The sequence below is a fragment of the Pongo pygmaeus genome, chromosome 18 (assembly GCF_028885625.2).
Source record: "Pongo pygmaeus isolate AG05252 chromosome 18, NHGRI_mPonPyg2-v2.0_pri, whole genome shotgun sequence".
Taxonomy (NCBI): Eukaryota; Metazoa; Chordata; class Mammalia; order Primates; family Hominidae; genus Pongo; species Pongo pygmaeus.
In genome coordinates, this window is record NC_072391.2 from 52,572,121 (window position 1) to 52,716,299 (window position 144,179).

General features: G+C 38.9%; 3 protein-coding genes across 5 annotated transcripts; all 3 read left to right on the forward strand.

Annotated features, from left to right (window-relative positions):
* The first annotated feature begins 3,164 nt into the window (after positions 1–3,164).
* MMP2 (matrix metallopeptidase 2) lies at positions 3,165–30,611 on the forward strand. Of its 3 annotated transcripts, none has more exons than XM_054453269.2 (13): positions 3,165–3,798; positions 7,052–7,278; positions 8,159–8,307; positions 9,440–9,568; positions 9,745–9,918; positions 12,647–12,820; positions 13,770–13,943; positions 16,201–16,356; positions 17,538–17,673; positions 21,309–21,445; positions 22,673–22,832; positions 27,139–27,248; positions 29,704–30,611. In XM_054453269.2, exons 1-13 carry the CDS (start codon positions 3,646–3,648, stop codon positions 29,805–29,807), a joined length of 1,983 nt encoding a protein of 660 aa, XP_054309244.2. In that variant the 5' UTR covers positions 3,165–3,645; the 3' UTR covers positions 29,808–30,611. The 3 variants fall into 3 exon arrangements, with proteins under 3 accessions (XP_054309244.2, XP_063511230.1, XP_063511228.1); XM_063655160.1 differs by lacking the exon at positions 3,165–3,798 and adding an exon at positions 4,671–4,760 and having other exon boundaries at positions 5,638–7,278; XM_063655158.1 differs by lacking the exon at positions 3,165–3,798 and adding an exon at positions 4,758–4,933 and having other exon boundaries at positions 5,638–7,278.
* A 2,500-nt stretch (positions 30,612–33,111) lies between these two features.
* Positions 33,112–109,460, forward strand: LPCAT2 (lysophosphatidylcholine acyltransferase 2). Its single transcript, XM_054453270.2, has 14 exons — positions 33,112–33,713; positions 49,739–49,878; positions 52,599–52,816; positions 54,080–54,192; positions 56,158–56,218; positions 57,063–57,121; positions 58,686–58,720; positions 61,821–61,875; positions 70,006–70,088; positions 73,591–73,716; positions 75,120–75,273; positions 98,869–98,967; positions 103,351–103,486; positions 107,152–109,460. Exons 1-14 carry the CDS (start codon positions 33,543–33,545, stop codon positions 107,334–107,336), a joined length of 1,635 nt encoding a protein of 544 aa, XP_054309245.1. The 5' UTR covers positions 33,112–33,542; the 3' UTR covers positions 107,337–109,460.
* On the forward strand, positions 90,899–91,894 carry CAPNS2 (calpain small subunit 2). Its single transcript, XM_054453271.2, has one exon. It carries the CDS (start codon positions 90,972–90,974, stop codon positions 91,716–91,718), a length of 747 nt encoding a protein of 248 aa, XP_054309246.2. The 5' UTR covers positions 90,899–90,971; the 3' UTR covers positions 91,719–91,894.
* Positions 109,461–144,179: the final 34,719 nt, after the last annotated feature.

The window sequence follows — 144,179 nt, forward strand, 5'->3', positions numbered from 1 at the left end:
TCATGACAACAGGCTTTGGATTAGAGCCCACTCATCTTAACTTGATTGTATTGGCAAAGACCCTATTTCCATGTGAGGGCACAGTCACAGGCATTAGGACTTGAAGATATCTTCTTGGGAACAAAATTATATCCACTAAACAGCATTTTTGCATCTATATTAAGAATGACTAAAAGATGCTGCAGTAACAAACATATCCCAAAAGCTCCATGGTTCGTTGCGTAAGAGTTTGTTTTTCACTTACGAAGTCTGTAGTGGGTCTGGTGGCTTTAATTTTATAACTTTGCCAGATCAACATAGGGCTCCCAGGGTTACCATGGCAGGGGAAGAGAGATATACAGGAGTGCACAGGGGCCCTGGAGCATATTGCATGTGCTCACCAACAAGCCCATTATCATCAGATGCTGCCTGTTCTCTCCTCGCCCCCGGGCCATTCTAGGCCCCAAGTGAGGATTCTTGGATCTCACACAAGAAGGAATTTGAGGCGAGTCCATAAAGTGAAAGCAAGTTTGTTAAGAAAGTCAGGGAATAAAAGAATGGCTATTTCATCGGCAGATCAGCCCCAAGAGCTGCTGGTTGCCCATTTTTATGGTTATTTATTGATTATACACTAAACAAGGGGTAAATTATTCATGCTTCTGCCTTTTAGGCCATATAGGATAACTTCCTGATGTTGCCATGGCATATGTAAACTGTTGTGGCACTGGTGGGAGTGTGGCAGTAAGGCTGACCAGAGGTTTTTCTCATCATCATCTTGGTTTTGGTGGGTCTTGGCCAGCTTCTTTACTACAACCTGTTTTATCAGCAAGGTCTTTATGACCTGTATCTTGTGCCAGCCTCCTATCTCATTTCCTGATTAGGAATGCCTTAACTTACTGGTAATGCAGGCCAGCAGGTCTTAGCCTAACCCCTATTCAAGATGGAGTTGCTCTGGTTCCAATGCCTCTGACATAGTCACTGCTGGGCACAGAAGCCTCTCTCTCACTGAATGCTGCTTCTGCAGCCATTGCCATCTCTGAATGGGCACCAAACCCCACACTGGAAACCGATACCCTTGGAATGCCAAAACCACAGAGGCTGTGAAGAGGTACAGTCAAAGCTGCCCTCTGCCAGAGGAGCCCCAAAGCATGTTATGTAGACTCCAGAGATTTTCCGAAAAGGTTAAAACTCAAATTGGGCAAGTGTAAATGAACAACACCTAGTGAAGGGAGTCACATATAAGGCAATACAATAGAGAGTGGTGAGGACTGTGGCAAACCAAAGTATGTGCCTCATCTAAAGGGAGCAGTCACTATTCAGCTTCAGCAAATTATTGCCATATGGAAACTGGCATCCAGTATTGCCAGATTTTGGGGAAATTTTTTTAAAAAAAGAAAACCAGAAAGTCAGATTTTTACATGAAGTTTCCCAAATTTCAAAATGCTGTTCAGGCTGGATTCAGCCCACAGGCCACGAGTTTGCAGCCCCTGCTTTAGTGAGACAACTTTTTCCATTTTCACTCTCAGCTCTCAGCTCTCCAACTTGGCTCTCTGGCTATCCAAAGGACGTGGACATGAGCCCAATGGGGCTGGGCCAGGAGGCAATCCCCCTTCCCAACTGACCTCAGTCTCGCCCTCTCCAAAAGAGCCAAGGTTTCTCACTGGGTCAGGCTGAAGGGCCTGGCTCCCTCCTGCGGGGCAAGGTCCCTCCCAAGAGGCTCCTTTAAAACTGACTCTGGAAAGTCAGCAGCACACACCCACCAGACAAGCCTGAACTTGTCTAAAGCCCACTGAGACCCAAGCCACAGAGACTTTTCCAGCCGTGATGATCAAGACTCATAATCGTGACCTCCAATGCCCCCCACAAGCATATTGCTCCTCATTCTTTCAGCCCCTGACCTTACTTCTCAAACTGTTCCCTGCAGACCCCCAGTCCTATTTGCCCCCTTCCTAGGCTGGTCCTTACTGACCCCTCCAGCTCCATCCCCTCACCCTGTGCCCCACCTTTTTCAGATAGAAAAAATTTCCTTCTCCAGTGCCTCTTGCTGTTTTTCATCTCTGGGCCATTGTCAATGTTCCCTAAAATATTTCCCATATTCCCCGCTCTTCAGGTCTCAGCTCAGAACTCACTTCTTCCAGGAAGCCTTTCTTGATTGTCTTTACTAGTTTAGGGGCTGAAGTCAGGCGTTCCCAACAGCCTGCTGGAGTTTCCAATCACAGCTTATCTCTCAACTGTCTTTCCTGAGAGAGGGAGAAGACATTCCTCAGAGAACTTCAAAATTGGGATTCAATCTGAGAGGCCACATGGATTCTTGGCTTGGTGCAGGAAAGGATTCAAGAGTGAGTGGGGAATTCGTGGAACTGAGGGCTCCTCCCCTTTTTAGACCATATAGGGTAAACCTCCCCACATTGCCATGGCATTTATAAACTGCCATGGCACTGGTGGGTGCTTCCTTTAACATGCTAATGCATTATAATTAGCGTAAAATGAGCAGTGAGGATGACCAGAGGTCGCTTTCTTTGTCATCTTGGTTTTGGCTGGCTTCTTCACTGCATACTGTTTTATCAATGGGGTCTTTGTGACCTCTATCTTATTAAACCAGTCTTGTCCAATTTCTATCTCATCCTGTGACTGAGAATGCGGACCCTCCTGGGAGTGCAGCCCAGCAGGTCTCAGCCTCATTTTACCCAGTCCCCTGTTCAAGATGGAGTCGCTTTTGTTCTAACGTCTCTAACGCGGGGCCCGTGACTGCTCTATTTCCCAAGGTGTATCTAGCATCTCGCACTATGCGAGGCCAAGTTAAGCTTACACATTTGCTGAAGGAAAGAGGTAAGGAAGCAACCTGGGACCTTCCACTGTCTCTGTTTCCATCTCTCTCTTTCCATCTCTGTTCATCCCATTCCTCTTTGTCCCTATCTCTAAATATCGAAAATTTCTGTCTCTGACCATCTATCAATGTGGCTGATCACCTGTTTCTGACCATTTCTTCCCGTCCCTGACCCCAGGGAGTGCAGGGTGTCCTGGCCCAGCCGGCGTCCCTCCAAGTAGTACCGCTGCTCTCTAACCTCAGGACGTCAAGGGCCTAGAGCGACAGCGCCAGACGTTTCCCAGGAGGGGGTTCTGAGGCTGTGTGCCCAGATCGCGAGAGAGGGAAGTGGGGTGACGAGGTCGCGCACTGAGAGTGGACGCAGAGGCCAGGAGTAGCAGGCGGCCGGGGAAAAGAGGTGGAGAAAGGAAAAAAGAGGAGAAAAGTGGAGGAGGGCGAGTAGGGGGGGATGGGGCAGAGAGGGGCGGGCCCGAGTGCGCCCCCCGCCCCCAGCCCCGCTCTGCCAGCTCCCTCCCAGCCCAGCCGGCTACATCTGGCGGCTGCCCTCCCTTGTTTCCGCTGCATCCAGACTTCCTCAGGCGGTGGCTGGAGGCTGCGCATCTGGGGCTTTAAACATACAAAGGGATTGCCAGGACCTGCGGCGGCGGCGGCGGCGGCGGGGGCTGGGGAGCGGGGGCCGGACCATGAGCCGCTGAGCCGGGCAAAGCCCAGGCCACCGAGCCAGCGGACCTTCGGAGCGCAGCCCTGTGCCGCGGAGCAGGCTCCAACCAGGCGGCGACGCGGCCACACGCACCGAGCCAGCGACCCCCGGGCGACGCGCGGGGCCCGGGAGCGCTACGATGGAGGCGCTAATGTCCCGGGGCGCGCTCACGGGTACCCTGAGGGCGCTCTGCCTCCTGGGTTGCCTGCTGAGCCACGCCGCCGCCGCGCCGTCGCCCATCATCAAGTTCCCCGGCGATGTCGCCCCCAAAACGGACAAAGAGTTGGCAGTGGTGAGTTGCTGCGCTGGCCTCAAGGAACCACGTTTAGACAAACTTTGGAGGCAAAGGATGGGGGTGTCTCTCCCCCTGCCCTTGGCGGTGGGCACACAGCGTGGGGGAGGGGCTTCGATAAACAGCTTGGGGGGTCTTTGGCGAGCTATTGGAGTGATCTCTTGCAAACGGTGGGGAATCTTTTGTAAGCAAAGAAAACCTTTGATAAACAATTTGGCAACCTTCAGCATACAGCAGTGGGGCGAAAAACAAGCCAGAGAGTGGGAGAGGGGTGACCTGGCAAACTACTGGAAAGGGACTCTTATGTAAATAGCGGGGACCTCCTCTAGTATCTGGGACATTTGGCAAGGGGGGGCGGTCTTTGTAAACAACTTTTGGACACATCCGGGCAGTTGCTAAAGGCTCTGGCCAAGCGTCTAGGTAGGCCTTTGGCAAACAGCTAAAGGGGTCGTTTTTGCTAATGTAGGACTTTGGGAACGGGGCTCTGGCACACAATTTGGGTAAACTTATGCGCGCATAAGGATGGGAGGGAGCTTGGCCAAAGCGGGGCTTGGCAAACTTCTAGGAACCTTCGGCACAGATCCGGAGAGGGACCTTTAAATAAACAGCTCGAGGGGGCCATTTGGGAAGTGACTGGGGCAGGAGGGAAGCAGAGAGCGCATCTTTTTTCTCCTGGCTTAATGGACAAATTGGTCAAGGGCTGGGCCTCGGAAAGTTTCCTCGAACTTCTCCAAAGGGTAGGAGAAAAGAAGGAGAGAGCTGGCCCGGCAGGAGGGAGGAGGAGTGGGGCAGGCGCTGGAGGGCCAGGCGCGTGGGGCGGGGGCGGACTGCGCTCCGTTCGGGTCGGAGAGCGGCCAGAGAGCCCTCCTTCCTGGCTGGGCTCCCAAACCGCGGTTCAGATGTTGTCTTGTGAGCGTGCGCGCGCCTGACTGCAGCGGCACTGAGCCTGGCCGCAGTGTTGCGTAAGTAGGGCCTGAGGAGAGAGGCAGCCCAGGGACCCATCAAGATGTCCTTTCCAGTCCAGGGGATATCTGCTCCCTTGTTGCCTCGGCCACCCTGCCCTCCAGCCTCCCCCTCAACCTGTCCGGGAGAAGACTCCCATGCCCTCTTGTCACCCCAGGAACACCTTCAAGAGGTGACCCGCTCCCAACTCTCACCCTTTCCAAGCAGCTAGGTCTCAGCCGCCTCTGGATAGATGGGTTAGGAAACCTCCATACGTTTTTAGAGGGCTACTTTTTTCAAGGGTCTGGAGCTGGCCGGCATAATGACGCGGCAGTTGGGTGGGGGTGAGAGTGGAGCTTTGGGACAATGACAAAGCTACTTGGGTTCCTACACCTTTTCCAGCCAATGGGTCACAGGATGAACCCCTAAACTGGGGTTCAGCCTGGGGGCCACATGGGTTCTTGGCTTGCACAGGAAGGAATTCAAGAGCGAGACAACAGAGTAAAGTGAAAACAAATTTATTAAGAAGGAATAAAAGGGTGATTATTCCATAGGCAGAGCAGGGAATGGGCTGCTTGACTGAGTATACATATGGTTATTTCTTGATTATATGCTAAACAAGGGGTGGATTATTTAAGAGTTTTCCAGAAAAAGGGTGGGGAGTTCCTGGAACCGAGAGTTCCTCTCCCTCTTAGACCATATAGGGTAACTTCTTGATGTTGCTATGGCATTTATAAACTGTCACAGCGCTGGTGGGAGTGTCTCATGTATTTAACATGCTAATACATTATAATTAGCATATAATGAGCAGTGAGGACGACTAGAGGTCACTTTCATTGCCGTCTTGGTTTGGGTGGGCTTTCTCCAGCTTCTTTACTGCATCCTGTTTTATCATAGGGGTCTTTGTGACCTGACCTGTATATTGTGAAATCAGTCCTACCAACCTCCTGTCTCATTCTGTGACTAAGAATGCATGCCTGCCCTCCTGGGAATGCAGCGCAGCAGGTCTCAGCCTCATCTTACCCAGCCCCCACTCAAGATGGAGGTGCCTGGTTTGAACACCTCTGACAAATGGAAGTCTGTGTTGTCCAGAGGCAATGCAGTGGGGGCTTAAGAAGATAGCTCTGGACTTAGACCGCTTGGCTTCAAATCAAAGAGTGCATGAACCAACCAGCTGGCCTAGTGATGATCTTGGGCAAGTGACTTCTCAGTTTCTTCATCTGCAAACTGGGAAATTTCCTATCTCAGGGTTAAAAGAGAGGTAATCTTAGGTGCTTACCTAGCACATGGTAAGTACTCAATAAGCACTAGCCATTATTCCTATTATATTATTATTGTTGTTATGTCCTCGATTTCCCCTTTCCTAACTACTTCCAACAAGGCTAGGACCATTGTCAGAAGATCTCCTGGCTCCTTTCACCATTCCAACACAATACTTATCACATACTTCATTTTGTTTTATTTGTGATCTATCAGCCTCCCTGTTAGGATTTGAACCTTAGAGACAGAGTTGTCTATCTTGTTCACCAATTTATCCTCAGCAGTAGCACTGGGCTTGGTACATGGTAGGTGTTAAAAAGTATTTGTTGAATAAATAAATGAGTTGGTTGCTCCCTGAACCTCTGCAGGGACCTGCTCAGTTTTGGCCTCAGTTTGGGCAGGGCCAGTTGTATGGCTCATGAAGGGCAGGACTACTTTCTTTTTGCAAATGGCTGATTCAGGATTTAAACCCAGGTCTGTCTACTGCCAGAGCCCATGCACATAGTCCTTGAATCTCTTTAGAAGGAAACAGGAGGAAAAAAGTCCCCAAGTCACCAGCTGCAAGGTAGATAAATGAGTTGACAGAGGTAAAGGAAGGATGTTGGAGTATCACGTTTCCTAGCACAGGCTCTGGAGCCAGATTGCTTTGTCCCAAATCCAAATCTACCATTTGTGAACTGTGTGATCGTAAGCAAGTTTCTTAACCTCTCTGTGCTTCAGTTTCCTCCTCTGTATAATAGGGTTAGTATATCTACATTATAGAGTTTTGAGCGTTAGATGAGTTAACATATTCTGACTTTAGTGCCTGGACATATAGTCAGCATCCAGCACCAACTAGTGGTAGCCATGCTCTCTGTAGCTGTACGTCCTGTTGCTCAGCTAATGGGTGACAGTGCTGGTTTGGGAACCCAGTAGTCCACTCAGTGCTCTGGGACCCCCGGCTTATATCCTGTCTGGACTGGGTTGGGCGGCTGATTGCTACAGCCTGCTTTGGTCAATACTGTGCCATCCTAATGTGGCTGCTTGCCTTGGGGGTGTGCATTTCTTTCAGCAATACCTGAACACCTTCTATGGCTGCCCCAAGGAGAGCTGCAACCTGTTTGTGCTGAAGGACACACTAAAGAAGATGCAGAAGTTCTTTGGACTGCCCCAGACAGGTGATCTTGACCAGAATACCATCGAGACCATGCGAAAGCCACGCTGCGGCAACCCAGATGTGGCCAACTACAACTTCTTCCCTCGCAAGCCCAAGTGGGACAAGAACCAGATCACATACAGGTGCCGGGGCAGGGCTTGGGGAGGCAAGGCCATTGGGCTGAGGGACACGAGTCTCCTTGACCCATGCATTCTCTCCACTCAGGGGATCCATGAGGTGTCTTTTGTGAAGGCTTGGCATCTTAGAGAGTTTCAATACACAGTTCTTAGAAAATGAAGTCAGACAGACTTGAGTTTCATACTTGCTAGCCATGAGACATTGGGTTACTTTTCAGTGCTGTGAATGTTGGCTTTCCGATCTACAAAATGGGGCTTAAAAAATGCCCTTATATGGTTGGTTGGGGGACTAAGCTAGACTGAACTAATACAAATGGCTTCTATGATTTTTGACACAGAGCAAGAATGTAGTAATGCTAGTCATTGTTATTGTTTTTAGATGAGGTCATTGGGATGGGCAGAAGAAACATGATGATTGGTAGCTAATTGGATTTAGCAGCCCAGTTGGGTTATAATTGGTTGCTAATTGGGCCAAGAGCTGTGCTCTGTATGGGTGGTGCTGGGTTCCAATGGTGAGATCTTTGCCCTGTGCCCCATAATGCACTACTTATGGCCCTCCCCCACCAGCCAGAAGTGACAGATGGAACTCCTGAGCTGGGGCCTAAAAATGTTGGCTGGCCCGGGACTCCCTGGGTCTTCAAGGCATTCTGGGAAGGTTGTCCTTGGCAGTGAGCCCTGCCCAGCCTACACACACATACACGCAGGCACATGCTCACATATACATACACATACCTGTGCACCCTTCCCATGCTTGTGCACATACTTGTATGTTCACATACACACACACACTCAAACTTTTTCATATATCTGTGCACACACACATACTTGCATATACACACACTTGTGCACATGCATACACACTCACATGCATTTCTACCACCTCCAGGATCATTGGCTACACGCCTGATCTGGACCCAGAGACGGTGGATGATGCCTTTGCTCGTGCCTTCCAAGTCTGGAGTGATGTGACCCCACTGCGGTTTTCTCGAATCCATGATGGAGAGGCAGACATCATGATCAACTTTGGCCGCTGGGGTAGGCAGAAGATGGGGCAGAAGAGGGGCCAACAGGGATCAGTGTTGAGACGAGGGGGCGAGATGGACATTAGAGGGGCGTGGGGATCCTGAGGGCAGCTTAGATAGGACAGTAGATGGTGTGGGCCCTGGGGGTGGTTTAGATGGGGGCAGCACAACACGGAGTAGACACGGGAGAGCCACGTTGACATGGGGGCAGATGGTATGCTGTGGTGTAACCTGGAGGCCGCCTAAACCTGAAGCAAGTGGTCTACTGTGCTGTCCAATATGGCAGCCATTAGGTAGAATATACATGGCTATTTAAATTTAAATTAGTTAAAATTTAAAATCAGTTTCCTGGTCACACTGGGCACATTTCAAGTGCTCAAAAGACACAAGAGGCTAGTGACTATTGATTTTGGACAGCACAGACAAAGAATATTCCTCTTATCACAGAAAGCTCTGTTGGATGATGCTTGTAGACACTGAGGAACTGTAGATATATAAGAGTGGTTTGGAAACAATGAAGCAGTGTAGACATGAGAGGAAGGGTCATAGAACCTGGGGCCAAGTGGCCATGTGAGTTTATGGTGTGAACACTGCCAGTAGCACAGACATAAAGGTGGGTGGTGTAGACACTGAGTGGTAAGTGATGAAGGTAAAGAGCATGGGAAACAATGTAGACAAGTGGGTGGGTGGTACAGGCCTTGGTGACAAGGTGGGCATGAGGATTCGTGTCGCAGATATTGGTGGTAGTGTGACATGAAGGCAGGATTGTGGTTAAGAGGGCAGTATTGACAGGATGGAGGATGGCATAGACACTGGGGGTGATGAAGGTGGGGTGAGGACACTAGTGTGGCAATGTGGGTATGTGGTACATATAGTGTCGTGGTGGTAGAGTAGACAATAAAGGTAGAGGGTATGGACACTTGGAGTCATGTAAACCTGGGAGAGCACTGTAGACCATAGGATGGTAACAATCAGGTCAGCAGATCTCTACTGAGCTCCTGTTCACAGTCCTGGATAACCCCACTGGGACAAGGGAAGGGGACAGATGCTGGGTGGGCTGACAGTCTCCACACGTAGATGGGGTGTGGAAGGGTTTCAGGGTCTAGGTGGCACAGCTAGAAGCTAAGACCCAATGTGTGTTTCAGAGCATGGCGATGGATACCCCTTTGATGGTAAGGACGGACTCCTGGCTCATGCCTTCGCCCCAGGCACTGGTGTTGGGGGAGACTCCCACTTTGATGATGATGAGCTATGGACCTTGGGAGAAGGCCAAGGTAAGAAAGGGGCCCTCTGCATGCCCCAGACCTTCTCTCCTGTCCTCTCTCCACTCCATCTGCTTGGACCAGAGAGGTGGGAGGGGAGGAAAGTCACACATCTCGGTGAGTCAGAATCTTGGTCTCCAAAGAAGGCCTGGAGAAGTCCAACCTCTCCCTTCCATGTCACCCTTTAGTGGTCCGTGTGAAGTACGGGAACGCCGATGGGGAGTACTGCAAGTTCCCCTTCTTGTTCAATGGCAAGGAGTACAACAGCTGCACTGACACCGGCCGCAGTGATGGCTTCCTCTGGTGCTCCACCACCTACAACTTTGAGAAGGATGGCAAGTACGGCTTCTGTCCCCACGAAGGTGAGCATCCACTCTAGTCCCCAAGACTTTCCACCCCAAGCCTCCAGCTTCCCAGGCTCCCCACTGTGCTCCGCCCTCCACACTCTCCAGGACTGGTTGGCACTGCCAGTCAATGAGCATCCCTCCAACGTCCTTCACTCAGTTCCCCCACATCCTGATCTGAGCCATTGCTGTTTCTCTCCCACCAGTACCATGATGAACGTAGTACTTTAATTAAATCAAGTCTATTTTTTTTAAGTTTCACCGTTAGCAATCATTTAGGAAGTCACAGATTTGATTTGCTAATTATTTATTTCTAATATATATTGGAGTGAACTTAGAACTATTGCAATTCCCAGTGGTTCTCTCTAGAACCAGTCTTTACCCTACAATCAAGATTGATACTTCAAGGGCATGAGGAAAGGCTTGCTGGTAGCTGGAAACCTAGCAGTGTGATAGGGAGGCAGGACTCAGACCAAGGCTGGACTCAACCTGGTTTGCAGACTCCAGCTGAAGAATTTCAGCTATTGCTCCTGCCTTGGTCCTGATGCTGCCTCTGCTAATGTGTGTGTGTGTGTGTGTGTGTGTGTGTGTGTGTGTATCTGGGCACAGGGGATATACTATCTGCCTCTCTTAGGCACTGTCTTTTTCTGCCTCCTGTCTAGCTTGTGTCTGCATCTCTGTGTCTTGATAAAGACTTTAGGCTTGACTCAGTATTTGTGTTTGTGTGCCTGTCAGTGCCTGAGACACAACATTTCAGAGATTTTGAAGCCACATGGGGGAAATCTTTTAAAATGGGGTACAGATATTGACATACACACTCAATCCTTTTTAAAAATATCCTTGACACACTTAATAGTCATAAATCACAAAAAGACAGTGTATGTAACTTCATACTCTATGAAGTCATCATATTTGATAATTCTGCAGACTGAAAGCCCAGAAAACCCGAGGAAAATGGAAAAAAGTCTAAAAATTTTTAACACTATCTTCTTTCCCATGTCACAAAGACTCTTTAGTCTACATAGACTAAAGGCTGTCTTTTTGTCTGTAATTTTACGTCTGTGAATCTCCCTAACCCATTGTAACTGAAAACTGAGCACCAACCATCTTGACAGAATGAAAGAAACAAAGAGCTAGTTAATTCCCTTCCTGTTTACACTTTTATTACCAGAGCTAAACTTTATATTAAGTAAGAGTTTTAGCCATTCACCGTTAATAAGTCAGAAATTTTGAAATAAAAATATTTTTTGTATCTTGCGTTTCCCGGTAGGGATTACATGTGGCGTTAACCCTTCCCTGTGTCACCCCTCTGATAGGAACAGAATGCTTTGGTGATAGATGTGGAAACAGCTGTATTTCATAAATTTGGGAAGGGTTATTCCCTGCATTGGACATTAGCCATTTACTTTGTGCTTAGCCAGATGCAAGTACGCACAACACGCACGTGTCTGGGTCTCGAGGCAGAGATTCTTGTTACTCAGCCCCTGCTGACTGCTGAGTCAGTGTCTCATTCTTGCCATCCTTGTCAGGGGAATTTGGGAGGAGACAGGGGCTTCCTGGGTGGTAGAAATGGGAGGTCAGAGGCAGGGGGCTGGCACTGGTCGAAGTTAACACTTTGCCTCTCTCAACTCTGAGGCCACTAAGGTATCTGGACTCAGTCTTGCCTTTTCTCTAGGTGCCATTGTTTCTGGCATTGCAGGACAAGGTCTTTTGGAAGAGAGGGGAGCGGTGAGGACACAGGGCCTTGAGTTCTGTGGTGGGAGGCCAGGGACTGGGCTCCATTCCAGCCATGGTGGAGTTAACGGGGGCTGGTGAGGTCACCTCTGGCGCCGTTGTGCACAGATGGTCCTTGTTATGGACTTGTGGTTTTGCTGGTTGGCAATTCCAGAGACACACCATTTTTTAGCTTTGGGTGGATGAGGGGAGGACGGGGAGAATCCAAGACAGACAGGCCAGGCTCTGAACCCCACTCCCTCCCCCAATTCTCCATTTATGGCCCCTGTCTTGAAGATGTCAAAGTAGGAGCTCAGAGTGTTTAGTAAAAGGGACCTGAAGGCACCACCTCCCTCTCCCTCCCTCCTCCTCTTCTCTCTTTCTCTCCTTCCTACAGAGACTGCAACAAGGCCATCCAGGAAGGGGCCTGGGGTTGACAGGAGGTAAAGCTTTCTTTCTGTGTATGCGTGTGCACACACACACGTATGAGTGACAGACTGAGCAAGAGAGATTGAGATTCGTGTGTTTTGTAGTTTTTAGTTACAACCTTCATTCACTTCTTTCATTTCTGTGACCATGAGCACTTTGAGAACCAGCTTTGTCCTAGCCTTGATTTCTCCACATATCAAATGGAGAGAGATTCTCGTGGTCCTGCCTGCCATGACTGATGTATTCATGTCATACATCATTATTACATGAAATTTGCATGGTACAGGTGTGGACCAGGCAAAATGGACAGTGCCCTTGGGGCTGAGGCAGGGTTCTAGAAGCCCTTGCTGTGTGCCAGGTGTCAATCATTTTGTTGTTGGGTGGTCCACAAGGTCCCAGGGGAGGGATTGGGATAAGCAGGGAAGCAGAGGTTCTCTCTGGGAGCTCAGAGAAGCAGCTCCTTACCAACCAGTAGAGATGTTTTCTTAATATTTTAACAATGCATCAACTTCACTGGTGTGAACCGGCAGGTGGGCAGCCAGCCAGCCCTATGCCCATGGAAGCATGTCTCATTCACATCCTTCCCTCTCTCCCCCACCCCTAGCCCTGTTCACCATGGGCGGCAACGCTGAAGGACAGCCCTGCAAGTTCCCATTCCGCTTCCAGGGCACATCCTATGACAGCTGCACCACTGAGGGCCGCACGGATGGCTACCGCTGGTGCGGCACCACTGAGGACTATGACCGCGACAAGAAGTATGGCTTCTGCCCTGAGACCGGTGGGTGCCACTGCCTCTCTCTCTCTCAGGGCCCAGCACCTGCTGTCCGATAAAAAAAAAAAAACCCCATAAGACTCCCTGTGCCCACCTCCTTTCCCCAAGACAGGGGTGCTAAGACATCTGTGCAAATGACATCCACACCTAAGATGTCTGTGTAGCTAGTCAGGATACTTGTCACCTGGTATGGCCTGGGCACTGAAATCAGAACAGACATTGGGCATCAACAGTTGAATTAGTGACACCTAAATGTCAGGCCTGCTTAGGATCCTCTGACCGACCTGCATCCCTTTTCTCTCAGGCTCTCTGACAGATACTTCTCTCTTGTCCTCTCTGACCCTGCAGTCTCTTCCCTGCCTTTCCTGGTCTTTATCTCCACCTTTTAGTCTGTTTTTTATTAAGAGCTCCCTGCTTTCCTCCCTGTCTCCCTCCTGCCCTCCTTCTCTCTATCCCTCCCTCCTTTCCTTCTTCCCTTCCTCCAACAGGAATTTACTGAGCGCCTGCTTTGTGCAGCAGACACAGAGGTTGGTCTCTGCAAAGCCCTGCCCAAGGGGGCTCACAGTTGAGGGTCATGTGCTGGTGCCATCTGCTTCATCCAACTCCCTTTGCCCCTAGCCCATCTGCCCCCTTCCATGGGAGACTCATTAGAACTCTGGAATCTGGCTTCCTGGGTTTGAATTGCAGCTCTGATACTTCCTAGCAGTGCTGGCTTAGGGAAATTTCATCATCTCTCTGATCTGTTTCCCATCCATGAAACGCGTTGCTATTCAGTCCCTCCTGCACAAGGCTGTTGTCAGAGGTGGGTGAGATGGGTCTAAAGATACAGTGCCTGGGACTGAGTCTAACTTAGGTGTGGTTTGTTAAGGTCAGCGTCATGTTATTGCTTCCTGGTGGTAGCCTCAGACTCTTCAGACTCTTTGCTGTGCCTTGACCCGTATCCCTAACCCCACAGCCATGTCCACTGTTGGTGGGAACTCAGAAGGTGCCCCCTGTGTCTTCCCCTTCACTTTCCTGGGCAACAAATATGAGAGCTGCACCAGCGCCGGCCGCAGTGATGGAAAGATGTGGTGTGCAACCACAGCCAACTACGATGACGACCGCAAGTGGGGCTTCTGCCCTGACCAAGGTACGAGGCCCTGGTCATTGGACAGAGACCCTGGACATTGCCCTTGCCCCTAAACTTGCTCCAAAAACCTTCCTGAGACCTCACCCACTTCAAGCATAGACACTGCCCCCTAGACACCCACCTACCCAGACCCGCCCACCTAGGCTGAGACAATGCCCATCTCTGGTGGAGCCAAGGTCCCTGCTTAGATCCTGCCCATCCAGGTGGAGGCACAGCCTCCAAAATCAGACCCTGGTAGATCAGGTGCTGCTACCTGCCTCCTGGGTAAGAACTGGCCTTCCTGAGGGGTCACTGCTCTTGCCTTCCCCTTCAGCCACCCTCCAGGCGGGCTTATGACTACCAAAATTGGCTGAGTTCTGAGCACAGGTTACCAGAGAGAGACAATTCTTCTAAGAGACATTCCCACTGCACAAAGAGGTGCATTCAAGGAGCTGGTAGGCAGCAGAAGAAAGGAAAAAAGGAACAGCCTCATGCTTGATCTGACCCCATGGTCCACGCAGCCCTGGGGGAGCCCCCAGAGCCCTCCCTCCCCCATCAGTCAGCACCATCTGTTACCAGGGTGCAAGTGGTGGGTCCTCGTCAGTCCTGGGTGCTGAGGATGCAGCTGGCTGGGACAGCTCTCTGTCCCCTGGGACTCACAAGCTCAGGGGAGAGAGTGACCAGAAGACAGCTTATGACCTTACTATGTGCTCAGTGCAGTGAGCAGGGTGCTTGGGGCCCTGTGCCCACTCTAGGCTACAGGGCCCAGGGTTACAGGGTTGCTTAAAGCTCCCTGATGGCCCATAATGGCCAGGTCAGTGGGCAGGTCCAGGGCCTGTCAGAATTAGGCAAGCCTGTCTTTATGTTACTTTCATTCTTTTTAATCATCATGAGATGGAACTTGGCAGATGTTGGTGGATAGAGGCTGGCCAAAGGAGGTTTTCTTATCCCCTGCTAAATTCCTTGCTAGGACACAGTCTGATTTTACCAGCCTAAAGGTGGGATTCTCCATCTTCCTGAGTGGTTCAAGGATCCAGAGCTCAGTGGCTCACCCAGAGTGAATATTATAGTCTCCTAGGGCTGCCATGACAAAGTGCCACAAACTGATGGCTTGAAACAAACCCCATGTATTCTTTCATGCTTCTAGAGGCTGGAAGTCTAAAATCACCGTGTCAGTAAGGCCATGTTCCCTCTGAAGGATGCGTCACTCCAGTCTATGCCTCTGTCTTGACATGGATGGCCTTCTTCCCCCTCTGCCTGCCTCTCCTCTTTTTTTTTTGAGACGGAGTCTTGCTCTTGCCCAGCTGGAGTGCAGTGGCATGATCTCGGCTCACTGCAACCTCCGCCTCCTGGGTTCAAGTGATTCTCCTGCCTCAGCCTCCTGAGTAGCTGGGATTACAGGCATGCCCCACCACACTTGGCTAATTTTGTATTTTTAGTAGAGACAGGGTTTCTCCATGTTGGTCAGGCTGGTCTCGAACTCCTGACCTCAGGTGATCCACTTGCCTCTGCCTCCCAAAGTGCTGGGATTACAGGTGTGAGCCACCGTGCCTGGCCTCTTTCCTCTTCTTATAAGGTCACAAGCCATATTGGATTAAGGGCCCACTCTGGTCCAATCTGACCTCATTTTAACTTGCATCTTAATTACATGTGCAAAGACCCTATTTCCAAATGAGATCACATTCACAGGTCCCTAGGGTTAAGACTTGGGCAAATCTTTTCTGGGGGGACACATTTAACCACAACAGGGTGTGACACAGGTTTTGCTTGCTGGCTGTGGCTCAGCCTGTGCAACCATGCTAAGTGTGAATGGTTTTTACTGCTTTCACCTGGGCAGAAATGGTGGTAACAGGGGGCTAGCCTATCCCCACTCTTCTTACCTCTTCAGAGAGGCTGAGGAGCTGGGTTTGTAGAGCTCATCTTTTATAGAGAGACATAAAAAGCCAGGAAGCAGGATTTTAAAATGAATGGGATTTTAAATAGAAAATTTGCAGATACTACTTGTCCCGTTCTTTTATAGCACACTTGCCCTGATACTGACTTGGAAAGAGACAAGAGGACTTTGGCTGACCCCACTTGGAGACAACAGGCATTAATCCCAAAATTGTGTATTGATCCCAGAATTCTCAGGAAAAGAAAAAAAAATCAATACATGCCGCTTCCAGGGTTCTCAGCCTTACTGTGGGGCTGTCCTCAAAAATCTGCATCACTGGGTCAGGTCCTGATTTCTCTCTCATCTCTCTTCCTTTCAACCCTCTCCCCTCCCTGCAACCCTCAGGGTACAGCCTGTTCCTCGTGGCAGCCCACGAGTTTGGCCACGCCATGGGGCTGGAGCACTCCCAGGACCCTGGGGCCCTGATGGCGCCCATTTACACCTACACCAAGAACTTCCGTCTGTCCCAGGATGACATCAAGGGCATTCAAGAGCTCTATGGTAAACCTCCAGGCGGGGGTTGCGGGGTGGAGGGTGGGGAGGGGGGAGGTCATGTAGCCTGGGATGGAGGCCCAGGGGGTGGGACCAGCAAGATCTCATCCAGCCAGGAGTGCTGGAGAGGAGGGTAGGAAATGGGAGTGTTGACCTGGTCCTGGGAAGGCAGAGCAACTCTCCAAGGGGATGCTTGGATAACTCTTCCCTATCCAAACAATGCTAATATCCATGTCACTCTTAGCACTCCATTTCTGGGTTTCTCCCATTTTCTAGGTGAGTAAGGTCACCTGGTGCAAGGTTACACAGGTTTGAGCAACCCAGTGGAGTTTAGAATCCAGGAGAATAGCCAAGTACAGGACAGAATTTTCCATCGCGTGGAATGACCTTAACAATATGAGGGTGGAATTTTCTGGTTTTCATAATAAGCTTTGATTTTAGTATGTAATAGAAACAGAACAACCAGTGCCTTAAGCCAATTATTATTTATTTATTTATTTATTTATCGTTGATGCTTACAGTGAGGCTAGAGTTTAAAAAGTCAGTTCATTTTTTAAAAATATTTAATGGTCCTGGTGATATCTGAGCCAGGCCAAAATAGTGAAAATGGTGCTTGAGTGATGAAGTTTGGGGACTGCTAGACTCAGGAAAAAGCCCAAGGTCTGCCGTGAGAGGTGCTGGGTTCAAATGTGGCCTCTGCCCTTCACTAGCTGCAAGATATTGTGTAAGTCTTTATACCTCTTTGGACTCATTTTCCTCATCTCTAAAATAATCACTTATCATGAAAAGTGCCATACTCTCAGTGCTGGACACACCAGTGGCCCCCTGACTGCCCTGACTCTTGTGGGTATAAGAATCTGAGCTTTGGGTTTGAATCCTTGGGCAAGTCACTCAACTTTTCTGGGCTTCAGTTTCCTCACCTGTGAAATGGTGCAATCATGATACCCCACTCCCAGGGCTATAGAGAGGACTGATTTGGGTGATGTCAGTAAAAAGCATATATAAAGTACAAAGGGCCCCGGGACTCCCCAAGTCCAGGCATCTTCTTGTTACCTTACGGAGCTTACACTAAGGCCAGAAGACGATTTCTTCTGACTCTTAGCTGGTTGGGTGGGCACCCCTGGGGGCTCAGCCTAGTGGGGAGAACCTCTGGAGCTGCAGAGAGTCTAAGGTCAGGTGTTCTCCCCCAGGGGCCTCTCCTGACATTGACCTTGGCACCGGCCCCACCCCCACGCTGGGCCCTGTCACTCCTGAGATCTGCAAACAGGACATTGTCTTTGATGGCATTGCTCAGATCCGTGGTGAGATCTTCTTCTTCAAGGACCGGTGAGTGCAGGAGCTTGCTTCTTGTCCTCCTTGTCTCCTGTCCCCTGCTCTTATACCATTATTCTTTTCCCTCACTCTTTGCTGAAGACTCCACCAAGTGCTTCACAGAATGACCTGAATTAGGCAGTTTCTGCTGTGTGTCAAACAACCTCCAGGTTTCAGTGGATTTGCACCCAAACATTTTGTTTGCTCTCTCATAGTCTGTGGGCATACTAGTTATCTTGGCTTTCAGCTACAGTTTGGGTTCAGGTATGCTCTCCCTGTTGTTCTCATGGGATTAGCAGCTACTCCTGGCAGATGACAGGGTGCAAGAGGCCAAACTGAACTACACAAGCTCATTTAAAGCCTCCACTCACATCTTGTCTGAGAATATTATACTGCCTGAAATAAGTCACATGGCCAATCCCAACACCTACCATAGAGGGTGGTACTGCAAAGTCACATGGAAATGCATATGAATGCATAATCCTAAAGTCGAAATGGAGGGAAGAATTGGGAACCATAATTCAGTCTACCACAGGCCTTCTTCTAGAATGGTGTTGCCCTCAAATGGCCACATTACTGTGTGTATGGGTGGTGAGTGACTGCAGAGTAGAAAGAGGTGGTATTCTTCATGCTATAGATAAAGATCACCACTCAGTTGACTAAAGACTGAGGTTTACCCTAATGCCCTAGTTCCCTGAAGAATGGCAGGCAGTATCTAGGACCTCATTAAAGGGTCTGTCCTTCCATTCTTCTATCATCCATCTGTCTACCCATCCATCCATCCATACCTATATCTTTCCATCCATCATCCATCCAGCCAGCCAGCCATCTATTATCCGTTATTTATGACCCAGCCATCCATTATTCATTATTCATCCATTTATTCATTCATAGAGTGTAGTAGTTGAGAAAATGGACTCTGAAGCCAGATTCTCTGGGTTAGAATTCTGTAACTGCTACTTACTGGTTATATAATCATAGGCAAGTTAATTAAGTATCTTCTTTGTACCTTGGTTTCCTCATTTATAAAATGGGGCTAATATTCCAACCTATCTCCTAGGGCTGTTGTAAGGATTAGATGAACTTAGTGCTGAGAACAAAACAATGCCTGACACAGAGTAAGTGTATTCCTATTAGCTATTGTTATTGACAAATAATTGTTTGGCATCTACTGTGCCAAATACTTTGCTAGGCTTTAGTAGCTGGAGGAGGAAGAATGATGTTCTCGGGACAGTGGGGTGGGGGGCTGCTAGATCAGGGTTCTCAAAGACAGGCGCATGGGCCTTCTATAACAGAACCACCTAGAGTGTGAGTATTGAAAGGTGGGTTTCTGTCCCAGCTTCAGACCCTCCTGACTGGAACTCTGGGGCTAGGCCCCAGGAATCTGCATTTTAGCAAATTCTCCCAGTGATTCTGATGCACATTAAAGTTTGTGCATCACAAGTCTAGTTTGAGAAATAGGCATAGAGAACTGACATGGCAAGATGAAAGAAAAGTGATCGCAGAGGCGTTAGGTGCTTTTGTGAGCACGTCCCAGCCAAGGAAGGCTTCACAGATGCAGCAGCATTTGAGCAGAGCCTTTAAAGGAGAAGCAAGAATCTGATGGGGGTGACAAGTTAGGAGGTTCTTTGAGACAGAGGGACCTGCAGAACCAAGCCATAGTGATGTGAAAGTTTCTGGATAAGCCAGCGAGAATCTGGTGAGGCTAGAAGATGTTCCATAAACTTTCAGGAAGAGTTTCCTCTACTCTAGGCACTGGGCCAGATTCTGGGGTGCAGATGCCTTGCCCTTCACAGGGTCTGCTGGCCAGTGGGGAAATGGCAAGAATGCAATGAGAGATGAGACTTAGAATGTAGTGAGAAATCAGGTCCCATCAGGCCTCGAATGCCCAAATGAGGATATATGACAGCAGATGTCAGCACTGCTCTGCAGTCCCCATTGTAAGGATCTGGCAATGTCCTTCATCTGGAGCTCCTCCCACTAAGAAAGCCCTGACCACACATGCAGATCTCAGATGTGTGGGGCCTAGGAAAGGATGCAGAGCCCAGACCCAGGCTGGAGCCATCCCTGGCCTACCACATCACAGTTTTCTTTCAAAAGGAACTTGATGAGTGTTTAATGGGCTTATTTGATTAACCAGTAAATATTAAACTTCAACCACGAGCAAAAATTGCTGCTAGGCACTGGTGAGGGTGGGGGTCATGAAGGACAGTATCGCAGGGTGATTAAACTCAGACTTTGGAGTCACATCTGGATTTGTATCTTGGTAATAACTAACTTACTTAGTCATTGATGTAGTAATAACTAAGTAATTTGAATCTTAACCTCTCTGAGCTTCATTTGCTAAATAAAAATTGTGACACCTTCCTATGCTAGGATGTTTTTCTGCAAATAACAGAGACTATCCCTCTGCAAATTCAATCCAGCCTATAGAGTAGAGAGAAATTGCTTTCATATGGTACAAAGTCCATGGGTAGAGCTGCCTGCAGGGGCAGAGAGAGGGGCAGAGAGAGGGTCAGTGACTTGATGTCTTTGTCCAACGCTAGCGTCTGCACTGACTTCATCCTAAGGCCGGTTCCCCCTCATGGTCACAAGAAGGCTACCAGTGGCAATTGGGGCTCTAATCCCTGCCCTCTCCCAGGAAGCGAGAGAGAAAGAGACATGCACAGATACACACACACAGACCTCCAGATGTGAAATACAAGTCTGTGTGTTCCGTCTTTACACCACTGTAAGTCATATGGCAACTGCCGAATCAGTAACAGTGCTAGGGAATGCTAAACTCTGATTGGCTTAGACCAGTACTTCTCAAATCTTGGCATGCATTAGAATCATCTGGAAGGCTTGTTAAAACACAGATTCTGGGCCCCAAGCCCAGAGATTCTTATCTGTAGATCTCTGGAAGGACCCAATCATTTGCATTTCTAATGAGTTCTCAGGTGACTCAGATGCTGCCGGTCAGGAGACTGCACTTTGAGAACCAGTGGCTTAGACCAATCAGTATCTACCCCTAGAATGGGGGTTGGGGACACAGGGTCTCAGGAAGTGAAGGCTGGATCATAAATGTGGAGTTTTGTGAAGAAGGATGGTGGGGAAATAGATAACTAATGCTAGGTAGACCATCCAGAGTGCATGCTGTCTTAAAAGATTGTGAGGATTAAATTACAAGGCACATGAAGCGCATGGCATTTAGTAGGACCTCAATAAATGATAACCCTTGACAAAGCACACAAATTCATTTCATTTTAATTCAGGAAATACTTGAGTGTCATCAGCTCCTGTCCCAACTGGCCTCTAATCAAACACGAGAGTTAAGGCAAACAGACACTACTGTTCCAGGCACTCAGAGTTGATGATTTTGAGAGGCTTAGAGAGGGAAAACACAATATGGACAGAGGTAGTCAGGGAAGGCTTCCTGGAGGAGGTAGAGGGAGAGAACAGGGTAGGAGGATGTTTCTCAGCTCCAGCAGATTGCAGACAGGCGCTCTGCCCATTCTCCCGTCCTTCTCCAACCTTCCTTTGATCTTGCCTCCCACTCCCATCATGGAATCATCTCTGGGATGTTTCTGGGTGGGTTTGGGGGGTGCGTGTAGTTTGAGCTGCAGGGTGACTGAAGATGTGCTTTCCTGTGCCTCCTTGCCTCCTGCCAGGTTCATTTGGCGGACTGTGACGCCACGTGACAAGCCCATGGGGCCCCTGCTGGTGGCCACATTCTGGCCTGAGCTCCCAGAAAAGATTGATGCGGTATACGAGGCCCCACAGGAAGAGAAGGCTGTGTTCTTTGCAGGTGTGTGGGAAGCACCCTTCCTTGGCCCTCAGCTCCACAGGGCTCTGCACCAGGGCTCCTGGGTGTCCCAGGCTCACTCCCCCTCCCAAACCACAGTTCCTATGCACCCGTGAGTGCTCCCTTTCCTTTATGGATTCATTCTTTCAACATTATTTCCTGAAGTGCACAACTCCTCTGGGAGATTGGTTCCGACACCCAACATCAGACAGCATTAACCCTCAGTGTACACATTTCATTTTCTTAATTCTTTTCAATCCGTCTCATTTCTTTTCTAGAAGAAAAAAAATCTCAGTTTAGTGCTGGTGTGTCCCTAACGCCTTTGTAGTGATACAGTCTTTGGCAGGTAACAGTTTTAGTTCGAATGTTTTAAAGAATATTTGTTTTCATTTTTACTTTTAGACATAAATTGGTTTTAACAGATGCAGTTAGTTATAATAGGGTGGAGTTTCAAATCAGGAGAGAAACGGATTATTCAGTAACTGATATTTTGACAGTCAAAAAACATTTTTTAATAAATTTGTTTTTAAAGATTTCAAAATGAATTCACTGAAAGCAGGATGTTAAGTATATAATAGTACAGGGAGCCCCTAGAAGTGGTAGAAATCATCAAGGTGAGGTCTGTATGGCTAAGATTTGCTCATTTAACATTTACTGGAGCACTTCCATGCGCTGGGCTTTGCCAGACCCTGGGGATACAAGCTCTGCCCCTCACGTTGCTCACAAAGCACTCAGGGAGACAGACAGCTGGGCTGTTGTGAGGGGTAAAGAAGGACTTAGGAGGTCCCTGTCCTGGTCTGAGGTGGGATCCTAGAGAAGATAAAGGCTCAGCCAAGACTATTGTCTCCACCACCTGGCTCCCATCTCCCCCAATCCACCGTAATCATGGGTCCCGGAGAGGACAACTGCTGGCTCCTAGGGCACCTTTTTGCAAATTAGCAAAAGGTGCCTCTTCATGGCAGCAAGGCCCTTAGAGTGCACGACGTGGTGAGCAGAGTGTGAGCTGGATTTATATCCCAACTCACGTCCTTGACCAGGCACCTTCTGTAATTGACTTCTAAAGCCCTCTGTGTGAGCCCTGATTCTGGTCACTGCAACCAGGAGTGAGCAGGAAGTTGCACTCTGTTGGGAATGGCTGCAGTGGGGCCCGTGGACAGATAGATGATGGGAGGAACAGGCTGGCCTAGGGCATGTCAGCACCAGCCAACACACCCTTTGCTTCCACCCCAGGGAATGAATACTGGATCTACTCAGCCAGCACCCTGGAGCGAGGGTACCCCAAGCCACTGACCAGCCTGGGACTGCCCCCTGATGTCCAGCGAGTGGATGCCGCCTTTAACTGGAGCAAAAACAAGAAGACATACATCTTTGCTGGAGACAAATTCTGGAGGTAAGGGAGGGTGGTGGGTAGGACGGCAGCACAGTTGGCTGCGAGAGACAGAGAAGCCGCCCTGAGGCTTCAAGCCTCCTGGGTTGAGTTCAGAGGTCGGTGGGCTCTGGATGCCCTCTCTCTGGTCTCTAACCTCTTTGGTCTCTGGCACCTCTGAGATGTTGCCAAAGGTGAACCATTCTTGTACACATTGCTGATATAATTCTGGTTGGAATATCCTTTCTCTTTGCAGAACTCTTTTGATTGGCCCATGTCTGGTCTGGACCCCCACATTTTGAAATGACTCACTGAAGAAGGGGGTAATAAAAATAAAGATAATAACTGCTCCTATTGACACTATGTGCCAGAGACTGTCCCAAGGGCTCTATGGGATAGGAATTATTATTCCTCCCATTCTACAGATGAGGAAAGTTGGGTTCAGGAAGGTTAGGTAACCGTGGCTGGGCACAGTGGCTCACACCTGTAATCCCAGCACTTTGGGAGGCCAAGATGAGCGGATCACTTGAGGTCAGGAGTTCCAGATCAGCCTGGCCACATGGTGAAACCCCATCTCTACTAAAAATGAAAAAAAATTAGCTGGGCATGGTGGTGCATGCCTGCAATCCCAGCTACTAGGGAGACTGAGGCAGGGGAATCACTTAAACCTGGAAGACAGAAGTTGCAGTGAGCTGAGATCACGCCACTGCACTCCAGCCTGCGCAACAGAGTGAGACTCCATCTCAAAAAAAAAAAAAAGAAAGGTTAAGTAACCAGCTTGGAGTCACATAGCCAGGTAGGGACAGGTTGGATTCTGTCTCCTGGGAAAACATGTTAGTCTTCACTTCTTCGCTACTATTCTATACCTGAGATGGTGGAAAGGGGGTTCCAAGAGATGGGGGAACATGAAGGCAGAGGACAAAATATGAAGAAGACTTAGAGATGGGTGCACCAGTCGTCCATAGAAGCCAGCATCCAAATCAGACCCCTTGGAAGGAGCAGGTGCCCTGTGTCATGCCCACAGCAGGCCCGTGGCTGTGGGTGCAGGTTGGCAGGGGAACAATTTGGAAGCAGGTGGTTCTGTGCTCCAGGTTATCTACAGGAAAGGGTCCAGTTCTGAGGGGCTATAGTCATGCCCTGGGAACCTAATATCCAGGAGTGGCTGGTGAGAGGTAGCCCAAACCTCAGGAGTTTGACTGTAATTCTTCACACTTTCTAGAAAAGGAAACAGAGGTCCAAAGAAATTAAATAACTTGTCCAAGCTATTGAGATACGTGTGTTTGCACAAAGCCAGGATTATAGCTACTTCTCTTGTATTCGAATTGAGTACCCCCTCCACTATATCTGCCAGTCCATTTGATTAGTGAGGAAAGAGTGGTTGGGGCACAAAGACTTGTGGTATGTCCTTCCATCCCCTCCCTCCTGGTATCCCCACATTCCTTCCGTGGCTGCCACGGCATCTGGGCCCTACCCAAGAATTTTAGAGGGCACTTCCTGAGGCCTTTGTCTGCCATCCCCACAACAATCCCGCTTACTTCCTAAGGCCTCTGTCTTCTCCCCCTTCCCTCCTCCCCACTTCTCTGCCCCCCAGCTGCCCTGCATTCAGAAACTCTTTATATCCCAGGCCTGCCCATGTCAGGGTGGAATTCCAGACATATTGCTAAGACACTTAGCAACCTAAGCTGATTGATATCTCAAGCCTCAAGAAAGAAAACAGTCAGGCAGGAAACCACAGAGCGGGCTTTCCACCCACAGGCTCCAGACACTAGCCCCAGACAGTGTGTACACACACACACACACACACACACACGTACTGTGAATGGCATCTCAGCATTGTAGGAGCCCTGAATCTCCAAGTCTTAGAATTGTGGCTGGAGAGCTGCACAGACCCACAGAAACGTGAATCTTAGAATCCTAAAGCCCTGAAGTTTTCAAATTATGGTATTGGAAGAACTTTTTAAATCACTTTTCCATGCACTGTATCTATGTAAACATGCAAAAACAGACCTTTTCCTAACATATAGGAACATGATTGTGTGCGCATGTGCACACACACACACACACACACACACACACACACACATACACAGGCATGGAGGTTGTGGCAGTGCCTTGCTGGATTTCCAGGCAGAGTTATTTGCCTCCCAGTCCTTTTCCACACAAGCCCACCTCCCAAAGCCAGAGCCAGGACAGACAGCCTGCTCTACAGAGGAACCACCCTGAGACTTCCTGAAAAGGGGCAGAGCTGAAGGGCCTATCAGAAGCTGTGGGCTGGCTTCCAAAGGAGACAGATCTCTATTCCAAGAGAAGTGGTGAATGAGCTTGTGACACTGGCCCTGCCGTGGAGTCTGCAGAGGCCCCAGAGGCATCTTTGCTGGAGAAGGAGAGAGCCCCAGAGTGACAGAGGCTGAGCAGCTGTCTTTAGCATGCCAGGAAGAGCTCAGGACCTGCTTGTAGAAGCTTTCACTCAGCCACAAATATATGTTCCTCATCTGCTGTGTGCCAGGCACTTAGCTAGCTGCTGGAGAGACGGGGTCAAGAAATCATCACACCCTGGCCTCATGTAGTTTATAGTAGAATGAGGGAAAATTATGTAAACACATTTGAATCAGATAATGATGGCTCTCAGTATGGGGCCTCTACCATAGCCCAGCCTGAGGCTATGCATGTCACCTATATTTCTCAGTTGAGGTAGATACTATTAGCTCCTTTTCCCAAGTGTGGAAACTGAGGCTAAAGTGGCTCAAGGAAAAGCTGGGACACAAATATCTGTGTTCTTAACACCTGCTATACATGGCAACTTCTACAGCTGCAGAGAAGTACCACATCTTCTGACACCACAGTGCTTGTATTCTTTCTGGATGAAAAGAACTTGGAAGCAAAATAATTCTCTTATCTGAGCCTCAGTTTCCTCATCTGTAAAATGGGCTTAACTTCTGCCATCCCCACCTTCTGTGGGTAGAATGAGAAAGAAATGAGGGCCAGTTCAAGTGTGAGACATGCATCTCCAAACCATCCTAATGCTAGAGAATGTAGTTTGAGGGCTCAGTGGAGGTGCCTTGGATGGGAGTGTTGGGATTTTGAGCTAGGGAACTTGGTTTTGGTGACCTAGGGCATGAGAAGCATGCCAGGTTTTGTAAGAATGAGTCTTATGCTGCAGCTGGGATTAAGGAAGGCTTTAGTTCTTCGGGGTGATGGCTGAGGGAGAAGTCCCTTTGAGGGAGAAGTCCCCTCTAGAAGGGAGCATATAGGGAAAGCTGCTGTTGGGGTCCAGGGTGGAGGTGGTCAAGGCTGGCTGCAGAAAGGAAGAGAGCCCACTAGGAGGCACTGTGGAGCAAAGGGTGGCTGCTACCAGGATGGGATGCAAACACAGATTCATCTAGAAACAGCTCCACTTGGGCAAGACTTGATCTTGCTTACTAGGATATCCATGGCTCCCATAGTGGGAGCTCAGTAAATATTTACGGAATAATGAAGTGGAGAAGCAAAGGAATCAACGTGACAGCAGCATTTGAAAAGTTCTCCAAAAATCTTAAAAGACAGAAGGGTTGCTGGCCAGGGAGAAGAACATACCAACCGATGCCCAAAGTATTTACCTGAATTAAAGGCGGGGCCCAGGATTGCTGCCGCTGGAACTGAGGTGGCACGTGGCCCACCCTGTGACTAACAGGCCTTGGACTCACACGTACCTTCCACCTTGCATTGTAACCTCACTGCCCCAGCCATGATCATCTCCCAGGGCAGGGACTGTCATCTCCCTGTGGCAGATGAAGAAGCAGCAATTTTTCCAAGCCATGAAGTGAAAGAGTGATGGGGCAGATTCTCATCCCTGGACTTCTAGTTTAGCACTCCTCAGATTACAGCAGGGATTTGTTTGTAAGGGAGCTAACATTTCTTAAATACCTACTAAATATTTATGAGACATGGGGATAGAGGCTCTGCATGTGCTGTTTTATTTAATGCATGCATTAAATTAAATACACTAAATTAGACACAACCCCATTTTACAGCTGGTAAAACTGAGGCTGTATGGAAAGTGGTTAACACACTGTTTGGCATGTAGAAAGTGCTTTATGAGTGTTAGCAATAATCATGAGATTGTTTTTATGGGGTCATCCAAAGTCATATAATTAAAAGTGGCAGATCTGAGGCTCAGACTCAGGTCTGTTTCCATGCCCTTCCTTCCACTGCAGCTGGCTGCTTCCCTGAAGGGCTAGGTCCAGTTTCCCAGGCCTACCCAGGAGCCATCAGCTGGGTGCTCCCGTCCAGGCCAGGGGGGAAGTGTCCTTTAGAGAGGCCCTGCTGGTTCACTGTGTCTGTTTCTTTACAGATACAATGAGGTGAAGAAGAAAATGGATCCTGGCTTCCCCAAGCTCATCGCAGATGCCTGGAATGCCATCCCCGATAACCTGGATGCTGTCGTGGACCTGCAGGGCAGCGGTGAGCCACCCAGGACTGTCTCCGCTTTCTAGGACTCCCCGCCCCTAGCCAGGGCTCAGCTCCTTGCAAACACACACTTCTTCATTGTGCAGGGCAGGCAGGCAGGCGGCGCCCGGGAAAACAAATCAACTCCTTCATCCCAGTGCTGGGAAGGTTTCCAGATCCCTGACCTCTGCTCCTTGGCCTGGCTCCAGGCAGTAAGACCCAGAAAGACTTCTCACAGCTGCAGGGCCTGGAGCCAGGGCAGGGGAGGGCGGAAGGTCTGGGCTGGGGGAGAAGGAACATGGGCTGTGTGCCGTGGATTCATTCTGGGGTTTGATCCAGGCCCTTTTGGGTTTTGCAGGAGGCCTGTGACCACCTCCCATTAGCAGAAGGATGGCTCCATTTGAGACGAGGCAAACTTTGTCATGCTCTGTTGCTCATGTGGCAAAGATCCTCCACTCAACCAGTTTGCCCCTGGCCCCCTGCTGATTAAAACACAACCAGTAGCAGCGAGGGATAGAATTTGGAGTTTGAAAATCATACTCTTGAGGAGGCATCTGTGAGCTCTCTAGGATCCTGGAAATGGGTCCAGTTTGGCTTTTTTAGAGGAGATTTTAACTAAATCCCACAGATTTTTTTTTTTTTTTTTTTTTTTGAGCACCTACTGTATGCTAAGCACAGGCCCTGACCTCCAGTAGCTGAAGGTCTTACATGTCCAAGAAAAAGCAGTGTATAATCAGTTGCTAGATTAGGGGTTATCTTCAAGAAGAAACATCTATTGAGCACCTACTACATGCTAGCATATTAATAGTAAATGAGATTATGTATGTCAGGAGTCACAAACTCCAAAAGCTCCATGGGTCAGGCAGGTAGCACAAATGAGCAAAGCAGGCAGGGGCAGACAGTGGGGAATTGTGGAGTCTGCGCGAAATCAGAGAGCACATGCCTCATTTACAGGAGATGCTTGCTTCTCACCTTCAGATAATTATTGGTGGGCAAGATTAGGGGCCTAGGCCAGCTGCCATGGTTCATACCTGTAATCCCAGCACTCTGGGGGGCCAAGGCAGGAGGATCGCTTGAGCCCAGGAGTTTGAAACCAACCTGGACAACATAGTGAGACTCTATCTCTACAAAAAAATTTTTAAAAACATTAGCTTCACATGACGGCACATACCTGTAGTCCCAGCTACTGGGGAGGGCGAGCAGAGAGGATTGCTTGAGCCCAGGAGTTTGAGGCTGCAGTGAGCCGTGTTCATGCCACTGCATTCCAGACTGGGTGACAGAGTGAGACCTGGTCTCAAAAAAAAGAATGGGGCCTGGTGTTGTTAGATACTCTATATTAGATATTCTAGTTTTTTTTAAAGAAGCCAGAAATCTGTACTTCTGTGTGACTTTTCTGAATGTTTACATGTTGGCAAGTTATTCAGATTTAAAGACAAAACAAAACAAACTTGTGAGAGTCAAATAAAACCCATCTGTGGGCCTCATAGGACTGGATATATCCTGTTTTGCCACCTCTGGTACATGGAATGTGCTTAGTTTGATGCTTGTGTTAAATGGGGTTATTGTTTTTAATAATAGCATATGTTATCTGACTTAATGCTCACTGCAAGCCCTAGAAGGTTGATAATCTTTATCCTCATCTTAGAGATGAGCAAACAGGGAATAAAAGAGCTTATTTCACAGCAATTTCCCTTCTTCCGCTCCCAGAGGGCGATCTTCTGGGCTTTTGTTGTGTTTTGGTTTTGTTTTTGTTTTCTTTTCTTCAATCAGCTCAGGTTCAAACAATTGAATTTTTTTTTTTTTTTTGAGACAGAGTCTCCCTCTGTCACCTAGGCTGGAGTGCAGTGGTGCGATCTTGGCTCACTGAAAGCTCCACCTCCCCGGTTCACACCATTCTCCTGCCTCAGCCTCCCTAGTAGCTGGGACTACAGGCGCCTGCCACCACGCCCGGCTAATTTTTTGTATTTTTAGTAGAGATGAGGTTTCACCATGTTAGCCAGGATGGTCTCGATCTTCTGACCTCGTGATCTGCCCGTCTCAGCCTCCCAAAGTGCTGGGATTACAGGCGTGAGCCACCGCCCGGCCACAATTGAGTTTTTTTTGTGGGGGGGACAAGGTCTTGCTCTATCACCCAGGCTAGAGGCACAATCATAGCTCACTGCAGCCTCGAACTCCGGGCTTAAGCGACCCTCCCACGTCAGCCTCCTAAGTAGCTTGGACTACAGGAATGCACCACTATACCCAGCAAATTTAAAAAATTTTTATGTAGAGATGGGGGGTCTCTCTATGCTGCCCAAGCTGGTCTCGAACTCCTGGGCTCAAGCAATCCTCCTGCCTCAGCCTTTCAAAGCTCTCTTTTGGTTTAAAAGCTTCTTCCCTATGCCAGGCAGAAACTCAAAGTTCCCAGGAACCTTCTGTGTGTCAGAATGTCAGGATAAGGGGGTCATGGTCTCTTCTTTCTCTACCCCAGGTCACAGCTACTTCTTCAAGGGTGCCTATTACCTGAAGCTGGAGAACCAAAGTCTGAAGAGCGTGAAGTTTGGAAGCATCAAATCCGACTGGCTAGGCTGCTGAGCTGGCCCTGGCTCCCACAGGCCCTTCCTCTCCACTGCCTTCCATACACCGGGCCTGGAGCACTAGAGAAGGACCCAGAGGGGCCTGGCAGCCGTGCCTTCAGCTCTACAGCTAATCAGCATTCTCACTCCTACCTGGTAATTTAAGATTCCAGAGAGTGGCTCCTCCCGGTGCCCAAGAATAGATAGATGCTGACCGTACTCCTCCCAGGCACCCCTTCCCCCTCCAATCTCACCAACCCTCAGAGCCACCCCTAAAGAGATACTTTGATATTTTCAATGCAGCCCTGCTTTGGGCTGCCCTGGTGCTGCCACACTTCAGACTCTTCTCCCTTCACAACCTTCTGTGGCTCACAGCACCCTTGGAGCCAATGGAGACTGTCTCAAGAGGGCACTGGTGGCCCAACAGCCTGGCATAGGGCAGTGGGATAGGGGCATGGCCAGGTGGCCACTCCAAACCCCTGGCTTTTCACTGCTGGCTGCCTTAGAACCTTTCTTACATTAGCAGTTTGCTTTGTATGCACTTTGTTTTTTTCTTTGGGTCTTGTTTTTTTTTTTTCCACTTAGAAATTGCATTTCCTGACAGAAGGACTCAGGTTGTCTGAAGTCACTGCACAGTGCATCTCAGCCCACATAGTGATGGTTCCCCTGTTCACTCTGTTTAGCATGTCCCTACCGAGTCTCTTCTCCACTGGATGGAGGAAAACCAAGCCGTGGCTTCCCGCTCAGCCCTCCCTGCCCCTCCCTTCAACCGTTCCCCATGGGAAATGTCAACAAGTATGAATAAAGACACCTGTTGAGTGGCTGTGTTTGCCATCTGTTTTAGCAGAGCCTAGACAAGGGCCACAGACCCAGCCAGAAGCGGAAACTTAAGAAGCCCAAATCTCTGCTCCCTGCAGGGCACAGGTGATGGTGTCTGCTGGAAAGGTCAGAGCTTCCAAAGTAAACAGCAAGAGAACCTCAGGGAGAGTAAGCTCTAGTCCCTCTGTCCTGTAGAAAGAGCCCTGAAGAAGCAGCAATTTTGTTGCTTTATTGTGGCATCTGTTCAAGGTTTGCTTCCTCTTTAAGTCTCAGTTTCTTCATTAGCAATCATATCAGTTTTAATGCTACTACTAACAATGAACAGCAACAATAATATCCCCCTCAATTAATAGAGTGCTTTCTATGTGCAAGGCACTTTTCATGTGTCACTTAATTTAACCTTTCCAACCACATAAATAGAAAGAGGCTATTATTAGTTGAATCTTATTGATGAAGAGACTGATGGCTCAAGAGAAGTGATTTTTCCAGGGTCCCATAGCTATTAGGGACTTACAAGGCCAAAGGATAGCCTAGCAGAGGAGCTTTAGCCCTCAAACCAGAATCTCACCACCCTCAAAACCACCCCCATCACCTTCAAAACCACTCCTGCTACCCTCCACCACCCCCAAAACCACACTGGGTAAACACAGTTAGGGGAGAAATACTGTGCTTGCTTCTAAACACAGCTGGTATTAATGGATAAGCTCCTTACTCCTTCCTACCCCAGTCTACCCACCCCTAATCGCCTACATAGAAATTCTGGAGCTACTGCTGAACAGAAATTGAAGGCCTGGGATTTTTCTGAGGCCCTTTCTGGCTCCAATAGTCTGATTGATAGTATATTGCTTCTGGCCTCTTATGATGGGGCTGGTGAGGAAGGTGCGTAAGGAGTGAACTCTACAGGTGACCTCCTCAGTGAGCTTGATGTCATTGTTTCTGTCTCTTTTTTCTGTTTTTGAGATGGAGTCTCACTCTGTCGCCCAGGCTGGAGTGCAATGGCACAATCTCGGCTCACTAACCTCTGCCTCCCAGGTTTAAGTGATTCTCCTGCCTCAGCCTCCCAAGTAGCTGGGATTACAGGTGCACGCTACCATATCCGGCTAATTTTTTTTGTATTTTGATAGAGACGGGTATCACCGTGTTGCCCAGGCTGGTCTCAAACTCCAGAGATCAGGCAATCCACCTACCTTGGCCTCCCAAAGGGCTAGGATTACTGGTGTGAGCTACCACTCCCGGCCCCACCTTTTCTATCCTTTATCCTCCCATGGCCTGTCCCCTTGACTCAGATTCTTTTTGTTTCTTCTTCTTTTTTTTCTCTTTTTTGAGACAGTGTCTTTCTCTGTCACCCAGGCTGGAGTGCAATGGCACGATCATAGCTCACTGCAGACTTGATCTTCTGGGCTCAAGCAATCCTCCCACCTCAGCCTGCTGAGTAGCTGGGACTGCAGGCATGCAACAGCACAGCCAGCTAATTTTTAATTTTTTTTTAGAGATGGTGGAGTCTCTCTTTGTTGCCCAGGCTGGTCTCGAACTCCTGGGCTCAAGGGATCCACCCTCCTCAGCCCCCAAAGTGTTAGGATTACAGGCGTGAGCCACTGCACCTGGCCTGGCTTAGGTTGTTGACAGTTGGAAAGACATCTTTCTGTTCAGGTATCTGGCTAAAGAGTCTCAAGGGTCTGCCAGTCCCAACTTGAAGAGCCCCTAGACTGGGGAATCTTCTGTCATGACTGTAATGCACTGTTATTAATGTTCCCTGTTACACTGAGAGAAAAGTCAGTGGCTCCACAACATAATAATGCTTAAAACATGCCATTTCTTCAGTGTTTCTCTATGAACACTACACATGCATTATTTTATTTAATCCTTGCTACAATTCTATGGAGTTAGAATGAATCTCCCATTCCTAGACAAGGAAGCAAACTCAGGTTAAGTGACTGACTCAAGGCCACACATCTATGTGGTAGGGCTGGAAGATTCTGACATTCAGAGGGTAACTTTGGAGAACCCCAGGGCTCAGACTCAGATTTTCATCCTGGCCTTCCTACCTGCTGTGAGCAGAGTTGATCAATAGGGATGAGTTGATTATCATCTCCTTCCTTTAACTCTCAGCCACTCAGGGTTGATCAACTGTCCTCAGATAATGGGACAAACCCCTGCCCTCCCACCCCCACGAGCACCCACATAGGTCCAAACAGGCTTGAACTTCCTCAGTATGAAATGGAGCCACAGCCCAATACATTTCCCTTTTCTGGGTCAGGTTCCTCATCTAGCGTGGAGAGCAACTGTAATTTTTGCCTTTTCTGGTAATAGTAGCTCAGTTTTCCTCTGGAGGACCATCCCTCTCCCCTGTCAATCCATTATGTTTTGAGTGAAACAAATTCCACCCCTAGTGCCATCACGGGTGTATTAATATTAGCTCACTTAATGGAACAGCCCAGGGGAAGTGGTTGCTCAATGGCATTACTGGATCCAGGTTAGGATTATCTGAGAATACATTTATCTGCATTTTACGGAAAGCGACTGAGGTTCATAGAGATAGTGATTTGGCCAGCGTCACAGGCCCAGTAAAAGGGATTGAAAATCCAGGTCCGCCCGACCCTAAAGCAGGGAACTCTGCCTAGTGTCTCGCTGTGGAGTGTCAGGGATCCTGGGGTACCCTTCAGGGTCTTGGCTCTGAAGGAAAAGCATTCCCCCGAGGGGATGGGCTATATTACCAGGGGTGTGGAGCCAGATGCCTGAGGGGGTGTGGCCAGAGCCTGGGGCGTGTCACAGCCGAAGGGGCAGGGCTGCAGCAGCAGGCCTCTAGGTAACTTCAGCGCCTGCGCAGAAGCTCCCCAGCGTCGCCCTAGGCTGGGACTCTAGTGGGTCTTCGGCTCAGTTTTGGCTGCAGCGCCCGCGTAGGTCGGTTCGGCCGGGTTCTACGCCCGGCTCGACTATGAGCCGGTGCGCCCAGGCGGCGGCAGTGGCGGCCACAGTGCCAGGTGCCGGCGTCGGGAACGTGGGGCTGCGGCCGCTCATGGTGCCCCGTCAGGCGTCCTTCTTCCCGCCGCCGGTGCCGAACCCCTTCGTGCAGCAGACGCAGATCGGCTCCGCGAGGCGGGTCCAGGTGAGGGGCGTGGGTCTGACAGGGGAGGTGGTCTGAGGGGGATGTGGGTCTGAGGGAAGAGGTGGTCTGAGGGGGGCCTAGGTCAGAGGGGGGTCCAAGTAAGAGGTGTGGGTCTGAGAGAGGAGGGCGGCCGAGGGGGGCGTGGGTCTGAGGGAGTGAGGTGGTCCGAGGCGGGCGTGGGTCTGAGGAGGGAGGTGGCCTGAAGGGGGCGTGAGTCTGAGGAGGGAGGTGGCCCGAGGGGAGCCAGGGTCTGAGGCGGGTCCAGGTGACCGGTGTAGGTCTGACAGGGGAGGGCGGTCGAGGGGCGCGTGGGTCTGAGGGGCGTGTGGGTCTGGGAAGCAAAGGCATCAGAGGAAGAAAGAGCAGTGGATCTGAGAGGAGAGGACTTTTGAGGGGCCGTGAGCCTGAAAGGGGCAGAGATGTGCGTCTGAGAATTGAGGACATTTAGAGGATGGTCTGAGCGGGCACGGGAGGAGAAAAGATGCTGGGAAGATGCTGGCCTGAGAGGAGGATCCAAAACAGGAAGAGACTGAGCTGGCTGGTGGCGCAGGCTACATTCCATGCCCCAGAAGGTTGAAGCAATCTGTGAATCTGTGACAGAAGCTTCAACTTGAGTTTATGAGAGTGTAGTGGGAGGCAGATCTACCACGAGAGAGTAGATTTGAAGAAGTCTTTTTTTTTTTTTTTTGCCTTAGGTAGGAGAGGAGTCAGTATGGGATGGATAAGAGTGAGGCAGAAGGCAGAGAGCCCAGGTCTGTGTTTAGAACAACAAGTAAGGCTGGAAAGATTTAGCTGAGCAGGAGCATGATGGAGGGTGGGAAGTCAGAATCAAAGAAAAGGGACAACTGAGTCAGCTTAGCATGTTCAATAAGTTTTGGTCCAGAATCAGTCTTCACCTAAAAACGTTTCCTAAGTTGAAGCATGAGAAGTAGTAGCCCAGGCTGTTTTCCATTGTTAAAAATGGCTATACTGTTATGCACAAAGGAAGTTTCCTTTCCTTTCCTTTTTCTTGTAAAGGGTTCCTTTTACCATTGGCAGTTGCACTCTTTGGACTTCCTCTTTGTTAAAGTTAGTGATCAGAGAACAAGATAGACCCTGCTAACCACATTTGTCCTGTGTGTTCTCTGGGGGGTGGGGGTGGGGGACAATTTTGAAGTTTTCATGTCCATCTCACACATTACTTTGGATCTGAAGCAGTATAATATTTGCAATCAGCTTGTATGCACTAAGACCATTGTCTTCTACAGTGGGGGAAGGTTAAGTGCAGAGCTAAGCAACACAGGTGGTGGCTTGAGTAATGGTAGATGGGTGTCTGGTTGAAGAGGGGTGTGAGAGAGGAAGAAGATAAAGAATATAGTAATACCACTTTGTGAGGAAATTAAACGTTTAAAAATGTGATCCTCATGTCTTTAAATTAATAGATATTCTTTTTGTGTCTTCACATTCCTGAAACATTTGTAAATACATAGACCATTGTTCAAGATTAAATTTAGTCTGATTTAATTAAATCACACTTAAATGAAAATATGCCCATCTATTTGACTTCATATTTTGGAGAGAATCAGAATGGAATGTTGACAAATATTTATATTGCACCTATAATAAATTATTATGTTTTTCCATCACCTGGTTTGTTACTGTTTAAAGATCTCTTCCAAATAACTCTCTGAGAGTTATAGTATAATGGAATGATAGCTAGTCAGTTATAGGAACTGGTCATTTATTAGTTGTGTGACTTTGGCCAAGTCACTTAACCTCTCTGAACTATACTTTTCTCGTCTATTACATTGGAATATTAATAACTCAAAGGAGGGCTAAAATTAAGTGAAATAATCTGTTATTGTTTGTTGATCTTAATATTGATAATATTGATAGTTATCCTATATATTTTCTACAAAGTATATACTGTACTTAAAATTTACTACTTGGATTAAATGGGATTTAACAAAGTCTGGATATTAAAAATACTTTTTAAATTTATATAGATCAGAGATACCAAAGAGGTTTCAGTGGCTTGAATCATCTGGGAAAAGGGAAGATTTGAATAGGCATGGTAGAAAAACAATGTCCATATTATCCAGTTTAAAAGGTGGACATACTTTCATTTAAGTATGTCTTAGTATGATTAATTTAGGCTAAATTTAATCTTAAATGATGATCAATGTCTTGCTTAAGGACTGTTGTCCTCACATTTCACTAAGATAGTTGAACAAACAAGTACAAAAATATATAATCTCATGTTTTAGTAAGTGTAATGAAGGAAAACCAGAGAATAATACTGAGAGAAGGCCACCCAATGGAGATGACACATTACCAAATGGAAATATGATGAATTCTCTTAATTTGTCAATGAGTTAACTCAAAATTGATTTACTATTAAGCACTATTATTTGTTGCAAACCTTGAAGATGGCACAGAAAAAAAGTTGCCTAATATTTTGCAACTTGTTCAATTAAAATCCATATGGGTTGCTCAGTGTAGACATGAGTGACTCTTATGCTAATATACTTTAAACTCATTCCAACTCTTTCTTCAGGGTCTATGCTATATGGTCCTTTCTTTCAGTCAAGATTATTTCTTGGTTTTTTAATAATGATACCTCTTTGAAGAGAATCTCAGCCAGTGACCTACCAGAGTGACTTGGGAATTTGAGTCGTCTCATCTTCTCCACAGTACTCTTCCCCAGTATACCACCATACTTCATTGCACTACCATTCAAATAAATATAACATTATCTAAAAATAGTGTGCTTACCATGTACACAGAGCTTCAAGAAAAATCTCCTGGATCCAAGATCCCTTCTATATTATAGTTCTGAAACTCCTACTCATCTTACCTAATACGTATTCTGTTTTATAGGAAATAAGACTGATAGCATAAGTTTCATTATATTTGTAAGTCAGTTTTCAAGTGAATAATAATAATTTAACAGGACTAGTTTTAGTCTCAGGAATGGTGGAGTAGCTTAATGTAGACAAACCTTTCCGTGCATAACAATTATAAACCCTAGTCAAAATATGAAAAACTACACGAAGGCACTATAGAGCAACACAAATCAGACAGAAACTGGAGGGATTTGTTTCTTGAAATAATACTTCTATACTGTGTAACATTACCCCAGCCCCTTTTTTTTCCTGAAGGTTATCACTTGACACCACGAGAAGGGATTGCTAGAAAGCCTCAGCCTTATTGACATGATATATCAGAGCACAAAGTTCAAGACTATCAAAGTGACTAAAAATCAGAGAAAGTCCCAGAAAGAAGGAACCTAGAAATGAGGGAGCCCCTAAATTGGCATATAAATTATCTCAAAACCTTGGCCGATTCCTGAGCTGTGTATTTACAAAGGAGCCTTCAAGGACCCTGGAGGAAAGTAACAGCTGGAAGGAAGAAGAAACAGAGCAGACATTTCAACTGATAGATACCACAGGGAAGGCACAGTTAGAATCCCACCAATTAAGAGGGCCTTGGCAAACATCTCAGGCTTTACACTGAAACCTCACAAAGGTGATACCATAGGAGAAAAGCTAGTCCTATACCCTAGGACTAAGGCTTCAGTCTAAGACTAAGGGCTAGCTTCAAGCAAATTTTCCTTAAAAAAGTATAAAACTAAGCCTTCACAAAGTGAATGCAATCAGCCAGAATTTTACCTACCTGCTAGGACAGAAATCAACATTCTTTAGAAAAGGATAACAGAATCCAGAATATCTGTAATATATCACCCAAAATGGCCAAAATACTATAAAAACTATACTAGACATTCAAAGAAATAGGAAAATGTGACCTATGATCAAAAGAAAAATCAGGTAATAAAAATAGACCCTAAGATGATCAAATGTAGGACTTCGCAGAAAAATACTTTAAAGTAGCTATTACAAAAATGCTCAAGGACTTAAAAGTAAAGAGTGGCATAATGAATGAATAGTTGGAAGGAGCTTAGCAAAGAAATAGAAAATGTAAAAGAGAACCAAATGGGCATTCAAAACTGAAAACTGTTATATCTGAAATGAAAAATTCACTGGATGGGCTCAACAACACATTGAAGATGGTAGAAGAAAGTATTAGTGAATTTGAAGATAGGTCACTAGAAATTATTCAGTCTAAAAAGCAGAATGAAAAAAACTGAGATGAGACATCAGCAAAACTGGTGAAGTAAAGGCCTCTGAAAATTATCTTCTCTATAAAAGCAATGAAAACAAAAAAAAATTATCAGAATCAACTTTGTCTTAGCTCTGAAAATTAACCAAAGGCTTTCAACAATCCAAGGAGCATTTATTTAAGAGTGCTGACTCTTAGTTAGAATAGTAGGCTTTGTTACAGTTTAATTTTATTCTAATTCCTCATCCTCAGCTCTGTAGTAGCCTTAAAAACCAACGGCCTACAGTCATAATGAAAACCAGCAACCTGTCAGCCACTAGAGGAGGAAAAATAGTGTTGGAGCATTTTCAAAGCCCCATTCCCAAGGAATTGTCATTATTGGTCAGTCTGGTGGCTGCCTGGAATGCCTCATTTGGAAGACTGTCTTGATTTGATTTGTCTTGGTGCTTACACAGTGCAAATAGCCTTCTCTCAAGGGCGTTTGTCAAAAACAATCAGAGGAAAGGGAGTGCAGTGGTGCACACCTATAGTCCCAGCTATTCAGGAGGCTTATGTGAGAGGATTGCTTGAGCCCAGAAGTTCAAGGCCAGCCCAGGCAACATAGGGAGACTGCTTCTTAAAAAATAAAAATAAAAAAATCAGAGGCAATTGCTTAACATCCCAGCTGCCTGAGACAGTGAGTAACAGTTGGAGCAAACAGTAGGCTAGCCAAAAACCTTAAAAGAAAAGCTAAGGGATGAGATGATCATAGGGGACTTTAAAAGCTTTGACATATTCCTAGGAATCTAGAAGGCTGTCCACATGAGTAAGGCTTTGTTCATTCTCAAGGCTAGGCACATGTCCTGAAAATATCTAAAAATACCCTAAGCTCTCACCTCTGACTAACCTTGAGGGACTATACAATTAGAAAGTGAAGGCTAAGGCAGACTTGTCATCTGTCACCTGACTGTTTATGATGTGCCCCAACATGTACACAGAGACCCTTTGCAAGCATCAGGAAACTTACTGGTTTCAGGTGCTTAAGAAAATCTCTAATCATTAGCTGATTACTAAGCTAACTGGTCAGAGACTTTAACTTTAGTAGCCACAATGACAAAGAATAAAAGCTTTACAAATTAGTTTATAAAAGACACTAAACAAACAAATAACAACAACAAACAGCAACCACAACAAACCCTGGAAAGGGATGAGAATAATTTCCAGAGTTGCTATATTATTTAAGATGTTTAGTTTTCATTTAAAAATTGCAAGGTGTGTAAAGGAAAACAAAGTATAGCTTATAAATAGTTTAAAAAGCAGTCAATACAAACTTTCCCTGAGGAAGCCCAGACTTTAGTCTTACTATACAAAGACTTTAAATCAGATATTTAAAATATGGTCCAATAACTAAAGGAAACCATGTGTAAAGAGCTAAAAGAAAGTATGGAGCAGGGTATCACCAAATGGAGAATATCAATTAAGATGCAATGCGTGTGTGTGTGTGTGTGTGTGTGTGTGTGTATTCACTAGAGGGGCTCAACAGCAGACTATATCAAACAAAAAAGGAATCAGCAAACTTGAAAACAGGTCAACTGAGATTATCTAGTTTGAGGAACATAAAGAAAAAAAGATGAAGAAAAATGAACAGAACCTCAGAGACCTGTGGACGCTATCAACTTTACCAACAGATTCATAATGGGACTCCCAGGAAAGGAGAAAGATGCAGAAAGAATATTAGAAGAAATAATGGCCAAAAACTTGCTGATTTTGATTAAAAACACTAATCTGCATTCCCAAGGAGCTCAGGGAACTCTAAGAATAAACTCAAAAATACCTATATATACAGTTACATTATGTACATTATGTACAAAGAATCCTCAACAAGATTAATGACTGATTGCTCATCAAGAGCCACAGAGACCAGAAGGGAGTAGCAGGATGACATATTCAAAGTGCTAAAAGAAGAAGACTGTCAACAAAGAATTGTATACTAGAAAACTATCCTTAAAATGAAGTATAAATGAGCAAAAACTGAGAGAATTTTTCATTAGCACACATGCCCTAAGATAAATAATAAAGGGACTCTCTCAGGCTGAAATGAAAGGACACTAGACAGTAACTCAAATTCACATGAAGAAATAATCAGCAGTGGTAAAGGTAACTACATGGGTAGATATAAAGGACAGTACAAATGTAATTTTTTGTTGTTTGTAAATCTTTTTTTTCTTATCCAACTTTAAAAACATCTACATAAAGCAATAATTATAAATCTGTGTTGATGCACATACAATGTATAAAGACATAATTTGTATAACAATAATAGCAAATAGGAGAAAGGAAGGAATGGATCACAGTTTTTGTATACTATTGAAATTAATTTGGTTGATCCAAACCAGAAAATTATTATAAGTTAAGATGGCAACACTTAGGACAATCACTAAGCAAATACATTTTTAAATATAGCAAAAGAAAGAATGAGGGAATTAAAATAATACACTAGAAAATATTTAACACAGGAGAAGGCAGCAATGTAGACATAGAGAAATTTAAGAAGACCTAAGACATACAGAAAACAAATAGCAAAATGTCATATATAAATCCTATCTTATTAGTAATTACATTAAATATAAATTGATAAAACAATCCAATTAAAATGAAGATTCACAGAATTGATAAAAATACGTAGCTGTGCGCTTCCTAAGAGAGACACACTTTATTTATTCATTTATTTACTTAAAGGCAGAGTCTCACTCTGTTGCCCAGGCTGGAGTGCAGTGGTGTAATCACAGCTCACTCTAGCCTTGACCTCCTGGGCTCAAGTGATCCTTCTATCTCAGCCTCCTGAGTGGCTGCAACTATAAGCATGCACCACCACACCCAACAAATTTTTGTATTTTTTATAGAGATGGGATCTCCCTATATTGCCCAGACTGGTCTCGAACTCCTGGGCTCAAGCAGTCTTTCCACCTTGGCTTCCCAAAGTGCTGGGATTATAGGTGTGAGCCACCATGCCTGGTCAAGAGACATACTTTTGATTCAAATACACAAATAGGTTGGAAGTAAAAAGATGGAAAATGATATACCATGCAAACAGCCGAGAGAGCTGGAATGGCTGTATTACTATCAGATAAAATAGACTTCAAGACAGAAGTTGTTGCTAAAGAAAGACATTTATAATGATAAGAGGGTTGATTCATTAAGACGTAATAATTATAACCATATATGCATCTAGCAGCAGAGTCCAGAAATACACAAAGGAAAAAGTGACAGAATTGAAGGGTGAAAGATTTTCAACAATACTAGAGACTTCAATTACTCAATAATGATAGAAGGCAGAACAATGAGACAGTATCATAAGGAAATTGAAGACTTGAAGAACACTATAAACAGACTAGATCTAAGAGATATGTATGTAGAACACTCAACAACAGCAGAAAACACATTCTTCTAGTGCCCATGGAACATTTGCCAAGGTAGATCTGTATGTTAGACAATAAAACAATTCTCAATAAATATAAAGTGGTTAAAATAATACAAAGTATGTTCTCTGACCACAGTGGATTGAAACTAGAAATCAATAACAGAAAAAAAAAACTGACAAATATTTGTCTGCACTGACCAAGAAAAAAATGAAAGAAGACTCAAATTAAGAGAGGACAATACCACTGACCTTTCTAAAATAAAAAGGATTATAAGGAATTATATGAACAAATGCATGCTAACAAATTAAATAACTTAGTTGAAGTGGACCAATTTCTAGAAAGACACAAAATACCAAAACTGATTCAAGAATAAATAAAAAATCAAATAGACCTATAATATATAAAAAGAGTAGCTAGTTATTAAAAACATCCCACAGAGAAAAGTTGAAGACCAGATGACTTCACTGGTGAATGCTACCAAAGGGTTAACGAAGAATTAATGCCAATCCTTCACAAGCTCTTCCAAAAACTAAAAGAAGATGGAGCACTCCCCAACTCATTCTGTGAGGCCAGGCCTACTCTGATACCAAAACCAAAAGAGGACATCACAATAAAAGAAAACTACAGAACAATATCCATTGTGAATATATATGCGAAAATCCTCAATAAAATGCTAGCAAACTGAATCCAGCAACTCACGGCAAAGTCGTATTTAGCCTAAAAATGTAATGTTGGTTCAACACAGAAAAATTAACATGAGCACCATATTTATTGAATAAAGGGCACAAGAAAATAGACACAGAAAAATGATTTGACTCACTTTCATGGTAAAAACCATTCAATAAACTAAGAATGGAAAGGAATTTCCTCAGCCTTATAAAGGGCATCTGTGAAAAATAGTTAACATACTTAATAGTGAAACACCAAAAAGTTTTCTTCTAAGATCAGGAATAAGACAAAGATATCTACTCTCATCACTTCTATTCAACATTGTACTGGAGGTTCTAGCAAGGGCACTTAGGCAAGAAAAAGAAAAGACATCTATATTGGAAAGGAAGAAGTAAAACCATCAAGATGGCATGATTTTTTAAATATAGAAAATCCTAAGGAATGCACAAAAACACTTGGAGCTAATAAATCAGTTCAGCAAGGTGGCAGGATACAACATCAATATACAAAAATCATGGCATATTTTTTCACAAGCAACAATCTAAAAATGAAATTTAAAAACAGTTCAAGTTAGCATCAAAAAGAGTGAAATACTTTAGCAACAGAAGAATTCTACATTGAAAACTACAAAATATCTTTGAAAGAAATTAAAGACGACTTAAATGGGAAGACATCCTGTGTTCATAAATTTGGAAAACTTAAATAGTTAAGATAATGACACTCCCCAAACTGATCTACAGATTAGTATAACCCTTATCAAAATATCAGCTGGCTTCTTTATTTTTTTGCAGAAATTGATGAGCTAATTTTAAAATTCATACAGAAATGCAAGGGACTACAAACAACCAAAAGAATCTTGAAAAATAAAAACAAAATTGGAGAACTCACATTTCTCATTTTCAAAACGTACTGTGAAGCTACAATAATCAAGACTGTGTTGTACCAGTAACAAGACAGACATATAGATCAATGAAATAGAATTGACAATACAGAAGTAAATTCATACATCTGTGGCCATTGATTTTCCACAGGATTGCCAAGACAATAAAACGGGGAGAGAGTAGTTTTTGCAACAAATGGTCTGGGACAATTGGATTGACACGTGCAAGAGAAGGAAGTTAGGTCCTTACCTGACAGCATATACAAAAGTTAACTCAAAGCAGATCAAAATACTAAATGTAAGAGTTAAAATCATAAAACTCTTAGAAGAGAACATAAGTGTAAATCTTCATGACTTTGGATTAGGCAGTGGTTTTCTAGACATACAACAAAAGTACTAGCCACCAAAGAAAGAATAGGTAAAGAGGACTTCATCAAAATAAAACACTTCCATGAAATTGAAAAGATAACTTACCAAACGGGAGAAAATATTTGCAAATTATACATTTGATAGGAGTGTTCAAAACATATAAATAACTCTTAGAACTCACCAATAAAAAGATAACCCAACCCAACTATCCGCCCATAATTCTATATCTAATGAAAATATTACTCAGAAATGAAGGGAAAATGAAGACATTTTCAGATAAGAATGGAGGGAATTTGTTGTCAGACCTGCATTCAAGAAATGGTAAAGAGGCCAGGCATAGTGGCTCACGCCTGTAATCCCAGCACTTTGGGAGGCCGAGGTGGGCGGATCACGAGGTCAGGAGATTGAGACCATCCTGGCTAACATGGTGAAACCCTATCTCTACTAAAAAAAAAAAATACAAAAAATTAGTCGGGTGTGGTGGTAGGCGCCTGGAGTCCCAGCTACTCGGGAGGCTGAGGCAGGAGAATGAAGTGAACCTGGGAGGTGGAGCTTGCAGTGAGCTGAGATCGCGCCACTGCACTCCAGCCTGGGCAACAGAGCAAGACTCCATTACAAAAAAAAAGAAAAGAAAAGAAATGGTAAATAAAGTTTTTTGGGTTGTAGGAAAATAACACCAGATTGAGACTTGGATATACAGGAAAGAATGAAGAACACTGGAAATGGTAAATATGGAAAGAAATGACATAAAACTTTTTTCTTTATATTAATTTCATCAAAGAGCTAGAAAATGTAACCATTTAATACAAAAATTATTATTTTCTTTGGTTTACATACATGTAGGGGTAAAACATAACAATACTGAAAGGGTGGTGGATGGGATGGAATTGTACTTTTCTTACACTTTCTGTGAAGTGGTACAGTATTAACTCTGAGTACATTGTCTTATGCTAAGCACACATTGTAATCTTCAGACCAACTGCTGACTAAAAGTACAAGAAGGTATAGCTAAGGAGCCATTAAAGAAATTTAAATGGATCACTAAAGAAAAATTTCATGAACTCAAGGAAGAAAACAGAAAAGGAGAAACAGAAACAAAACTGATGGGATATATAGAAAAGAAATAGCAAAACAGTAGATTTATACCCAAATACATCAGTAATTACATTTAGTATACATTAATTAGCATTCTAACTTAAAGGCAAAGATTTTCAGACTAGACAAAAGAATAAGACCCAGCTATACATTAATCCACAATACATGCACTATAAATGTAAATACAAAGATAAGAAGGGAGAAAAGATAATGTGGAAATAGTGTAAGTGTAAGAAGCTGATATGACTGTATTAATATCAGATAAAGTAGACTTCAAGACATGTCATGATATCAGATATAAAGAGGAACATTTCTTTAAAAGGTCAGTGGGAAAACTTAGCAGCACTTAATGTTTATGTACCTAATATCAGAACTTTGAAAACATGAAGCTAAAATTGAGAAAACTAAACAAAGAAATAAATAAAACATAATTGAGGATGGTAACACACCTTTCTTGGTAATTGACAGAACAATCAAACCAAAGATTAGTAATATAGAAAATGTGAACATTGGTAACCACTTTTACTGAACTGACATTTATGGAACACTACCTCCAAAAATACCAGCATATAATTTCAAGTGCACATTTAATGCTTACTGACATAGACCAAATGCTGGGTCATAAAAAATCTCAATAAATATCAAAAGTTTGAAATATTACAGAGCATGTTCTCTGAACACAATACATTATATTAGAAATCAATAACAAATATATCTGATAAAAATCTACATATTTAGAAATCAAGCTATATACTTTAAAATAGTCCTTGTGTCAAAAATATATTACAAGTGAAATTACAAAATGTTTTAAACTAAATGTAAACAAAATGCAACGTATCAAAATTGTAGGATGCGGTTAAAGCAGTGCTTGCAACTAAACCAATACATTTAAATACATAGAAAAGAAGAAAGATTTAAAATTAATGATTTAAGTTTTTACCTTCAGAAGCTGGAAGAACAAATTAAACAAAAGGTAAGTCAAAGAAAGGAAATAATAAAGATAAGAGCAATAATTAGTGCAATAGAAAACAAACCACATAGAAAATTAAAATCAAACATTTGTTTAATAGATTAATAGGATACATTAATGGAATTGATAAATCCTTACCAAGACTGATAAGAAAACAAGAAAGAAAATGCAAATTACCAGTATCAAGAATGAAACAGCATACATCATTATAGGCTAAATGGCTACTAAGGGAACATTATTAACAACTTTATGCCAGTAAATTTGAAGCATACATGAAATGGACAAAAATCCAGTGTATCAAAAATAGACACAAGAACTAGAAAATATGAATAGCCCTTTATCTATGAAGGAATTTGAATTTATTTTGTATCCACACATATACATCTAAAGAAAACATTTCACCAAGATTATTTTACTAGTAAATTTTGTCAAACTTTTAAGAATACAATAAAATCACTCTTACAAGCTCTTTCAGAAAGTAGAGAAGTGTGAAACAGTACCTAACTAGTTTTATGGGGCTAACATTACCTTGATACCAAATCTGAAAAAGACATTATAAGAAAAGAAAATTATAGATCAATATTCCTCATGATCATAGCTAAAAGAACTCTTAACAAAACATTAACAGGTCAAATATGGCATTGTATAGAAAGGATGATACTGTGTATATCACTTCTAAATTTATCTTATATCAGGAATATAAGGTTGATTTAACATATAAAATTCCAATTTCAATGTAATTCACCATATAAGCAGAACATATGGTAAAATGCATGTGATCATCTCAATAGATGCAGAAATTTCATTAACTCACCTGACAAAATTCAATACCCACTAGTGATAAAAAAAATTTCTTAGTAAAATAGGGATAAAGAGAAACTCTGTCCATCAGATACAGGGCGTCTACAAAACACCCACAATTAATATCATAGTGGTAAAATATTGAATCTGTTTCCTCAAAGGTTTGGAATAAGACAAATATCTTGTTCACCACTTCTGTTCAACATTATGCTAGGGATCCTAGCCAGTGCAATAAGATAAGAAAAAGAAATAAAAGACATATGGATTAGAATGGAAAAAGTATAACTGTCCTATTCACAAATGATATAGACTGTATATGAAGAACTTCCTAAGGAAGCAACAGAACAACTAACTACTAGAACTAATAAGAGAACTTGGCCAGGTCATAGGATAAAAGATCAAAACTTAAAGTCAATCTTACATTTATATACTATAGGAGCAAACAATTGCAAAATGAAATCAAGTAATCTAATTTATAACAGCAATAAAATGACATTAAATACTTAGGAAAAACCATATAAGATCACTACACTGAAAACTACAAAATATTGCTGTGAGAAATTAATGAAGACTTACATAGAGAGATATACCATGTTTATGAATTGGAAGAATCAATATTATTAGGATGACAATTTCCTCCAAATTGATCTGTAGATTCATTTTGAAACCTCAGTAAAAATCCTAACAGGCTTTTGTGTCTGTGTAGAAACTGACAATTCTAAAACTTATATGGAAATGCAGAGTATCTAAAATAGCCTTCAGAAAAATGATGAAGAATGTATGGGCGGACACACACTACTTGATTTCAAGACTTACTTCAAACCTGTAGTAAATAAGGTAGTGGAGTATTGACAGAAGTATAGATCAACAGATCAATGCAACAGAAAGAAAATCCATACATTAATATTCAATTGATTTTTTGGAAAGTTACCAAGAAAATTCATTGAGGAATGTCAAGTCTTTTGGTGCTGCAACAACTGGATAAATTTATGGTTAAAAATGAACCTTGATCCATACTGTATACCACACAAAAAAAGTCATTTAAGATTGACCATAGATTGAAATGTAAAAGTGAAAATCATACAGCTTCTAGACGAAAAAATATAGAATATCTTCAGGACCTTGAGGTAAAGATTTTTTCAGAAGGACACAGAAAAGAATTAAACATAAAATAAAAATTAATAAATTAAACTTCATCAGAATTAAAATTACTTTAATCAAATATACCATTAAGAAAATGAGAAAGCCACAGAATGAGAGAAAATATTTTCAATGCATATATTGACAAAGGGCTTATATACATTTATATAAGGAACTCTTACAAATTGATAAGAAAAAGACTAACAAACCCGTAAAAATAGGCCTAAAAGACTTGAACAGACATTAATATTAGAAGTTAAAGGAATGACCAATAAGTTTATGAAAAATGTGTTCAACATTATTGTTCATCAAGGAAATGTGGATTAAAGCCACATGAGATATCCTTTTATACCCACTTTAATGGCTAATATTAAATATAAAAAAATTGACCATACCATATGTTGGTGAGGATGTGGAGTAACAGGAACTCTCATACCTTGCTGGGGATGTAAACTGGTGAAGCCACTTTGGAAAACAGTTTTATAGTATTATACAAAGTTAAACATGCCCTATGACCCAATAATTTTATTTTCAGTGAAATGAAAATGTATGGTCACACAGAGATTTGAACATTAATGTTCATATGAGCTATAATAGCTGAAAACTTATAATAGGCCAAATGTCCATGAACAAGTAAATAAATAGATCGTGATATATTCATACAATTGAATAGTACTCTCCAATTAAAAAGAGTAAATACTGATATATATGACAATATGGTTGACTCTCAAAAATATGAAGTGATCAAGCCAGATATAAAAGGGTAAATAAATGCTAGTGATTTTATTTTTATGAACATCTAGAGCAGGTAAAACTACAGTGAAAGAAAGCCTATCAGTGGTTGCTTAGGTTTGGGGAGGGTGTATTAATTGCAAAGGGCAAAAGAAAACTTTTTGAGATGATATAAATATCTTGATTGTGGTGGTCATTGCATAGGGGTATGCATTTGAAAAACTCATAATCTATAAACTTAAAATAGGTGTTTTTTCTTTTATGTACATAGTACCTTAATAAAGTTTTTTTAAGTCTGCCAAACCAAATGCTGGCAAGGATGTACAGCAGCTGAAATTCTCACACATTTCCACTGATACTTTTAAATGACACAACTTTGGAAAACTGGTGGTTTATTATAAAGTTAAATAATGTCTATGAGCCAGCATTTCCACTCCTAGGTATTTACTTAAGAGAAATTAAAACATATTTACATAAAGGCTTGTACAAGAATGTTGATAGTGGCTTTATTCATAATAGTCCGCAATCAGAAACAACCCAAATGTTCATCAGTAGGAGAATCAATAAACATATTGTCATATGGTCACACAGTGAAATAATACTCTGCAATTAAAAAGAATGAATTACTGGTGTATGAAACAACATAGTGGAATAAAAAGTATTAAATGGAAGAATGCATGATGTATGATTCCATTTACATGACATTTAAGAACAGATAAAATTAAATTATGGCAATAGAAATCTAGCATTGGTTGCCTAAGAACATAGGGTTTGACTAGAAGAGGCACAAGATGACTTTCTGGGAGTGGTAAATATGTTTTGTGTCTTAATTGTGGTGGTGGTTACATGAGTATATATTTATCAAAGCTCATTGAATTGTACACTTTAGATCTGTACATTTCCTTGTGTTACTGTTTAATATTCTAAAGATCAGATAATTAGAATATTTTGGCATTTTTTCTAAATTATTTGATGGTGCTCAAAATCAGATAAGGGCCAGTAGAGACAGAAAAAGAAGGCCACTATTTGAGTAATATAATTAGCTTACAGAAAAAAAGGCAATGTGTCATACGTAAGCATAGTCTATTTTACTCAAAAGGCAGTACAGTAAAAGAATTAAGAGCACAAACTTTATAACCAAACTAAGTTCAAATCCTGGTTCTACCACTTGTGATCTTAAGCAATTTAACTCCCTCTGTGTTACTCCTTTCTGGTATGTAAAACTTGAAACTTAAGATTGTAAGAACTAAATAAGTTACTACATGCCAAGTGGTTAGAATGGCTGGTGTACTACATAGTAAGCATCCATGTATTATTTGCTATTCTTTTTTATTTACTTTTCATTTCTTCTTATTATTTATTTTTACTTTCTCATCTATCTCCTTATTGCTATTAGTTATAAAGTTCTGGCAGGTATATAAAACAATGTATTTACTTCTTCACACTCTGATGCCTTCACTCTTCTACCTAAAGCTCTCAAAAAGCAATTTCCCCTTCTGACCTTGCTAGCTCCTGCTTACTGCAAGATTGTTCAGGCTACAACTCCTCCAGGAAGCTTTCCCTGGCTGCTAAATCATATACACCTTTTTTTGTTCCCCCAGCATTCTCTATTCGCTTTCATTGGTATGCAGATCATTTGTCTTACGGTTTTCTTCAGTGTTGTCTCTTGCTACACAGTAGGCTTTGTGAAGTCAGATATAATTTGTTATTTTTCTTTGTGCTTAAATCCTTGTCTGGTACAGGCTAGTAGTCAATTCATCCTTGACCGAATGCATGAACACCGTAAAACTTTCCTATTACATGTTTCTGTTTGATAGCTATGAATTAAAATAATGTCCATTCATTTATTTTTACCAACTTTGACTTTCAGATTTTCCTTCTTGGGATTATCCTGCTTCCAATTCGTGTCTTACTGGTTGCGTTAATTTTATTACTTGCATGGCCATTTGCTGCAATTTCAACAGTATGCTGTCCTGAAAAGCTGACCCACCCAGTAACTGGTTGGAGGAGGTAAGAAATAATTTTGTCCAAAATATTAGGACATGATATTAAATTAAGATATATTAAATCAATGTAAGAAGAGTTCATCATAGTTTAGTCAGTGATCTAACTGCTGTTAGATAAAATATTTTATCTGCCTACTCAATAATAAATAATTTATTTTTATTTCTCATATGAAATACGTAGAAATTACTGCCCAAATGCCAACTACATTATGATAATCTTCTAAAAGTTATAATTTCCTAATGTTAAAATATTTTGTTTTCTGAGTTATTGCCAAATGCGATACATCCCTAGTTCGGAAAGATACCCAGCTACTATACTTGAAACCACTGAAGCTACAAAATACCTTGTTCTCTTCTGCTCTCCCTCAGTTTTCACATTTGCTTTTCTCCCTCTACAGCTTTCTGCAGTGGCATAAGTGGATTAGTTATATTATTTTTATTAATTACTTTAGTAGTAATTTATATTAAAACAATTATTAATAACAATTATTAACCCGTATAGTCTAGTTATTTTAAACATTAGCATGAGGCAGAATGGAACTGCTTTTCAGGCATCATCTAATTAAGATGGTAATAGAGGAGAAACTGATCATGAGTTAACAAAGCTACTGGTAAAAGTTTATTCTTATTGAACAGAACCAAATTGTTGTGATCTGTGTGCCTTAAAAGTGCAGCCTCTTATGTGGACTCCATGGATTCCATGTGAATTCCAAATCTGTAGATGAGTTTCAGGGCATTGTCAAACACTTTGAAACTGTTGCCAAATTTTTATATGCAAGGATATTTTTGTATTTAAATCTCAAATGTGAATGCATCCTCCAAAAATTTTGAGAAAGACTGTTCTAGAAACTTTTAAAGAAATACATAGTTTGCTATTCAGTTCATGTTCCAGTGAACAAATGTCACTATCAAAGTGGAAATGAATTCAATGCTGGCGATGCCCCAGAGAAATCTCAGTTCTTGCAAATCATACTCCTTTGTTTTAAATTCAAGGTTGTGTAGTATAAAACAATGCTTCAAGGAACGTTTTTATGACTCACCAATTCTTTTCAGATTACCTCTTTGGTTTTTATTGTCAGTGGCTTATGAAAACCTAGGATGATAGAAGGAATAGTCTAAGTAATCCAGACAATAGATATAATAAATGTTAGAAAAGAAAGTTTTACTTTTGTCAATTAAACCAGTATCTCTTTCTCCTCTCAAACAGGTAATGTTGAAGTTATTATGTGGGACCAGACTTAGAGCCATTCTTTAAACATGTTAAATAGGAGTGTTTAACGGCTCAGAATATGGGTTAAATATAGTTATCAGAAGCTACATCACTGTGGATAAAAAATAAGAGGTGTGGAAATTTGATAAAGGAATACACTTCATATCATTACATGAGTAGAAATCTCATCTCTAAACTAAAGGAGAAGGAAGGGAGGTACAGTTTCTGTGCCCTCTAGGAAAGTATTGTGGTTTTCTTTACCTCCTTCTTGTGAAATAAAAGTCACAGAAACTTCTTCGGAGCTAGTTGCTAATAGTTCTTCAATATATTATTACAAAAATGTGGAGAGAATTAGATGAGAATCCTATTTTTAAAAGCTGAGGCAGGCGGATCACTTGATATCAGGAGTTCAAGACCAGCCTGGCCAACATGATGAAACCCCATCTCTACCAAAAATACAAAAATTAGGCCTGGTGTTGGGCGCCTGTAATTCCAGCTACTCGAGAGACTGAGGCAGGAGAATCACTTGTACCTGGGAGGCAGAGGTTGCAGTGAGCCAAGATTTCGCCACTGCACTCCAGCCTGGGCACCAGAGCAAAACTCCGTCTCAAAAAAAAAAAAAAAAAAAAAAAAAAAAGCTCTCATTAGATACCTCCTGGATGATGTACATATTTTATTTTTCATAAAAACCTATATGCTTATTCACATACTGAGATATCCCTCCTGTGTTTGCACTTCTAGGAATACATTTTTGTTTCCCTACTCAATTGGATCTTACTTGTCTTGTGTGTCTGGCATAGTTCCTGACACCGTTTGATAAATTAACTAATCTATAATGGCAGAATCTTTTTTAAAGGTTTTAAAAAAAAGTAGTTTCTGGAATTGCTTAAGTGCATCTCTGTTCCAGGGAAGTGAGATGGTGAACTCACTTCTGATGATTGTTGATGATATCTAAAAACTGTAACAATATGGATTACAAGACTTTTAAAAAAATTCCTAAAATAATTCTGAGAACAGTTTCAGTATGAGAGCTCCAAAAGTGTTTTAGGAGATAGTAGCATCTTCATTACACCAATGTGGATTCCCAAGATAACTACTTTGAAGGACAGTTCTGATTTGGATATGTCAGTAGGGGATGTGTGTTGAAAATTCATTTTTAACACTTTATAGTCTCAGAACGATGGAGCTGTTTCTTAGCCACACATACCCTTGGGCGAATTACTTCTCTGTGCCTCAGTTTTCTCGTCTATAAAATGGAGTAATAATTTCAAGATACCTACTTCAAAAGATTAGGCTGAGGATTAAAGAGATTAATGTATATATAAAGCATTTAGAATAGTGTCTGGCACCTGGCAGAAAGAGCTCCATGTAAGTGTTAGCTATTATTCTCCTCAGCTCATATTTTCATATGAAATACTCTGACATATTTTGGTTTTCTTATTGTATTATAGAGTAAATCCCTGCTGCTAGCTTTAATTAACAAAGCTAATTATGTCTTTTCTATATTTTCAAAGGAAAATTACTCAAACAGCTTTGAAATTTCTGGGTCGTGCTATGTTCTTTTCAATGGGATTTATAGTTGCTGTAAAAGGAAAGATTGCAAGTCCTTTGGAAGCACCAGTTTTTGTTGCTGCCCCTCATTCAACATTCTTTGATGGAATTGCTTGTGTTGTAGCTGGGTTACCTTCTATAGTATCTCGAAATGAGAATGCACAAGTCCCTCTGATTGGCAGTAAGTACTTGTAAGGTAACATAGATAAAATATTTTCATGCTCATGCTTTAAATTAAAATAATCATATATAGTTTATTGATAACCTTTTTAAAAAGTTTAAAATAAACATTTCAAACATATTTACTTTATTGTAATAAGTTACTACATGGAAATAGTTTATTTATGAAAAAGGATTAGAGACTTCCCTTTTATAGCTTCATAACTCTTTAAAACTTTTTATCACTATATCATTATGTCTTTCTGTTCTTATATGTAGCCAGAAAGACTAGTTTTCAGATACTACCCATGCTTGATTTGAGAGAATTTAACCCATGTTTGATTTGAGAGAATCTATGAAAACACAGGTATATGCTGTTTCATGAATTTATCATCAGGATATTAGGCTGCTAAATTCAGTAAGTGATTTCTCCTCACTCTGTTTTCTTCATTATTGCCCCACAAATCTCCATGAGGGACCTATGTATAGCTCTTTGAAAATTATGATGTGGAACAATAGGTACTTCCTGCCATAAAAAATAATGACGCAAGTGAAGTGTTTTTCCTACCAGATGCTTTGGTCTCCCTCAAGAATTGTCTCCAAGTAACCACTCCCTGTTGTCCCAAGGTTATTGCAAACATCAGATGATGAGAGAGTGTGAAAGTTCCCTGATGTTGCCTCAGTGCTCTGGAGAAGTAATAGTAGTTCTTGCAGCTTTGTCATTCAGCTAAGACACTTTTTTTTTTTTTTTAAATGTAACTACCATGCTTTGTGTAATATGGCTTTTTCCTGAAAAATTGTGTAGCAATAGATTTTTGGTAAATCGAAGTTGATTTTTTGTGTGTTAGGAAGCTATTTTAAAAAAATGTTCTGCTGAAAATTGCAGTATTGTGAGTAATGGTTACTCCTACTTATGTGTACTATGAATTCACATAATCAGTTTTCAAGGTATTCCTAAAATAAAACAATAATCTTGTAGCATATTCCAAAGGTTTAATGTCAATTGAGGAAGAAGGCCTTTAGGAGACCTTTATGGAGAAAATTACATTTGCTTCCTTTTGTATTTTTGCTGCTTACTTCTGTTAAATTACTGAAATGTTTTTAGTTGTAAATATCCACTTCTCCTTTCAAAATTAGAAGCTAAGTTCTAATAAATTGTTTTTTAATTGTTCTCTCTGATTTACTCATTTAAATTTTCCATACAATGTGTTATATATCCAGTATTATTGTTGTGGTTTCTTTAGCCAAAAAATGGCTTGCCTTTGACTTTTCATTTGTTTTAAAGGACTGTTACGGGCCGTGCAACCAGTTTTGGTGTCCCGTGTAGATCCGGATTCCCGAAAAAACACAATAAATGAAATACTAAAGCGAACAACATCAGGAGGAGAATGGCCCCAGGTAAAACATGGTAGATGTTAATTTAAATATATTGGGAGTTTATTAATTGTATGTATGTAGACTTACTCATTTGAATCCACAGATAGCAATATCTGTGGACACCTATACTAAGTATCTTTAGCATAATAGGTGCAGAATAAATACAGTAGCAAGTACTAAGAAGTCCTCTTCCCCATGAGATACTCCATGGAGTTAAATGTATTATTCTTTTTTATTCTCCAAACTCTTTGAACCAATTTTCTCTTTGTGTTATAAAAATTTGATTCTCTGGCTCTAAATTTAACTACCACTTTAAAGATGAGATAGGAGATACCTTAGTATCTATTACGATTATACTAAAGTATCTCCTATTTCATATTTTAGAAGCTTAATTATATAAGCTCAGTTATACTCAATATTGTGGTGGGTAAGTGATTAAGATCTTTAATCTCACCTGAAGTATATTTAGATGTGCTTTTCAGTTCAAGGGGCATATCAAAATCACCTGTAGAACTTTTTTTCAAACTTTACCATCTCACCACCCCCTTCCCTGGAATGTGGAGGTTGGGGGGTAACATGTACTGCAAAATAAGCCAAGGGTGATTCTAATAGGCACCCCTTTATCTTTGCCCAGTTGAAAACAACTCATCTCTAGCAGACTAATAGTCCTACAGTTATCTGGCCACACAGATGACATGAAGATGTTAAAGTCCAAGGGAAAGTATGTGACCAAACAGGTTGTTTTAGAAACCAAAGCATATAAGGAATGATTAAAAAGAGGACTGAGAATAGGTGGCATTGGGAGTAGGGTTTGATTTTTCTCCGTGGATCCAAAGAATGTATCTAGGACTGGTAGGTGGGAGATAACAAATAGATAAATTTCAGCTCATTTTGCTCATCTTGAGGAACAACTTTCTGTCCAGAAGTGGAATGATCTGATGTGGAATCCTTTTCTAGAATTTTCAGGCATTGGCTGAACTACCACTATTGTAGAAAGAAATCAAGCATTAGATCTGCTAGGTGACTTTTAATGGCCCTTCCAGCTCTGAGATTTTACGATTCACTGTATATCCATTAATTGTTAGTAGTTTAGTTGTTGAATTTTCACTGAATAAAATATATTTGATATTGTATCCCGTTGTCATAGGAAACCCACTTTTAAACTGGAGAATGGAATTATATCTATTCATAATTTTTATTTTATAAATAACCTGTTATTGTGGCAATGTAGCCCAATAATATTTTCCCTATCTAATTATCATAAAAATACTTTGCTAACTGCTGTGAGTGCAGGATTTTACTTTATTTTATTTTATTCACTTAGCAGTTTATTCATGGCTAAATTTTTAAAGCATCAGAAAATTAAGTTACTATTTTACTTAATGGGGAAACTAACATATTGCATATCTTTTACTTTGAAAACATGAAGAAGTGTGTTAAAAGCTAAAAACACTGCCTCAAAAAGAAAAAAAGATATTAAGTTGTATTCCGTATGTCGACTAATTCAAGTAAACATAAAGCACATTGTACACATATCTTTTTCCCTTTGTCATCATGACATGCCTGAACTATATGTTGTGGGAGTAAATATTAATGGGAAAACTGAAACAAAGTTGGAAATTATTTGATTAAGGATATATAGCAGAAGAAAGAATTTAATGTAGCCTAATGCACACTTTGACCATGAATTATGCTCTACATCTTTTAAGTTTATTCAGATCATTAGTTTTATCATTAAGAGACATTTGTTAAGTATATTCTTTATTCAAGGCTTAAATCCGTTTTCTAATTAAATTAATAGACAACACTTTCTTTACAAGAAAATTGAATAATCTGATAGTAGCTTTCATTAGAATCAAGTGTTAGCCTTTTATTTTGTTTTTGTTTTTTAAGCATTGGCAGCTGTTTGTGAAGTCATAAGAAAGCGAGTAAAGAGGTAATTTATTAATTAGATTGAAATATTAAATCTATTCCTTTTTTCCCAAGATACTAGTTTTCCCAGAAGGTACTTGTACTAATCGTTCCTGTTTGATTACTTTTAAACCAGGTGAGAAAAATTAAATTATGTATTCTAACAAAGTAATATGTAAGATTTTGCAAATGATTTGATAGAAATACACAAAATAACTCTTTAGCTTGCTCTGAGCATTTTTTTCTTTTCTGATAGCAACTTTTTAACGTTGTGGATCCACAGAACTTACTGTTTTGCTTTCTCTTTGGTGTCATAATTCCTCTCTCCTTGGAGTGTCCACTCCATGCATGTGCGCTTAGGATGTGTGGCTGTGTGTGTGTTTGGGAACCCTCACAGACATGTAAAGTTCTATGTCATCAAGTAGAAAACCTATCTCATTATCATTATAATGTCTTCAGATGCTTTCTAAGGTTCACTTCTTTTTTAACATTAGAAGTCAGTGAATGCAGCTTTCATTATGATTTGTAATACTTTAAAATGTTTTTGTATTAGCTGCTAGAATGCTCAGCAGCAAAGTTATGACTCACTTCTAGCAATTGTGGTAGTTCTTGCTTCAAGCATTTGTAGCTTGTAGCTTTTCTTCTTATTTTTTCTTTGTCTTGATTTTATCATTACTTAAAACAATTCTGTTGAATATTAACACTTGGAAAATGAAAAAAAGTGGAGAAATAAATCAACAAATAAACAAATATTTTAAGTGGCATAGGCACAGCATTTAATATTTTGCTTCAGTAGTTCTTAATTCAAAAAAAAATCCCTCATTTTGTAAGCACTAGGGATTTACCAACATTTAGCAAATGATTTCTGTTACACATACTCTTAAAATATTCAGTCTATTTATACTATTTATTAATTTTCTCTTTATCGTAAAACTTTTATTCACATAAAAACACATTATAAAATTTCAATGTGGTTGCAGGAGCCTTCATTCCAGGAGTTCCAGTGCAGCCAATCCTCCTTAGATACCCAAACAACCTGGTAAGCACAGTATTTTACCACAGGAAGAATTTCAGTATTCCAAGTAGCGTAGATTCTCTGGAACCCCTTTTAATATATAAATAAGGTTGTGAACAGATAAATGGTGGAAGCAAATGGGAGAGCTCATTCTGCTCGCCACATCTAGTTTTTGAAATTTTGCAAGATAGGCACATATCCATTGATACCAATATTAAATATTATTTTGCTATTACTGAACTTCAGGAAGATATTTTCTTAGCCTCTACTCTGTTGTTACCATGTTGGTGTGATTAATTCCCAGATTAGGGTCTCATTAGAATGAATAGTTAAAAATTTGTGATTTTCATTAACTCTAGAAGGAAATTTTTCCTGGTTCAGTGGTCATTACTAGTGAAGAAGTATTGAAATAGCAGGATAAATATTAAAGAGGCTTGGTCTTTCATTACTGCCTCAGTACTTACTAATTGTGTTAGCGTTGGTAGTAAGTAGCTTAATTAAATAAGAAAATACCTGAGAAAACTTAACATCTTTTTTTTGTTTTTTTTGTTTTTTTCGTTTTTTTTGAGACAGAGTCTTGCTCTGTCATCGAGGCTGGAGTATAATGGCGCGATCTTGGCTCACTGCAACCTCCGCTTCCTGGGTTCAAGTGATTCTCTCTCCTTTCTCAGCCTCCCGAGTAGTGGGGACTATAGGCATGTGCCACCATGCCCGGCTAATTTTTGAATTTTTAATAGAGACAGGGTTTCACCATGTTGGCCAGGCTGGTCTTGAACTCCTGACCTCAAGTGATCCACCTGTCTTGGCCTCCCAAAGTGCTGGGATTACAGGCATGAGCCGCTGCTCTTAGCCTAACTTAACATCTTATATAAAGTCCAGAGTTGACTCAGGAAGTAGTCTTTTCTGTTCCAGTTGGGTATATTGTTGTCCTCTAGATATTGATTGTACCACCATTTTCCTAAAGAAAGATTTTTGAGGGAATGTTTTTGTTCTGAGAGGAACTTTCTTTACTAGAGAATTTATATTAAAAGCCAGGATATAATTATTAGTTATCTCTACTATTTAAGATTAAGGGTTATTGATCAAATCAGTTTTCTATTTAGAGGCTGGTTTTTCAACCTTGGACATCTATGGTTAAAAAAAGAATTAAAATCTATCAAACTTTTATTTGTTGTACTTCTGCCTATAGGTTTGAGTTTATTGTATGTTCATATTATTTTATTTCCCCCAAACAAGTTTTTTTTTGAAAACTGATATATTCTGAGTTTTTTGTAAGCAAATTAATTATCCAGATATGTTCATATTAGGAGAAAAGTGGCTAAGCATGTAAAATAGTTTTTAAAAAATTAGAACAAGTCATTTCATCAAAAGTTGTTGACATTAGGAAGATCTTTGCTATGTAGACATGTAATCCAAGAATTCATAGATCAGTTCACTGTTCTTTAACAATAATGTATTTATTTTACTTCTCGACATGTTGCTTTTAATTTCAGAAAAAATACATGAATCCCCATATTAAAACAGGATCTTTATTTTGTTTAGTATTTTTCCTCCAGACTAACAGCTAAAATAATTTTTGTTATTATAGGATACTGTGACCTGGACATGGCAAGGATATACATTGTAAGTCACTTATGTCTATTATTAGTTTATATAAATTTTATTTTAGTGAAGAAAAAGAAAGATCATTTATTCATTCTTTAAAAAAGTATTATTTTAAAAATATTGTTATATTTAAAAACATAAAGATTTCTGATCAGAGCCCTAAGTCTTATAACTGATAAGTCTCTGTACAGAGCATCACTATCTTGACCACTAACCCTTGGAGTCTCCTGTGTGCAAAATTCTAGTCATCTGTCCCATTCAAATGGGTCTCAAGTGTTTGTCTGCTAGTTTATAAGTGACCTAGTTTGCATCATAGTTAGCTTTAATTTTATAGTTTTATTTCCATTGCAGATTTGGCATTATCTAGTCTCTGTATCCTTACTTACTATGTTGGTTTAAGCCATTCAGAAACATTTAGTCATATGGCCTGAAATAGCTATGATGTGTCTGATATGAGTTGAAAAAATAGCTAACAAGATTTCATTTCTGCTCTTGGATTTGAAAAGCACTGGAATCAGCAGTTTCTATAAGCACTTTACTTAAGAGAGAAGAAGAATACAGTTTCATTATTAAGCAAGCTGATGTGAAGTAGGCCTTTAAAAAGAACAGAACATGTAGAAACTTGGTTTCTCTCAAGGTTGTTTGTTTAGTTCCCTCTGAATAAGTCTGAGCCTGTTTAAATTTTGGTGAGAGCCATATGAAACACCTGAATTTAAAGACTTCCCTTAGGGTCTTACCCAGTTTTCATATTGTTAAGCACAAAGCTCAGATAACATTGCTGATGGATAGGTGACAATCACTTGGAAATATTTAAGAAAATCATCAGTTGCCTTAAGCAAACTGTAGGCTTTTTTAGATAACTTCAACGTAATCCAACCAACTTCTGAAATCAAAACTGCATAATTTCTCCATTTTGTGTATATATACATTGCTTTGAAATAATAAATTTAAATCAGAATAGGTAACTGATGGGACAGTAGAATAAATATTAACACATATGAAACACTTATTTTCTTGTTATGCTTCAGTCCTTGATAATTGAAGATAAGCAAATAACACCAAAAATAAAGAACATAAATTGTAAAGGATATCTAAACAGCATATTATCGTTCACTTACCAGGAAATCAATTTATTCATTTGACTAAAATACATGTTTCATGCCATTACTTATTTTGAATTCCTGATTGCTTTTAGACATGGGAGAATTGGGAGAAACAGGTAGTATGAAAGTATTTAGGAAAACGAAGTGCCTTAACAATGGATGCGTAGCATACTTCCACTTTCTGAGGTGTGCCATCCTTTGGGCCTTTACAGGTTAAGTTCCTTACAGAGATAGTGATGTGGCCAATAGGACTTTTTTTGGTTGCCCAGCAGTCCAGGTTAATGTGGTGATCAAATAGGAGAAAGCTTTTCTGGAAGAGGAACTGGGGATAGAAAATGTAATAGACAGGTTTAGTTTATCTAGCCTTCTCAACTGAGAATTATGTAAGAAAAGGAAAAGGAAATTAGAAGAAAGAATTCAGGAATGAAAGGGAGAAAAAATATTTTGAGAATCAAAAATTTTTCAGGACTTTTAAACGAACACAAAATCTTTAAAAGGCACAGCTTTCTTTTGTTCAATCTATTGCAAATCTCACGTCCACTTTTGTCTTCTCATCTAGTTAATATTGTTAGCACTGTGTCTGTTACTTCTAAATCTGTTTTCTCAATTGCCCTTGCTCAAAGTGCTACTCCAGATACGGATTCTAAGAAACAGATTTTATACCAAAACGAATATCCCAAGGAAAAGGAGACTTGGAATAAACTTAGAGAAGTTTTGTATCAGTATAAGAAGTATTTGGTCTGTCTGTAGGGTGGACAAGACAGGTTAAATGAGATTTTATGTGTGGTTTCATATTTTTTACAGTATTCAGAATTTTCAGAATAGAATGCATCTATTCAAGTAATTGAATTCCATAGCTCCATTTAAATAATTAAAAACAACTTATGCTAGATAGTGTGGATTGACTTTAGAGTTTGTAGATAGTAAAAGATTTTTTTCTTTCAAATGGAAGATTTGTGAACTGACACATTAACAATTTATAATTAATTATGAAAGTGATATATCTACTTTCTAAATTATTTCTTTTAACTAAATTCTTAAGCTCCTAAATTCTTTAAATAAGTCCCCTCAGGTAATTTTTACAGATAAATTATGTTTTAATTTCTTAACAGTGAAAAGAGATTGGTTGGTTCTTTTCTTAAATTTGTAGTTTAATCCATTCTGCCTGGTTTCTGGGTCAATTATCTAATGAGACTAAACTAAAAATCCAGTAGAAATCTTATCCAGAGAGTCTAAATATGTACTGGAAAGCTATAAGTAGGAATAACTATTTCAAACATTATCTTTCAGAGGGTTGCTTAACCACTTTAAAGACAGCCTTTGCCTGCCTTTACAATGAAATTGAAGCTTTTCAAATTTCCTCATAACTAAAACATTTATTAATAACTGAGACAATTTTGATAAAGCTTCCAGTTTTAAGGAAAAGCCCATTGATTTTTTTTAATGTCAGAAAACAGTTCAGAAATGTAATGATCTACCTAGGAGTTTTATAAACACATTTACGTGCCTTAAAATGTGGCCTTGGGTAGTTTCTCTAGGGACTTGGGCCTTTGAGTCTGTGTTGTCAAGGAAACTTCAAATGTGTGGTTTAGTCTGTTGAGCTGCGGCTCTGACTCAAATACATATTTGGTATTCATTTGATGATTTAACTTTTGAATAATAATTGTCAAGAATACTTGTCTAAGCTGGGCACAGTGGCTCACACCTGTAGTCTCAGCTACTTGGGAGGCTGAGGTGGGAGGATCACCTGAGCCCAGGAGGTTGAGGCTGCAGTGAGCCGTGATTACGCCACTGTACTCCAGACTGGGTGATAGAGTAAGACACTGTCTCAAAAAAAAAAAAAGAATAGTTGTCTAGGCCCAAAAAGTGTTATAGCTGCAGTGTAGCATTTGTAAATGCAAAATATATATGAAGTGTGATGTGGGGGTATTTGTATCTAAAGAAATTATTGTTGAATAATATAAGATGATACTTGCATTACTGTATAAAGATAGACTTTTCTTTTTTCTCTTCAGCATTCAGCTTTGTATGCTTACTTTCTGCCAGCTCTTCACAAAGGTAGAAGTTGAGGTAAGTCATTCAAAATATAGCCTTGGAACTTGAGATTTGGCCTTTCCTTTAATTTTGAACTTCTAGTCTAGAGAGACCAGATATAAAGGTCCATCACCCATAATATAAACCCTGGTGTTTTACAAATTGTGTATATAAACCTAGGCTGTCAGATTTAGCCCTTGAAATCATATTAGAAAACACCTGTAGATTCTGGGAACTTAAAACATGTAATCACCCTGACTGGCCAGAGGGGCATCACCTTGCTCTCATCTTTTTACTCCTTTAATGCTGACCTCTGCCAAATTGAATGATATATTTTCACATCCTGACAAAAGGAACTGACCATAGCTGATAGAGCCCCCACACCTCCTTAAAGAAAATGTTTTGTGAAAGCTAAGAGATGCTACTTGGGGTCTAGGGGAGAGACATAGAGGTCAGAAGCCTTCACTGTGAAATCACCCTGCACATGAAAAGCCCAAGGAAATTCTGTCTGGGAGGCAGTACATATCATCATTCACAGGACAGTCTTTTGGTTTGAATTACAGTGGCAGGTAGTGAGAGAGGAGTTATTACAACATTCTGAAAATTTCGACCAGATTTTTAAGGCTCTAAAGGTTGGTTCCAGAGCTGTTCTTAGTTTCTAGATGTGATGTAGAATAGACCCCTGAATTCAGAATCCAGTCGGTTTTAGCAGTACCCTCAGGTAGTCTCTGAAGAGAGACGGTTTGATAATGGGTCTCCTAGATTTTCTAATTGCATCCATGGATTGTGTAACGAAAACCTTAAGTTTGCCTGTGTTATGCAGAGTTCTGAGTGGGGTCTAGTGCCTAAGTGACAGGACTGTGGAATTTAATTCACAAGAATACTATTTCGCTTTGTTGGATAGCTTAGTGATTTGACCATTTAGAGATTGTCAGTAATAGCAAATGATTTCGGAGGGCAAATTACATTTCAGAATGAGTTTAGTGAAATTTTCTTGAGATTGCATGTTTTCTGCCTGTCTTGAAAATATCTGTTTATTAATTATATTTCACACACCCCCACTTTTAAAACCAGCTCAGTATCTCTCACTGTGGCCAAAAAAAAAAAAAAAAAAGAAAACCCACACTTGTTCTTGGGTTTTTCTTAGAGGTTCCTGGGGAACAAAAACTAATTTAATAACGTTAGGAAGTATCAAGGTAAACAAAATGAATTTTTTTTTTCTCAAGATTACTCAGTGCCTTTGAAATGTCTGACTTACAGAACCTTTTTCTCTGGATATCTCCCGGAACCAGTGTTCTATAGAATACACTTCAGGAAGCCTTATATCATAATATTTCTAAATACTCTGAGCACTGCTCTTGCTTCTTTAATAACTGCTCAGGTAGTCTAGGCCTGTTTCACTTTTCTAAAAAAACAAGAAAACTCATACTTTAAAAAAGCCATGCTATCTTCTCTGCAAGATATTGTCTCTTCCTCTCAATGTACCCCTCTGTAGCTAAAACAAGATTTAGCAACACATGTAGAAATGTACACAAAGCTGTCTTTTTTGCCGTAGCATGTCAGTGGTCAAACTGCATTACAACAGAGGTATTCAGATTCCTCTTTTTTTTTTTTTTGTCATGACCATTATTACCACATTTCCTTTCTGTGTCATGGCTTTCTTTCTTTTTCTGTCTTTTTTTTTTTTAAATTACAATATTTGCATTCTCCAGCCAGTTCTAAGACCTGTTTGGATCATATTTTTCTGGCAAAGAAAACAATGTATTCTTTGTTCCATAACTTCACAAATAAAATGACTTTCAGCTGCTTGAAAATAGCTGCATCGACAGAGATTTGGTGAATTAGAATTGTAGTGCAGAACAAGAGGATGGGAATTTGTGGACTTCAAATTTAGTACAGATATTCTTATTTTAATTATGTTTACTTTAAATTTATGACTCCCCCTTTCACCCAGGTGACTCCTAAATACTTTATGATATTTTAATACTCACTGTTGGATTTAACTGAAAATGTATCCCAGCAGCCCTTCAGGCACTAAGTATACCACACCCTGGCTTGAAGCTCTGTGATAGCTGGGCCATCTCTGAGGCTCCAGCTTTTCCACTACGTCTGCTGAGGCCCAGCTTGAGATTGGTTTGTGGTCGCAGTACATTTAGTTGCTCCAGTTTCAATTGTCTTGGTTGTTCTCAAGTAACCCCCTTTTTTCTTTTTCTTTAAAATTGATGGAAATCCTTATTACTATCTTATTTTAAACATGTTTTTAGAACTTCTTGAATATTAGGTAAACCTAATTCAAGATATATTATTCAAGAATATGGTATTAATTTTATGGTTTTTCAAATGAACTTTGAATGAATTATCAAAGTGCCATTTTAGACAGTCTTGCTTTTGTGAGTCACATGACACCCCATTATGTTGACTGCCATATCCTTTAGTTTCACAAGTCTCCCCTCAGTAATGATGACTACCAAAGTCTTTAATTACCAAAATCATTAGATATCTAAGATATAATGAGTCTAATATTTAGGAATATTTTCTTACCACCTCTTCCCAGCCCTCTCTGCTTCCCAACATAGAGACATACAGTATTTTTGAAAAGGTTATTATTTTCTCAACTCTTGGATCTTAAAAATATAGTTAGTTCTAAACCTCATGTCCTGTGTAATTGTTCTTCTGGCATCCTTGAACAAAGATGAAGATGTCTGTCTACAGAATGGTTCTACTAAAAATTATTCTTTGAATTGTAATGTGGCATAATGGGTGTTCTTAAAGTATCTTTTAGTCATACTTTTATTAACCAGCTGCTTCACAAGTATACTTTTATAAGGATATGGCTTAGGGCATAGGGAATAAAATAGCTAGTAGGAAACATTGCAAAATGTGACATGAATTAAGAGTCTGCTAGTTTATCTCATGAGAGAGAATACATGCTAAGTCACACTATAAAGCACTAAGTGGGCTGCAGCTAGTTTATGAATGGAAACAAGCCATTTACACTGACTGTGCAGTCAGTTTCCTTCATAGGCTATATCTCAGTTTGCATTAAAAGCATGTTGACTTTAGAAGCCATTTAGTATATATTATAGATAAATAAAAATTGTCTGTAGTGGGCATATTAGATATATAATAAGTCCCCCCTTATCTGTAGGGGATATATTCCAAGACCCCCAGTGAATGCCTGAAACTGCAAGAAATACCAAACCCTATATATACTAACTTTTTTCCTAAACATACATACCTCTGATAAAATGTAATTTATAAAATAGGCACAATAAGAGATTAACAGTGATAACTAATAATAAAATAGAATAGTTGTAACAATATAGATAAGAATTGAATGTGAATGTGGTCTCTCTCTCTCTGTCAACATCTCATTGTACTATATTCATCCCTCTTCTCCTTGTGATGAAGAAAGAATAGAGCAGGATGGTATGAAATTTTATCACCCTACTCAGAATGGCATGCAATTTAAACTTATGAATTGTTTATTTCCAGAATTTTTCATGTAATGTGTTTGGACCATGGTTGACTGTTAGTAACTGAAACCACGGAAAGCAAAATCCCAGATAAGGGAGACTACTGTATTTTCTTTAGGAAAATTCCTTTAAAAGCTTATAGTGAGCTTATAGTGGCTAGCATTAGGCCCAAAATACTCTGTGGTGGGCGTTTCATTTCCTTAAAGTAATAGAAAGATTTGCTTTTTTTTATTTAAAAGGAATTTCTGATTTAGGAAAAGATTGCAATTAATAATGAGTATTATGATCAACAGCTACATGTATATATCACTTTTAAGATCTTTAGAGAGCTAATTACTTAGGGAAGATTCAAAGACATTTATATAGTTTATTTAAGTTTCCAAATGCACTACAATTATTTGTAGTTTTTAATCTAAAATGAGTCTTTTAGAAAACCTCAGTCACACAACTACACACACACACACACACACACACACCCTACTTGTTCTAACAAAGCTAATTTCTTCTGGAACTTAGTAAAATTCTGGAATTTGTGAATACTAATAGAGAAATAAAAAGGGTATTAACTAGAGTTTTTGTTCTAATCCTGTTACTACCTACCTGTATGTACTTGAGAAAATTAAACCTTTCTAAGCCTGCGTCCTCACTGACAAAAATGGGGATAATGACAGATAATTTATAGAGTTTTGAGGAGTAATAAAGTTACTTATGTGCTGGCACACACTAAGTGTTCAATAAGCACTAACTTTTACTTTCTGTCTCATCTAGATGTTTCTGTTCTTTTGGGAAGGAAGCAGCAAACATTGTTTAAAAATATCTTCCTTCTTTTGCATTTTTTCTCTTTGAAGATTTAAAAGAAGAATTATAGAAAGAACTAGAACTAGAACTAGAACTGCACATTTTTTAAGATTGTCCTTGTAAAATTCTTTTCTGTTACAAGGAAAAAATAAAAGATTGATTATAGTGTCATAATTCCTCAATCTTCCTCATCATTTTTTTAGTAGAAAGGAATGTGCTTGATGTAGTCAAGAAAAAATGAATAAACTAGCTTTAGTGATACTGAGAATCTATGTAAGTAACTGGCTTTGGTTGATGGATGTCTTAAATAGTAGGCTGAAGAATTTTGTATATTGCTTGTATGCAATTTAAGGACTAAGAGGAAGTGGGGGACTCTGGGACCAAAAGCACAAATGAGATGTTAACCTGAGAAACATGTCGCTTAGTCTCCTCCTCATCTGGGGCGGGATGGTGCAAAGTTAAGTATGGGGAAGGTACAGAGAATACTGTATTTGAAAGGAGAGGGGAGTGGAGCTTTGAAGCCAGTTTCAGGTGCAATAGAAGGGAATAAGTTCACATAAGCTGTCTTCTTTATAAAGTTGAAAGTGAAGTACCATTTGTACCTCACAAGAGTGAGGTAAAAGTGGAATTGCAACTTGAAAAGCATGGAACATATGTAACATTTTTAGCATCTCTCAGTGGTCCCTAACAGGAATGTGAAGGCAAGATCAGGAGAGGTGGCTGAGGATGTGTGATTGGCACTGTGGGCATGGCAGAAGTGAAAGACTCTAAGTAACAGGTCATACAGAAGTATCTGACTCCTAAGTCCAGTGTAGATAGGCAGAGAGATGTTGCCAGAGGGAGTGGATAAAGAGGGATGATTGATCCAGATGTGACCATTAGGTTGTCATGGTCTATGCAAGACCAGATTAGGGAAGAAATAAACACTAATGGATAATGAGGGGAAATTGATTGAAGAACTTAGCAGAGATTAGAGTCATAAGTTTGTTTCCATGGCTGAGGTAGAGTCTAGAAGAATATCTGTGGCAAGATGTCAAGTGAGTCATCAATGTGAGTACTGAGGATACTGAGAGAAGATGAAGTTAGAAAGGAAAACTCGGGGGCTTGAAGTCATTGGGATATATAGATGTGTGTTGTGAACCACAAAAGATAGTGGCAATCATGTTCCCCTCTCTTTGATTGATTTTTCTTTCCAAATAAAGGATACATTCATACTGTGAGCCTTGAATGACTGTACAAAATGGAAATGTGATATAGAGGGCAAGGTCTTATTCTAGGAGAGGTGACTTTTTATTAGAATTTCCATTGAATTGCTTCTTAGGAGGAATGGGGCCTCCAAGGCCCATGGGTGTCAAATTTAGGATTTTAATTATTTTATACTCTCAGTGGAACTTTATTCCTTAAGAATAAGATGTCACACCAATATGAGAGTTATTAAAAATCATTTTATGAAAAATACTACCTGCACTAATATAAAACCAAACCTGTATTTCATTGTATTATGTTTGGTTAACAGCGTAGCAGCAATTTATTTTTCAAGGTTTTCAGTATGTGCTTTTATGACCTACAAATCAAGTGTATTACAAATGGTTGTTTGACTTTTTTAAAAAATGAAGAATTATATGGCAATTAAAAACTTTAATTTCTTACACTGTTTTGTTAGAGATTTTATGAACATTAATTTCAACTTACTGGTTTTTTCTTGGATTTTATACTAAGCAAATACAAGAAATTTTACTAGATCAGGATGCAGGGAATTTTTAGAAATATTTCTTTGCAAAGATAGTTATTCTAGATATATAAGGATGTGGGGACCTCTGGTGGCTTAGTTTATTTTTCTATCTTAAAAAACAACTATGTAAAATAGAGAGCCACACACAGAATTCCAATGGGAAGGACTTCAGAGATCATTTAGTTAATTTTTTCATTTGACAGGAGAGGGCACTGAGGCTCATAAAGGCTAAATGACTTTTCCAGGATCACACGGCAGATCTCAAGCAGCAACCCAGTCCAAGAACTCTTTCTGCAGCTTGCAGCTGCCCCCTTAGAGAGGAAATAATCAGATAAATGTGAAAAGTAAAACTGTCCTATAGCACATTATTCTATAATTCCATAAATTTTATCTTAAAAATGCAACTTGCATCCATGCCATCCTCCACATCCTCACTCCCTCTACTCAAGGTCTTATTATCTCTCCCATGATTGCAGCTGCTTCCAGACATTCTCCCTGCTCTTAATCTCTTCTTTGGTGCATACACTCCTTACTGCTGAAGTTACCACTTAAAAACTTGGACCTGGTCATGTCATTCCCTTGCTTAAATGTCACCTCTGAGATACCAATGCTTACAGGTTTCTTAATGTGATTGACAAAACTTGAAAACAGGTCCATTTGGAAAAAAATGGTATTTTTAACTACTTCTAGTTGCATTCTTTATTTATCAAATGGAAGTGGTAAGATTTACCTCAAGGAATTGTTTAGAGAGTTAATCATATAAAGCCCCTAATATAAAATACCCAGCACACAGTAGATGTTTAATGGATGGTAACTCTTATTAGTGGATTTAGCTCACTGTTTCATAAATTTCTACCCTACTGAATGGAGAGCTTCTTGAGGGTAGGGACATTGCTGTCATGTTTTTAGGGCTTAGTGCAGTGCCTGAGCACCTACTATGGGGGAAAAATTAGTGAAATAAAATAATGTGTGTAAAACACCTAGCATGATGCCTGGTTTGTAGTTATAATTCAATAAACAGTAACTATTGACAAAATCTCGCTTATTCTTAAAAAGCCAACATCAGGTATTAGTTCTTCTATAGAGCACTCTTAACAGAATTAGCTTTCCTGTGTGCACTCTCTCCCTAGGCACCACCTTCCTCTTGGCTGCATTTCCCTGGCCCCTGACAAAATTAATCCTTTCCTACCTCTTGCTCTCATACTCCAGGAAGGATGGTTAGTGGAGGAAATAAGGTTTTTTTTGAATCTGACAAATCTTGGGCTGAATTCTGGCCATGTGACTTGCGTGCCTTTAGGTAAGTTAATTAAGCTATTGAGCCCCATCTATAATTGGGGGTAATAAGGGTAATGGCACTTAGCCTATGGAGTTATTAATGTGTTGTTCTATAATATTAAAACATTGATCTTCTTTAGAGCAGGAAATAGGGTCCCATTAATCTTGCCTGGTATACAGTAGGTGCTGAAAAATACATAATAACTTGAATATGGCACTAAAACCTTGTTAATGTTAGGGAACCATAAATGAAAACAAAAACAGTACAATTGAGACATCACAGAACATCAAGTGGAGAAAAAGTACAATTAAAAATGCTAAAGCCAAAAATGGTGTTAAGCAAAAAAGCTGTAAAGCCAATACTAAGAGTTTTTTTTAAAAAAGCAGAATAAATGACAAAACATAAAGTTCAAACAAATAGTAAAAATATGGTTGACATTAGAATGGATAGAGAAGATGAAAGGCAAAAAGAAAAGAAAAAAAGTTTTCACATAAAGGGATGGGAGTTTCACATAAAGGGATGGGAGTAGTAGAAAATGCAGCTTGAGGAGAAAGATCTTAGTAGCTACAGCTTTACACTTCGAGAATTCCAGACACTGGCTTGTTTCACCCTCACAATCACCAGGGAAGTAGTGATCTTAGCCCTCTTTTTAGAGTTGAGGAGATGGTTCAGCAAAGTTAAATGACATACTAGTTAACACACAAGCAGACCCAGGGCTTAGAAACAGATATCCTGAGTACAAGCTCAGTGCCCCATTACCTCATATAACCTATGTTCTAGAAAGGTAGATGATTTAATATATTGATAATGTATAAATTAATTTACTTGGCATTTAATGTCTTAGGCTTAAGACATTGTTATGGAAAGGTATATTTGTCTTTCAGTTTATGCCAGTTCAAGTACCAAATGATGAAGAAAAAAATGATCCTGTCCTTTTTGCCAATAAAGTCCGGAATTTAATGGCAGAGTAAGTGTCTGTATTTGATTATAACTCATAAATAATTTGAAAATTATTTGTGCATGTCGTTTAACTCATTTTAAGGATTTTTTTTTAACCCCTGAAGGCCTCGTTCCCCAACTCATTTTGATACGTAAAATAATGTGCCCAGGGATGAGGTCAGTATAACAATCTATAACTATTTTCCCCAGCTGCATACCACAAATAAGGAAATATATCTTTACCGGAAAGACTGGAGAGTATACAATAACCAGAAAAGACCAGTCAGTTCCTTGCACAGGGTGGATTCTCCTAAGCTGGCCCGCCACTGTCAGATGAGCCTTGTGATGATCTCAGTGGTTCCTGCTGTGGCCCACCTTCTATCCCTTTGACCTTCATATAGCTGCCCAAGGATGAGTGTTTCTAAGGCATTACTGACTATAGCACCAAAAAGGAGAAAGTTTGCAATGCAAAAAGAGATGCATAGAAGAGGGAAAAAGTCACCTCTTCATGGATGGCTATAAAATAGGATTTAGAAACTATAAAACATAAGGTTGATATTTTCCTGCACATAAGGGAGTTCTAACTGGCCATTATTCTGACTAGATAAATCACCCCCATCTTGTAATGAAAGAATGTATTATACTATACCACCACCCGGGTAGCCTCAGAGCCCTCCAGGTGTGCATCCTTTTCCCACACACCACCTCCGTCATTCCCAGTAGTAGGTTTGGAGCTAATAGACCAGCAGTGTTTATTCTCTTAGTAAAAATTCAATGAGAACTCTGAATTTAGCTTCATAGCTGAATTTAGCTTTATAGCCAGATTTCATATATATAGCCAGCCATGTATATGTGTGTCTCTGTAAGTATATGTTTTATTCTAATATATGTATCTTAATATTTTTCTGCAGAATAACTATTTTCAAAATAGAATAAATGTTTGGCAAAAAATTTGCTATTAAGTGTATATAGATGTGCCTGTTTTATCTAGTTTCTAGATCAGCTACAAAGTTAGTTTTTATGTTTTCTTCTCTTCCTTTCTTATGTTTTCATGCCAGCTTATATCCAAAAGGTAGAAAGCAAGATAATTATTAGACATTGAGAGAACTGGGCTGGGCGTGGTGACTCACACCTGTAATCCCAGCACTTTGGGAGGCCGAGGTGGGTGGATCACAAGGTCAGGAGTTCGAGACCAGCCTGGCCAACATGGTGAAACCCTGTCTCTATTAAAAATACAAAAATTAGCCAGGCATTGTGGCAAGCGCCTGTAATCCCAGCTACTCAGGAGGCTGAGGCAGGAGAATTGCTGGAACCTGGGAGGCAGAGGTTGCAGTGAGCCAAGTTTTCGTGCCACTGCACTCTAGCCTGGGCGACGAGTGAAACTCCGTCTCAGAAAAGAAAAAAAAAATTGAGAGAACTTATATCAGATATTTTGGCTTCCCAAATTGTGCTTAGAAACAAGAGAAGGGATTTGTTTAGACAGCCTTTTTCTGAATTCAAAGGTGCAGAGGTAATAATGACTTGTGATAAAGAGTAAGAAAGACCTTGATTAGCTGCACAACTTTGGACAAGTCTCCTCCAAATCTCCTTCTCCTCACATGTGAAATGGGAGTTAAAATCATTGCCTTGTCTTTCTCATGGTTTTGATTATTAGGAGACTCAAGTAGGAAAGTATATGACAAAAGCGTTTGAAAACACAAGTACTGTGGTAGGCCCTCAACTTAAGTTATTTAACATTATCTTTACATCAACTCTATGATATAAGTAAGAAAGCTGACTTGGGGAGGTGAGTAGTTTGCCCAAAGTCACACTAGGTAGTGACTGTCTGGGCTAGAACTCAAATCCACATTTCCTTTTACCAAAGCCCAAGCTCTTAACTATTATACTGTACTATTTATTATTATAAGTCCCAAAATATTTTAAAATTTAATTTTCCATCTTATATATTCTTATACCAAAACACTTATTAATCAAAGAGCTTAGAAAAAAATATTTTAGATAGAAAGAAATTTTTTTTTTTGTTTTTTGTTGTTTTTTTTTTTTTTTGAGACAGAGTCTTGCTCTGTCACTCAGGCTGGAGTGTAATGGCGCGATCTCGGCTCACTGCAACCTCCGCCTCCTGGATTCAAGTGATTCTCCTGCCTCAACCTCCCAAGTAGCTGGGATTACAGATGCCCACCATCATGCCCAGCTAATTTTTGTATTTTTAGTAGAGATGGGATTTCGCCATGTTGGCCAGGCTGGTCTCGAACTCCTGACCTCGGGTGATCCGCCTGCCTTGGCATCCCAAAGTGCTGGGATTACTGGTGTGAGCCACCGCACCTGGCCGAAAAAAATGTTTTATTCTGATTGTATTCATTCAAAATTTAATGTTTCTAGCAATGATTCAACAAAATCCAGTACAGTTTAAAGACATAATTTTATGGTTTTCACTGAATATTTGTGAATAAAAATTTAGTGAAGAAGAATGTTTATCTCATGCACCTTTTTTTTTGGTATTCAGTGTTTTTCCAGTTCTTATAAATATGTATTTTTTTCAAATCTAATTCAGTATCATTTAATTTGTGAGTAGTGAAGTAGGAACTAGGAGTTATACTTTCCCTTAAGGATGGAGGATGTTTAGGTTTAGAAGAAATATCTTTTGCTTCAGTATTTTTAGAAGATTGCTATGTAGCAAGAAGGTGATCTCTAGCTATAAAAGATGAAAAACATAGACAGCTAGCAATTTGGATAGATTGTTTACTTACACTATATACAAATGCCATTTATCTGTTTATTTTATTTCATTTATTTTTTGATATGGGGTCTCCCTCTGTCACCCAGGCTGGAGTGCAGTGGTGCAGTCTCAGCTCACTGCAACCTCTGCCTCCTGGGTTTAAGCAGTTCTCCTGCCTTAGCCTCCTGAGTAGCTGAGACTACAGGTGTGCCTCACGTAATTTTTGTATTTTTAGTAGAGATGGGGTTTCACCATGTTGGCCAGGCTGGTCTCAAACTCCTGGCCTCAGGTGATCTGCCTGTGTTGGCTTCCCAAAGTGCTGGGATTACAGGTGTGAGGCACTGTGTTCGCCTCCATTTATCTGTTTAAACAGTACCCTCCACAGGCGTTCTTTTTTTGTCCTTACAATAACCATTTGGAATAAGGATAGTATTCACTCCTATGTACAGATGAGAAAAGTGAGGCTTCATCCACAGCTGGTAAAAAACTCCACTAGGACTTGAACCTAAGTCTTCTAATTACTTTCCATGAGACTGAAGGCAACTATTATTATTATTATAGTTAAAACACAAAGCAAAAATTATCAGCTACGCAGACAGAAGCATGTAAATATAAGGAGATTAACTTGATCCTTAGTAAGTCTGCAGAGAAATGGAGAAACATGTCTCTTTGTCAAGAAAAGTGAGAATTACTGGTTTAAAAAGTAGTAAATACTTTTTCACTTGCTGTTGTTTGGAACCAGTTAAAGCCTAGTGAAATATGATTACTTTTTTTAAAAAAAAATGAATTTTAGTTTGCTTCTTAATACTTTTAGAGCTCTGGGAATACCAGTAACAGATCATACCTATGAAGATTGCAGATTGATGATTTCAGCAGGACAGCTAACATTGCCTATGGAAGCTGGGCTGGTGGAATTTACTAAAATTAGCCGGAAATTGAAGTAAGTGTATTTTAAAATGACTACACTTTCATAAAGTTGTCCAAAAGGGATCTGAAATCCTTTGTGTTTATTTTCTCCTGCTTTATTAATGCTCAGCTCTAGTTCCCACTTGGTGTATATTAGGAAAGTCGGAGTTGTGAATTTATCTCACATTTTATTCATCTGCTTTTGCTTTTTCAAGAAGAGTTAACTCAGAGATATGTGCATTGGTCACAGGAGGAGACCAAGGGATAATAAATGTGGATCCACACAGATCTGCCTCCCTACTCAGAGGGAGTTAGTGTCTCAGAGAAGTTAGTCCTGCCACCTTCTTACAAGGACAGCATCATTAGATGATACTGGCATGTGGTAGTCAGAACTTCACATGTGAAACATGAATTGATTTGTATAGTTGCAATTCTTACCACCACTGAATATTAAATACTTGCCCTAGATCTGCCTTTTTTTCTGGATACCTATTTTTTAAAAAAAGGCAAAAATCTTCTTCCTGCTCTTTTGATCTAGTTTAAACCATTGAGAACATTCTTGTTGAGCTATTTGCTATAAAAGGTGTAACCCTCAACCTCCCTCTACCCTTATTGCAGTTCATTCTGTTCTCAGCCCTAACTGGAATTTGCAGAATTTATTAATTAACATCCAGTCTATGAAGGAGCTGAAGAGCCAGTTACTATATCAAAGTTCATTATTAAAGTATAATATTTTGATAACTGATATAGAAAATATTATTTGTATTGTAAGATAACAAAAATGTTTTGCTTTTGTTTGCATATTATGGTTACAATGTTCTGTAGATTTAAAAAGTTTAGTTAGTCACTGAAATTGGGCTAAGAAGTATATGTTAGGTCATTTGTTTAATTCAACAAAGCAAAGATAGGATATGATGTAAGCTACAGTACATTTTCCAGTGTTTTATCACCGTGGTTTTTCATAACTAATCTTGGAGGACATGTGTATAGTCTAATGAATCCCCCTATCATAACATTTTGTGAAATATGAATTCATTATCAGCCTGAAAGCTTCTTGAAAGCAAGAATTGTTTTTTCATCTTTAAAAACTTAATACATACTATAGACTCACTAAGTAATGTTTAGATTTAAAATATTTGCTTTCTTATTTTCTTCTCATGAATAAATGAACATTCCACTACAATGTTCTTCTTTTCATTTACTTTTCTTTCCCTGAGATATTTGAGATAATTGTCAGTTATACAAGTATCCTTTAAAAGGTTAAATGCCTGCATATATGTTGAATATATGCTTTTAAGTACCTATTTTATTCTCCTTTACAAATTTAACACTTAAAATATTTTTCTCTCAGATACATTAGTAAAATAATGATCATAAAATGTCCATGTGAATTGTAAAGGGCTAATAACATGTATCTATAATTCTTTGTTTGTTTAGATTAGATTGGGATGGTGTTCGTAAGCATTTGGATGAATATGCATCTATTGCGAGTTCCTCAAAAGGAGGAAGAATTGGAATTGAAGAATTCGCCAAGTATTTAAAGTTGCCTGTTTCAGATGTCTTGAGACAACTTTTTGCACTCTTTGACAGGGTATGTTAAAATTTAATCTTTCACATTTTTACTCTGTCAGTCCTACACTGAGTAAATCAATATGGTAAGCAATTTGAAAAACTTGATAGGTCAGTGTTAGAAGAATCAAGGCTGAGCCCATGGTTTAATTGCATGATTTTTTTTCTCCTTAATAGTAATATTAATAATTGTGTGTGTGTATTGTAACATTTATTATACTGTCATATATAATATAATAAAATATCATATATCATATCATATCTATATATGTATCTATTATTTTAGTGTAATATGATGTAATATAATATATGTATCTATTATTTTAAATATCAGGTCAGAAATAAATATTGTGACCATATAACCACATTTGTGATATGGAACTGGAAGAGTTCATATCATTGGCAGGAATTTTAAAATTTATATCAAAACTCATACATTGATGACATGGGTGTTTAGAATTTTATTCTGAAGGTTTTAGACTTCCACAAACCTGTATGAAGATCAAATAGATTTTTATTTTCAAGTGACATTTCGTAACAAAGATTTCAATTAAAATCTGGCCATTTGCCATTATATTGGGGATGCAGTTTGTTGCTTATGAATATTTAAGTACATGCAATTAGATAATTGAATTGTCAAAAAGTTTCCCTAGGAAAACTGTTCACAACTTCAGGTTTTCTATTTTTTACTTTGTGTTTTAATATGTAAAATTGATAGTATACAGAAATTAGCCAGGCATAGTGGTGCACACCTGTAATCCCAGCTACTCAGGAGGCTGAGGTGGGAAGATCACTTGAGCCCAGGAGGCGGGGGTTGCAATAAGCCAAGATCATGCCACTGCATTCCAGCCTGGGCAACAGAGCAAGACCCTATTCTCAAAAAAAAAATTGATAGTAAAATGCACTCTTTTGGTTACAGTTCTATGAGTTCTAACAAATGCATAGAAGCATGTAACTACCACTGCATTCAAGATACACAACAGTTGAAAAAATATATATATTTTCTTACAGCTATTCCATTTGTAGTCAAGCCCTTCTCCCAGTTTTAAGTCCTGGCAGCCAGTGATCTGTTCTCCATCAATATAGTTTATCTTTTTTCCAGATGTCATATAAATGGAATCATACAGTTTATAGTTTTTTGAGTATGGCTTCTTTCACCGAGTATAATGCATTTGAGATCCAGGCATGGTGTTTTATAGATCAATAATTAATTCCCTGTCATTGCTGAATAGTATTCAATTGTATGGATGTACCATAGTTACTTTATCTATTCCCTAGTTGAGGAATATTTGGTTTGTGTACAGTTGGGGGCAAATATGACTAGAGCTGTCATTCTAAGCATTTGTGTATAGGTTATTATATAAATGTAGGTTTTCATTTCATTTCACTTGGGTGAATACTTAAGAGTAAGAACCCTTTATTTTATCTTATTTGAGAATTACCTTATTCTGCATTCATTCTGAAGGATATTTTTGTTGTACAGGCAGGTCTTAGAGATGTTTGGGGTTTGGTTCTAGACCACTGCAATAGAGGCAGTATCACAATAAAGTGAGCCATATGCAGTTTTTGGTTTCCCAGTGCATAGAAAAGTTTATTTATAATATACAGTAGTCTAGTGAGTATGCAATAGCATTATGTCTAAATAAACAATGTATATACCTTAATTTAGAAACACTTCACTGCTAAAAAATGTGAGCAATCATCTGAGCCTTCAGCAAGTTGTAATCTTCTTGCTGATGGATTGTCTTGCCTCAGTGTTGATGCCTGCTGACTCATCAGGATGGTAGTTGCTGAAGGCTGGGCTGGTTGTGGCACTTTAAAAAAATAAGACAACAATGAAGTTTGCTGCATTGATAGACTCTTCCTTTCATGAAAGATTTCTTTGTAGGCTGGGTTCAGTGGCTCATGCCTATAATCCCAGCAGTTTGGGAGGCCAACGTGGGTGGATTTCCTGAGGTCAGGAATTTGAGAACAGCTTGACCAACATGGTGAAACCCTGTCTCAACTAAAAATACAAAAATTAGCTGGGCATGGTGGTACATGCTTGTAATCCCAGCTGCTTGGGAGGCTGAGGCAGGAGAATTGCTTGAACCTGGAAGGCAGGGGTTGCAATGGGCCGAGATCACACCATTGCACTCTAGCTGGGCAACAAGAGCGAAACTCCATCTCAAAAAAAAATATTATTTTTGTAGTATTCGATGCTATTTTATAACATTTTACCACAGTAGAACTTCGTTCAAAATTGCTGTCAGTCCTCTCAAACCCTGTCATTGCTTTATCAGCTAAGTTCATGTAACACTCTAAATCAATTGTTGTCATTTTAACAATGTTCACAGCATCTTCATCAGGAGTAGTTTCCATTGCAATAAACCACTTTCTTCGCTCATCTATAAGAAGCATCTTATCCATTCAAGCTTTATCATGAGATTGCAGCAATTCAGTCACATCTTCAGGCTCCATTTTTAATTCTAGCTCTCTTGCTATTTCCACATCTGCATTTACTTGCTTCACTGAGGTCTTGAGCCCCTCAAAGTCATCCATAAGGGTTGCAATTAGCTTCTTCCAAACTCCTGTTAATATTGATATTTTGACCTCCTTCCATGAATCATGAATGTTCTTAATGGCTTCTAGAATGGTGAATCTTTTCCAAAAGGTTTTCAATTTACTTTGCCCAAATCCACCAGAAGAATCACTAGCTGTAGCAGCTATAGCCTTATAGCATTTCTTATGGCAGCTATAGCCTTATAGCATTTCTTATGGCAGCTATAGCCTTATAGCATTTCTTAATAAGGCTTCAAAGTCAAAATTACTCCTTGATCTATGGGTGGCAGAATGGATGTTGTGTTAGCAGGCATGAAAACAACATTAGCCTATTTCTGTATCTCCATCAGAGCTCTTGGGTAACTAGGTGCATTCTCAGTGAGCAGTGATATTTTGAAAGGAATCTTTTTTTCCTGAGCAGTAGGTCTCAACAATGTTCTTAAAATAATCTTTAAATCATCCTATGAACAAATGTGCAGTCATCCAGGCTTTGTTTTTCCATTTATAGAACACAGACAGAGTAGATTTCACATAATGTTTAAGGGCCCTTGGATTTTCAGAATGGCAAATGAGCATTGGCTTCAACTTAAAGCCACCCACTGTATTAGCCCCTAACAAAAGGATCAGCCTGTCTTTTGAAGCCTTGAAGCCAGGCATTGATTTCTCTCTAGGTATGAAAGTCGTAGATGGCATTTTCTTTCACTAAAAGGCCATTTCATCTGCATTGTCATCAGTTATCTTAGCTAGATTTTCTGGATAACTTGCTGCAGCTTCTCCATCAGCACTTGCTGCTGTACCTTGCACTTTTATGTTATGGAGACAACTTCTTTTCTTGAACCTCATGAACCAACCTCTGCTAGCTTCAATCTTCTCTTCTGCAGCTCCTTCACCTCTCTCAGCCTTCACAGAATTGAAGAGAGTTAGAGCCTTATTCTGGATTAGGCTTTGGCTTAACAAAATGTTGTGGCTTTGACATTCTATCCAGACTATTCAAACTTTCTTCATAACAGCAATAAGACTGTTTCACTTTCTTATCATTTGTGTGTTCACTGGGGTAGCACTTTTAATTTTCAAGAACTTTCCTTTGCATTCACAGCTTGGCTGTTTGATGCAAGAGACCTAGCTTTTGGCCTGTCTGGGCTTTTGACATGCCTTCCTCACTAAGCTTAATCATTTCTAGCTTTTGATGTGAAGTAAGAAATATGCAACCATTTATTTCACCTGAACACTTAGAGGCCGTCGTAGTGTTATTACTCGGCCTAATTTCAGTATTGTTGTGTCCAGGGAACAGGGAGGACCAAGGAGAGGGAGCAAGACTGGGAATGGCCAGTCAGTCCATGGAACAATCAGAAGACACACATTTATCAATTAAGTTTGCCATCTTACATGGCCAGAGTTTGTAGTGCTCCAAAACAATTATAATAGCATCAAAGATCACAAATTATAGATCACCATAGCAGATATAATAATAACAAAATTTTTTGAAATATTAGGAGAATTATCAACACTTGACATGAAGACATGAAGTGAGCACGTACTGTTGGAAAAATGGCACTGATAGACCTGCTCATACAGGGTTGTTACAAATCTTCAAATTGTTACAAAAAATATATTGTCTGTGAAGTGCAGTAAAGCAAAGAACAATAACATGAGATATGCCTGTATATAGAATTCTGAGTTGACTCTTCTTTTCTTTTAACAGTTTAATAATGTCTTACTTTAAGTGGGCTCCATGGTTTTTCAGCCTTACTAGCTGTTCTTCAAGTTTTGACTTTCCTCACCAATCCTCCTCTTATGGTATTTTGTCCAGAGGTAGTTGCTTTTTGTATTTTGTTCAAAGTTTCCAGTTATAGTCGAGAATGATAGGCTGGCTAAAGATTCCATCCATCTTGGTGTGTAGCAAAAGTTCCAGTTTTATATTTACTATTGGGAAAAAAAGTAGTTTGTAAAGAAAACATGGCTTGATGACCAAAATAACCAGGGCTTTTTTTCTTTTTTCCCAGACCACACTAAATTCTTCTAATGACTTATTCTGTGATCTCATAGGTGAACTATTCTTTAACAAGATGCTGTTAAGCAACCTTCTTTTAGGTGTAGTGCCTGGACCTCTCTTCTGGGCTTGCATGCAGCATACAAATAATCTGTCCTCATCTGTGAAATACTAATGTATGACTGCCGCAGTACTACTATAAAGTGCAATGAAGATTTAGGGGAAGAAAGAAGTAAATTATTGTTTATTTGTTTTTTTCTTGAGACTGAATATCACTCTGTAACCCAGGCTGTAGTGCAGTGGCGTGATCTCAGCTCACTGCAACCTCTGCCTCCCAGGTCCAAGTGATTCTCCTGCCTCAGCCTCCCAAGTAGCTGGGATTACAGGCATGCGCTCCTACACCTGGCTAATTTTTATATTTTTAGTAGAGACAAGGCTTCACCATGTTGGCCAGGCTGGTCTTGAACTCCTGACCTCAGGTGATCCACCCAATTTGGCCTCCCAAAGTGCTGGGATTACAGGCGTCAGTTACCACACCAGCCACAAGTAGATTATTGGATGTAACTGCACAAGTTGGAAAATTAGAGGTACCTTTTTACTTGTATGATTACTAATATTTCTGAGATTTATATAGCATTTTCCACTATGGTTTTAGAAACCATGCAAGTAATTTTAAATAAAATGTATATATATATATGAAACTAGTGAGGGGAAAGAATATGGCAGGGATGTACAAACCAGGACAAGAGATAGGGAAATAGGAAGGGACATGAAACAGGGACAAAGAACGAAGTTTATAGCATATCTTAGACATTGTGCTCATCAGGATTTTTAATCAAAATTAAGAATAATATCTGTAGAGCTTGCCCTGTCCTTCAGATGTCAAACTATTATAGCTAGCAGTTACAGAATTGTTATGACACCAGGGCCGGGTGCAGTGGCTCACGCCTGTAATCCCAGCACTTTGGGAGGCCGAGGCGGGCAGATCACGAGGTCAGGAGACCGAGACCATCCTGGCTAACACGGTGAAACCCCGTCTCTACTAAAAATACAAAAAAAATTAGGCGGGCGTGGTGGCTGAGGCAGGAGAATGGCGTGAACCCAGGAGGCGGAGCTTGCAGTGAGCCGAGATGCAGTGAGCCACTGCATTCCAGCCTGGGCGACAGAGCGAGACTCCGTCTCAAAAAAAAAAGAAAGAATTGCTATGACACCAGTTCTGTCTTTTGATGATTGATGATACCTGCCAACACCCTCATTGTTTGTACAGCACTGTTAACTATAGGAAGATTTGAGTGGGGAAGGGGATATAAACCAAAGATTAAAATAACTGCCAGCTAGCTGATTGACTAACTCAGACTAGAGATAACAATTGGCTCAGGCAGTTGGAAGACTGGTGAGTCTTTGCAGCCTATTTGGTTACCGCATTTTCGCATGAACTGATTTGGTAGGCTGACATATTATTTTATAATTGTGAGGGGTTTTTTTGATGTTGTTTGTTTGTTTGTTTTACTTCTTTGTATGATATGTCTGAGGTTTAGATATAAACCGTAACTGTTCTTCAAAGCACTTTTCTTTTGATCTCCAACATACTGGAAGGTAGAGAAAACAGTCCAGAGAATTAATGATTAATGCATTTTCACCTTTCTTTCCTTCCCGTTTCCTTTTTTCCTTTCTCTGTCTCTGTCTCTCTGTCTCTGTCTCTCTCTCTGTCTTCTTCTCTCTCTCTTTCAGGTGTGTTCTGAACACACCTGAATGTCTTGTGCCTGTGAAGATTTACTTTGTTTTGAGAAGCTGAATTGTGCAATTGATGCCACACCTTATACACATACCCACTTTCCATGCTAGCCTTGTTTTCTCAGTCTCTGTGAGTGATTTAGCAGAGGGAAGTTTGATGGGAAAGGCAAGAAATTTCATCAGCTCCATAGTTTGTTTCTCTCAGGGTAGTTTATCTTGCTAAACTAAGTACACAATGGGAGGAAGGATGGGAAAGGGAAAAGGTAAGGTGTCCCTGTTGCTCTTTCGGCCGCTAGAAATTCCTGTAGTGGAAAATGCTCGCATAAGCCCTTCCCATGTTCCCTTCCCACTTTATCCTCCTTTCCCCCTTTCTTCTTTTCTTTTCTCATCTTTCCTCAAGTCCAGTGCTGTTGTGGTTGGCATTTGGGGGATGGAGGGAAAACCTCAATATCTCTCCACCATTCCTTTACTTTTTCTTCCCACCTACATTCTTGGTTAGTCTACAAAAACTTCATAATAGTTTTTGTCTCAATTTATCCTACAAAAATATGCTATTAGCTCCTTCTAATATGTCTTTACATTCTCAGATATTTGATGGCAGACAGTTTGAAGGCCCAACAGAAATGTGGTATTCATGATCCAAAGCATGGCATAGTTCACTAGTTTGGGATAATTTCCTTTGGAAAGGTCTCATATCTTTGAAAAACAAAAAAGACCCTTTTCATCTTTGGGTTTAATTTCGCTTCTTTATTTTCATGAATGTGTTCTTAACTCTCTGGTTCAGAGGTTCATTGGGGATTAGTTAAATGTCCAGATGAGTGAAAGCTAAGAGCTTAAACAATGGTTTAAAACAGTGGCTTCTCAACATTTTTTATGTTTACAATTCAGATTAAGAGTAGACGTTATGCCAGCACACTTGAAGGGATTCAAAGACACTTAACAAGATTAGGAAATTTTTACACTGGCTAAATCAGAAGCAATTATAGCACAATCATTTTTACAGTTATAACAGTGTCTTGCAATGTCCAAACAGCAACATTGTTCATTTCATCCTCCTTCAGCACCATGTTATTCAGCAGTTGTGTGCTGCCCTGGCAGTGGTATCTTCTGTACCTATAAAACAGTTCTCACATATTTCTGTAAGCACATGATTTTTTTTGCAAACTTGTCAATATACCATATTATCTGCCTCTTACCTCCTACCACAAGCAAGTCATATCTCTTCCACACTACATCTCAAGATGCATTCATCTTAATTTTCTATCTAACACTGTCGCCATACTCACTAGCAGCAAAGCTATATTTCAGTCAGGAAACTTTTTCTGTAAAGGACCAGATAGAAAATATTTTTAACTTTGCAGACCATATGGTGTCTGTTACAACTATTCATCTCCACTATTATAGAACAGAAATGGCCATAAAAATACATAGATGAATAGCATGACTATGTCCCAATAAAACTGTATTTGCAAAACAGGCCCAGATTGGATTTGGCCCACCAGCTGTAGTTCGCTGGTCCCTACTGTATTTCCTGAGCTGATGAAAACAAAGCATGCTCATAGGTTTAAGAACTGGATTGAAGGATTACTACAAGTCACTGTAAGTCTGACTTATAGTGACTGTTATTAATTTGTGAGTATTCTACATCTGACTTAAAGGAATCACTAAGCCTCTTTATTATTGACTAATCTGTCTAGCTCTTGTTACTATCCTCCCATAGTTGTAAGTAGTGGTGCATCATTCATCTTCACAGATGAGAGGAAAAGGGTGAGGAAATTGATTTCTAATTCTGAGCTGTAGCCTGGCATGAGCTCACTTTCTCTTTTTACCAACACCATTATGTGCATCATAGATTATTCCTTAGTAAAATTTAGATAGATGATTATGATTTCCATTCTGTAAGAAATTTAACAACGGTCATGATTTTTCCCATTTCTGCTCCTAACAAGTACTTAGTTCTTCTGGCATTACTATGTACTTTGTTTAAATACTAGACAGGAAAAGTTTGTGTATACTTTAGCACTTTGGCAGTCCAGCCTTCTTGGCTATTGTAAACTGCTGTAGATGTTTTATTACTGTTTCACATTATGTGGAATGAATGTGTTTCTTTATTCCAAGTTTTTCCTGTCTGCCCTGTTCTTGTTCTTGGTATTAGTTCAAGTGTTAAATCTTGAGTGCCAATAATAACAAACATCCTTGCCTGCCCCTTCCTGTTAGAGAAGGTAGGGTGCTGTAGTGTGCAGGTTTTCTGCTCATGCTGAGAGTTAGGACAGGGCACTTTGGTGGCTTAAATGACTGGAAACAAACAGTAAAGTCTTCTATCTTTTAAGTTTCCAGTTAAGGTTTTATATGTAATACAGTATTTCATAATTCATATGAAAAGAACCATTTTGATTCTAATCCCAGTTAATCAGAATTTGCTATATGAAGTCTATTCCACAACTTATATGATACAATTTGCAAGAAAAAAAAAAAAAAGGCTACAACTTTCTGCGTGTGACACATAAACTTTTCTATTCAGTTGTATAAGCTGCCTTGAAAGTTTGGTTCTATATGTCTGAGTATTTCCCTATTCAATTCTCAGGTTCACTTAGCTCCTCCATTTAGTCCATCACAGTATTTTCTATGTCTGAGTGTAGTTAACTAAAATGTCCATTTAGACATGAGAATTATATGCTTTACTTTGGCTTCTCAATGCAAGTATACTTGGGAGATGCATAGAGGAAACAGACAGGAGACTGTAAAATTAAAATGTAACTTTTTAAACTAGAGCAAGGGAGTAATTACTGGCCTCCTCCAAGAGCACAAGGAAGTAAAGAACAAGGCTTTGTAAAAAGAAAATTGTGTCAGACCAATTTAATTTCCCTCTATGACAGAGTGACAGTCCAAGATGATAAGGAAAACGAAACAGATTTCATCTATATGGACTCTAGAAAGGCTTTTGATTTCATCCAACATGACATTCTTATCAACAAATTAGGAAGGTCTGGTCCAGATCATATTGCAGTTAGATGAAGGCCCCACTTGACAGAAAGCCTTCATCTAAAGTGGGAGTTGTGAGTCCTTCTGTGTTATTCTAGACGAGGTTCAGTTCACCTTGGAATTCTGTTTGGAAAGCAACATACTTAATAGGTTGCAGTCACCAGACAATATGTCAAAGTGGGAATAAGGGTAAGTGAGCATGTCTTTAAAAGTTGTAGAACCAGACCCAGATAAAGAAAGATTAAATTAAATTAATATATAGCATAAAAAGGTGTAGGCGCCAGAAGGAAACTAAATACAAGAATGATGTTGCTGTCACAAATCTAGATTCACAGAATTGTAGAGCTAAACAGATCTTTGGGTATCAAATTGCCTATCTTCTTCATTTTGCAGAAGATTGCCAGCTCAAGAGAGGAAGTTACATGCTCAAGGCCACACAGCTGGTTAATTGCAGGACTGAGACTAGAATTCCTAGTTTGGTATTCTTTTTTACTACAAACTGTCACTATTTTTAAAAAATAATTCTCTTGAGGCATATTTTATATATCCTAATTCACCCAAGTATACAATTCAATAATTTTTTTTTGTAAATTTACCAAGTTGTGTAGTCATCAACTTTCAAGCAGTTTTAGAACATTCCCATCACCCCAGTATGATTTTTTATGTCATTAACTGTTAGTTCCTGTCACCTACTTATCCCCTAGCCCTAGGCAACCACCAATCAACTTTCTATCTCTATAGATTTGCCTTTTCTGGACATTTTATATAAATGGAATCCTATAATGTATGTCTTTTGTGTCTGGCTTCTTTCACTTAGCATAATGTTTTAAGGTTTATCTATCTTGTAGCATGTATCGGTCATCATTTTATTGCCAAATTGTATTCTTGTATGTGAATATATCATATTTTGCTTATCCATTTGCCAGTTGGTAAACATTTAGGTTGTTTCCATTTTTGGACTATTTTGAATAATGTTTTTAATAACATTGTGTCTCATTGTGTACTTTTTAAGTCTAATAACTTTGTTCCCCAAATTGGGACTAAATTATCCATCAGATGTGGCTTCTTCCCCTCCTACACTTTTTTTTTTTTTTTTGCAGATATGGGTGGTAGAGTTCCCACAGACAGCAATTAAGGTTGCTATTAATGTTCTAATAAATAGCCATAGGGGATTAAATCATCCAGAGGAGAAAAAGCTTGTTAATCTAATAATAGTCTTTTATTCTATGATGGCTTATGAGAAACTGTTAGCCAAATGCCCTCCATCTTCACAGAAAATAAATGAGAAGAATTGGATTTAAACCACAGCAAAAAAACACTTCAGATGGGCACAAGGAGGCACATTTTATATAACAGTCGATATTATTAAGTTAATTTGCAATATTATAAAAACAAAGTTCATGTAATTTTCTCTGAGAGAAGCTTATATGAATGGGTTTAAATCTGTCTAAGGCCAGATGGCCCCTTGTGATTCCCTAAAAGGAAGACAGTTCTTTTGTGATACTTTTGCTGAGTAGTTAAAGAAGATATTTGGTTTTTGGTGTTCACAGAGGCCATTTCATTGTGCCTATGAGAAATAAAATCAGTTTTTGGAAAGTTTTACACAAACCACTCAGTGTGGCAGAAGACAGGACATTGCTCTCATGTCCTGGACAGTGCGATGTCCCCTGGCTACTATTCTCTCCCTAATAATAGCTAGAATAATCATTATTCAGTTCTAGAATTACATAATTTCCAAAGTAATTTCACATCGAATCTCCTTTTGACTTTACATTTGCGCTGTCAGTAGTTTCTACAATTACTTGTGAGAGAGACTCTGCCACATAGCAGTTCAAAGCCCTTTCCAATCTGATTCCATTTTATTGATCTCTCTTTATCTCTCATCACTCCTAGCAATAGAGTCTCATCTCATTGTACTATTCACCATCTCTTGAATACCTCATATCCTTTAGCTCTTCTGTGTTTTTGCGAGACTGTCCTTTTATATCCCTTATCTATTTGGAGAACTCTGAGACTCAGCCTCTAGTCAGGCCTACACATGATCTCTTCTATAGGTAAATGTTCTCCTTTCCTTTGCCCCAGTAGAATCATTGATCCCTTTTTGTGTGCCTATACTGGTTTGATATCATAGGACAGTGTACTAGCTGCATGACCTTGGATAACTAGCTTAACTTTTCTTGAATTTTTCTTACCTTATCTAAAATACATTTGTATCTTTCAGAGGAATTCAATGAAACCTAAATACTAAAACATATTATATACAAATATAATAGATTAGTATTAATATTAGAAATGTGAACACAGACTTCATATTATAATTATACCAGCTTCCTGTAGTTCTACTTGATTTTTGAGCACAGCCATCCTGCTTTATTCACCTTTGTAACCTAAGTACTGAGCCCAAGTCCTGATACACAATAAATCAGATTGAATCATTTGAAGTAAGCAAGGGCGATATTATTATTATCATTTTGTAGATTCGAAATTGAGACCCCAAATGCTAAGTAATATAATGACTTAATCATTAAGACCTAGCTACTTTTCCCCAAGTTCACCAATAGAACTTCCAACAACCTCTGGAGGACTTGTACTCTAACTATAACTAGTATTAAAGGTAGAATTTCTCAAAGTATTATCCGAGCTACCTGTTACAGACTGACTTCTGAAGATGCTTTTTAAAAATATAAAATCAAATCTCAAAAATATACTGTTGAGGGGGGAAAAAGCTAGACACATAAAACCAGAAATGAAAGAGAAGACATTACTACCAATTTTACAGAAATAAAAAGGATGATGAGTGAGTACTATGAACAACTGTATGCCAACAGATTGCATAAGCTAGATGAAATTGTCAAATTCCTACACAACCTACCAAGGCTGAATCATGAAGGAGTAAAACATATGAATAGACCTATAGCTAGCAAAGATATTGAATAAGTAACCAAAAACCTTCCAACAAAGAAAAGCTCAGGACCAGTTGGCTTCACTGGAAAATTCCACCAAACATTGAAAGAAGACCTAACACCAGTTGTTTTCAAACTCGTCCAAATAATTAAAGAAGAGGGAATACTTTCTGATTCATTCCATGAGGCCAAAGTCAGATAAAAACACTAGGAGAGAAGAAAACTACAGACCAATATGCCGTATGAACATGGATGCAAAAATCAACAAAATACTAGCAAACAGAATTCAACAGCACATTAAAAATATTATATACCATAATCAAGTGGGATTTATTCCTGGAATGCAAGATGGATGGTTCAATATATGAAAATCAATTAATGTAACACAGCATATTCTCAGAATGAAGGGGAAAAATCACATGATCACCTCAACGGATGCAGAAAATGCATTTGACAAAATTCAATACTCTTCCCTGATAAAATCACACAACAAACTAGAAGGAAAGTGCCCCAACATAATAAACACCATATATGAAAAGTTGATAGCTAACATTGTATTCAGTGATGAAAAGACTGAAAGCTTTTCCTCTAAGATCAGGAATAAAGACTAGGATGCCCACTCTCATGCTTCTACCAACATGGTATTGGAAATCATCACCAGAACAATTAGACAAGAAAAAGAAATAAGAGGCATATGAATTAGAAAGGAAGAAGTAAAATTATCTCTGTTAACAAATGATATGATCTTATTTGTAGAAAACCCTAAAGATTCCCCCTCACACATACAAAACACAGAACTAATTAAGGGACTTAGCAATGTTACAGGATATGAATCAACACACAAAAATCAGTTGCATTTTATACACCAACAATGAACAATTCTGAAAAGGAAACTAAGAAAACAATTTCATTACAATGGCATAGAAAAAATTAAAATACTTAGGAATAGACTTCAAGAAGGAAGCTAAAGACTTGTACACTGAAAACTACAAAGCACTGCTGAAAGAAATTGAAGAAGAGACAAATAAATGGAAAGATATTCCATGTTTATATATTAGAAGACAATATTAAGAGTCAGTACTTCCCACAGTGATCTACAGATTTAAAGCAATCCTTTTCAAAATCCCAGTGTTTCTTTACAAAAATAGAAGAATCAATCCTAAAATTCATAGGGAATTTCAAGGGACCCTGAATAGCCAAAACAATCTTGAAAAAGAATAACGAAGTTGAAAGCCTGACATTTCCTCATTTCAAACCTTACTTCAAACCTACAGTAATCAAAACAGTGCAGCACTGGTTTCAAGAAAGACATATAAGCCAATGGAATAGAATAGAGAACCCAGAAGAAACCCTTGTGTATATGGTCATATGATTTTCAGCAAGAATGCCAAAACCATTCAATGGGGAAAGGACGGTCTTTTCAACAAATAGTGCTGGGAAAATTATATATCCACATGCAAAAGAATGAAGTTGGACCCTTACCTTACACATATACAAAAGTTAACTCAAAATGGATCAAAGATCTAAACATAAGAGCTGAAACTATAAAACTCTTCAGTGAAAACAGAGGAAAAGCTTCATGACACTGGATTTCTCCATGATTTCTTGAATATTACACCAAAAGCACAGGCAGCCAAAGAAAAATAGATAAATATGACCACATACAAATTCTAAACTTTTGTGCATCAAAGGACACTAACAACAGAGTGGAAAGGTAACCTACAGAATGAAAGAAAATATTTACAAATTATAGGTCTGATAAGGGATTAATATCTAGAATATTTAAAGAACTCCTGCAACTCAACAACAAGAAACCCAACAAATAACCAGATTTTAAAATGGCCAAAAGATTTAAATAGGCATTTTTCCAAAGATCTTCTTTGGCCAGTAAGTATTAATACATTAAAAGATGTTCAACATCGTTAATCATTAGGGTAATGCAAATCAAAACTACAATGTTATACCACTTTACACCCATTAGGATGGCCATTATTAGAAAACAAAACAAAAGAGAAAATAACAAGTGTTTGCAAGCATATGGAGTAATTGGGACTCTTGTGTATTGCTGGTGGGGATGTAAGTGGTACAGTCAATAAGGAAAAGCATATGGTAGTTCCTTAAAAAGATAAAAATAGAATTATCATATGATTCAGCAATTCCACTTCTTGGTGTATACCCAAAAGAATTGAAAGCAAAGACTCAAACAAATATTTGTATACCCATGTTCATAGCAGCATTATTCCTAATAGCCAAAAGGGCAACCCAAGTATTCACCAATGGGATAATGGAAAAACAAAATGAGTATATTAATGCAATACAATATTATTCATCATTAGAAAGGAAGGGAATTCTGACACATGCTACAATATGGATGAATCTTGAAGAAATTATGCTCATTGAAATAAGCAAGTCACAAAAGAACAAATACTATACGATTCCACTTATATAAGGCATGCAGAGTAGTCAAATCATAGAGCTAGAAAATAGAGTGATGGTTACCAGGGGTGGGGGAAGGGGAGAATGGGAGTTATTCTTTAATGGGTACAGTTTCAGTTTTGGCAGATGAAAAAAGTTCTGAAGATAGCTGGTGGTGATGGTTTCACAATGCAAATATACTTAATGCCACTGAACTCTATACTTAAAAATGGTTAAAATAGTATATTTTATGGCATGTGTATTTTATCACAATTTTAAAACATTTAACATTTTTATAATGAAAAAGGAATAAGTGAAAGAGTCTGTACTGTCTGATTTAATTTATTTAAGGTGCAAAAATAAATCTATGGTGTTAGATGTCAGGACAGTTGTTATCCTTGGAAGCGGGAAGTAACTGGAAAGAAGTGTGAAGAGGCCTCTGGGATGTGTGCAGTCTGTGAAATTCTTTGAGCTATCTATTTGTGATTTATATGATACATTTTTTACATGAATGTTACACCTCAAAAAAGATTTTAGCAATGTCAATCACAGACCCCACAGCAGACCTGTGGAATCAGAATCTCTGGGAGTGGAAATTCAGGAACTTGCATTTTAAAAATCTCCCTTCTAAGTTTTTCTTAAGACTACTGGATTTTGAGAATCTTTGCTAAAGGAAGAGGATTAAATATTCTTCCAATGCCCAAGATTTCTTCAATTCTATTCTAACAATAAATATTTCTTAGAAAAGAAATGTTTGATTTTCTTGCATCATTTACCTTCTTCCTGTTAGGAAAATGCACATAATTTTTTAGGTGCTGAGACAGAGGACTAAGAAATCAATGAAATAAAAATGCATACTTTAATATTTTTTCTTTAAAACTATTATCCTAAGGTGTCCTACATACTATAATTTATAAATATCTGGAACAGTGAAAACAATTTTATTGAGGCCTTGTAAAATATGGCAGGTGCTAGGACCTCATGGAACTCAGGTATCTTCAGTAGGATGTGAAACATCACATCATGGGGGCGTGGTGCAGTGTAAGCAGGTAAAGAAAAGCCAGTTCTTCCACATGTAAACTACTTGAACTCCATTTCATCTTTTTTCATACCATCTCTAAGATTGCTGCCGCATTTGCTTGTTAAACTGAAAGCATGTTTCTTGCAAAGGCTCTATTGGAAGGAGCAGATCGAGGTCTTGGAGAAGCTCTTGGAGGCCTCTTTGGAGGAGGTGGTCAGAGAAGAGAAGGAGGAGGAAGAAATATTGGAGGGATAGTTGGAGGAATTGTGAATTTTATCAGTGAGGCTGCAGCAGCTCAGTATACTCCAGAACCGCCTCCCACTCAGCAGCATTTCACCAGTGTGGAGGCCTCAGAAAGTGAGGAAGTTAGGCGATTTCGGCAACAATTTACACAGCTGGCTGGACCAGACATGGAGGTGGGTGCCACTGATCTGATGAATATTCTCAACAAAGTCCTTTCTAAGCACAAGGATCTGAAGACTGACGGTTTTAGTCTTGACACCTGCCGGAGCATTGTGTCTGTCATGGACAGTGACACGACTGGGAAGCTGGGCTTTGAAGAATTTAAATATCTGTGGAACAACATCAAGAAATGGCAGTGTGTTTATAAGCAGTATGACAGGGACCATTCTGGGTCTCTGGGAAGTTCTCAGCTGCGGGGAGCTCTGCAGGCCGCAGGCTTCCAGCTAAATGAACAACTTTACCAAATGATTGTCCGCCGGTATGCTAATGAAGATGGAGATATGGATTTTAACAATTTCATCAGCTGCTTGGTCCACCTGGATGCCATGTTTCGTGCCTTCAAGTCTCTGGATAGAGATAGAGATGGCCTGATTCAAGTGTCTATCAAAGAATGGCTGCCGTTGACCATGTATTCCTGAAGTGGGAACTGAGAAGTCAAGACCCTCCCTGGAGGACAAGACTGAAAACCTTGCCAAGCTGTATACAGTTGCTGATACCCTGTGCAACAGCTCTCATTTCCTGGCGAGCTCTTTCACAACCCTACATATTTCTGATCATGTGCTGCCTTTTATTGCTGAATTAAAACATATTTCATGAAAAATGTTCTGAGTGGTTTGTATATCAGCTTTTTGAGATTTGGATTTATATGGACTTACATATATATGGTGGGGAGGTTGTGGGGTAGAGTTCTAATGGAGTAGATTTTAAAAGGTACTGCTTATTTAGTGAATAAATTCCAAGGAGTAGGAACTTTATTATTGTTTTTATTGTTGTTAAGAATGAATTTTTTTAATCCTGGAATAAATCAAGAAAGCCCTCAGGAGATACATTTTCCATTTTAAAAAGTTGAGGAGAGAGGTTCAAAATCTGTTTTTCTTGTAATTTTATACCTGGTTTTTCCATTGTGTAAAAAAATGAAAAGTGCTTTTTAGGAAACTTATTTAACCGTAAAGAAACAGGTTCAAACAATGAAATTAAGCAGTTTTATATAAGCGTAGCATTTTTTTTTTTAAATGATGGAGCTACTATCTAAAATTCTAAAGTTCTTTAATTCTGTTTCTTTAGTAAAAAAAGCACATAGCAATTTTGTTTTGATACATTTGTAAAGAGAGTCAAAGACATTGAGGTATAAAACAGTATACTCATAGTTCAAAAATGTCTCTAGCTGCCTTAATGAATCAAAATGTTTGCTCTTACACGTACTTCATACAAAATCAGGCATGCCCTGTTGACGTTAGCCAGCTCTTGTCGTGTCTTGTCCTGCCTTAGAGCAAGGAAAATTCTTTTGTTCATCTTTGAAAACTACAGGCAGGAAATAAGCAGCAAACAAAGAAAAACAAAAAAAGAAAAACACATGAACAGTAATCAGTTAAATGGAATGTAAACCAATATAGAGAACATATATTGCTGACTATTGCAATTGTTCTCAGCCCTGGCTGCAGTTTGGAATCACTGGGAGAGCTCTTTAGGAATACTAATACTTGAGTCTCCAAATATGTTAAATAAGACTCTTTAGAGGTGGGGCCCAGAGATGAATATGTTTAAAGCTCCCCAAGTGATCCTAATGATCAGCCAAGGTTGACAGCCTTGATTGCTTTGAAGTAGGGCCACCTCACAGTATTTTTCAAGCCTGTCTCAGCCAAAACTAAGGCCACGCAGGAGAGTCAGTGTTGCCAGCATTCAGGAGAAGGAAGATAGAAATACCAAGAAAATGCCACCCAAAAGCTGGGGTAGTTGTGCCTTTCTTGCGTACAGACCTTGGTTTGGCTTTATAATTTTGATAACAGGCTAATACAGCAGAGCAAACAGAATCCAGAATCCCGGTGCCAGTAGACACGGCTAGAGAGGCTACATTTGTAAGTGCTCGGTTCCTCTGTCTGCTATTCAATTGGTCTCTACCCATTCTGCTTCTCTGATTTTTAATGCGTTGTCTCTATCCCAGGCTACTTTGTAGGGTCATCCCGAGTTTACAGATAAATTCTTCCTTCCTCTTTGGACTCATTTAGAAGAAAGTTGTAACTATGGAAATGATGTAACTAGCCTGTTAACATCCCTCAGCTTCCTGTTAGAAATCCCCAGTGAAATGTGGAGAGGTTGGCTTTTGACCTTTGTGTTCACCATCATCACCATCATATAATATTTATGAAACACCACACACATATAATTCTGAACTGAGCCAAGCACAGAGATCACATCCACTTTCCTCAAGGGACTTGTAATTTAACCTTGCTCTGGTGTGCTACTTAGACCAGGTGTGGTTACATAAGAAGGAGGCTGCTGCCAGCAACCACACATTAATAACAATCTCTCTATTTTAGAATAAGTCCAGGAATATGTTAGGCATGGTTGTAGTAAAGTAGCCAAGAAAGGGGAAAGCTGCCAGACATCTTTTAAGGTCTCAGAATATTAGGTTTATAATTTAACCTTTCCATAGGATGGTTGTGGAAAGAACAATGTAACCACATTTTTGTTCCTCACTTTACTGTAAATGTTTCATAAAAGTTAAAACAATCATCTCACACTAGGAGTGGTATTATTGCCCTTGCTTCTCAAGTTGAGGGATTACCTACTTTTACAATTCTCTTCCAGCATGCTCATGGAAAAACATCCCGAAATTACCTAAGTTTCTCTCCTTTTCTCTTCTGAATTTGTATAAGTAACCTCAGACATCAGAGTGGACACTAGAAACTAAAAAATCTGGACTTTTTCCAAGTAACCAAATATTTAGCATTGTGTAGAACCAATAGCCTAGCAAGTGATTGAATTCCTTAGTTTTCATTCAATATTTGATGTTTTAAAGGCACATTTTTAATGTTAGAAGCAATATTTAACTTGACACCTTTTTAAAAATTTGCCTGTTCTATATGCAAGACTATTTATAGCCTAAGATTTATATAAGATAATTCATATAACTCCATGCCACTACTTTCAAATTTCTGACATTAAGTAATTTAATCAATGTAAATTGAAAATCATACTCAGTGATAAAAATGTGAAATTATACATCTACATTTTTAAATTTCAAAAGATCCCATGTGATTTTGAAAAGTAACTTTATCTTGATATAATCCACTAAATTTTATAACCTATAAAAAAGGAAAAAGAATCATGTGCTCTGTAACTATGAACAGCAAACTTCCAGAAACATTCAAAATTTGTATGTGATCTTAAAGGTCACTTTAAAAATATTTCAGGTAGTGGTGCATGTGTTTTTAAAAGTTGGTTCATCTAGCTACCCCAGTCAGAAATCTTATCAGTACTGGCTAGGCATGGTAGCTCATGCCTGTAATCTTAGCACTTTGGGAGGCTGAGGTGGACTGATTACTTTGAGCCCAGTAGTTCAAGACTAGCCTGGGCAACATGGCAAAACCCCGTTTCTACAAAAAAATTAAAAAATCCCCACAACTAGCCAAGCAAGTTGGTGCACACCTGTAGTCCCTGCTACTTGGGAGGCTGAGGCGGAGGATCGCTTGAGCCCGGGGGGTCCAGCCTAAGTGATATAGGGAGACCCTGTCTTGAAAAAACAATTATTTAAAAAAATCTTATCAGTAGTATTACACAACTACCCATATAGTGGGGACTTAAAAAATATTTGTGGAGGCACTTACAAAGTATGGATATTTAATGTGCCTACTGATCTTGAAGAACCTTCAGAATTGCTTTTTAAAAATATTTAAGTATATTAAAACAATTTTATTCCTAGAAAACTGGTTCAATTATGTATATGGGTAGAAATATGCTCTTAATCAGAATATTCAGTTAAATAGAATACTTCTTCCCATGCTTTTCTGTACAGCTCAGAATTTACTGTATTTTAATAATAATACTCCTTTGGATTTATAGAGTATCTCTGAAGATGTGAAGACTTTTTTCTGTTGGTTGCTGCCAAGTAAATTCTGTTTTATGTAAACGTTTTAAAATTATTTTGATGACACTGATTATCTCTCATTTACAGGGATGATATATTTCAGTTATAACATAAGAAAGAAAAATAGTCCCTCTTCTTGGGAGTTTATCATTGCAAAATGTATTCAAAACCATATCCTTAAATTTTACTAAACATAAAAAGTTATAAAGAGTATCTCATTCCACATGAATAAAGATGTTGAATAAATTCAACTATGGAACAACTGGAAGGAACTGACACCCGAGAATCAGACACATGAGAATCACCACTTATTTTTTGAAGAGTTTTAAGTGGACAATATTTGAACAAGTAGCCTAGAGCTTCCTGCTGGCCCTGAAAGCTGGTGTTGTGTGACCAAACAGATGAAAGGTGCTGGGGGGCCATGAGTTCACAGTGACCTTCCCTCACACACACTTCCATGCTTTTCTGATCCTGCTGACTTCCAGGAAAGGGATGGGGCGCACTGTCTGGAGTTTCCATGAGACCATTATCTTTTCTATTTGTACTTACCCAATGTAACTCCTTAGTTCTAACTCTGGACTTCTCTGGGCTCCAGATTAGGACAGGTTATGGAGGGATTATGGCCTCCCTCCAAAGAGCTGGTCTCTTTTGAAATGTGGCCCTGAAATATTTTCAAGTCTGGATATTTTTTTATTAGGTTTATAATTCTTCCTGGGGACCTCAGTAGGTTTTAAAGAAAATAACTAAAGATTGTGCAATAATTCTTATCATGATACTGATTTGACATTTAAGAATTAAAAATAGTATATTTTGCTGTATAATTTTTATCTGTTTTGGGGTACATTTTATCAAGCTATTTGCTTTAGTAAGCAGCCAGATTATCTAAATTTTAATTGCAGCTATGGCAATAGTGAGTTTTGTGACCTCAAGAGAAACTTTTGTCTCATTTTTTTCATCGGTAAAATGAAGAAGTTGAATGGATGATTTATAAGATTCCTTCCAGTTCTAAATTTTGTTATTCTGAATTTGGAATCTTAACAGTATGTTGATTTACTAATCCAATAATATAATCTCTCAGAATAATTTCCATGCTGCTTTTTCCTTCACATTATTAGGATGAAAAGATTCATATACCCTCTCTTGTGATCATCAAGATTCTGCTTTAACATTCTTTGTCATTCAAAACCACTCATATGTTAATGAAATTAGGGGTCCAGAATGTTACCTTGTTCTGTGACTAGTGGTAATGTTAAGAGTTTGTCACATTTCTATTTCTCCATCTGCAAAATGACTTAATGATGCTTCCTGACAAGTGTTACACATAGGGTTTGGTAGTATAGATAAAAACTGGATATCTCACAATAAAGATACAACATAAATTCAAAGGAGTATTTCCAATTATACAGACAATCTGTGATAGTAACTTCAGTGTCCAGAAATCATTCTTGGATCTGTTCTTAAGAACTTCTATTTAAGACTTCCATGTTGCTTAGTGGAAAAAGCTAATTGCAGAAGAAATGTATCTATGTTGAGCAATAAAGCCATGGTTCAAGAAGCTCCTCAACCTGTAAGGTTCAGTAAAAACAGCCCTCCAGAGTGCATAAGAAAATTAAGTGGTGGTGGCAAAGAAGGAAATGATTTCCTTTAATACTCTGCCTTCTCTGAAACTTCTGGAGTGATGAAATGTAGATATTGACTGTGGCGCTGGTTACCATGGTGTATACATTTATCAAAACACATCAAACTAAGCTCGGTGTGGTGGCACATGCCTGTAGTTACAGCTCCTTTGGAGGATGAAGTGGAAGGATCTCTTGAGACAAGGAGTTCAAGCCTGTAGTGCACTTATGGTCATGCCTATGGATAGCCACTGCACTCCTGCCTGGGCAAGAGAGTAAGAGCATATCTTTAAAAAAACCAAAGACCAAAAAACACATCAAACTGTACATTTAAAATGGTTGCATTCGGTTGAATGTAAATGTAATCAACACGAATAAAGCTGATTAAAGAAAAGGAAAAACAAAAAACAAAACAAAAAAAAAAAAACAGCTCTCTGACAGACTGGTAATCAGACAAAAGAAAGTCAGATGACCTGAATGTTTGTTTCAGGAATAAACCTTGTTCCTTTAGGGAAATCTTGAAACCTCTGTTTCTACCTTCTCTGGTGGGAAAACGAGATTAAATTATTACTCCTTTTAGTTTCCACCCTGCAGTAAGATAAAGTAATATGGTGAAAATGATTCTTAACTTTTTAAGTTTTGGTTGCTTTGAGAAGCTAATAAAAGCTACATTTTTCTCTAGAAAGATGTCATAAAAATTGCATACCATTTCAGGGGCTTCACAGCCCTTCCTTCTCCAAATTCATCCATAAAACTCCAGCAAAGAATTCTTGCCTTAGTGTTTTAAAGTGAAAGTTCTATGAACCTAGACTAGTAGGTAAGGGTAGATGAGAAAAAGTTGTGTTTGTTTTTGTTTTTTGTTTTTCTTAGCCCCTGTCTCTGTGCCTCGGAATGAGAATACATTGTTACACAAAGGAAACAGACCTTGCTTTTAAGAAACTTTTGATTGAAGCGTGGATACTTCATCACAGATGATTATCATACTCTTGTTGTGTCAAATATTATTATTAGTCTATCAAATTAAGTACTGCCCTAGCTTTGTTGTTACTAGTTCATAGTTTATCTGAGAATTTATCACTTGAAAATTTTGCTGCCAAAATAATTCTAACACCTGGTATTATAATCAAGTACTTACTTACAGTTCTCTTTCTTTCTCCCTCCTCATACCCTCCCTCCACCTCTCTATCTTTTTCTAACACTTCCATCTCATTTGTCCCTTCTCCTCTACTCCCTCTTTCTTTTTTAGTTCTCTGTCTGGCCTCTCTTCCTTCAGTCTTCCCTACTTTCTACCTTATCTCTATCTCTCTTCCTTTTCTCCTAAGCTTTCTTCTCTCCATTTTCATCTTCTTAGTGCTCCTGTCTAGGTAAACAGTTAATGTATAGGGAAAACTCTGTATTTAGTCAGCCCGAATTACAATGATCAATTTCTTCCTTTATATTGCCATCAGGAAATGCCTCCTAAGGTGTATTATACTAGTTATGCTTTATTTTCATTGGCTTAGAAGTATAAGATCTTCTGAGGTGATGTCCCCCAGGGCTATTAAAGTTGCCCAAGTTTGCTTCAGTTACTCCTGGTTTACTGCAGATTAAGCCTGGAAGGAAGAAAAAATGTAGCTGTGATTATTGCCCTTTTTATTTTCTTTCATTTTCCACATGTGGAAGATTGCTTAGTAACTCCTTAGGACCCTTAATGACCCTTTGGTGTTGGTCTTTGTGGTAGGACCACCAGTAATGGTGGAATGAACACTTCACTTCCACAAAGGATGAAACTCATAGGTCCTGCCTCCCAGAGGGGCTCCCATCATGGCAAAGCTGAGCTCAAGAACCCACACTGGGTGCCATAGAGCCATGATAAATGGCCCCAGTCATAAAAAGTTTATATTTATTGCTGAACAGAAAATATATTTTTCTTCCTTCTTGGGAATAGTTGGGCTACTTGCTTACTGTTCCTTCTCAGTGAGACTTTTCTCCAAATAGTGAATGATGAGGTTGAGCTATAAGACATACCTGAATTTTATCTTGTAGTAGGATTAATAGTAATTCCACTAGTGGCCCTCCTAATTGATTTATCCCATCCTTTCACAGAACCATGATGGCAGCATCGACTTCCGAGAGTATGTGATTGGCCTGGCTGTCTTGTGCAACCCTTCCAACACAGAGGAGATCATCCAGGTGGCATTTAAGGTACTGTCAGCCCCATTGAAAGCATCTTGGTCTGCCTTGTAAACAAGTGTTGACTCTAAGTGTATTATTTGAAAATCAGTGAATCTATTACGTGATTTTATAGATCTGCTGTGACATGTACAGGACAATAATGTGATTAAGTCAGTTGCTACTAAGAATAAAGAAAACACAAGCATTTATTTAAGCAAAAAGTCTCTAGAAGTAGCCTAATTAACAGCATCAAGATTGAAGAGCAGGAGATTTCACAAGCTAACTTAAAAAATTATTTCTTTTCAGCTTCCCCATTTTGAAGCCCCAAAGGGAAGTTTATAAATAAACACCACCTGTCACTAGTCATCCTAATTCACTCTCTGGAAAGTTCTGATCTATCGTTATTTTCTCATTCTGTATGTCAGTGATATTTTCAGTGGTACTTTTTCTAATAAAATTTGTTTTGTCATTGTGGCATCAGGTGAACACCATCATAAATGTCCCAAGTTCCTACCCCTCATGTCTTCCTGTAGTATCATATATATTTTCACAGCAATACAGAGATCTAAACTGGGAGCAGATGAATAAAATTCATGTCCCTGGTTCCCACAGAGCTTGATGAAAGTTTGAATTTTGAAGACTATTTACTTACAAGTGCAAAACAAGAGGGAGGGAAGAATACATTCCCAAAATGTGTGTTCTGTTCTGAGAGTAAAGGGGCTTCATCTAATCAGTATGTTTAAATATGATACTCCCTTTTAGTTCTAAGGTCGTCTCTCAAGTAAAAGAGAAACTTCATTTCTCTCTTTGTCTTGCTAAGCTATGTATATTGGCTCTTGTTGTACAGCCACGTAGTTTCCTTGCTTTTGTCCGGCGGGAGAGCTGCAGACCTTCTCTGTTTCTGTTTTCTACTCATCTCTTCCTGACTTTCTTGGAGAAGAATGTCTCCCTGCAATTCCAAGAAGTCTTTTCCCCCTCTACTATCTAGAAAGACTTTCTTCTTCCAAGAGTTCTTTCTTATGTCTTAGAGGCCAATTGGGATAAGCCTTAGGAATTTTCATGTGCACTATCATTGACAGAAGAGCCCATGAGTTTACTTTTTATTTTAGATTGGTTTAAACTGAGTTAACTGCTAGGCTTATAAAGAACCTAAATGGTTGATGCTTAGCAGATGGTCATAAGGCAAGGGCCAGACTTTTTCCAAAGTTTAAACCCTTCAGCTTTTACAGACTTATTCATCATAAAACCTAAAATTACACACATAGCTAACTTATTCTCATCTAGATATTTCTGTTTCTGTTTGGGGATTGTACGTGTAACTGTAAGTTTAGTTGAGCAAATGGTCATTTTTGGTTTACCAATGAAAGACCTAATATAAAATTTGGCCTTTAATCACAGTAATTACGTTTTGAAAGAAGCTGTGAGATTTTTATCTAGCCTAGACCTTGGTTTGGGGAAGGGGAAGGGAAGAAAGGAGGGCTTAAAACTATAATTAGCTTTTTTTTTCAGTAAGACAAGAATTATGCTTTACATTGGTTATTTTTTAACCCTCTTTTTCAAATGTGTTTTATGTTTTGGAAGTATTTTTGCATACTTTTTATTTAGTAGTATCCTTTTACATATAGGATTCTTTTACGTACTTTTATTTGGATAGCACTTCACAGTTAATTTCCCATCTTTTATCTCATTTCACCTTCACAATGACACTTAGAGTTAGAATATTAGTCAAGATTCTTCATTTGCAAGCAATAAGATAGACTGGCTGACTGATGCCAAAGTGGAATTATTTGTAAGGCCAGGGAGTAGACTCAAGGGAAAACTCACAGCCAGGAAGCTTCAGAGGTCCTGGCTGCAGGAACAGCCTTACAACCTCCCTGGCCACTGCAGTTAAAATGAGCAAACTCCAACTCTGTTCATAATGCACATTTCAGGGAGGGTCCAGCTGGTCTTGGGCCATGTGCTTGATGGGAAAGACAGAATGTTTTCATTAAGATTCCACATTATTCTGTGCAATGGGGAGATATCAGTCCCCATTTCAAAGGAAACTGAGGTGTTAAACTTTCTACCAGAGTCTAGATCATGCATGTGGTTTACCTTAGATCTAGGAACTTTGTAGTGGGGAGTGACAAGTAAGTGAGGGAAATTGAAGAGTTTAGAGAGGGGAGTTATGGCAAAGGACACATATAGAGGAAGTAAAAGTCTTTAGTATGGACCATGTAAAAGGAACTTATACAGAAGTGAGAGACACCAAAGCACCAAACCTGGCAAGAATTTAGACTGTTTAGATGAGTTGGTGCAAACTGTTTAGAAATGGAAAGCCTCTGAAGAAAGCTTAGAGCTTGTGAGGAGGGAGCTATGACTGAGTCCTGGCAATTACTGCGTGAAGTCCAAGGCGCATGAAGAGCCTGAGGTCTACAGTTTGTGAAAACAGATGTCAATTCACTTTTCACTTTCCAACTATTGTATCCCCTAACTAGGCACTGAGTGGTAAGAAATGGACTTGAAGCCAGAGCTTTGTCTGCTGGGGCAACAAATCTCAACTTCAAGTTATATTTTTTTGTCCTCCTACCCTTTAGGGACCATTAAAACATGATTCAGTATTTGCTTATTATTTTTTTCATGGTTATCACCTCTTATCTAATACCTGTTTTTCTCTGTTTTTGATCTTGTATTTGGTCAGAAGTAGAAATCTCAACATCAGGAACTCTAGATATTATCTGCCTGGATTTGGATGCCCCCCTTACTACTTGCAAGTGGTGTGACCTTGGGAAAAGTTACCTAACTTCCTTGTGCCTCAGCTTTCCCATCTGTAAGACAGGACTAACAGTGGCACCTACCATAAGACTATTGTGAGGGTTGAGTGAGTTAATACATGTAAAGTGATTTGAACACTTTTGATCAGTGCTTATAAAAAGTAAGTACTCATATCATTAAAAATTCTTAAGACCCAGGAGAGGATTTTGAGTACGGAATATTGTCCATCAGTTATCCTTATTTTGCTGCATGACTTTCAGTCTACCCAACTCTACTGCCTTTTCCCCTCCTCCTAAACCATATTCAGTCTCTCTCTTCCTAAAATAACCTCTTTTGTGCTTGGATACTACCCCGATTATCTCTTTCCCTTTGTTTCATAATTTCTTAAAATGAAGAGTCCATATTTCTTGCCTCTGCTTTTCACTTATATTCATCTCTTGATTCCCATTACCATCTGGCTTCTGGTCACCTGAAATTGTTTACTAAAGTCATCAGGTTCCTCTAATAATCAAATCCAACAAATGGTTTTGCTTCTTGCTTGGCCTTCCTATGGCATTTTGCTCTGTTGGCCCTTACCACTGTTAGCATCTCTTCCTCTTTCCTGAACACACCCCCTTAGCTTCTAGGATGCATGCTCTTATTTCTTGGTTCTCCTATCTGGCTGCTGCTTCTAAGCCTTTTCTGTCAGTTCCTCTTCACTACTCATACCTCAGCTGTTGCCGTTCCCAGGACTTTGCTTTACTTTTTGCATTCTCTACAGATAAGCTCAAACATACCCATAGTTTCCATTCTTACCCAAATTCATATCTCAAGACTCATCAGTTTCCTAAACTGATATTCTGAATCTCTTCTTTACTCCTGGCACCTCTGATTCAAATTTAACCTATCTAGGTCTAATTCTTGATCTCATTTGGCACTTGTTCTGTTTTCCCACTTTGGTTTATGTAATCAGCTTTCACCCAGTTGCCTAAACTAGAAGATATCATTTTTACTTCTGACCTTTCCATCACTACAGACCCCTTATTGATATGCAAGTCTTGTCTTTGCTTTTTATGAATTCTATCCCTTCGTATCCTTCCTGCTTCTCAAACCCAGACTCTTAATTGGTTTTCCTGCCTCTGGTTTTATCAACCTCTTGCTCCCAATTCATCCTCCATACTCTGCCTCAAAGTTTTCTCAGTTCTCATAGGATCACACCACCTCCACTCCCATTATAATCCTGCAGGATTTGGTGAGGAATTATACACCCACCATGATCTAATTCCTGTTTGTCTCTATCTCCTGACTGGAGCCCCAGGCAATCACTTGCCATTCTTTGTATATTCTGGGAACTTCTCTTCATGTTCTAAGACCCAACTCAAATGTCAACTCCTATGAAGCCTTCTTGGACCTCTCTGGGTAGGATTCATTATGTTCCCCATGGAGATCCCCTGTCCCTTTGTACTATGGACCATTGGTATAGCTCCTGTTTTAATCCTGTCTCTCTCAAACACCAAGCTACAAGTGTTGTGAGAGTAGTAGAGATGATACTTTCTTAATATACATTTTTCTAGCCCATGCCACAGTAGATGTTTGAATTATTAAAGACTTTATTTTCCAAGATTATTCCCTACCACTATGACCCTGAGGGAGCTAATTCTTACATTTTATTTTCTTCAGCTCTTTGATGTTGATGAGGATGGCTACATAACGGAGGAAGAGTTCTCCACCATTCTACAGGCTTCCCTTGGAGTGCCTGACCTTGACGTTTCTGGTCTCTTCAAGGAAATAGCCCAAGGGGACTCAATTTCCTATGGTGAGTAGGCAATCTGGCCTCCTGACTTAGTTTACAAGGAGGACATCCAGAGTATGGACTGATGCTCAAGAGTACTGTTTCTCTTAACGAATTACATTAATAATACACATAATAGTAATAATGATGACCACAGTAATAATGATAGTAATGGCATAATAGTAATAGCTAATTATTGAGGACTTCTATGCTAGGCAGTCTTCTAAACATTTTATATATATTAACCCATTTAATCTTTATAGCAAGCCTATCTAATCGGTATTCTTAATTATTCTTATTTTACTAAGATACAAAGACTTTAAGTAACTTATCTAAGATAATTCAGCTAAAGAACATCAGAGCCACAATTCAAAAACCAAAACAGTTTGGCTTTGGAGCCTGCACTATTGACTCTACACTTTAGTGATCTCTGCTGTCAGTGTGGCCAGGCAAAACTGAACAAGTAAACCAAGTAGGTTGCAACTATAGTAAAGGAACATGGATTGAGGCACCAACAATAATAGTAGCTAAACGATTTATTGATGTTTACTATTAGTGACCTATGTAACTTTTCACATTCCTTGTCTCATGCCATCTTGTAAGCAATTCCTGTGAGTTAGGGTCTATCATGGAGAAAGATCTTGTGGCAAAGTGGCAGGTCTATCCATCAGTAACTGTCTTTTCTCTTGATGGCTCAAGTCCACCCATCAAAACAAGTTGCACTGGACTGAAGCTTCTCTATATTCACAGTGCAGTTGTTGAGAAACACACCTCAATGGAGAGACCAAGATAATTGTTTCCCCGTCTTGGGTTTGATGGTGGTCATGGATGTCAGGCTGGCTTATCTTCCCCAGTCTTTCCCCTGAGACTGGATGGAGACTCCTCTTTAATTACTCTTTCCTTATGGTGTTCAAGAGTTTCAGCTTGTTAACTTTCATGGGATGGGAAAAGTAGATCACATACTTCTCTTACTCTCTGTTTTTAATTACTGTCATTTAGGTAATTAAATGCCTAGGGCACTTAATCTATTGAGTTCATTTAAAAAATAGGATAAAATGGGAAGTATAAATACTGACATGAAACTTATGAGTCATAAATTCAAGTGTACTAATTCTTCTCTGGCTATTTTCATAAGTAAGACTATTACTCTAAACTACTAAATTTTGAAAAACTATTTGGAATAACTACTTCAATGGAAGCTAATACTAAAAATGATTTGTAGATAGCCATAATAACCTGTTGATTTAAGTAATTTTTCAGGGAAATCTGCTTTGTTTTTTTGGAGTACAACCTTTTTCTTTGCAGAATACAGAATATCTCCCCTTTCCCAATATTAGGCAAATCTGCTATTTTTTTCAAGAATGTTTGAAGTATTTAAGTATAATTTTGTTTAAAAAGTAGATATTGATATCTGTCATCAATGTGACCATTTAGATTATTTAAATGTGATCCTTTAATTCAGGGGTTCCCAACCCTTAGGCCATGTACCGGTACTGATCTGTGGCCATTAGGAACGGAGTTACACAACAGGAGGTGAGTGGCAGGCAAGTGAGCATTAGAGCCTGAACTCCGCCTCCTATCTGATCAGTGGAGGCATTAGATTCTCATAGGAGTGCATGAACCCTATTGTGAACTGCACATGTGAGGGATCTAGGTTGCACGCTCCTTATGAGAATCCAATGCCTGATGATCTGAGGTTGAACAGTTTCATCCTGAAACCATCTCCCCAATCCCCTTTACCATCCATGGAAAAATTGTCTTCCATGAAACCAGTCCCTGGTGCCAAAATGGTTGGGGACTGCTGCCTTAAATTACTTTATTTTCAGTTTTCCATTATCTAAATTAATGCTCAAATTCCACATAGAGTCAATCACAGGACTTCCAGAAATGAGTTTCTCTTTAATGCCACTGACATCCCAACAGAGGATCTTGATCTTTTGGCCATAGCACAAGTCTTGAAATTAAAGTTCTTGGTTTCAGTAGATCAACTGTTATGCTCACTTATCTTCAAATTCACTTAAGTCTTCTATGTGTCTCCATCATTGAAACAGACTCATGTAGATTAAACTTTATTTATTTTTATTTTTTTCTATAATGTATCCCTAGAAACAAGAACTTTTATTTTGGAAGTTAAAAAAGAACAGTTAGTAGTTTGCCTGATTTAGAAATAAAAAGTGGTTTATTAATGCAAAACAACATTGCAATTGCAAATAATGATTTGGATTCAATCTGGTGACTTCCTCATCACTAAGACCTGTTCGTTTATTTGTTTTTTTGAGATACGGTCTCACTCTGTTGCCCAGGCTGGAATGCAGTGGCATAATCAGAGGTCACTGCAGACTAAGACCTATTTTTATATTCAAGAGTTAGGTAGCCTAATGTGTCATGAAGCAGACCCTTGCTTATCAGAGGATTTTTTAAAAGTAAATGGATAGAAATAGGACATTTAGTTAACATTTTATTATGGAGCCAAATGGCAGCTAATCCAAAGACCATGCTATCTTTGCTGTAATAAGCTCAATAAAGTTTTATCCACCCAAAAGAAGAGAATAGAAGGATTTCAAAATAGAAGACAGAATAATATTTCAGAAACTCCAGGTTACTGGAGGATTGAGGTTCAAGTCCTGATAGTTAACTAAGTAAGCCTTCTATAGCCCTATCTCAGCTTCTAAAACACTTGAGATAAAAACAACTCCTCTACTTGGAGGTCTTGTGGTATGATTATTATATATTGTACACTTTCCTATCCATTATTGATTATAAATCAAGGCTCAGCTTTTTAAGACTGTATTTTTCTGTACCAAGTTAAGGGCTCAAATGGTTTTAAAAACCAGTTACAGAAAGTGGTGGGTAATATAATTTTTTAAACATTTTTTAAATTGCTAGAAAGAACAAAAATGCAGAAAACGAAATAAAACATATAAAGCACAATGAAGTTTTATAAAGTGAACACCCATGTAACTACCATTCAAGTCAAGAAATAGAGCTTTTCCACAACTCCAGAAACCCCTGTGTGCCTTTTCCCAACCACACCCCTACCTCTCTCTTAAAGAAGGGGGTTGTTATCCTGACTTAAAAAGGAATCTCTGCCTTGCTTTATTTTACTTTAACAGTTCACCCCTAAAGTATGTATCTTTAAATATTAAATTTTAGTTTTGTCTAAGTTTTTGGACTTTATATAAATAGACTCATACAATTATGTGTTACTTTATATCTTGCTTTTTTCATTAAACATTATGGCTTTAAGATTAATCCACATTCTTACTACATAGCTGTTTATTCATCTTCATTGCCGTATGGCCTTATGTTCCATGAGTATGACACAATTTATTTATGCATTTCTACTGTTGATGGACATCCAAGTTGTTTTTATTTTTTATCTATTATAAATAATGTTGCTGTGAACATTCTCATACATGTCTCTCAGAGCACAATATGCACAAATTTCTCTAGGATATATAACTCAGAGTAGAATTAATGGGTCAAAGAGTATGTATATCTTCAGCTTGACCAGATAATGGAAAAACTATCTCCCAAAGTGGTTGTACAACTTATATTTTCATCAGCAATATTTGTGTGTTGGGTAGTAGAATTTTGTAATAATTGCATTATTAGAGTCATTTATTAATCTGCATCATGCCGAAAGAAGATTCACCCCAACTTATTGGGTTTTTTTCTTTCTCTTCTAGAGGAATTTAAAAGTTTTGCCTTAAAGCATCCAGAATATGCTAAGATATTTACAACATACCTAGACCTCCAGACGTGCCATGTGTTTTCATTACCAAAAGAAGTCCGGACAACCCCCTCCACCGCCAGTAATAAAGTCGGCCCTGAAAAGCATGAAGAGAGTACCTCAGACAAAAAAGACGACTGAAAGCAGTATTTCCAATAAGGAAAACACAGTAGCTTTTGCTTGAAATTGTAAAGGCACTTATTGATAATACTTTTAATGTGTTGGTAATGATGTTTAAAATTGAAAGATTTTAAAAATAAAAATGATAGATTTTCTTACTAAAAATGTTTTTATTAATCTTGCTTTTATTGGAAAAAATCAAGCAATATTTCTTTTTCTTTTGTGTTATATTGTACTTTACTGATTCATTTACTGGTGATACATATGTTTTTATGGATTTTCCAGTTTAATTTGCATATACAAATGAATGCAATGGTCTTACTATTGGTGAGCGTTGAGCAACACCGTATAAAGTTTTAAAAATATAAACACTTTTTAATCTACTTTCCTCTAAAAATCAATAATATTCTATTATTTCTAATCATTTTCCATTTGGGAAATAACAATGAAGAATCTGAGAATTTTACATCTATAACTTTACAGATTCATTTTTCCATTTAAATTTCAGTTTCTTGGATCACTGAATATGGGAAGGGAGAGCTTCACTAATTAGACGCAGCTTCTTAAGAACTTATATTCTCTTTAACATACATCTCTATTGTAGTTTTTTTGTTTTGTTTTGTTTTGTTTTTTGAGATGGAGTCTTGCTCTGTCACCCAGGCTGGAGTGCAGTGGTGCAATCTCGGCTCACTGCAACCTCTGCCTCCTGGGTTCAAGTGATTCTCATACCTCAGACTCCCGAGTAGTTGGTATTACAGGTGCCCACCACCACACCCGACTAATTTTTGTATTTTTAGTAGCCATGTGGTTTTGCCATGTTGGCCAGGCTGGTTTCAAACTCCTGACCTCAGGTGATCCACCCACCTCAGCCTCCCAAAGTGCTGGGATTAAAGGCGTGAGCCACCGTGCCCGGCCTATTGTAGATTTTCTTAACTACTTGCTAAGGAAATCATATCCTTTTACATGAACTACAGGTTTAGAACTCTGTTTTAAGAAAACTGCTATGGCCAGAGGGTAAATGGGAATTGCCTTATTGAAGGTAACATTGATTGCCTAATGAGAAAATGAATTGTTTGCCACAGAGTTGAATTTAATTTGAGTTAGATAGTTCAGAATGTAGCACTTGCCCTATAAATGAATTAGATTTGTTCTATTTATATAATATTAGAATTAATATATTATCATGTAAGTGGGAATTTTATTTTGTTAAGTGGACTCTCAAATTTTAGAACTTGTGTGAAATATCTCCCAGAAAACACAAAAGGTTTCAAGGTATCACCTAAAGCTAGGGAATCAACAAACGTACTTTATTAATGCAAGACCACAATTTAAGCCCCAGGCAGGAATCCAACAGTAACATTTTTCCTTTAGGTTAAGCAATAATTTTTTTGAATTGTCATTTTTAATGGGTCTCATACATGCATATTGCTAATATCATTCATGTTTGAGATTTTCAACAAAGAACCAATTTATTAATATAATGTACAAAAATAGTTGGTTCATTTTCTGAATTCAGTCTTTGAAATAAAACTCCTTGTTTTGGCTGTGTTTCTGAATGTATTGGTGATTCACCCCCAAGCTAATTTTTTAAAGTCATTTTTGAAGTTGGGAAGTCTCATGAGAGATGTTGAAGTATGTATTTAATCAAGAGTCATGATTTCCAACCAGTTTTACATATTAAGCAGTTAGTGTTCTAATTTAATGGATAAATGTGTGTTTGGATAATTAAATACCTAAAAATTTTATCCTTAAGTATATGTAATTATTTGCCTCTTACATGTCTTAAAGCTATTTAAACAAGGTGTTAAATGAGCCAAAACAATTGTTTAAGTAATTAGAATAGTACATTTTTATAAGAGTGTCTGTCATATGCAATGAATGTATGTAATACTAAAAAATCATGACTACTTTTATCAAAGAAAAACCACACATTAATCCTATTAATCATGAAAGCGTAGCATTGTAAATTAAAGGTTTTCTTTGAGGCTCTTGAAAGTGATCCCATTGCTTTCCTGTTTTAAAAATATTTTATGCTCTTTATTTCCACTTCTGTGAATGTGATACTTCTATTTTGTGATTATGTTACTGAATAAACAAACTTGCTACATAAAATTCTTACCAATTAAAAAAATTCTGATTCTGCCATTCTGTCTCAAATGTAATATACCCTTTTAATATCATGTTTACATATTTATGAATGATTAATCATTTTTGTTTGCATTAAACTTTATGAAATGTCAGAAATGATTTTACTCTAATGAAAAACTCAAATTTTGCCCAAAGTAGCAATATTCTTAAAGATGTTGAATTTTGACTGGTTGAATTTTATACAGTAACACACAAGTCGTGATCATCAATATTATTGCAGACCAGGACTCTGCTTATATGCCTTGCTAACAAAGATTTCTTTCACAGAGGCTTTTCTCCTCTTAAGATTTAAAGTAAGAATTACATTTTATTAAGTCAGTTAAATGCACCATGGTTTCATATAGTAATATAAAAAAACCTCTTTGAAGTGAGAAATATTATATCCTAAAACCTCTATACCATAAAAATTCAATTGAAAGAATTCTGTTGAAGGATAATGACATACTGACTGCTTATAGACCAAGTTGCTTGCATTATGTATGTTTAGTCCTCCTTTGCCACTGCTTTTAGAGCCTTGGAAGGCTAAGCGTGATAGTAATGCTAGCTCTAATGGATATTTAAAGGAGACTGCCTCGCTTTTAGAAGACATCTGGTCTGCTTTCTGCATAAGGCACAGCAGTAAAGCTCTCTGATTCCCAGAATCAAGAACTCTCCCCTTCAGACTATTACCGAATGCAAGATGGTTAATTGAAGGCCACTAATTGATGCTCAAATAGAAGAGTATTGACTATATTGGAACAGATGGACTCTCTACTACAAAAGTCTTTGGGTATTTGTTTCTTATATAGAAAATGCTAACATGAATAGAAAGATACTGGTACAAGACCATTCCCGGGAAAGCAGACATATTTACATTTTTTTCCTTTTCTGCTCATTTGAATGAATGAACTCAATTTTTTGTTAAATTGTTATATCAGAGTGACAAATAAGTGCTATGCCTTGATAGAGGTGAAGCTCTTCACATATATTCAAAATACATATCACAAACTTTGGTAAATAGGATAGTAATCTGAAGAACTTTTGCCCTTTTTACCCCATTTACTGTAACTCTTGTTTCTAGGTAATCGTTCTCAACAAACTTCTCAAGTGTCTGTGTAACAAGCAACATGTTCTAACAAATTGTCTCCATTGCACTTCAACAGCCAGCTCCCTATTTTTTATAACGTATTAACTTTATTATTTTCTTATTATTTTAAAAGAATCTATGCACATTAGCAAAATTTAAAAGGTAGAGAAAAATATAAACAGAAAAAAGTATGTTTACTTCTACCACACTAATCAACTATTATCAGTTTTATACATATTTTACTCCATCTTTTTTCAAAGTTTCTTACATTTTCAAAATAATAATGTGTATATGCTGTTTTATATCCTACTTTTTCACTTACAGCATCACATTGTCCAATGTCATTAAAATTCTCTGTGAATGTAAACTTTAAAAACTGTATCTACTGTTTTTTAGAAATCTGTAACAAGCTATGTGTAATCATTCTTCTAATATTAAACATATTGTGTCCGGAATTTATTTCTTCTGGTGGGTTCTTGGTCTTGCTGACTTCAAGAATGAAGCGATGGATTTCACGGTGAGTGTTACAGCTCTTAAAGGTGGCGCGACCGGAGTTGGTTGTTCCTCTGGGTGGGTTCGTGGTCTCACTGACTTCAAGAATGAAGCCACGACCTCGCAGTGAGTGCTACAGCTCTTAAAGTTGGTGCGGACCCAAAGAGTGAGCAGCAGCAAGATTTATTGTGAAGAGCAAAAGAACACAGGTTCTACAGCGTGGAAAGGGACCCCAGCAGGTTGCCACTACTTGCCCAGGTGGCCAGCTTTTATTCCCTTATTTGGCCCCACTCATGTCCTCCTGATTGGTCCATTTTACAGAGTGCTGATTGGTCCATTTTTACAGAATGCTGATTGGTGCATTTACAATCCTCTAGCTAGACAGAAAAGTTCTCCAAGTCCCCACCCGACCCAGAAGCCGAACTTCAGCTCTCAATATGAGTTTGATTTTCATTTGGGATCTATTAAAAAATCCAACTCAATATTCCATAGTAGTTCATAATTAGAAATAGTTTGCTAAAACTTACTGAGAAATCTGCTGAAGATTTTATAATTATTAAAATTGGGTTTAAACTACTTTTATTACAGGAAAAATTTGATATTCTTATTATAGATTACATGGAGTATGGTAATTTTAACCATAACTTAACGTGAAGGTAATTTTATGTGAAGTTAACAGGTTCATGTCTTTTAAAGGTGAGTAGATTTCATCTTTTCAAAATATTTTTTTCCTTTGTAAAAGTAACAGACAACAATTATTACAATAAGCAATAATAATTATAATGGCTACCTATTTGGAGTGCCTACCATGTATTAGTCATTGTGCTAAGTGATGTATAGGCATCTCATTTACAGTTCAACTCATTTGAACCTCAATGAAGAATAGTTATGTTTGTCCCTTATTTTATTTAACAAAATTTAAAACTATTTCTGAGTCACTCATTAAATGACAAAGCTTAAATCAAATTTTGTCTGATTGTAAAGGCCATACTTTTAATCATTGTTTTATAATCATTTATATAAATGCTGTTGTTTTATAATCATTTATATAAAACAACACAGCTGCCTGATTTATAGAATTTATAGATTTAACTTCTGCCATATATTTTCTTACCGATGAATGATATATATCAAATGTTGACTTCGTTTTTTTTTTCTTTTTATTATTATTATTATTATTATTATACTTTAGGCTCTATGGTACATGTGCACAACGTGCAGGTAAGTTACATATGTATACACGTGCCATGCTGGTGCGCTGCACCCACCAACTCGTCATCTAGCATTAGGTATATCTCCCAATGCTATCCCTCCCCCTTCCCCCCACCTCACAACAGTCCCTGAAGTGTGATGTTCCCCTTCCTGTGTCTATGTGTTCTCATTGTTCAATTCCCACCTATGAGTGAGAATATGCGGTGTTTGGTTTTTTGTTCTTGCGATAGTTTACTGAGAATGATGATTTCCAATTTCATCCATGTCCCTACAAAGGACATGAACTCATCATTTTTTATGGCTGCATAGTATTCCATGGTGTATATGTGCCACATTTTCTTAATCCAGTCTATCATTGTTGGACATTTGGGTTGGTTCCAAGTCTTTGCTATTGTGAATAATGCTGCAATAAACATACGTGTGCATGTGTCTTTATAGCAGCATGATTTATAGTCCTTTGGGTATATACCCAGTAATGGGATGGCTGGGTCAAATGGAATTTCTAGTTCTAGATCCCTGAGGAATCGCCACACTGACTTCCACAAGGGTTGAACTAGTTTACAGTCCCACCAACAGTGTAAAAGTGTTCCTATTTCTCCACATCCTCTCCAGCACCTGTTGTTTCCTGACTTTTTAATGATTGCCATTCTAACTGGTGTGAGATGGTATCTCATTGTGGTTTTGATTTGCATTTCTCTGATGGCCAGTGATGGTGAGCATTTTTTCATGTGTTTTTTGGCTGCATAAATGTCTTCTTTTGAGAAGTGTCTGTTCATGTCCTTTGCCCACTTTTTGATGGGGTTGTTTGTTTTTTCTTGTAAATTTGTTGGAGTTCATTGTAGATTCTGGATATTAGCCCTTTGTCAGATGAGTAGGTTGCAAAAATTTTCTCCTATTTTGTAGGTTGCCTGTTCACTCTGATGGTAGTTTCCTTTGCTGTGCAGAAGCTCTTTACTTTAATTAGATCCCATTTGTCAATTTTGGCTTTTGTCGCCATTGCTTTTGGTGTTTTAGACATGAAGTCCTTGCCCATGCCTATGTCCTGAATGGTAATGCCTAGGTTTTCTTCTAGGGTTTTTATGGTTTTAGGTCTAACATTTAAGTCTTTAATCCATCTTGAATTGATTTTTGTATAAGGTGTAAGGAAGGGATCCAGTTTCAGCTTTCTACATATGGCTAGCCAGTTTTCCCAGCACCATTTATTAAATAGGGAATCCTTTCCCCATTTCTTGTTTTTCTCAGGTTTTTCAAAGATCAGATAGTTGTAGATATGTGGCATTATTTCTGATGGCTCTGTTCTGTTCCATTGATCTATATCTCTGTTTTGGTACCAGTACCATGCTGTTTTGGTGACTGTAGCCTTGTAGTATAGTTTGAAGTCAGGTAGTGTGATGCCTCCAGCTTTGTTCTTTTGGCTTAGGATTGACTTGGCGATGCGGGCTCTTTTTTGGTTCCATATGAACTTTAAAGTAGTTTTTTCCAATTCTGTGAAGAAAGTCATTGGTAACTTGATGGGGATGGCATTGAATCTGTAAATTACCTTGGGAAGGATGGCCATTTTCATGATATTGATTCTTCCTACCCAGGAGCATGGAATGTTCTTCCATTTGTTTGTATCCTCTTTTATTTCCTTGAGCAGTGGTTTGTAGTTCTCCTTGAAGAGGTCCTTCACATCCCTTGTAAGTTGGATTCCTAGGTATTTTATTCTCTTTGAAGCAATTGTGAATGGGAGTTCACTCATGATTTGGCTCTCTGTTTGTCTGTTATTGATGTATAAGAATGCTTGTGATTTTTGTACATTGATTTTGTATCCTGAGACTTTGCTGAAGTTGCTTATCAGCTTAAGGAGATTTTGGGCTGAGACAATGGGGTTTTCTAGATATACTATCATGTCATCTGCAAACAGGGACAATTTGACTTCCTCTTTTCCTAATTGCATACCCTTGATTTCCTTCTCTTGCCTAATTGCCCTGGCCAGAACTTCCAACACTATGTTGAATAGAAGTGGTGAGAGAGGGCATCCCTGTCTTGTGCCAGTTTTCAAAGGGAATGCTTCCAGTTTTTGCCCATTCAGTATGATATTGGCTGTGGGTTTGTCATAAATAGCTCTTATTATTTTGAGATACGTCCCATCAATACCTAATTTATTGAGAGTTTTTAGCATGAAGGGTTGTTGAATTTTGTCAAAGGCCTTTTCTGCATCTATTGAGATAATCATGTGGTTTTTGTCTTTGGTTCTGTTTATATGCTGGATTACATTTATTGATTTGCGTATATTGAACCAGCCTTGCATCCCAGGGATGAAGCCCACTTGATCATGGTGGATAAGCTTTTTGATGTGCTGCTGGATTCTGTTTGCCAGTATTTTATTGAGGATTTTTGCATCAATGTTCATCAAGGATATTGGTCTAAAATTCTCTTTTTTTGTTGTGTCTCTGCCAGGCTTTGGTATCAGGATGATGCTGGCCTCATAAAATGAGTCAGGGAAGATTCCCTCTTTTTCTATTGATTGGAATAGTTTCAGAAAGAATGGTACCAGCTGCTCCTTGTACCTCTGGTAGAATTCGGCTGTGAACCCATCTGGTCCTGGACTTTTTTTGGTTGGTAAGCTATTGATTATTGCCACAATTTCAGCTCCTGTTATTGGTCTATTCAGAGATTCAACTTCTTCCTGGTTTAGTCTTGGGAGGGTGTATGTGTTGAGGAATTTATCCATTTCTTCTAGATTTTCTAGTTTATTTGCGTAGAGGTGTTTGTAATATTCTCTGATGGTAGTTTGTATTTCTGTGGGATCGGTGGTGATATCCCCTTTATCATTTTTTATTGCATCTATTAGATTCTTCTCTCTTTTTTTCTTTATTAATCTTGCTAGCGGTCTATCAATTTTGTTGATCCTTTCGAAAAACCAGCTCCTGGATTCATTAATTTTTTGAAGGGTGTTTTGTGTCTCTATTTCCTTCAGTTCTGCTCTGATCTTAGTTATTTCTTGCCTTCTGCTAGCTTTTGAATGTGTTTGCTCTTGCTTTTCTAGTTCTTTTAATTGTGATGTTAGGGTGTCAATTTTGGATCTTTCCTGCTTTCTCTTGTGGGCATTTAGTGCTATAAATTTCCCTCTACACACTGCTTTCAATGCATCCCAGAGATTCTGGTATGTTGTGTCTTGGTTCTCGTTGGTTTCAAAGAACATCTTTATTTCTGCCTTCATTTCGTTGTGTACCCAGTAGTCATTCAGGAGCAGGTTGTTCAGTTTCCACATAGTTGAGCGGTTTTGAGTGAGATTCTTAATCCTGAGTTCTAGCTTGATTGCACTGTGATCTGAGAGATAGTTTGTTATAATTTCTGTTCTTTTACATTTATTGAGGAGAGCTTTACTTCCAAGTATGTGGTCAATTTTGGAATAGGTGTGGTGTGGTGCTGAAAAAAATGTATATTCTGTTGATTTGGGGTGGAGAGTTCTGTAGATGTCTATTAGGTCCGCTTGGTGCAGAGCTGAGTTCAATTCCTGGGTATCCTAGTTGACTTTCTGTCTCGTTGATCTGTCTAATGTTGACAGTGGGGTGTTAAAGTCTCCCATTATTAATGCGTGGGAGTCTAAGTCTCTTTGTAGGTCACTCAGGACTTGCTTTATGAATCTGGGTGCTCCTGTATTGGGTGCATATATATTTAGGATAGTTAGCTCTTCTTGTTGAATTAATCCCTTTACCATTATGTAATGGCCTTCTTTGTCTCTTTTGATCTTTGTTGGTTTAAAGTCTGTTTTATCAGAGACTAGGATTGCAACCCCTGCCTTTTTTTGTTTTCCATTTGCTTGGTAGATCTTCCTCCATCCTTTTATTCTGAGCCTATGTGTGTCTCTGCACGTGAGATGGGTTTCCTGAATACAGCACACTGATGGGTCTTGAGTCTTTATCCAATTTGCCAGTCTGTGTCTTTTAATTGGAGCATTTAGTCCATTTACATTTAAAGTTAATATTGTTATGTGTGAATCTGATCCTGTCGTTATGATGTTAGCTGGTTATTTTGCTCGTTAGTTGATGCAGTCTCTTCCTAGTCTCGATGGTCTTTACATTTCGGTATGATTTTGCAGTGGCTGGTACCAGTTGTGCCTTTCCATGTTTAGCGCTTCCTTCAGGAGCTCTTTTCGGGCAGGCCTGGTGGTGACAAAATCTCTCAGCATTTGCTTGTCTGTAAAGTATTTTATTTCTCCTTCACTTATGAAGCTTAGTTTGGCAGGATATGAAATTCTGGGTTGAAAATTCTTTTCTTTAAGAATGTTGAATATTGGCCGCCACTCTCTTCTGGCTTGTAGGGTTTCTGCCGAGCGATCCGCTGTTAGTCTGATGGGCTTCCCTTTGATGGTAACCCGACCTTTCTCTCTGGCTGCCCTTAACATTTTTTCCTTCATTTCAACTTTGGTGAATCTGACAATTATGTGTCTTGGAGTTGCTCTTCTCGAGGAGTATCTTTGTGGCGTTCTGTGTATTTCCTGAATCTGAATGTTGGCCTGCCTTGCTGGGTTGGGGAAGTTCTCCTGGATAATATCCTGCAGAGTGTTTTCCAACTTGTTTCCATTCTCCTCGTCACTTTCAGGTACACCAATCAGACGTAGATTTGGTCTTTTCACATAGTCCCATATTTCTTGGAGGCTTTGCTCATTTCTTTTTATTCTTTTTTCTCTAAACTTCCCTTCTCGCTTCATTTCATTCATTTCATCTTCCAGGGCTGATACCCTTTCTTCCATTTGATCGCATCGGCTCCTGAGGCTTCTGCATTCTTCACGTAGTTCTCGAGCCTTGGTTTTCAGCTCCATCAGCTCCTTTAAGCACTTCTCTGTATTGGTTATTCTAGTTATACATTCTTCTAAATTTTTTTCAAAGTTTTCAACTTCTTTGCCTTTGGTTTGAATATCCTCCCGTAGCTTGGAGTAATTTGATCATCTGAAGCCTTCTTCTCTCAGCTCATCAAAGTCATTCTCCGTCCAGCTTTGTTCCGTTGCTGGTGAGGAACTGTGTTCCTTTGGAGGAGGAGAGGTACTCTGCTTTTTAGAGTTTCCAGTTTTTCTGCTCTGTTTTTTCCCCATCTTTGTGGTTTTATCTACTTTTGGTCTTTGATGATGGTGATGTACAGATGGGGTTTTGGTGTGGATGTCCTTTCTGTTAGTTTTCCTTCTAACAGACAGGACCCTCAGCTGCAGGTCTGTTGGAGTACCTGGCCGGCCGCCTGAGGTGTCAGTCTGCCCCTGCTGGGGGGTGCCTCCCAGTTAGGCTGCTCGGGGGTCAGGGGTCAGGGACCCACTGGAGGAGGTAGTCAGCCCGTTCTCAGATCTCCAGCTGCGTGCTGGGAGAACCACTGCTCTCCTCAAAGCTGTCAGACAGGGACATTTAAGTCTGCAGAGGTTACTGCTGTCTTTTTGTTTGTCTGTGCCCTGCCCCCAGAGGTGGAGCCTACAGAGGCAGGCAGGCCTCCTTGAGCTGTGGTGGGCTCCACCCAGTTCAAGCTTCCAGGCAGCTTTGTTTACCTAAGCGAGCCTGGGCAATGGTGGGCGCCCCTCCCCCAGCCTCGCTGCCGACTTGCTGTTTGATCTCAGACTGCTGTGCTAGCAATCAGCGAGACTCCGTGGGCGTGGACCATCTGAGCCAGGTGTGGGCTATACTCTCCTGGGGCACCGTTTCCTAAGCCCGTCAGAAAAGCACAGTATTCGGGTGGGAGTGGCCTGATTTTCCAGGTGCCGTCTGTCACCCCTGGAAAGGGAACTCCCTGACCCCTTGCGCTTCCCGAGTGAGGCAATGTCTCGCCCCTGCTTCGGCTGGCGCACGGTGCACTCACCCACAGACCTGCGCCCACTGTCTGGCACTCCCTAGTGAGATGAACACGGTACCTCAGATGGAAATGCAGAAATCACCCGTCTTCTGCGTCGCTCGCGCTGGGAGCTGTAGACCAGAGCTGTTCCTATTCGGCCATCTTGGCTCCTCCCCCCGACTTAGTTTTTAAATGGAAGACAGAAGCAGTTTAGAATGGCCTATTTTCAGTCAGCCAAAAATGTCAAAACCTTCTGTGAGTAGTCCAGGTACTGGAAATCAGAGACAATTTGAACTTCAGGATACTACAATAATTTTTTTCCTTTGTGGGTAGTGGTGGAGCATGAATTCTCTACTTCTTATTGGTCCTTCTGCTGTGATGGCCCTTTCAGTCACACCTCTGTTCTCAAAATAAGAATATAATCAATAAAGTAGAGTTTGAGGGAACTGAGGACTAAGTCAAAAGTGGGATACCTAGGACTTCATTCTAGTTACTGTGGAATTATCTCCTTTGCTTTTCTTCCTGTTTGTGCTTTTTCTATCCTGTTAATTCTCCTGCCTTTTGGAAAGCACAGTGATTGTTTCAAAGCATAAACCAGACATCACTTTTCCAGTTTAATTTTTTTTCAAAGGCCCCCATTGCATTTTGGAAAAAATTCAAAATATTCAACATGGCCTACAAAGCCCTGTCACCCTTAAATAGGGTGTTGAGTCTGGCTCCTAACCACAGTCTAAATCTCAACTGTCTCCAATCTCCTCCCTCACTAAACTCCTGCCAGCAAATCTTTTCTTCAAACTGGCTAATGCCATATTCTAGCCTCAGAGTTTTGTGCTGCTGTTCTCTTAGGTACAGTGATTTTCCCCAAGATTTTTATCTGGCTTTCTCTTCTTCATTTAGACTTTTAAACAAACAGCTTCATTGAGATATAATTCCTATACATACAATTTACCCATTTAAGGTATACATTTTAATGTTTTTACTATATTCACAGAGTTGTACAACCATCACCACAATCTAATTTCAGAATTTTTTCATCTTGATTCAGATTTTAAATCAAATGTCACATCATCCAGTAGGAACTCCAGTCACTAATTAGAAATGCCCATTATGTTTCTACAGACATTCTCAATCCCACTACCTGTTTTGTTATTGCACTTGAACTTACATGAAACTATTTACTTGTTTATACATTTATTGTCTGTTATTCCTAGCACACAGAAGGTATGCCTGGCACATAGTAAACACTTGATCTTTGATGAATGAATGAATAATGAGAACATTCATATTTTTGCTTATTCTGCCTTGTATTGTGTAAGATTAGAGACAATCCTTACAACAAACTTGAAAACCCAGACTTAACGATCTCTAAAACTCATATGTAAGTTAAGGCTCAGAGAAGTTTCATTACTTGCTCAGAGTTACATAACTGGTGAATACCAGGGCTAGATTTCAGACCCAAGGCTGCCCGGCTCTAAATGAGGGGATGTTTGATTAGGCCGAAGTAACCTGAACCCTTAAAATAACCAGGCTTTAACTTCCAGAAACATGGGAACTAGATAACCTGAGAACCTGCTGGCCACAAAACCCCTAGAATACTGAACACAATATCACAAACATATTTTGAAATGCATAGATGAGCATGCAAAATACTGAGGGAACTCCTCAATGGCCAAAAGTGGAAAGCAGATGAAAACCAGAACTGTGTAAAAGCCTGAAAGTTACAGTTGTCCTGTAGACATTTGTCAATCTCAGTAACAAAGCGACTTAGTATTTTTTGGCTATGGAAGACAAAAACAAGCTTTTTGTATAAGGTGGGAATGTTGAACTGAGACCTCATGGGAGAAAAAACAGATGAAGGGTTAGAGGCTCAGTAAAAGAATGAACTGGAAAAATCCATCTTCTGACAAAGAAAGACAATGAGGAAAGTCTGTCTTGGGCTGGGTGCTTGGTTGGAGCAAGGGGAAAGAATCTCTGATTTTTCAAAAACTTTCAATTAAAAAAATGTTTCAAAACTCATTTTATGGCCCAGTCTATGTATGTCTTGTTGAATGTCCCATGTGCATTTGAAAGGAATATGTATTCTGCATTTGTTGAGTGTAATGTTCAATAAAGGTAAATTAGGTTCAGTTAGTTAGTAATGCTATATAAGCCCTCTATAGCCTCACTGACTTTTTTGTCCACTTGTTCTATAATTATTGAAAAGGGGATATTGAAATTGTCAACTGCAACCATGGTTTTATTGGCAGTCAGTTTGTTTGACGTCCTGTCCTTAGATTCATAATCACTTATGATTTTCATATAGTCTTGATGAATTGACCCTTTTATCATTATGAAATATTCCTCTTTAATTCTAGTAATACTCCTAATGTTACCATAGCTACTCCAACCACGCCAACTTTCTTATCATTAGTGTTTGTGTGGTTTATAGTTTTTCATCCTTTTACTATTAACTTGTGTCCTTATTTTTTAAATGCATCTTTTAAATGAATGTTTTATGACCCATTCAGGCCTTGAGTTTTTTATTCTCTATGACAATTTCTGTCTTTTAATTGGAGCAGTTACTCCACCTACATTTAATGTAATTATTGATACAATTAGGTTTACTACCATACAGAGTCTACTATCTTGCTTTTTGTTTTCTGTTTGTTCCATCTGTTCTAGGATACTCTCTCTTCCTTTTCTGACTTCTTTTGAATTAATCATTTTTTTGACATTTTATCGTTTTATATTTTCTTTTGGCTTATTAGATATAATTACCTATTTTTAATGGTTGCTCCAAGGCTTATAATATCTTTCACATCTAAACTGTATCTTTAATGTAATATAGTTTACTTTCAAATAATCGTATACTTTTTCACCTATAGCATGTGAACCTTACAACAATATACTTTCATTTTACTCTACCTTATTATTTCTGCTATTGTCATATGTTATTTATGTGTTTTAAACCCCACAAGACACTTTAATTATTTTTGTTATAAACAATTACCATTGAGAGAAAGTAAGACTTTGATAAAGAAAGGTATTTTATATTTATCTACATATTTACTGTTTCTGGCACTCTTCATTTCTTTATGTAGTTCCACTTGTCATCATTTTCTTTAAGCATGAGGACCTTCCTTGAACAATTCTTGTAGCACAAGTCTTCTGTCGGTAAGTTCTCTCAACTTTATTTTGTCTAAATGTGTTTTTATTTTGGCTTCATTTTTGTAGAATATTTTTGATGGACACAGAATTCTAGGTTGATTTTCTTTTCCTTCTAGTACATTACAGATTTCATTCTTTTTCTTTTTATTGTCACTGATGAGAAATTAACAATAATTATCTTCCTAGTTCTGTTATATGTAATTTATCATCAGGCTACTTTTAACAATTTTTCTTTATTACTAGTTTTGAAAAATTGTATTATGATTTGCCTTGGTGTGATATTCTTTATGCTTTTGGGGTTTATTGAACTGCTTGGATCTGTAAGTTTAGAGTTTTCATGAAATTTGGAAAATTTTCAGCTATTATTTTTTTCAAATAATTTTTCTGCCCCAATCTTCTCATTTCTCTCCTCTAATTACACATATGTTAGACCATTTGGACTATTCCATAGGTCACTGAGTCTATGTTAATTTTTTTCATCTTCCTTTTTCTGTATGCTTTGGTTTTCATATTTTTTGTTGCTCTTCAAGTTTACCAATTGTGTCTCCTGCAGTATAAATGTTTCATTTCAGATACCACATTTTATGCTTCTTGAATTTTTATTTAGTTTTTTTCTTAGTTTCTATTTGGCTAATGAGAATTCCTGTTCTCTCATTATGTTCACGGATTTCCTAAATTTCTAGAATACATTTATATGTAGTTTTAAAGTTCTTATTTCCTATTCTATCTTTGTTATACCTGGTTCTATTTCTATCGCTGATTTACCTCCTAGTAATAGGCCATATTTCCTTTTTCTTCACATGTCTGATAATTTTGTGTTATATTCTACATTATGGATGCCACTTTATTAAGTGTCTAGATTTGGCTGTCATCCTTAAATCGGGTGTCTAATTTTGTTCTGCCAGGTAATTTACTTGCAGATCAGCCTGGTTCTTTCTAAGCTTATTTTAAGGTTTTACAAGAAAGAGTCCATAGTATTCTTTACTCTAGGATTAGATTAGCCTTATGCCTAAGGTGTAGCCTTTCTGAGATTCTTTTGAATCTCCTGTATATTCAACAAGGTCTGTACGCTCTGGCTGTTCAAAAATCAAATGTGTTTTAACCTTGTGTGAGCTTCAGTAGTTATTCAATATACAGCTTCCTTTGTAGATATTCTTTCCTCAGTACTTTTTGTTCTCCAATAGATGTTCTTTATCTGTCCTCATGGAGTCTTTCGCTGAGCATGTGCAGCTTAGTAGCTATATTAGTCTACTTAGGCTGCCATAACAAAATAACACAGACTGGGAGGCTTAAAAAAACAGAAATTAATTTTCTTACAGTTCTAGAGATTAGAAGTCCAAGATCAAGATGCTATTAAGGATGGTTTCTGATAAGATTTCTGGTTTATAGACAGCTGCCTACTCATGTGTCCTCACATGGTCTCTTCTCTCTATACAGGTCTGGAGAGAGAGACAGAGAGAGAGAGAGCGCTCTGGTATCCCTTTCTCTTATAAAGACACCATTCCTATTGCATTAGACCACCACTCTTATGATCTCATTTAACCTTAACTTACCTTTCTAAAGGCCCTGTCTTCACAGACAGGCACATTGAAGGCTAGGGTTTCAACCTATGAATTTAGGTGAGGGAGATGAAGACACAATTCAGTTCATAACAATAATTAACCAAAGACTTAAGGCGTTTCCTATAGAAATGTCTGTAGCTCTATCTATAACCAACTTCCTTTTTCTCAGTACTATACTCCACACTTTCCAACCAATTCAGCCTCCTCAGGCTCTAATCTCTGTCTTCTTAGCTAAGTGACACTTCTGTATTCTGTTCGGGCTCTTGCACTCTGCAAAACAGTCCAGAAAATTTTCTAGACAGAATAAAACAGAGTGGATATATCACCTCATTTGTTTTCCTTCTCTTGGGAATCATAGTCCTGCATTGCCTCTTGTCCAAAGTCTGAAAATAGTTTTCATATATTTTGTTCATTTTAATAATACTTTGTAGCAAGAGGGCTAACCAAGTACTAGCTATTCCATCATAGGTGGAAGCAGAGTGTCCTCACTGCCTCCATCCCAAGCATTTTAAAACATAAAGCTGACCTCACATATGTTCAAAGTTTGAAAATTACTGACATGGTCTATGAACCCCCAATGCTGAGAATTAAGAATTCCCTGGGATACCAACTAGACAGAAATGTAAATCTTTGGAAGGATACATTTTCAACCTAACATGTGATAGATTGCCAAGTAAAGCCCAGCCAAACCAAAGTTCTGAAATTATGAAATATGCAAGGATATAAGGCAAGAGTCAGCACAAACAAACATCAGGAAAAGTCTCAGAATCTTTGGATTATAGAATTGTTGAATATAAAAATTAAAGCAAGATTTTAAAGGCTGTTTAAGAAAATGATGAAACTATGAGAAGTGAACATGGTACCGTAAAAAAGACCAGATCTATTTGAAAAAGGCTTCTAGAAATAGAACATCTAGAAAATAAAACTATATATTACACTAAATAGATGAGTTAAACTGTAAATATTGACACAGCTTTACAAAAGAATTAGGAAACTGGTAATAGATTTGAAGAATCTATCCAGAATGCAGCATACAGAGGCAAAGAGAGAAAAATAAGGAAAAGAAGGTAAAAAAAAAAAAAAAACAATAGAATGAGAATAATTGGCACACATTTCATTGGAATTTGAGGAGAGAGTAGTAAGAATGAGGAAAAAAAGAATTGTTTGAAGAACTAATAGATAATGCTATTCTGGAGTCAACAAATATGAATCCCTTGGATTCAGAACTGTAATGAGCCCCAGGGAAATTTTTAAAATGAAATCTGTACCTCAATTCAACATAGTGGACTGCAGAAACTAAAAGACAGAAGATTTTTAAAGCAGCCAGAAGTAAATATATTACTTACCAAGGAACAAACTTGTCAGTAGCACTGCTAGATTTGTCAACAGCAACCACGGAAGCCAAAAGACAGTGGAATAGTATCTTTAAAGTGCTGAGAGAAAATAACTGTTGACCTAGAATTGTATATCCTACTAAGCTAATTTTTAAGTATTGAGAGTAAAATAAAGCTATTTTCAGACAAACAAAAACAGTTTGTAACAAAGAAAATTTATTCAAGAAATATCTAAAGTATATACTTCAAAAATAAAGAAAATTAACCCTGATGTAAGGACCAAAATTCAAGGAGGAGTGGTAAATAAAATAAATGGTAGATAAATCTTTTTTAAAAAATTGACTGTAAAGAAAAAGAAATACGAGGAAGAAGAGGAGAACACAGTGGACAGTGAATAAATATCAGTAACAAAGTGGAACTAAAATACTACACAATCATAACATATAAAAGAGGAGAGGACCATGATCAGGTTTAAAGCCTTAGTCAGGAGTAGGATTGAGATATGGATTTCTTTAGATTTTATTAATTATCTGTGTTAAGATTTTAAGGGAATCATTAAAAGAATAGAAATAGCAGGTGAAATGTGGAAACTATTGTGGGAATTTTAATTTAAAATTTTAATTTTGTTAAAAATCAAGCAACCACTAGTGCATAAAATAGATAAGAACATGGAAAAAGAAAGGTAAATATCACAAAAACAATATGGCTGAAATAAATCCAAATTAATAAGCAAACTGATGTAAATTGATTATATGTAAATGAAATTATCAAGATAGCTAAAGTTAATCCAGTGCTATGCAGTTTGTAACAGATATAAGAAAAGTTTAATATCAAAAGAAACCCTATAAGCCAAAAGAGATTGTGGGCCTATATTCAGCATTCTTAAAGAAAAGAAACTCCAGTCAAGAATTTTATATTCAGCAATCTAAGCTTCGTAAGCAAAGGAGACATAAGATCCTTTTCAGACAAGTAAATGCTAACAGAATTTGTTGCCACCAGACATGCCTTACAAGAAGTCCTTACATGAGGAGTGCTAAATATGGAAACAAAAGACCATTACCAGCCACCACAAAAACACACTTAAGTACATAGACTGTTGACACTATAAAGCAACTACACAATCAAGTCTGCATAATAACTAGCTGGCAACATAATGACAAGATCAAATCTGCACATATCAATATTAACCTTGAATGTAAATTGGGCCAAATGCCTCAATTAAAAGGCACAGAGTGGCAAGTTGGATAAAGAAGCAAGACCCAACTGTATACTGTTTTCAAGAGACCCATCTCACATGCAATGATACCAATAGGCTCAAAGTAAAGGGATAGAGAAAATCCTACCAAGCAAATTGAAAAAAAAAAAAAAATAGGAGTTGCTATTCTAATTTCAGACAAACAGACTTTAAACCAACAATGGTCAAAAAAAGACAAGAAAGGGCATTACGTAGTGGTAAAGGGTTCAACTTAACAAGAAGACTCAACTGTCCTAAATATATAAGCACCCAACACAGGAGCATCCGGATTCATAAAACAAGTTCTTAGAGACCTAAAAAGAGACTTAGATAAACCATACAATAATAATAGGAGACTTCAGCACCCCATAATAGTGATCATTGAGGCAGAAAATTAACAAAGATTTTCAGGACCTGAACTCAACATTGGACCAAATAGATCTGATAGACCTCCACAGAACTCTCCACCCCAGAACAACACAAGATACATTCTTCTCATCACCACATAGCATATCTTCTAAAATCCACCACACAATCAGGCTAAAACAATCCTCAGCATATCCAAAGAAAAATAAAATCATACCGACCACACTCTCAGTATAATAAAAATAGATATCAATAGCAAGAGGATTTCTTAAAACCCTATAATTACATGGAAATTAAACAACCGGCTCCTGGATGACTTCTGGGTAAGCAATAAAATTAAATCAGAAATCAAGAAACTATTTGAAACTAATGAAAATAAAGATACACCATACCAGAATCTCTGGGACATGGCTAAAGCAGGGTTAAGAGGAAACTTTATAGCACTAAATACCCACATTAAAAAGTTAGAAATATCTCAAATTAACAACCTAATATCACATCTTGAGAAACTAGGAAAACAAGAGAAAGCCAACCCCAAAGCTAGCAGAAGACTAGAAATAACCAAAATCAAAGCTGAACTGAATGAAATTGAGACACAAAAAGATTCAAAAGATTGATGAAACCAGAATTGATTCTTTGAAAGAATAAATAAGATAGATAGACTGCTAGCTAGATTAATAAAGAAAAGAAGATCCAAATAAACACAATCAGAAATGACATAGGGTACATTACCATTGACCCCTAGAAATGCAAAAAAAAAAAAAACCACCAGAGATGATTACAAACACCTCTATGCACACATATAGAGAACCTATAAGAAATGGATACATTCCTGGAAACATACCTCTCAAGACTGAACCAAGAAGAAATTGAAATCCTGAACAGACCAATAATGAGTTCCAAAATTGAATCAGTAATAAAAAGCTTACCAACCAGAAAAACTCAGGTCAAAACAGATTCACAGCCGAACTCTACTAGACATATAAAGAAGAACTGGTACCATTCCTACTGAAACTATTCAAAAAAAAATTAGGAGGCATTCCTCCCTAATGCATTCTATGAGGCCAGCATCATCCTGATACAAAAATCTGGTGAAGAGAGGGAAAAAGAAACCTTCAGGCAATATCTTTGATGAACAAAGGTGCAAAAATCCTGAACAAAACACCAGCAAACTGAATTCAGCAGTACATCAAAGAGCTATTCCACCACAATCAAGTAGGCTTTATCCCTGGGATGCAAGTTTGGTTCAACAAAGGCAAATCAATAAATGTGATGCACCACATGAACAGAAATAAAAACAAAACCACATTATCATCTCAACAGATGCAGAAAAAGTTTTTGATAATATTCAGCATTTCTTTATTTTAAAATCCTCAGTAACCTAGGCATTAAAGAAACATACCTCAAAATAATAAGAGCCATTTACAGCTAATATCATACTGAATGGGCAGAAGCTGAAGCATTCCCCTTAAGAACTGAAACAAGACAAGGATTCCTACTCTCACCATTCCTATTCAACATAGTACTGGAAGTCTTAGCCAGAGCAATCAGGCAACAGAAAGAAATAAAAGGCATGCAAATAGGAAGAGAGGAAGTCAAACTATCTGTGTTTGTAGACAATATGATTTTAAACCTAGGAAACCTGATTGTCTCTACCCCAAAGCTCCCAGATCTGATAAACGACTTCAGCCAAGTTTCTGGATACAAAATTGATGTGCGAAAAACAGTAGCATTTCTATACACCAATAATGTTGAAGCTGAGTGCCAAATCAAGAACACAACCCCATTCACAATAGCCACAAAAAAGAAACAATGCTTAGCTAGCCAGGGAGGTGAAATCTCTCTATGAGAACTACAAAACCCTACTCAAAGAAATCAGAGATGACACAGCAAATAGACACAAACAAATGGAAAAGCATTCCATGCTCATAAATAGGAAGAATCAATGTTGTTAAAATGGCCATACTGCCCAAAGTAATTTGCAGATTCAGTGCTATTCTTATTAAACTACCGATGGTGTTCTTCACAGAATTAGAAAAAAACTTCTGCAATTTTTATAGAACCAGAAAAAAAGAGCCCAAATAGCCAAAGCAACCCTAAGCCAAAAGAACAAAGCTGGAGGCAACACATTAGCCAATTTCAAACTGTACTACAAGGCTACAGTAACCAAAACAGCGTGGTACTGGTATAAAAACAGACACATAGACCAATGAAACAGAGTAGAGGGCTCAGAAATAAAGCCATACACCACAACCACCTGATTTTCGACAAAGTCAACTAAAACAAGCAATGGGGAAAGGATTCCCTATTCAATAAATGGTTGATTAAATGACTGGCTAGCCATATCCAGAAGACTAAAATAGGACCCCTTCTTTACACCATATACAAAATTAACTCAAGATGGATTAATGGCTTAAATGGAAAACCTAAAACTGTAAAAACCCTTAAAGAAAACCTAGAAAAGTACCATTCTAGATATAGGCCCTCGTAAAGATTTTATGACAAAGATACCAAAGGCAATTTAAACAAAAACAAAAATTGACAAATGGGACCTAGTTAAAGAGCTTCTGCACAGCAAAAGAAACTATCAATAAACAGACAACCCACAGAGTGGGAGAAAATATTTTCAAACTATGCATCTGACAAAGGTCTAATATCCAGAATCTATAAGAATCTTAAATTTACAAGAAAAAATAAAAAAACTCTGCTAAAAATGGCAAAGAACATGAATAGACACTTTTCAAAAAAAGACATACACACAGCCAACAAACATATGAAAAAATGTTCAACATCACAAATCATTAGAGAAATGCAACTAAAAACCACGGTGAGATACCATCTCATACCAGTCAGAATGGCTATTAATAAAGTCAAAAAGTAACAGATGTTGGCAAGGCTGCAGAGAAAAGGGAAACGGTATACACTGCTAGTGGAAATGTAAATTAGTTCAGCCACTGTGGAAAGCAATTTAGTGATTTCTCAAAGAATTTAAAACAGAACTACCATTTGACCCAGCAATTTCATTATTGGGTATGTACCCAAAGGAATATAAATTGTTCTGCCATAAACACACATGCACATGTATGTTCACTGCAGCACTATTCACAATAGCAAAAAAAAGGAATCAACCTAAATTGATTATCCAGTAGACTGGATAAAGAAAATGTGGTGTATATACACCATGGAATACTATGCAGCCATAGGAAGGAGCAAAATAACATCCTTTCCAGAAACATGGATGGAGCTGGAGGTCATTATCCTAGTGAACTAATGCAGGAGCAGAAAACCAAATACCACATGTTCCCACTTACAAGTGGGAGCTAAACACTGAGTATACATGGGCACAAAGAAAGGAACAATAGATACTGGGGCCTACTTGGGCATGGAGCGTGGTAGGAAGGTAAGAATTTTAAAAAAACTGCCTTTTGGATACTATGCTTATTACCTGGGTGATGAAATGGTATAGGGACCAAACCCCTGTGACACGCAATTTATCTATAGATGTACTCTGAAACTAAAATAAATGTTTAAAAAAAGAAAAAGAAAAGCTGAATATCCAAGGAGAGAAAGATATACCATGCAAAAAATAAAGTTTATATTAAAATAAGGAAACTTCAAAGACATTAGGAGGGATAAAGAGAAGTCATTATATGATGGTAAAAGGTATAATTCTCTAGGAAGATACAATAATTCTAAACTTACAGGCATCTAATGATCTAACATCAAATATATTCAAAGAAAAAGTGACAATTAAGGAAAACGAAGAATCCATAATCACAGAGAAAGATTTTAATACATTTCTGCCAGTAACTGATAGATAAAGCAGACAGTAATTAGTAAGATTGTAAAATACTAGAACAAGTTAATTAATAAACTGGAGCTAATGAACATACACAGAATACATAGAATTTTGCACCCAACAATTAGAGAATATATGTTCTCAAGCATACATGAAATTTGACCACATACTGAAGCACTAAAAACACTCTAAAATTTAGCCAAGTTAGAATTCCATGGCAATTTACCAAAAACCCCCAAAACACATCCAAATAACATGTGAGAAAGATACAAAAATATATATGTATATGATGTATATGTATATGTTTATATGTATATGTATCTGTGTGTGTGTGTATATATACATATATATATGATGAGTTAAAGCCAATAGATAAGTGGATCAATAGGAAGATCGACAGATAGATACATGAAGAGAGAGAGAGATTTTAAGAAAGGTCTCACATAATTGTGGAGGCTGGCAAGTCGGAGATCTGCAGTGTTGGCTGGCAAGGAGACCCAGTGGAGAGTTAATGTTGCAGCTGGAGTCCAAAGACAACCTGGAAGCAGAATTCCCTGTTCTTTGGGGGACCTCAGTCTTTTTTCTCTTAAGGCCTTCAAGTGATTGAATCAGGCTTACCCACATTGTTAAGGGTAATCTGCTTTACTCAAAGTCTACTGATTTAAATGTTAATCTTCTCTAAAAAATGTCCTTACAGCTACATCACACTGGTGTTTGGCCAAACATTTGAATACCTCGACCTAGCCAAGTTGACACATAAAATTAATCATCACAACTCCACTCCTTGGCACCCATACAGACCCCCTTTAAACCATACTTAATCTCCTCTAGAGAAGTATGCCAAGTGAAAACAACCAATCCCCCAAAGTTACATATTGTGTTATTCCACTTACGTGACATTATTGAAATGACAAAATTACAGAAATGGAGAACCAATCAGTGGTTTCCAGAGACTAAAGTGGGTAGTGTGGATGGGAGGGGTGGGAAGTGGCAGTGGCTATAACAAACAAAATGAGGACTCCTCCCTCCTGGTGATGGAAATGTGTTGTATCTTGACTATATCAATGTCATCTGGTTGTAATATTGTACTGTAGTTTTACAAGATGTTACCACTGGAGAAACTGGGTAAAGGATACACAGGATCTCTCTGTGTTGTTTCTTACAACTGCTTGTGAATCTATAGTTATCTCAAAATAAAAAGATGAATTTTTAAAACTTCTAGAAAAATGAATTAAGAGAAAAACAATTTTAAGTATCTAAAAATGGGCACTACTACATATTGAGAAATATTTTTTTAAAATCATAAGCCAACACTATGAAATACACTCTTTAGATGAAACAAAATATTCAGGAACAAGCAATGTTTATTGATGAAACTCACAGTAATATAGTTTGTTGGGGTAGAGAGATAAGAAGGAGAATGACCTCTTAAAATTAATCTGCTTTGCTTTAAAGCAGACCCCTTTTACATTTACATTTCCTATATTTTACAGAGAAAAAGGTATATTTCTAATGTATTCTGAATCCTAAGATCATATTTTACCCTGGGGTGTCAGAATTTCCTGAGCATGAAACAAAGGAACAATTTGAAATAGTGACAGGTAGGAAAATATAATCGGTAAATAATTGGGTAACAAATACTTTTGTAAATCAGGTGGTTTTCATTGTTTTCAACAAAATTGGAGGAGGATCAATCAACTCGTGAGCTGGTGAATAATTACAAGTAATCTGTGATAATTGATCACTATATGATTTTTGGCAAATGTAATTCAAATAAATTTTTTATAACACACTCTTCCATTCCCATCTCTTATATATTCAAATGATTTTTTCAGGGCTTTTATCTATCAAAATGAAAATAGGAATAATACTGATGATAAACCATGACTTTTTAGCAGTAAGTAATATTCATGAACAGATGCATGAACTAATTAGAAAGAAATCCTGCTCATCTCATAAAAAGATGCACTTCCAATGAAAGTTTGCTTTTGTATTTGATAGTACTAAGATATATAATACATTCCATTCAACACATTCAATACAGAAGACGTTTTAATGCTTATGGCCTTAATTTACACAAAAACTAAGAATATTGTGATAGGGTGATCAATAAAAGATTTTAAAGCAAAAACTTGTGAAATGGAAATACACAAAGAAGAGGGAATATTATAAAGTTTCTGACTGTTTGAGAAAAGTTTGTTCATGCATTTTTATTGTTATTTTTATAGTTATTTTAATTAAAATATGTAAACATTGGAATGCAAAAATCTATCTGGAAACACTCATGTAAACCACACTCTTATTTCAAAAAGTTCCCTAAAGTCTATTTACAGCTAATAATCCTCATCACCACGGAGACAACTACTGTTTTAATTTCGATCACCACAAATTAGCTTTGCCTGGTCTAGAAATTCACATAAATGAAATTATACAGTATATGCTTTAAGTACATAAAATATGCACCCTTTTGTATCCAGCTTCCTTTGCATTATCTATGAGATTCACCTATGTTGATGAATACTATTGCAGAGTAGGATTATATTGTACGAATATATCTCAGTTTGTTTATCTGTTTCCGTAATGATAGATATTTGAATTGTTTTGAGTTTTTATTATTATGAATAAGAGTATTCAGAGAATCTGCTTTGAACATTCATGTACAAGTGCTTTCTTTTAATTTTTATTTTAGGTTCAGGGTTACATGTGTAGGTTTATTATATAGGTAAACTTGTGTCACTGGGGTTTGTTGTACAGATTACTCCGTCACTCAGGTACTAAACCTAGTAGCCAATAGTTATTTTTTCTGATCCTCTACCCCTTCTGCCCTCCACCCTGAAGTAGGCCCCAGGTCTGTTGTTCCCCTCTTTGTGTCCATATATTCTCATCATTTAGCTCCCACTTATACGTGAGAACGTGTGGTATTTGGTTTTCTGTTCCTGCATTAATTTGCCAAGGATGATGGCTTTCAGCTCCATTAATTTTCCTGCAAAGGACATGATCTCATTCTTTTCTGTGGCTGCATAGTATTCCATGTTGTATGTGCATCACATCTTCATTATCCCATCTACCATTGATAGTCTTTGCTATTGTGAATAGTGCTGCAATGAACATACACGTGCATGTCTTTATGGTATGATTTACATTCCTTTGGGTATATACATAGTAATGGGATTGCTGGGTTGAATGGTAGCACTGTTTTTAGATCTTTGAGGAATTGCTACACTGCTTTCCACAATGGCTGAACTAATTTACACTCCTATCAACAGTGTACGAGTGTTCATTTTTCTCTGCAACCTTGTCAGTTTCTGTTATTTTTTGACTTTTTAATAATAGCCATTCTGACTGGTGTGAGATGGTATCTCATTGTGATTTTGATTTGCATTTCTCTAATGATCAGTGATGTTGAACTTTTTTTCATATGCTTGTTGGCTGCATGTATGTCTTCTTTTGAGAAGTGTCTGTTCATTTCCTTTGCTCACTTTTTAATGGGGTTGCTTTTTTTTCTTGTAAATTTGTTTAAGTTCCTTGTAGATGCTGAGTATTAGACCTTTGTCAGATGCATAGTTTGCAAATATTTTCCACTATTCTGTAGGTTGTCTGTTTGCTCTGTTCATAGTTTCCTTTGCTGTGCAGAAGCTCTTAAGTTTAATTGTATCTCATTTGTCAATTGTTGCTTTTTAGTGATTGCTTTAGGCATTTTCATCATGAAATCTTTGACAGTTCTTATGTCCAGACGGTATTACTTAACTTCTTATCTTACAGGGTTTTTATAGTTTTGGGTTTTACATTTAAGTCTTTAATCCACCTAGCATTGATTTTTGTATATGGTGTAAGGAAGGGGTCCAGTTCCAATCTTCTACATATGGCTAGCCAGTTATCCCAGCATCATTTATTGAATAGGAAGTCCTTTCCCTGTCACTTGTTTTTGTCAGCTTTGTCACAGATCAGATGGTTGTAGGTGTGTGGCTTTATTTCGGGGCTCCCTACTCTGTTCCATTAGTCTATGTGTCTATTTTTGTACCAGTGCCATGTTGTTTTGATTACTGTAGTCTTGCACATACTTTGAAGTCAGGTAATGTGCCTCCAATTTTGTCCTTTTTGTTTATGATTGCCTTGGCTATTCATGCTCTTTTTTTTTTTGGTTTCATAAGAATTTTAGAATAGCTTTATCTTATTCTGTGAAGAATGTCGTTGAAGTTTGATAGGAATAATATTAAATTTGTATATTGCTTTGGACAGTGTGGCCATTTTAATGACATTGATTATTTTGATCCATGAGCATTAAATGTTTTTCCATTTGTTTGTGTCATCTCTGATTTCTTTGAGCAGTGTTTTGTAATTCTCATTATAGAGATCTTTCACTTCTCCAGTTAGCTGTATTCCTAGGTATTTTATGCATTTTGTTGCAATTGCAAATGGGATTGTGTTTCTGATTTGGCTCTCAGCTCGGCTGCTGTTGGTGTATAGGAACTTTTTGTATGTTGATTTTGTATCCTGAAACTTTGCTGAAGTTGTTTATTAGCTGAAGGAACTTTTGGGCCAAGGCTATGGGGATTTCTATATATAGAATTATGTTATCAGCAAACAGGGATAGTTTGACTTCCTCTCATCCTATTTGCTTGGCTTTTATTTCTTTCTCTTGCCTGATTGCTCTGGCCAGGATTTCCAATACTATGTTGAATAGGAGTGGTGAGAGAGGACATTCTTGTCTTCTGCCAGTTCTTCAGGGGAATGCTTCCAGCTTTTGTTCATTCAGTATGATGTTGGCTGTGGATTTGTCATACATGGCCCTTATTATTTTGAGGTATGTTCCTTCAATATCTATTTTATTGAGGGCTTATAACATGAAGAAATGTTGAATTTTATTGAAAGTCTTTTCCGCATCTATTGAAATAGTCTTGTAATTTTTGTCCTTAGTTTTGTTTATATGATGAATCACATTTATTGATTTGCATATGTTGAACCAACCTTGCATCCCAGGGATAAACCATACTTGATTGTGGTGGATTCACTTTTTGATGTGCTGCCAGATTCAGTTGGCTAGTATTTTGTTGAGGATTTTTGCATCAATGTTCATCAAGGATATTGGCTTGAAATTTTCTTTTTTTTCTTGTGTCTCTGCCAGGTTTTGGTATTAGGATGATGTTGGCCTCATAGAATGAGTTGGGGAGGAATCCCTCCTCCTCAATTTGTTTGAATAGTTTCAGTAGGAATGGTACCCGCTCTTCTTTGTATATCTGGCAGAATTCAGCAGTGAATCTGTCTGGTCTTGGGCTTTTTTTGGTTGGTAGGCTATTTATTACTGATTCCATTTCAGAGCTCATTATTGACTTGTTTAGGGAATCAGTTTCTTCATGGTTCAGTTTTGGGAGGATGTGTGTGTCCAAAAATTTATCCATCTCTTCTAGGGTTTCTAGTTTGTGTGCATAGAGGTGTTCATAGTAGTCTCTGATGATTGTTTGCATTTCTGTGGGGTCAGTGATAATATTCCCCTTTGTCATTTCTGATTGTGCTTATTTGGATCTTCTCTCTTTTTCTCTTTATTAGCCTAGCTGTCAGCCTATCTATCTTATTATTTTGTTTTCCCAAAAACAAACTCCTGGATTTGTTTATCTTCTAAATAGTTTTTCGTGTCTCGGTCTCCTTCAGTTCAGCTCTGATTTTGGTTTTCTTGTCTTCTGCTAGCTTTGGGGTGAGTTTGATCTTCTTTCTCTGTTTCTTTTAGTTGTAATGGTAATGTTAGGTTGTTAATTTGAGATCTTTCTAACTTTTTGATGTGGGCATTCAGTGCTATAAATTTTCCTTTTTTTTTTTCTCTTGAGATGGAGTCTCACTCTGTTACCCAGGATGGAGTGTATTGGCATGATCTTGGCTCACCTCAACCTCTGCCTGTTGGGTTCAAGCGATTCTTCTGGCTCAGCCTCTGGAGTAGCTGGGACTAGAGGTGCACACCACCACACCCAGCTATTTTGTATTTTTAGTAGAAATGGTGTTTCACCATGTTGGCCAGGATGATCTCAATCTCCTGACCTCATGATCCACCTACCTTGGCCTCCCAAAGTGCTGGGATTACAGGTGTGAGCCACCGTGCCTGGCCTAAATTTTCCTCTTAATACTGTGTTAGCTGTGTCCCAGAGATTCTGGTATGTTGTATCTTTGTTCTCATTAGTTTCGTCTTGATTTCTCCCTTAATTTCATTATTTACCCTGCAGTCATTTAGGAGTGGGTTGTTTAATTTCTATGTAACTGAATAATTTTGACTGATTTTTAAATTATTGATTTCTATTTTTATTGTGCTGTGGTCTGACAGTGTGTTTGGAATGATTTCAGTTTTTTTTGTATTTGTTGAGGATTGTTTTATATCTGCTAGTGTGGTTGATACTAGAGTATGTGCCATGTGGTGATGAGAAGAATGTGTATTCTGTTGTTTTTGCATGGAGGGTTCTGTAGAGGTCTATCAGATCCATTGGGTCCAATGTTGAGTTCAGGACCTGAATATCTTTATTAATTTTCTGCCTCGGTGATCTATCTAATACTGCCAGTACCAACTTATTATTGTGTGGTAGTCTAAGTCTCTTTATAGGTCTCTAAAAACTTGCTTTGTGAACCTGGGCACTCCTGTGTTGGGTGAATGTGTTTTTGTGGGCCTACATTTATACTTCTCTAGAGCAAATATCTAGAAATATTGATAGGTCATTAAGTGACTGTAGGTTTAGCTTTATAAGAAACTAAAATAGCTTTACCAATTTACATTCCCATCAGCAATGGATAAGAGCCCTGATCACTCTACAGTCTTACCAACATTTAATGGTGTCACTATTTTTAATTTTATAGGTTGCGATTTTCGAGGAATTTGTTTATTTCATCCAAGTTTTTATTTTATTGCAATATAGTTGCTCGTAATATTTCTGTATTATTCCTTTGATATCTGCAGAATCTAAGTGATAGCCTCTCTTATTGCTAACATTGATAAAGCATATCTTATACTTTATTAATTATAACTGTTGCTTATTTTCTTTTCAATAGATATGCGTTCTTATCTTTCTTATTACCTTTCTTCAAGTTTTGGTTTTCATTTGCTCATATTTTTTTCCAGCCACTTAACATGGATTCTAAGATAATTGATTTTAAGCATTATTTCTTTTCTGCCAAAAACAAAATTTCAGTGAATTGAGTTTAAAGATCTAACTGTCTTTTATTTGTGATTCCTGAATCAGGAAGCACCACATTTATTTAAAAAAAAAATAGAAAATTGCTCTGTTGGACATGGCTGAATGGTTATTTTTATAAAGTAGGTTGAGTAGGAACAAAGAAACAGAGCAGTACAAAAGGCAAATTGGTAAAAAATCAGGTTACTTACAGGCTACTTTCCTTGGAAAGGTTAAAGCAGGGGATTTCATTATCGTACCAGCTCAGGTTAACTGGGCTTTCTGATTGGTTGCTGTGAATCTCCTATTTTTAGAAATAACCAGTCTGTTTGGAGATTTTCCTGCTTCCTTAACATTTCAGTTTAATTATGTGGTGCTTAGCACAAGTGACTCCAACTATTCTACAACTAAATAATTGACTTCTAAGTAAGCCAAAAGTCAAAGAGAAAATTAAAAGAGGAATTCGAAAATATTTGAAACTGAATGATAATGCGAATACAAAATTTGTGGAAAGCAATGAAAGTAGTGCTTAGAGAAAAATGTATAAATTTTAATTGCCTATTTAGGAAATGTTAAATAAAATTTGTGGGAGTCCATTGTTTGAGCTCCTGCACTAGACCCCAACACCCAAAACCGTTTACTTTCAACCTATTTATGTCTGTATATTTAAAGAATATCTTTTCTAGATATCCTATAAGTAGGTCTTGCTTTTGTATCCAGTATTGACATTCTCTGCCTTTTAATTTGAGTGCTTAGTTTATTTACATTTATTATAATTATTGATACAGTTGGATTTAGGTCTACCGTTTTGCCATCTTTTCTTTCTTATATATTTTTTCTTTATTTAGATTAAACGAATAGCTTTTAAGATTCATTTTAACTCATCCATTGGATTTTTATCTGTACCTCTTTGTATTATTCTTTGGTGATTGCTGTAGGGCTTACACTATACAACTTATCAAAATCTTCTCAGTATTGCAATACTTCATGTAAAATATAGGAACTCTCAACATTATAGTTCCATTTACAACTCCTATTATTTGTGCAATTGTTATCACGTATATACCTACATTATTACAAGTGTGGCAACTCTTCATAATTTTTGCTGTAAAGAATCATATGTCATATACTTGTTGTTTAATTTGGAAGTCGTAACTGCCTTGAGATCAGTGTGGGTCTCTGCATTTCAGTCCATGATTGAGGGATCTACTTTTCCATTTGGATATTGGCCTGGCATTCCATTTGCACATTAGTGCCCACTCTTCTTTGTCCTTAGAGTTTCTAAACCTGAAGTTTTCCCAAATACTATGTTGCCAATAAGCAGATTAGTTTTTTCTTCAATAAAATAAAATAAAATAGTCGTATGTCTTTTAAATAAATTTAGAGAAAAAAATAAATATAGACTTTTATATTTATCCAGTTATTTACTATTACCCATGTTCTTTATTCCTTCCTATAGATCTGAGTCACCATCTAGTGTCATTTCCCTTCAGCTTCCAGAACCTCATTTAACATTTTTTGTAATGCAGTTCTGCTTGTGAAAAAGTCTCTGTCTTTGTTGATTTGAAAATTTCTTTATTCAATCGTTAGTTTTGAAACATAGTTTTACTAACTATAAAATTCAGGATTGACAGGGCTTTTTGGCACTACTTTAAATATACCATTTCCATTGTCTTCTGGCTTCTATTGTTTTGCATACGAAGTTGGCTGTCGTTTTTATTATTGTTTCTCTATATGTAATCTGCCATTATACTCAGCCTACTTTCAGTCTTGGGAGGCTATTTAGGCAATATTTTCCTTGCTGTCTTATGTCCTATTGGTTTCAGGCAATGTGGAGACCTAGCAGGAGATCAGAGGATGGGAAGAGGATGAAGTCAGAATATTTATCACCCTAACTTTCTCCTTACAGTGTTCTTATGCTGACTACATCCCTTTGTTGAAGATCACAACTCATTTCAAGGAAACGAAATGTGACTATCCTGTCAGAATTTTGATAACTTCCTCCACTTCCTCTTTCTGGCCTAAAGGTAGTAATAGCCTTCACTGTTACTAGTCCCAGAGTACTGTATCCTATATGGTTTCCCTGTATCTTGCACACATCTTTATGAAGTAGACCCTTTTTGAAATCCTCCACAAATTATCTTAATTTGACTGTTCAATCTGTTTCTTTCAGGGATCCTTAGAATTCAGGTCATTTAGAATTTAAAATAAGCCCTGAGTGCTCCAGAAAAATAGTTAGTTTTTACTAAGTCTGGCCTTGTGAGAGAGGCCTGGAATGTTTTCCTAAAAGAAGCAAAATCCAAACTGAGTCTGGAAGCTTGCATTAGCTACATACAAGCAAGGGAAAGATCCAGGGAGGCTTGGTGGTCTAAGTACTGCACACAGTTCAGTCTGACTTGGAGTAAATGAGAGCCTAAGAATAATACATGAGGGCAAGCATGGAGAGATAAATGGTAGCCTGGTTGTGAAGGGCCTTGTGTACTATGATAATTAGTTGTAACTTGAAACTCAAGGAGCGTGATTGATATATAATGTTTGGTTTCAAAATATGTTGCAACTGATAACATTTCCAGGAATCTTGGAAGCTTTTGTGTAACTTAAAGGCATCAAGAGCATACAAACCTTATCTTGTCAGGAGTTCCTAAGGATTAACAAATTACTGTCTAACAGGGCAGCAGCAAGATGCCCTAAAGTAATTAATGCCCCCCAGGATATTGTACTGCATTTGCATTTTTTTACCCTGTTGTCAGACCAAGGTTTATTAGGCACTGGGGAGCCACCACTGCCCTTTCCTTGTAAGATTTGTGTGTGACATCTCTTTCTCTGGCTCCTGTATATGCCTAATTCCTTAGTGTTTGGGCTGCCAAACTCTTTCTGTACCACCATGACAAGGTAAGAACCTAAAACTTGAATTATGTTCTTGATTTTCCTTCCATTTTATATAAAACCAATGCCTGCATCTGCTTGTTTTGGCAGTTGAAAAAACCACAGAATGGCTTTGCACCCAGTCCTAAGTAGCTCAGTGTGAAAGTGACAGAGAACAGTGTCTCCCACATACACCCATGTCCCCTAGCAGGGAGCCCCTGTGGTTGGACACACCAGTAAGATGTAGTTCAAAGAATATCAAGTATTAGCCTGTTATCAGTTTATCAAGCGAGTAAAAAGAGGAACAGAAGGAAGATGGCCAAATAGGAACAGCTCTGGTCTGCTGCTCCCAGCATGATCTATGCAGAAGATGGGTGATTTCTGCATTTTCAACTGAGGTACCTGGTTCATCTCACTGGGATTTGTTGGACAGTGGGTGTAGCCCTCGGAGGCTGAGCCAAAGCAGAGCTGGGCATCACCTCACCCAGGAAGTGCAAGGGGTCAGGGGATTTCCGTTTCCTAGCCAAGGGAAGCCATGACAGATGGTACCTGGAAAATCGGGACACTCCTGCCCTTATACTGCACTTTTCCAATGGTCTTAGCAAACGGAACACCAGGAGATTATATCCCACGCCTGGCTCGGCGGGTCCCACGCCCACAGAACCTTGCTCACTGCTAGCACAGCAGTCCAACATCAATCTGCAAGGTGGCAGCCTGGGCTGGGGGAGGGGCATCTGCCATTGCTGAGGCTTGAGTAGGTAAACAAAGTAGGCTGGAAGCTCGAACTGGGTGGATCCCACTGCAGCTCAATGAGGCCTGCCTGCATCTGTAGACTCCACCTCTGGGGGCAGGGCATAGCTGAACAAAAGGCAGCAACAACTTCTGCAGACTTAAACGTCCCTGTCTGACAGCTCTGAAGGGAGCAGTGGTTCTCCCAGCATGGAGTTTGAGCTCTGAGAATGGACAGACTGCCTCCTTAAGTGGGTCCCTGACTTCCACATAGCCCTAACTGGGAGACATCTGCCAGTAGGGGCCAACTGACACCTCATACAGCCAGGTGTGGAAGCTTCTGAGATGAAGCTTCCAGAGGAAGCATCAGGCAACAATATTTGCTGTTCTGCAGCCTCCACTGGTGATACCCAGGAAAACAGGGTCTGGAGTGGACCTCCAGCAAACTCCAACAGACCTGCAGCTGAGGGTCCTGACTGTTAGAAGGAAAACTAACAAACAGGAATAGCATCAACATCAACAAAAAGGACATCCACACCAAAACCCCATCTGTAGGTCACCATCATCAAAGACCAAAGGTAGATAAAACCACAAAGATGGGGAGAAACTAGAGCAAAAAAGCTGAAAATTCTAAAAACCAGAGCCCCCCTTCTCCTCCAAAGGATCATAGCTCCTCGCCAGCAATGGAACAAAGCTGGATGGAGAATGACTTTGACGAGTTGACAGAAGTAGGCTTCAGAAGGTCGGTAATAACAAACTTCTCCGAGCTAAAAGAGAATGTTCTAACCCATTACAAGGAAGCTAAAAACCTTGAAAAAAGATTAGATGAATGGCTAACTAGAATAAACAGTGTAGAGAAGACCTTAAATGACTTGATGGAGCTGAAAACCGTGGCATGAGAACTACATGACACATGCACAAGCTTCAGTAGCCAATTCCATCAAGTGGAAGAAAGGGTATCAGTGATTGAAGATCAAATGAATGAAATGAAGTGAGAAGAGAAGTTTAGAGAAAAAAGAGTGAAAAGAAATGAACAAAGCCTCCAAGAAATATGGGACTATGTGAAAAGACCAAATCTAAGTCTGATTGGTGTACCTGAAACTGACAGGGTGAATGGAACCAAGTTGAAAAACACTCTTCAGGATATTATCCAGGAGAACTTCCCCAACCCAGCAAGGCAGGCCAACATTCAAATTCAGGAAATACAGAGAACACCACAAAGATACTCATTGAGAAGAACAACCCCAAGACACATAATTGTTAGATTCGCCAAGGTTGAAATGAAGGAAAAAATGTTAAGGGCAGCCAGAGAGAAAGGTCAGGTTACCCACAAAGGGAAGCCCATCAGACTAAGAGCAGATGTCTCGGCAGAAACTCTACAAGCCAGAAGAGAGTGGGGGCCAATATTCAACATTCTTAAAGAAAATAATTTTCAACCTAGAATTTCATATCCAGCCAAACTAAGCTTCATAAATGAAGGAGAAATAAAATGCTTTACAGACAAGCAAATGCTGAGAGATTTTGTCACCACCAGGCCTGCCTTCCAAGAGCTCTTGAAGGAAGCACTACACATGGAAAGGAATAACCAGTACCAGCCACTGCAAAAACATGCCAAATTGTAAAGACCATCGATGCTAGGAAGAAACAGCATCAACTAATGAGCAAAATAACCAGCTAATATTATAATGACAGGATCAAATTTGCACATAACAATATTAACCTTAAATGTAAATGGGCTAAATGCACCAATTAAAAGACACAGACTGGCAAATTGGATAAAGAGTCAACACCCATCAGTGTGCTGTATTCAGGAGACCCATCTCACATGCAGAGACACACATAGGCTCAAAATAAAGGGATGGAGGAATATCTACCAAGCAAATGGGAAACAAAAAAGAAGCATGGGTTGCAATCCTAGTCTCTGATAAAACAGACTTTAAACCAACAAAGATCAAAAGAGACAAAGAAGGCCATTACATAGTGGTAAAGGGCTCAATTCAACAAGAAGAGCTAACTATCCTAAATATATATGCACCCAATACAGGAGAACCTGGATTCATAAGGCAAGTCCTTAGAGACCTACAAAGAGACTTAGACTCCCACACAATAATAATGGGAGACTTTAACACCCCACCGTCAATATTAGACAGATCAATGAGACAGAAAGTTAACAACGATATCCAGGACTTGAACTCAGCTCTGCACCAAGTGGACCTAATAGACATCTACAGAACTCTCCACCCCAAATCAACAGAATATACATTCTTCTCAGCACCACATTGCACTTATTCCAAAATTGACCACATAGTTGGAAGTAAAACACTCCTCAGCAAATGTAAAAGAACAGAAATCACAACAAACTGTCTCTCAGAATGCAGTGCAATCAAATTAGAACTCAGGATTAAGAAACTTACTCAAAACCACACAACTACATGGAAACTGAACAACCTGCTCCTGAATGACTACTGGGTACATAACAAAATGAAGGCAGAAATAAAGATATTCTTTGAAACCAGTAAGAACAAAGACACAATATATCAGAATCTCTGGGACACATTTAAAGCGATGTGTAGAGGGAAATTTATAGCACTAAATGCCCACAGGAGAAAGCAGGAAAGATCTAAAATCAACACCCTAACATCACAATTAAAAGAACTAGAGAAGCAAGAGCAAACACATTCAAAAGCTAGCAGAAGGCAAGAAATAACTAAGATCAGAGCAGAACTGAAGGAGATAGAGACATAAAAAAACCTTCAAAAAATCAATGAATCTAGGAGCTGGTTTTTTGAAAAGATCAACAAAATTGATAGACCGCTGGCAAGACTAATAAAGAAGAAAACAGAGAAGAATCAAATAGATGCAAAAAATGATAAAGGGGATATCACCACCAATCCCACAGAAATACAAACTACCATCAGAGAATACTATAAACACCTCTATGCAAATAAACTAGAAAATCTAGAAGAAATGGATAAATTCCTCAACACATACACCCTCCCAAGACTAAACCAGGAAGAAGCTGAATCTCTGAATAGACCAATAACAGGCTCTAAAATTGAGGCAATAATTGATAGCCTAGCAACCAAAAAAAGTCCAGGGCCAGACGGATTCAAAGCAGAATTCTACCAGAGGTACAAAGAGCAGCTGATACCATTCCTTCTGAAACTATTCCAATCAATAGATAAAGAGGGAATCTTCCCTGACTCATTTTATGAGGCCAGCATCATCCTGATACCAAAGCATGGCAGAGACACAACAAAAAAAGAGAATTTTAGACCAATATCCCTGATGAACATTGATGTGAAAATCGTCAATGAAATACTGGCAAATCGAATCCAGAAGCAATCAAAAAGCTTATCCACCACGATCAAGTTGGCTTCATCCCTGGGATGCAAGCCTGGTTCAACATATGCAAATCAATAAATGTAATCCATCACATAAACAGAACCAAAGACAAAAACTACATGATTATCTCAGTAGATGCAGAAAAGGGCTTCAAAAAATTCAACAGCCCTTAATGCTAAAAACTCCTAATAAATTAGGTATTGATGGGACATATCTCCAAATAATAAGAGCTATTTATGACAAATCCACAGCCAATATCATACTGAATGGGCAAAAACTGGAAGTATTCCCTTTGAAAACTGGCACAAGACAGGGATGCCCTCTCTTGCCACTCCTATTCAACACAGTGTTGGACGTTCTGGCCAGGGCAATCAGGCAGGAGAAAGAAATAACGGTTATTCAATTAGGAAAAGAGGAAGTCAAATTGTCCCTTTTTGCAGATGACTTGATTGTATATTTAGAAAACCCCATTGTCTCAGCCCCAAATCTCCTTAAGCTGATAAGCAACTTCAGCAAACCTGAGGATACAAAATCAATGTGCAAAAATTGCAGGCATTCCTATACACCAACAACAGACAAACAGAGAGCCAAATCATGAGTGAACTCCCATTCACAATT

Bases quoted from the DNA above. Each gene is read 5' to 3' on its own strand.
- MMP2 (XM_054453269.2), top strand. From the start codon at position 3,646: ATGGAGGCGCTAATGTCCCGGGGCGCGCTCACGGGTACCCTGAGGGCG. The intron at 13,944-16,200 runs GTACGAGGCCCT...TGCAACCCTCAG, and splicing joins GGGCTTCTGCCCTGACCAAG to GGTACAGCCTGTTCCTCGTG. The intron at 22,833-27,138 runs GTAAGGGAGGGT...GTTTCTTTACAG, and splicing joins GCTGGAGACAAATTCTGGAG to ATACAATGAGGTGAAGAAGA.
- LPCAT2 (XM_054453270.2), top strand. From the start codon at position 33,543: ATGAGCCGGTGCGCCCAGGCGGCGGCAGTGGCGGCCACAGTGCCAGGT. The intron at 33,714-49,738 runs GTGAGGGGCGTG...TTTGACTTTCAG, and splicing joins GCTCCGCGAGGCGGGTCCAG to ATTTTCCTTCTTGGGATTAT. The intron at 103,487-107,151 runs GTGAGTAGGCAA...TTTCTCTTCTAG, and splicing joins AGGGGACTCAATTTCCTATG to AGGAATTTAAAAGTTTTGCC.
- CAPNS2 (XM_054453271.2), top strand. From the start codon at position 90,972: ATGTTTCTTGCAAAGGCTCTATTGGAAGGAGCAGATCGAGGTCTTGGA.